Here is a 140,098-nt window from a genome sequence, read left to right as displayed (position 1 = left end):
CAGGTTACAGTAGCACCTGAGTATGTACCCGGTGTTCTTCAGGGAAATGCTTTTATGCCTGCACAGGCTGCTCCAATGCTCCCATATATTCCACAAGGGAAAGCACAAAAACCCATTTCACAGGTTCCACAGGTTCCACAGGTTCCTCTTTCACCACAACAAGTTGTTTCACAAGCTGATGCTCAGAAACCAGTCTATCCTGCACAAGTTCCACAGGTTCCGCAAACCAAAGGTCTACAGCAAGGAGCAGCGGAGTCTCTTGGTCCACAGACAGTGGGTCTACCACCTGCACCTGAGCCAACTCGCATTACGTCTCAACTGAAGGGTCCTAAAACAGCAAATTCTGGTAAAGGCATGCTGTTTTCAGAAATTCCTCATGACCAGCCTGTTTAATGTTAAAAGCACAATACATAGGTTGACTATTTAAGCAGGTCTCAGTTTTAAAGATGAGGAGAAAACACCTCTACACAAATGCTAATTTCTTCTAGCAGTATTCTTTTAGTATGTTAGCACTAAGCAGGCCAGAATTGGTCCAACCAACTGAAAATCAGAAAGTGACGTGAGGTGTTAGCTCTCTCAACCAATGGGGGAGATGCCTAGGTACCAAATCATTTTCCATGTAGCATTTACCAAATTTAACTTTTTTGTTGCCAACCAAAACTTAACCCTGCAGACCTAAAATACAAGCACAATTCTATTAAATATTAAATTGCCAGAAAACATTCAACCTTCTCTGAAGGCCTAGACGGCCCAGAGGGTTCCTGCTCTAATCAGCCCTCAGTTTACTGTAACCAGGCAAACTGTAACCAAGCTCTGTGTGTTGAGGTTGTGTTATTTGCTGTGTACTTTGTTGTCATCTTGCTGTTTTGTTGACTTTGTCATTTCTTACTTTTTTTTTTGTATTTATTTTTTTTAATCCTGATCGTACACCCTGTCATCCTTAGAACTGACAGGGTTCGGGCAACCTAATGGGCAAGGGGCTAAACCTGTGAAGCCTGGTAAATCAAACCTAATCTATTCATTTTGTGATCCATAATTTAATCTAATGTGTTGCACCTAAATTTAAGCACATTTTTAACTAAGCTTGAATTGGATGTTATGTAGACTGCGGTCCTGGTGGAGTGTCTGGACAATGGACTAAGCTGCCCAGCCCCGGTAACTCAATTTCATTCCTCATTTTCTTTTAATATGTGAGAACATCTAACAGTATAAAAGATAACTAATCTACAACCAGGGATCGTATTCTTTATACATCGCAAAAACTGAATCTATGAGTCTAAACCTGATAAACATGGGTTTTAATTTTTAAGAGCATGTAATTGTATATGTATGTATGTTCATTTAACCTTGGCTTGGTCTTTTAAAATGATGTATATGGAAGAGCGGGGCACAAGTTAGATTGTTTTTTTCCTTTTTTTCCATTTATGTAATTTGTCTGATGCTCCTATCCAGAGCGAGGTACATGTGAATGTAGTGTTACCCTGTGTTCACACTAGCAGGCAACAGAGCAACAAGTGACCAGTAATTTTCCTACAGAAGCCACGATTTACCTCCAATTGGCTAGCGGCACAGTGATAAAGCAACAAATCGAGTTGAGATTTTCTCAACTTTATGCAAATGAATTATGACCTGATGAAACAACCTTTTAAAATATTGGCTCAAAAAATTTTTTTTTATGATTGGTCAGTGGTCTCCAGAAGCTGTGAGGTCCCAAGCTTCTGTTCAGACCAATTGTAGTGATACAATGATGCATACAAGAGACACAGTTGGGACGACGTAAGCGACTTTAAACCAGCTAGTGAACACAGGTACTGCCTCCGACATGTTTGGAGGCTGTACTTTAGCCTGGCTAGCTCTCACTGTGAGCTGTTGATGAAACTACCTCCACCATGTTTGGAGGCTGTACTTCAGCTTGGCTAGCTCTCACTGTGACCTGTTAAAGAAACTACCTTCACCATGTTTGAAGGCTGTACTTCAGCTTGGCTAGCTCTCACTGTGAGCTGTTGATGAAACTCCCTCCACCATGTTTGGAGGCTGTACTTTTCCTGGCTATATTTCACTGTAAGCTGTTGATGAAACTACCTCCACCATGTTTGGAGGCTGTATTTTAGCCTTGCTAACTCACAAAAAGAGTTTATCCCGCGTGCCCCGCTCTACTCTAAGGGTTTATGGCATGTTAAGGTTTTGTCTGTGTTAAATTAGTGCATGATTGCAAGCTGATCGGAGTTGCATGGATCTGTTTCCATCTTTGTCCATTCTCAATAGGGAATACTGTCTCTGTCATTGTGTTTAAATTTCATAGCTGTTAATGTATGAATAAGAAATAAGACTTTCCAATAAGTGCTTTCCAACCTAGTCCTGGTAGACCCCCAGATGGGCCATAGCCCCAGCTGGAGTCGGTGCTGAGGGCAAGATTGGGAAATGCTGGACTCTTATTACTAATTACTGTGTGTAAATATATGTTAATATGTTTTTGACTGCTGTAATGGTAATACTAACATTAAGTCTTTTTTACATTTATTTTTTAAGTCTTAAGTCTTTTTTATTCTTATTTTTATATGTATTATTTTATATTTAGTTTTTTATATTTATTGATATTTTGTACATATTATTAATTATTTCTACATTTGAATGATAGTGCTTTTAATAATTAAATCTGCATTTTTATTTTATTAGTGCATTTTTGTTTTGTTGGAAAATGGTTGTTCCTGTAAATAACATCATGTTTGTAATTTGATGTATTTAAATGATTGAGTTTTGTTTAATGTAAATGATAATGACAAACTTGTACAGAATGTCAAGCAAAATCAAACAAACTGATAAATTATGCAATTTTTTTTTTTTTTTCTGGACAAATTGTATTAGCAGATTTCTAGTGAAAGGTACTTAAGTGTTATTGCTTGATCCTTAGCTTCAAATTTTTATTTTTTTATGTTTAACTTTATTTTAAATTAATTTGTACATTTGTACATGTACAATTTGTTACCCTTTTTTGGTTTGTAAGTTTGAAAGTGTATAGTGTACAGGCTTAACGTCTAGGCCTTTTGAACATGCTACAAATCTCCAGGACAATGTACATCATCCTAAGAGAAGACTATAGTAACAATAATGATGCATTTGATTTATTCACAGGTATTGGTCCAGGAGCCTGGTACCCAAACAACGGAGGAGGAAAGGGCCCTAAATCAGGTAAAAACCCACCTGTATGACATGCGTGTACCTGCATAAGAGGCTTTTTGAATCAAATGCACACACTTCACCTGAATACTGGATCTCAATGACCAGAGTTTAAGACCCCTAAACTAGCATATCAGTGGTCTAGTACTTAAAAAGGGACCAAAACATAACCTTAGCTGTTAATGGCTAAGGTTATGAATGAGGTCTGGAATGGCATTTATTTGTAATATAAGGACCTACTCGCGTTACTCGCGTACACTAAATACAATGCAAGTAAACAATGCAAGTGCATGTAAGCATGTGTTAGTGTCTCAGTGGACATTACCTATTTACAATAATAATATTTAGCATTTGCTACTATTCCTAGGAGGCTAATTGATAAGTCGGCTCAAAATGTCAGAATGATAGACATAGTCCATTGTTGTCCAAAAAGACAAAATATTCTTTACATGCTGCCTTAGCTACTTAGCTAATTGCTGGCCACCTTTTTGCTTCTCTTGCAAAAGGATGTAGAAATGTTCCTGTATCACTGTGTGCAAGCCAATATAAAGTCTGTAAACCACAGGCTGCGAAATTTCAAACATGCCAAAGATGTTGAGTGCAGAGCTCTATATAATCACTTCTGAGAAGCTTTGGCTGTTTAACCTACCTGTGTCCCTTTTTAGCAGGATATGGCGCTAAACCCAAACAGCCAGGTAACCTACATTACTATATGCCCACACTATATTTACTGTTTACTGCTTGATGCAGCCAAATGGGCAATCTGCACATCTGAATGCCTGTAATAAGTCTTCTCTTTTTATCTTTTAGGCTACAATAATGGCCAGGGGCTTCTCCCAGTCGCCGGCTATGGATATGGGAATGGTAAAGCATTTATGAATCTTTTCTATGAAGCTAAAAATCACATCATAGATGGTGATAGATACTTAGTTGCCTCCTTTTTTCTATCTTCGTCTGAACATTTAGGTCCAGCCAGCCTCGGCGAGGCCATTAAAGGAAACTCACCAAGAAATCCAGGTATGATGAGCACACCCACAGTGTTGATTTGGTGTGGGACACTGTGTGCACTACATGTCCAAATGTTTGTGGATGTCCCTTATAATGAAGGCATTCAGCTAATTTAAGATTCACCCATTGCTGACACAGATTGTTGATTGTGACAAGTCTTTGGCACCATGATAATGCTAGGTGTGGGCTAGATGGGTATAAAGACCCCTAGCATTGAGCTGTGGAGCAGTGGAACTGTGTTCTCTGAAATTATGGTTGGTGCTCCAGCCAATACTTTTGGGTGGAGTTGCTAATGTTCTTGTCGCTAAATGCAATCAATTTGTTTAATACCCTTGATTTCGCCTCAGCTTTTAATATCAATTCATGAGGATTTCACTTGCCAATTTGTTATTTCTTTGCAGTAAATAATGTTAATATACAACCAGTGTAACTTATGAGTCACTGTTTTCCCTCTGTAGGCAACGGATATCAACCTGCAGCTGGTAAGTGTTACATCTGGCATGGTAAAAGACAGTATAAGTACAGATCATTAGTATCCAGCATTACTGTAATGCACATGTTTGCATGTTTGTTGGTTGTGGTGCCTTACACCTGTATCCCTGTAGGAGGAACCGGACAACTACCATACAACGGAGCACCCATCGTTCCTGCTGGACTGGATGGTAATACTACAACAATGTGCTAACTGTGTCAGTGTGTTCTTTAGTACAGAAATGATACTCAAACCCTTGTTTTGCCACAGGAACCGGTCAGATCCAACCACAGACTGCAGAACTTGGACCTGAGGCAAAGTCTGCTGGTGCTTATGGTACGTTCTCACCAACATGCTTTTTTCCCGTGTAGGAACTTTAGTAGGATGTGCACTGAAAGTTCATTTTCTTTTATTTGTTTATTTGTTTTAAGTTTTAACTGTCTTTGTCTAGTTCAACATGTGGCTAATTCAGAATGTCTGTTCCACTTAGGGCCTTATGGTTCTCAGCCAATGGGTTTGGGATCTGAGGGAAAGTCTCAAATGAAATACGGTAAATGTTTGCCTTTAGAACCCTTTTCTTGTTAGTCTTTTTTAAATTATTATATGACTGCCCTCCAAAGCCTGTTTGCTACCATCCATATTTCTCTGTAACCTCATAAGGCTGTAATAATTCACAAACCTCCGAATTGTATATGACGTCTCGCTTCATCACCACAAAAAAACAAGAGCCTGAATTTCATTAATCAACATTTCTATAGGATTTAGGTCAGACTTTGACAAGGCCATTCCAAAAGAATGGCTCTAGGTTGTTCGATGGAGCCACAGAGCTTTACGAATGGCTTTTTCAGACTGTTAGGTGTCCACAACCTTTCTTCTAAAGTCTTTAAGAATTCTCTCTGACATGTCGTGCCTGACTGGACCACCTGTGTGCTGCTACAGTCATTTAGATTTAAAGGCCCAAAAAATTCAGACATAGGGCTAAGACCTTTTCACAGTACTGGAAAAGGTTGTCCTTGTGTATACAGATTGTTTGGGTCTTTGAGTTTCAATATAGAACTATTATTATCTTTATCTTTACTGAAGAACCAATTTGCTAAGAGTGTACAGCCTTGTGCTAACTGTGTCAGAGTGTTTTAGGTACCAGAATGATATTTCGATCTTTATTTTGCTACAGGAACAAGTCAGATCCAGCCGCAGACTGCAGAACTTGGACCTGAGGCTAAATCTGCTGGTAATTATGGTACGTTCTGACAACAACACATTAAATTTTAACAACAAATCTTGGTTAACTTCTCAAGGAGGTTCTACCAAAGTGTGGCTAATCACAGCTAGGCTAATTTTAAATGTCTGGTCCTGTGTCACAGGTGGGCCTTATGGTGCCCAGCCAGTGGGGGTGGGCTCTGAGGCAAAATCTCAAATGAAATACGGTAAGCAGCTGCCTTTAGGACAACTGTTTTTTTCTTTTATTTATATATATATATATATATATATATATATATATATATAGTAATTGGGGGGTGGCACAATACCACGATTTTCATGTCTGATACCAATACCGCAAACTTACGTATCTTAGTTTGTCTATTGATGAAAATGTATTTTAATTTTTAGGCAGTGCTTGCACTAGCCGCTAGCCAGTGTTTTTAACACTGTGTGTGCACTTGGCAATGTATTCAACTTATACATGCTAACATCAGATAGCTAACTAGCTAGCTCTGCTAGCTCTGCCTAACCAAATGTACATTGCTCAGTAATTAGCTAGGAGCAGCTACCCTCAGTAACATTCAGGTGTCAACTTCAGTGCTTTACGGCTTTAGTGCTATGCAGTAAGTAAAGGATCCCTGCTGAAAAATCCAGCTCAAGGCCAGTTTTTTGCTGGCAGATGGTAACAAAACGCTGGTCATTCAGCCACAAACATACCCTATGCTGGGAAAGTAGCTGGTCAACCAGCTTCTGACCAGTACATTGTATTTTGCATTTGATTTAGGAAATGCCTGGTCATGCTGGTCGGAAAGCTTGGTGATGCTACTCATGTTGGTCATGCATGTTAACACTGGTTGACCAGCATGACCAGCAAGACCACACTGGCCGAACAGCATGGTCATGCTGAATGACTAGCTTGTTTACGTTGGTCATACTGGGAAACCTGCTGAACCATCAAACTCCAACAAAAACATACCCTATGCTGGTCAATAGTCTGGTCAGTGTTTTTCTCAACAGGGATGTTACTGAATAACTGTTATGAGCTTTGAAAGTCTGCAATTAAGCTTGCTGTAAGTACCATTAAACCTAGTGTAGCCTTAACATAACAGTAAGCAATTACATAGGGGCACTAATACTACATTAGCATCATTGTTAACTTGACTATTTATACATTTGAATTGTGTTCATTTCAGTGTCATTTATATGTTCAGTAAGCATCACAAGTATGCACAAGGTCACACTTCCATCTCTTTTTGAGCAGGTATTGGTGGCCTGCCTTTTACTGGCTCTCCCATGGGATATGGCCCCGACCCCTATGGAAAATACGGTGCGAGTCTAACTTTTCCATTCCTTGTATTTGATTGGCTTATAATTATATCTGTGTAGGTAGGCATTCTTAATAATTCCCTATCTGTATCTTCTCCCCCCCCCCAGGTAATCCGTATGCAGCTCAGCCCTACGCAGAAAAATATGGTGCACCGTACAACCCTAAGCCTCTAGGATTCGGGTCTGATCCCAGATCTGCCAGCAAATATGGTTAGTTGGTCAAATACCAGTATACAGTGGCATGCTACAGTTTGGGCACCCCTATTCACAATGTCTGTGAATTGTTGAGTGAGTATATGGACGGATCTCCAAAATAAGCATACTGTTTAAAATTAGTGTCCAGGACTAGAAACCAGATTACATTTAACTAGAAAAACCAATACAACTGCAAAAACCTTCAGGAACATTTAGCAGGCTCTGGAATGGTGGTGCACTGTTCTGCTGAGCAGCGATACCTGCATAGACTTTTGCCTATATGTATGTAAAGTCTTATTCCAACAAGCGTAGGTTGTCACATTTTGTGATGGTGTATAGTTGGGTGTAGTGTCATCATACATGACAAAAACAACACAGGTTTAGTGTTGTCCTGGACTGCTAAGTGTCATCTTATTAGTCAGGCCTTTCAGTAAAGTACTGTACAGTACATTTCTGAATGCTTGTGTGAACAGCTGTAGGCAGTATCATGACTAAACAAAAGACACATTGCTGTCAGTACTAGTGCTAGCAACTAGTAAACGGTCATTATCTTGATAATAAATTGATAACATAATGCCTGATATTCTGAAGGTTTTAATTTTGTCATAGGGAGTAAAGTGCTGGTTTAAAGAACCAACCTTAATGAATGATCTAGCAATCAACGACCTGGTATTGCGTATAGTGCAGTGATAAGTATGGTTGTTGTTTATTCTCTTCGGAAACTTTGGATCTTTCTCCTCAGGGTTTGGAGGATTGAAGTACGGTGGGCAACCGCTTGGACATGGCGGCAAGGCTAAATCCTCTGGTAAATACGCTGACCATGTCTTTTTTGTTCTTTATCCCTCTACATAAATGCTAAAACACACACTCTGCACTCTCTTCCTCAGGATCTGTAATGGGAATAGGAGGACTGCCTTATGGTGGACAGCCGCTCACTCTAGGCCCTGATGCTGGAAAGTCTGGGAAGTATGGTGAGGCTCAGAAGCAAGCAGTCTTCAAAATGTTAGAGACCTACATTGCTGTTGATGTGCATGCTGATATCTCTCTCTCTCTCCCTCTGTTTCTCACTCTTTAGGCCAACCTGCTGTGCCTTATGCTCCAGAACCCATTCGCTATGGTGAGGATGGCATATTTGCTGGGAAATATGGTAAGAACTCATTTGGTTCTGTGCAAGAAGTACAAAAAAAAAAAACTGTTGAATATCAAAGAATGGGAAATAACAATGGAATATACACCAAATAAAAGTACTGACAATAGGTAACATTGATTATTTTGTTACAGTTGCATCTGTCAAATGGTGGATATATTTGGCAGAAAGTGCAGGGCGCAAAGGCTAGCCCGTCTGGTCTGATCCCACAGAAGAGCTACTGTAGTTGGACATTAAAAAGAAATGGGTAGTTTGACCTGAGTGTATTATGTCCAGACAACTGGTGCATCTCTGAAACTGCAAGGCTTCTAATCAGATGTGCTTATAATGGACACATGAATGTCTGCAAAAAACTTGGAATGATGGAAGAAGGTCTAGTTAGCCCTGTGTCAAGTAGATGGCTTAGGGTGTGTTACCAGTGGGATGCATGAAGTCCTTTTGAAAAAAGGAGGAAGGAGGAAGAACCGCCCAATGCCATAGCTGTGGCACCTGGGGCTGTGGCCGTGGTTGCCCCATTTTGAGTCTTGGTCCTTCTCTTGGCTCTTCCTCATGCTCTGAAAGAGATCTTCCTTGGTGGCAACTATTAGGTTCTTGCATTTCGGACAGTGTGGGCTGAGTTGAGTAGAAATGAACTAAACATATTCTGTATTGTAATTTGCAGGCAAACCGGCACTACCCTTTGACTCTGGAATGGCTGGCCCAGTGACGGACGGTCAATCTGTTGAACAGCCCGGTATGTGAAAAAGAACCATACCATTTTAGAGGCTGAATTATTTTAGTCTGTTTTAAATGACGTTATAACCTTTATCCTGGACTTTCCATAATCCCTTACTTGCATTTTGTCCTGCTTACACAGTGTTGCCTTACGAATCTCTGCCCAGACCTGTGATTGATGGTGTCAAGTCCGTAGACCAGTTTGGTTAGTGGTCATTCCCCTTGAAATATTGCATTTAAATGTGTGCTAGGCCAACATGGGCCTAATATGTGTTTGTGTTTCATTAAGGTGAAGGAGAGATCCCCCCTCAGCCTGATGGTGCTCTGCTACAAGGATCCACAGGTACACACACTGTGCATATTTGTTAAATTTAAATGCCTATGCGTCTAAACTCTAAGATCCACATTATTAAATATTGATTCTTTGTGTGAAAGACAAGTTACTGATATGAAGCTTCCGCTGTAATAATGAATGACCCTTATGAATAGAAGACTCTACGTATGCAAACTCTAATTGAAAACATAATTATCTAGCTGCCTCATAAATATGCAGATTATATTTGACATATTTAGAATTAGGGTTGGGCGGTATCCAATTTTTCATACAGTCATACCATCTCACAATATTACAGTGGTATGCGGTATTACCACGGCGGAGACTTCCATACATTCCCATCCAGCACCATTTTGCCTACTGGATCAAAGACAAAGTGAACGCAATTTTAAATCAATCATTTAATAAATGTTAAACTGTCAGTCTGACGGGAATCAGAAGAGATAAGCACGTTAGCAGTAGCTCAGTTACAGGGATACTTATCTGCTCACTAAAGAACACTTGCGATTCTGACTGACAGAAACCCCACTAATAAACGTTTAGACGAGAATGACTCAGATCGAACTGTTGACTGATGCTGAAAGGACAGAAAGCTAAAATTTGAACCTTTTTTCCTTCATGCTGTTTGTGGCTTGCTAAGCTAGCTCAGCTACAGATCCATCGAGTATCAGATAGCTCAGTGCAGCTGCTGTTGACTAACTCACACAATTACTGTCGATAAAAAACTTCAGGGTAAATGAGAGACCGGTTCTGCTGTGTTTGGACAATGTTAGCCGGCTATTAAGGCATAGATAAGTTAGCTAGCTAGCAGGCCAAACACCACATCACAGACCATGTTCCAGCTAACTGAGGTTCCAGCTAACTCAAATCCCACACGTTTAGAGGATTAAGCTTCATATCCGAAAGCACTGAAAGTCAAGGGAATGATCTTAGGAGTGCTTTTCACATTTAGTAGACTGGTTCATGCAGGTTTGCTTGCTTTCCCATTCATTCAGTAAACACACGACTATGGTGGGACATTTTTTCCCCACTTTAGTGAGCTTAGGTATCTGATACTTAAATACTTATATTTAGGTATCTGATGTATCAAATGTAACATTTCTAACAAACACTTAGACTGTTACCAATCTCATCTCTGTGAATACACACCTAAGTCGTAATTTATTTACTTCTTTAAATCTGTCAGAAAGCTGCGTAAATAAGGAAAGAAGACAACAGTTAGTAAAATGGCATGGATAGACCTAAATCTGGACTATATTTTCATCTGCATGATGTCTATTTTTTTGTACTTGTCCACCTGAACTGCAAAAGTCATTTTTTTGGAGGTTTTAAGTAGGGATGTCCCGATCAGGTTATTTTTGCCCCCCAATCTGATCTGAGTCTTTTAATGCCGAGTGTCAGATAAGATGTTTAGATAAGATGTTCTAGAGTTCTGGTTGTAGTAACGATGACTATATTCATTTAACCTTACATTACGTTTTATTTGTCTTACAGGAACAGGCAGCTACATGGGAATCCACCCAGAGGGTAATTAAGGAATAACACTCTCCTGTTGTGCATACTGTATTTTAGAGTGTGAGTTTTGTACCTTGGCCAGAATCGCCCCCTTTGTTGGACGTGTTTGGTCTGGCCGCTGAGCTGGCTGATTTAGCTGAGCTTTTGTATTTGTGCGGTTGCACTTCTTTGTGCTTATGCTTTGTAGCCATGCGTTTTGTTTTGCATGCCTTTTGTCCCTATAAGCTCATTTACCCTTTTCTTCCAAAGGTGTAAATATCTGACTTCACAATGACTGAATTGAACAGTCCTTTCTGAAATGATTCAGTGCATTGTGAAATCTCACTCGCTTTAATGACACTGTTGCTATTGTTTTTTTTTGTTGTTTTTTTTTAACTCACTGAAAGCATGAGCAGGGCTGGAAGAACATGTTACACAGTAGTTAAATACAGGCATTCATCAAGTACATTATTGGAAATACTATACTAATACTGGGTATGGCCTTTCTTTGCTCTCAGGACAGCCTCAATTTTTTGTGGCATGGATTCCACAAGATGTTATAACCACATTATTCCTTTGAGATTCTGCATCACGTGATTCCTGCTGATTTTTCAGGAGCTCTTTTATGCTGTGAAATTCTACCACATCCCAAAGCTCAGATCAGATCCAGTGACTGGGAGGAACTGCCACAGAGGAACACTGAACTCATTGTCATGTTCATGATACCAGTCTTTTGCTTTGTGACATGCTGCATCATCATGCTGGTAGAAGCCATTAGAAAATGGAGGGTAAACTGTGGGGATGAAGGGATGCACACGGCCAGCAACAATACTTAAATAGTCTGTGGAATTCAAGCCATGACTAATTGGTGTTATCCGTCCAAATCATGCCAAGGAAACTTCTGACCCTCCCATGCGTGAGCCTTAACAAAAATCAAGAGACCTCAGACTAGGCTACGTTTTTCCAGTCTTCAGCTGTCCAGTGTTGGTGGGCCTATGCTGAGCCACTGCAGCCTAAGCTTTCTGTTCTTGGCTGAAAAAAGTGGAACCTAATGTGGCCTTCTGTGGCTCATCCACCTCTAGGTTGGAGGTGGTGTTGTGCATTCTGAGATGCTTCTCTGCTCAACACAATTGTACAAAGTGGTCGTCTGATGTAATGTAGCCTTTCCATCAGCTGCTGGCCTGTATTTGCTTGATTTTATGCATTGCGCAGCTGCCACATGATTGGCTTGTTTTAATAGTAAGACCGAGTTCACATACAGGTGTTCCTAATAAAGTGCTTGGTGAACGTGTATGATGTAGCTTGGTGCACTGCTGCATTTATACGCCCATCATTTCCTCCAGTCAGTTCGTCTATTCCTTTTCTCTTCAGCTGTCTCTTTTCCTGCTGCCCCCACCGCTGGCCCTCCCCCCGTTTCGGCTGGCTCTGCATCCCTGCCCCTGGACACAGTTGTCCTGCCTGAAGCTGACCCCTCCGCTTTAGCACCCCTTCAGGCTGAACCGCACAGTGCCCAGCTTCCTTCTCTTATGCTGCAGCCGGCCACGCCCCAACAGATCCACATTCAGCAGCAGCTCAAAGTCCACCTTCATCCACAGGGCAAGTCTTGGACAGGTATGCAGAAATAGAAGTAGTGGGGTGGGAGTGTTCTGTTTTTTGCTTCAGCTTTTGCTGGTGTGCCATACCCATAGATGTGCACATCTATGTCCATAGCATTGCTGATGCTAGCTTCAACAGCAGCAGCATAAACACTAATTTCTGCTGTTCTGCTAACATAGCAGTGCTAACACAGCAAAGCTCATGGGAAAGCAATGACAGTTCTTTTTCATAAAATCACCATGGCAGTTCTCAGCATGCCAGTCGCTCCTTACCGCCCTCTGTAAAACACCTACCAGTATCCACATGCTAATGCTCAGTGCCTTTTAGGGTAACAAAATGGAAACTTAGTCCACAGAAAATACAAAACCAGAGCTGTGGATTCTGAGATGAAATAGAAGCTCCAGAGGGCCGTAACTGTCTAAATGTTGGCCCTATCATCCAGAGGAGATACAAGACAGCATCACAGATCTGATGCTATCCAGCACAAGCATCTCCAAGCATGTATAGCTCCAGTTGCGTTGCATTAGGCCATTAGGCATTATGTCCACACATATTCAGATAATATATATAATTGAATTAAATTAAACAAGATTTTTGAAAATATTTCCATCAACAGTACCTCCTAAAAAGAGACATCCAAACACCATAAATAAAGTGGTTCCAAGTTTCACACTGCTCCGTATGTAGAGTACTGTAGAGTCAGGAAATCACAGATTCTAAATCTAAACAGAGCATTATAGCTATATCTATAATACAACAGAATTGACATTTTTTGTAGGTGGAAATCTAACCAGAAACATGCATGCGTTGTGATGTTGGTGTTTTTACAAAGCTCCATTGTCTCCGTCCATATAACAATGCACGATTTATAGTAGACAACAACTGTTTTTTCACATGGACAGAAGACCAAAACACAGGAAAAACAGTGCAGATGGTGCTTCATGAAAACCCATCAGTACATAATAGGGTGGGAATGTTGAGTCATCAAACTCTTTAAGTATGAGAATAGGCCATGAAGAACCAATCAGACTGCTGTAACAGAAATGTCTTTAATGTGCATACACCACTTGCATTACGTGACATACAGCAATTATTGAAACGTGATTAAAAAAAAAAGGACACAAGGAAAGAACAAGTCTCTACCAATATCCAGCGACTACTGAAGTTTTATATCCCCATCCATGTCAGAATGTAGGACCCGCCCCACCTCGACTGTAGCTTAGGCTTTGGAATGTGACTTATGGCCGTATGTAGTCATTCCTCCCAGGCTACATTTTCTTAGGTATGCAATGCTATGTGTATGTTTAAGGCTGCAATAGCAGGTTAGCAAGCTTTTTTTTTTTACCTTTTGTAGCACCTTTATTTGTTGAGTGTATGTTGGCTGAATGCTATAGTGACTCTCATGCCATAAAGCAGGTTCTGCCATCAGCATTTGTGAAGTAATTGTTAATATGTCAGTTTGTACTTCCACAAAGACATTTTTATGTTTAAAGTTTGTTTAAAGATGTTTGTTTTGATTGCCAAGATTTTAATTCGGAAATATTTGCTCCTTTCAGGAGGAACGGAAGGCAAATATGGCCTAAAAGGATTTCTTGGGAATGGATATCAAGGTATAGATGATCAAAAAACACTTTTTGATTAATCCGTTTATGATCATTAGTATTATAAGTTATTATTGTCAAAAATATTTGTATTACTAGTCAGGGGCACTGCCAGGGATTTTAGACCCCATGAAAAGATATTACACTGGGCCCCACGACTTATTTATGACAATTATGCCAAAATACTCAATTAATACATTTGTTTAGAGCACCTGTCAGTCACAGGCCCTATACTCCACCCCCTACAGTGTAGATTTTATACAGTTTATTAACTTTAACAATTAAATTATTCAACATTCTCCTATTCTCTTCTCTTTTTTGTCTTAAGGATGATACAGAAGAATGATCACACTGAAGAAATGTGTATCTTGTTTTTTACTCTGTTGATGTTGTATATTTATCATGTTTGTAATTTCAACAAATACAAAAAATCTCACCCAAAATTTCCATCCTAGAAATGTTATGTATAAAATGTCATCTGTTTAAAGAGTGCATTCCCCCATTCAGGTGTGAGTACTGTATAGTATTAATAGCATAAATCAAGTTTATTATTATTATTATACTGTATCTGAGCTTTCTTTCTTTCACTCCAAATCTCTCAATGTCTCTGAATCAACCTATCTTTGTGCTCTGTGATCACCTGAAACTGTTGTATTGTCCCTCCCACCTCAGCATGTTCCTCTTTTTCTATCTGTAATCTGTCATGTAATTGAGATCAGGATAATTTATTTAGCATGGGAAAGATCTCTTGTTTGTCTGATTTTCAGACCATGTCCAGTTTTTAATAAAAACAGGGGGTATCCTGAAATCTACTCTTACTTAAGCCTGTTTTCCTTGATCAGACGTTTATAGAGATCTCCACAAGAGGGCACAGTAGATCTTAACACAGCATTCCTACCATGCTCAAGTGGGCGGGGTCAATGTTTGCACACCACAAAGTAGTAGCTGGGGCCATTGGTTGCACATAATGAAGTGAGCAAGGTCATTGGTGGCATGCCACAAAATAGGCAGGGTTATTGCTTGCACATGGTAAAGTGGGTCGGGTCATTGGATGCACACTAGAGACTGGGTGGGGCCAGTGGGCAGGAAGTTCTGGAGGGGTTACACCAGAAAATGGTCTAGGCAATGGTTGTGCACCGTAACAGTGGGCATGGCCAGGTTTTCACACCACAGAGTGGGAGGGGTTTTTGGTCGCACACCAAAGTGCAACAGGTGGACTGCTGCACAAAGCACAGCACTGTACCTGCGGCTTACACTTACACATGCAGAGACTTTAGGACAAAGATGGTTCGACCATATCTTGCAGCACTGGACGGATTATCCTGCATGTCTTGATTATGAGGTGCTCGAGTAGATGCCACGGACCTACGATGGCACCTTATAAGGAGTCGAAACTCATTGATTTCCACAGTTCCCCACCTCATCTGCAGTTCAACAAGTATGTCTTGAGGGGCTACCGTCCTGTGTCTACCTCCAGAGGATGTCTTCAGAGCCTCTTCTACCTGCACAATGAATCTGGGAATATCTACACGCATGGTAAGAGACAACGAAGAACATCATCTAGATCTATAACCATCTTTCTCTTACCTGCCATTCGATGGACGTGTTGGCCACCGCCTTTATGTGGACACGTGTGGCTGGATATGTAGAATTTTACGCAAGGGAGATAAGTCACCCCAGAGGTCAGGTTTCCACACAAATCCCATATATACACCCCTGCAACCCTCCAAATGGGTCATTTAGGTGTACTTTCTCTCAAGAACACTTGCAAACGTGCGCTCCACCGGGGTGAGTAATTGGATTAGGCCGGATTAGCTCTAATCTGCGGTGTGTGGGAATCCTTGTCCTGGAAAAAGGATGCTATGGTAATGAGGCACAAGGGCAGCGGACACAACTCTGCTTCAAAATCTAATTTGGCTTTTGATTGAGGTTCAATTCTGGCCACTTTGCCAAACTACGGTGTGAGGCTGGATGCCATCGTGGGTGTCCATCTTGGCAACCTTGGGCTGGCAGTATTCACTGTGGCCTCTCAGGGTTACCCTAAGAACATTAGCAGGATTAAGAATTTGAAGCTTCCATGCTGGAGCACATAGCAGGATGTACTTGCATAGCAGATGTACAAAATTATGGACAATGATGGTTACAAAGTGGGAAGAGTAGCCTAGATTTCTGTTAGAATTGCTGATGCTTTAATGAAATAATTGCTAGCTCAACCATACTGGGGACCTAGTTGGAGTATCCAGTGGGAAACCTAATATAAAAGGGCTCATACTTCAACTAATTGCTGGGTCAACCATACGGCTGATCTATTTGGGGTACCCAAAGCTTTCAAAATATAAAGAAAGGAACAGTTTATTTTCAGCTACCATTGAACTTGTGGCCTCTTAAGGGAATCTAACTTTTCCCCCTCTCGCGGCAATGTTGGTTGGCACAGGTGTCGTCCCTCTCTTGTCACTCCTACTTTCTAAACTATGCTTCCATCACCAGCTCCTTTCTTTTGCTAATTGGTACGTTACTTTCTTCTGTTTTGCTTGTACCCGTTAGGTATCCCATTTGTGGGCTTCCTGTTGCTTTTGCCCCTAAGCATCCCCTGGTCAGAGGTGGATGAGTGGTGGATCTGTGTGGTCCACTACCTGGCCTGCCTTTCGCCTACAGTTGGGTCCGTCTTGTACCACATCTTTATGAACCACGAGGGAGGAGTCCGCATCTATGACACCCTGCTGTCCTTTGACATGTTCGGCGTCTGCCTTGTCAACACACTAGGTGAGGCCTTTATTTGGTAAAAGGATCTTTAGGGGAAAGAAACAGTTTGATGCATTATCCCAGATAACCTACTCACATAAGGCCTGTTTGGGTAGCCCAACTGGGGTTTTTGTCCTTGGGTTCCATGTTGACCCCACATTTGGATGCACACCAAGGTCAGTGATGGGACCAGGAGGGGTTAAACATGGAACCCATATGGGATTAGGAAGGGCTGTAATGATGGAGCCCATTCAGGACGCCCAACTGGATCCCAGTGGCAAAACGTATAAGCCCACTCGGAGCCCACGGCCACCTGGAAACCACCTAGCCTGCGTTCCACTCATGGGAGCCCCACATAAGCGTGTTGACTGGGATGTTAACTTTGTTAAAATGTACCATTTACTGCCCCGTCTCATTGGGTATAGATTCTGGGATTATCTCTAGGTAGTTGTATTGATTTTAGGTTCCACCATTGGCACATTTTACAAGTCGCTCTGGTCAAAAACATCTGCCATGCACCTAAATGACTCCTCAGGCTTTGTTTGTTTGTCCAACTGCAGGTGCTCTGCCCATAGTTCACATTACGCTACTCTGCTACCCGTCTTCCAGGAGGGCAGCCATGTTGGCTTACCTCTTCCTTTCCTGCCATGGTATCCACTGCGCGGTTACGGCGAGGAGCAATGTCCGGCGCCTGCAGTCCTTCGCCTGGCAGGCCCTGTTCCGCCTCTTCCTCTTTATCCTTCGCTGGACTGGTCGAGGAACAGGGAGCCCCAATTCACTGCACCTTTACTTGATCATGGATTCATTGGCGCTGCTAGGCGGTCTTGTGAACATCTCCCGTGTGCCGGAGCGCTTCAGCCCGGGCCGCTTCGACTACTGGCTCAACAGCCATCAGATAATGCACGTGATGGTGGTCCTGTCCATCATATATCTGCACTGGGGGATGCTGGAGGACTTGGCCTGGTTGAGGCAGTACCAGTGTCCTGTCGACCTATAGTTCAAGTAAAGGCTCATTTATACTCCCTTTATAAATGAAACAGAACATGTGTATTCCAAATGTTTTAATCGTCCCTGCTCACATACTTCTTTACGTCTTTTACGTTGGCATGGATGTTAAGCCATACATCCATTACAGGGCAGTTCAGGGTGTTCTGAGAACAGTAAACATGTCGAGGAGATTGTGATAATGTACTTACTACGAAAAAGACAAAAATGGGAGCAGTGTTGTAAACACATTCTGTTAGCACCATGCTAATCAGTAAGACAAGAAATACAAGTTACAATGTAAGTTACAATGTTAGTTACAACATTGTAGCTCCAGTACAGAGTAAAGAAGTCCTGTACACCAAATATGGGGGTGGAATTTGTACGAGTTTCTTCTTCGCCGCGTCCTTACGGCAGTGGTTGTGTCTCACGATTTCCAGGGGTCCTTCTCTGTCTTTATCCATAAGCTTTCTCAAGAAGAACTTCCAGGTGAGATAATACTTGGCAAGGTCTTCAGTTTGTGAGTGTATTATGGCGAATGAATGAGTTTACAAGGAATGTAAAGCTACAGAATTGCACTTCAAATGATTCAATGCTCAAGTGCTCAAAGTGATACTGGAAAATATAGCCAGGAACATAATGGATGAAAGTGAATGCCACTTAACTGGCATTTTGGTTCTGCAAGAGCAGGGGCTCTCCAAAAAGGCCTTCAGGAAGTATACTATTAAAATGCACTGTTCTAGATTGGGATTTACAAGTATTAAATTAATTTAGAGCATTCTGATTATCTGGATTGTGGATATTCCTACTTTGGCATTAGCTGAATCTGAGCGATGCTGTATGTTATTATTTGTGGAATGATAAGGCAGTCTCAATGCAGGTGTCAAAATGCACTTCAAGATATCCTGACAACACTTGAACATCTCTGTTTTATTTAAAGTTTATCAAATAATGTAGTTCATTAAAAAGTTGTATCCGTGGGATGCGGATGACTGAGCTGTTTTCTAAATAGTAGAAATAGCTATGAGTTTTATTTACATTATATAAACAGGCTACAGAATGTAGGCTTTGAAGAGTATAAATGCCCCATATGATGAAAATACAATGTGAACTTTATTAAAATGTAAACATTATTAATATTCTGAAACTTACCATTCACCCTTTCCTCCATAAACTGTAGGCTAATCTGCAACAACAGCCTTTTTAACATTGTGTAAATGTGAACTTCCAAAAGAAACAATATGGATCTTTACCACTTCACCATGGTTTTGTTAAGAATTGCACAGACCAACATTAGCTGCTGTAATTCTGTGAATTCTACATGGGAGAGACATCTCTGACATCTCAACTGCGCAATAAACACAAGTATTTATTTCCCCCCTCTCTGCTGTTTCTGTGATCTAATACAACATTCACAATGGTCGGGTTCAGGCACAACGTGGCACATGTCTTTAAAAGCAGCATGGTTGGGTGGTGCAACTGTCTAAGTGTCGGCCCTATAATTGCGTGAAGACTAGTTTGATCCCTGGTGATGCCACAGGCATCCGTCGCCAGGATACCCAAAGAGCATAATTGGCCTCGCTCCCTCTGTGTGAATAGGATGGTCCTCCCTCTTCCTCATCACTCTTAGTGCTCAGTTAGCAGCAGTTCACTTCAAGGGTGGTGGTTCAAAAAGATGCTGGAAATCCGAGTAAGTGAATAAGTGAGTGAGAAAATTTCATACAGAAACATTCATGAAAGTCTGCAGCTGTTTTATTGGAAGTAACATAAGATTATGTACACTCAGAATGAAAAGAAGGCTACATTTTCAAATGAAATTAATTTGCTGAATGTAATTACATGTCTTCTCATTTTATTTGGCACCCCAAACCTGTCCAAATGATTGACAGCCTGCTAATAATTATGTTGAAATTTTTTAAGAACTGTTGACAAATCAAAATCTGCATGTGCTAAGATTCAACTCCAAGGTTGGGGGTTCTTCAATTTCGGTCCTGGAGGGCCTGATTGTTCACCACAGTTAGGTGATTTCCTCACTCAAGCACAACTGGAATCACCAAATTAATTACAAGGTTGAGACCACCAAACTGTACTGGACTCTAGCCCTTTGCAGATTCACTGAATTAATTTTTTATTTTTTTACTCTAATACTCCGTCACACGTCCATTGGCCTTTGCGACAATGTCAATCCTGCAAGGAGAAGTCTTACACCAGTCCCTTGTCCTGTTTTGTCTACTCTTCCACTAAGTTTTTCTTGTACATGCAGAACATAACGCTGACACTTCCACAGTTCACATTCTAGGATGACTGTAGGCTGCAGCAGTCCATAGCTGTGTGTGACTGATCCAACAGTCGTGATGGAACGCTGGGGGACTTTGACTCACCAGATCTCAATCCCAGTTCTTAATCTGGAAGAGCTGGGGGAATGCTTAAACTGGGGCAACCGAACTCTGTAAAGCTGAAAGGTGCTGGGAGCACCTTCATAACAAGCTGCGCCCAATTAGTACAAGAGTGGACTGTTAGTAAAGTCAGGGTAGGCGTGACCAAATATAAGAGAAGAAATGATGCGTGTGACTACATTTTTGATATCGATGGAGATCGGTGGGTAGCAGCCGACATCAGTTTGTTACGTGGGGAAATGTGGGATGCTTGGGTCCCTAGCTGATATTGCCATTAACCAATATTACTATCATGGGTGTTAAAGGCACGTTCTCATGTTGGGATGGCATAAGAGTGGCGTAAACGCTTTAGAAATGTTACAGGCTGTGATGTTTCCCTGCATGTTCGCAGCTTGTCAAAATCAGAATTTAAACGATCACTCTTCGTCCGAACTGCTGTCCTCCTCTGCCTCAGAGAGGTCGGCAATAGGGAATCGCAAGATGGCTGCCACACCGCTAAGTTGACTGAGTTCTGAAAAAGAGGGACAGAAGTGAGAAGATCAGACTCACTGTACACATAAAGAAATAAAGAAAAATGAGGTAATGCTGGACTGGAATTGGATTGTGCTTAACAGAGCTGATATCAAGCCATTAATTTATGGTTTTAAACATCCTCAACACTGCCTCAATAGCCAAATTCTACTTTCAGCAAAAACTTACGTTCTCCAGATACGTGCAAGCTTGAGAATATTCTACAAAAAAAGCAAAGGGGAAAAAGATTCAACAGATTGACACTAGAGTTGCATAATTCATTTCTTGAGTTAAGCTTGGTAGAATGGTCATTTTTGGCTGGGTTGTTATACATACACCTACAAAAGACTCTTAATTTCCTGTTCATGATCATGACTGACTACAGCTGCTAGCTTCTCTGTTCCCCCATAAAAAAAGGGTTTGTTAGACAGCTCTCATTGGATTGATCAACATAAAGTACAATGGGATAATCCAAGGAGCTCAGTGCAGATGTATGATCGTAGGATGATTGTAAATATCCACAAAGCACAACTTCTCTAAACCAGAGTCTCTAGTATGAGTCTCTGTGGCTTTCACTGCTTATTAAGCCGGGCGGCTAGCGTCCTCTCTCCCGTCCTACCTCTGGCCTCTGGAGCTGTGCTTTTAAAGCTAACTCTTTCTTTACAGACACATTGCAAAGACGTGTGGTCAAATGATCAACCAGAATTCGGATAGAAGCTTTTTTGATGACTAGTCAGAGTGCAACTTGCTAATTCGCTACGGCACATGTTGTCATTAGGCATGTTGTCAAATAGCTCTCAAACCATACAGCTACAGTGTGTTAATGTACCTTAACACATACATCTTTACTCATTTAGCAAGACCAATAATTAGCCTTTGTAGCCTAGATGACCAAATAATCTCCCTCTAGTTTAACTTAGACCTAGTTGAACCCCCCAGCCATGACATCCTAACCTGTGTGCCCCCAGTGTCCTCTTTTTTGAAAAGGGAAAAAAATATATATGGTCACCCATATATGTGCGTTTTTTTTTAAGATTATGATTACACACATATTCAACCAGTGTCCAAACTTGTACTGTACATGCCTGTTTTTGTTGTCATTTCTATCTGCAATCAGATTAACACACAACAAAGCTTTGCAAAACTGAAGTCATGCTTTTTTAGCCAACTACCTGACAGTCCCTCCGTTGTCCCTCACGTTGTCCACAAGCCGGACATAACGGCTCCGGGTGGCTATGTCTTGATGTCTAGATGGAGGAATGGCAAAAGCATAACATGGACTCCAACTGAATCCTGAGTGGACATATTCTCCATCCATCCATTCTTCCAGAATGGATGTCATAGTCCTTAATACTATAAATACTATACTACACTATACCATATACTATACAATGCTACACTATACAGTACTCACCTGAACAGTTTGTCACTGATCAGCAAAATGTCGATGGCTAAAGCCTCAGTAGCCTTTTCCACATGTGCCAGCCTGTGGAAAGACGGAGAGAACTTGTCATTCATACTCATACTGAGGGAAGGAATACAAATACTACCAACAGTAATAAATAATAAAAGCCCTCGCTCTGACCCGTAAAAGGCTCTATCAGGTTCATGTTGCAGCATCTTGTAAAAATCCTCTAAAGCCTTGACCTCCCCGGCAGCCTGCGGAAAGATCCAGAGATTACCAGTGATTTACTGATGAGTTACTGTATGATATACTTTTAAATCACTGTGTTATTAAAGCTGCGTATATATATATATATATATATAAAAAAAGACAAAAAAGGCGTGTCACCTTCGTGTCGGAGAGACGACTGGTGACCGTCGGATCAGACAAGATCTCTGTGGAAACAATGTTCATACTCATACTTAACATTTTAAAAAGTGCATCTGAAGCTGTTACTTTTAGCGATGACATTTACTCATATTTGTACTACCATAGATTTGTATCAAATATTAAACTATTTACATTCTGCAGCGGTCATGCACACTGATTCCTTCGTATACCAACTTTATGTTATACATGAAGACATTTTTAACGTCTGTACTCTTGAAAACTGAATATGCTATGAACCTATTTAAAGTTCCAGTCATAAAATAAATAGTGCTATACTGTGACAGAAAAATAGTAAACTAACTTACATTATCGTTCTTATAATGTCACTAAATGTTAGCCTTGTCTAAACACGACCATTTCTTCCCCGCTGGCGCTACATAAACTAAAGAAAGAAAGAGAGAGATCGATGGCACACATATTCGGTCAGCAGACTGTATTAGCCATCTTTCTTTGGTTTGTTGTGGGCGAGTTAGCCAGCATGCTAATAGTTGCCAGCTGGAGAAGCTGAACACAAATCACACACACACACTAAATGGCAGTTATTTATACAATTTAATACTAAAACTTCATGAACTGCACTGTACGGCAGCGTGTGTGTAATTATCTGGCACAGTTCTTGCTCAGTTTTGTATTTTCTTGATGGTGGGAGCAAAGTTAGCTAGCTAGCTAGCATGCTAACCACAAAATTTAGCGAGCTGTGACTCAGACGCAGCATAAACGCTTAGCACTACTGTGAAGGGTCAACTGTAACTCATCAAATTTGAATGCTTTTTAGTTTTTATTAAAGTATTAATTATAATATTAAAAAAACTACACTTTGCAGCTGTTTCACACTAATCTTCCTTCCTATATCGTCATTTTATATATTCTATCGATTTTGTGGGCGCTAGCTAGCATGCTAATCACAAAATGATCACCTCTGCAGCCAACCACAGCTGCTATACTTAGTCTTATACTAAACCTCACTGTGTGGTGCTGTTCATGGTAGCTAAATTAGCCAGCCTGCTAACTGTTAAGCTGTGGCTGGGTGCGCAGCTTTGGGCTCCCATCAGAGTCATGTTATCAGGTGTAATTACTGACTTACACTGACAAATGCCTTATAGTGCTACTCGGCCTTCAAACTGGACAGCATTGACAGTGAAATGGAACCACATATGTTCGACACACAATCGTAACATATTACCATAACAGTAGCATTTTCTTTAACATCTTTTAATTCCATTTCAAATAGGTCAGTGTGAACACAAAGCGAACCAGAACCAAACTGCAATAATGTGGCATGTGCTGCTTTAGTGCAAACCAAAGAAACTGGACTATAGAAAAATGCACCCTTGGAAGTGAGCCTAAGGGGCAACTGGTCTTTAAGGTGGCAACATGTGACAGATAACGACAAAGCACCTTAAATGAACACTGATCATGGCAAAACAGTCTTCCTGGCACTGTAACGGGATGAAAAAGGCTTCATAAAGCTATGAGTCAGTGAGTGCAAGTATAGAAGCCAGAGTTTTCTCACACCTTTAAGAGAACAACAACAAAGAGTGAAATACAGATATCCAAACCTTTTAAGGAGTACTTGTGTCCGGAGGAGGAGTGCACTAGCATGAATTTGGGTCGGTTCTCCAGCAGAACTTTGCAGTCTTGCCTCACAGCCTCTCTAAAGAGGTAAGCTATGAACTGGTCCTTAACGAAGCCTGGACTGGCCACCAGGATGCACTTCACCACTGAGATAAAGAAGATGAGAGATACTGTATCCGACACATTTCCACCAAGACCTTTAATGTACAATTCACAGAATTTGGGAAAACTGGAAAAAAAAATCTAACAAATGAACGAGGAAACAAAAGAAGAACCTCACCATCAAAGTTGAAGTGTCTGAGAATCCCCTGCATGACAGCCTCGTAGAACCTCTCCAGCGCCTGAAAGAGGAAAGCAGACAGTTTGTTGGTGCTTGTACTTACTGACTCCCTCTACACCTGGTCGCTTTAGAGGTCTGGAGTATCAGGATTTTATCTGGATAAAGGCCAGGCCACATGTAACCAGAGATGCTAGGCTTGTATGTCTTGTTGCTAACAAATGCTTGGCAACCGTCACCATCTCTTTCCAATTATTCCAATTATTTCAAATTCGAATAAGGAAATAAAAGAATTTAGTCACCTTCTCGTGTTGAGCACAGCTGCCTCTCCTCTTGCGGGGAATGGTCACCTCCACCTTGGCCCTCAGCAGGGTCATGGCAGGAGTCACCAGCACCAGGTTGGCCAGGCCCTCCTGCATCACCACTGCGGCCACATCTGCTTTCTGAGTGGGGTCACAGGCCTGCTCTGTGGGTCAGGAAACAGGTCAGGGGGAGCTGGGTCAGCTTGACATCTACTCAATATATATGGACAAAAGTTTTGGGACACCTGCTCATTCACTGTTTCTTCTGAAATCAAGGGTATCCTGCTTTTGTTGGAGTAACTGTTTCTGTACTGTCCAGGGAGGAAGGCTTTCTACTAGATTTTGGTTCTCACAGCATTGCTGTGAGAATTTGATTGCATTTACCAATGAGAGCATAAGTGAGGCCAGGATGTTGGATGATCACCACCTTACCTCATCCCCAACTTATTCCAAAAGTACTGGACTGAGCACCATCCATCATTCCAGAGAACACAAGTCCACTACTCAACGCTTAGAGGGGCCTCTAGGCCATGCTTGGCATTAGGCATAGTGCCAAAAGGTTCATGTTTATCTGCTCCACATAGTTCTATTCTATTGAAAGTACTTCTCTACAGGGACTAGACCGTGAGCATTTTACCCAGTCATTGAACTGATGCATGCAGAAATGAAGTGTGAAATGAAATGCTTATTTACCGATTCTGTCCAACACCACACTGTCCCAGACTTTTTTGGCAAGAGTGAACTTCCTGTTGAGTTCCAGTTCAATAGTGTGATAGGCTCCCATCTGAAGAAACAATGAAGAAACACATTTTATGTCAAATTAAAATTTTATATTGAAATATTTCTGTAAAGGGCCATGTGTTTAAGATGGAAGTACCCACACTAACAACTAGTGGTTTGTATTGGCAAGAACCTGGGATACAATATGGATACAGGGTTTTTTCAGTAATTGGTGATTCAGTATACTGCGATATATTGTGATACTGTAAGCAAGACGATAAATAGCGAAGATGGAGTACACTACCAATCTAGCGGTCAGGGTTTAAAATGTCAGTTCTGTGTCTCTCAGCTTGTCCAAAACAATATGTCCTTTAGGGGTGGCTCACAGTGCAAATTACACTTCCTGACCATAAGGGTCAGCCACAGTGTTCCATAGTGTTACTTTCATTTTCATATCAAATAGTTTGTGGGAAAGTCAAAGTCATTGCTCACTGACCTTAACATACTGGTTCTCCTGGATGTTGGTGCCCTTCACCCGGAGTTGACAGGCCTGCGAGTCAAAGTCAATGGTTTCCACGCAGACGGTCAGTGTGGTGCGGACCCGCGAGCTTCCTACGCTGCCTGTGGACGACTCCGTCTGCACCTTCCTGTTAGGTAAGCAAGATGGCAAAGCGATGGGAAAACTAAGCATCAAGCCTTTATCTGTAAAAGCACTGAGCTTTCTTATCATCAAAAGGCCTAAAGGGTTTTTTTTGCATGCAGTTAGCACCATGCTAAACTGGCAGATAAGGCTGTTCACTTCATTAGCATGCAGACTCAACTTAGACATTAAAGATATCTCAGCTTCTCAACAATCTGGCATAAGGACATTTGCACATTTGTATCTAATGTTACGTCTGCTTTACCTGATGGTGGAGGCTCTCAGGCTGTCGCCCACCTGCAGCAGGTTGTAGGTGTGCCACATATCCTCTGCCTCCTCGGGAATCAGCGTCACCTGACTAGAACAGAAATAACAACAATGTAAATTTAGACAAGCTACTACTGATTACTTTTCATTTATTCATTTATACTGATTCTGTCTGGATGAAACTTAACATCTAGTGCTTCTGCCCTGCCTGACGAGTGGCTCTATGTTGGGATTCAAAGAATATCAGCTGTCAATTAGTTATTGAGTAGGTTTAGTGGTGGGTTAGGTAGTAAATAAAATATATATTAAAAAATCAAATACACATTTCTAAAGAAATTTAAGTCTGTACGTTTTCTACAATTCTAACACTTTCACTGACTTTTGTGTTAACAACTAAAACGACTTAATTATGCAATTCCATTTTAGGAATTTGTGGCTCCTCCCCCACAAATGAGTGTTTTGGAAAAGTTACTACCATCAGTGTAAATGTTATGCAGAAATGTGTTATCATTATTTATGACTAAGTGTAATTAAAAAGTGATATATATATATATATATATATATTTGCCACGTTGTTGCAGAGGGGCGTGGCCGTGACGAAATTGGGCGGTGTCATGTTGACAGTGCGCGTAGCCAAGAATCCGCCAGTCGTCAGCACAGCCTTTAAGATTCAGCTGTTAAACTGAAGCGGCTTCATTCAAGCTCCAACCCAGTATGTTGTGATAGGAACTTGTCTCATAAGAAGAAACACAGGATCACTGTGATCCCCGAGGCTTGTTTGGTTGTTTTGGGTAACAGACGGAGTTAGCCAGCCGGCTAAACACTCACTCCAGCTCCTAACTGTCACTCACCCCGCATTATCTTTCTCGATGTCTTTATGGAGCAGCTTCATGGCCGCTCAGCTCTTCCTCTTCGCCTTGGATAACGTGTGGATGGGTCGGAGAGTGTGTTACTCCATTAACAAGTTGTGTTGGGGGAGTTTGGGTCGGTGAACTGCTGCCATTCTCTCCTCAATGAATCACCGACTCAGCAACGTGGGGCGCCGCAGAGAGCGTCATTCAGCGGCGACGCGGCTGCTCAGACTCAGACGCACTTAAAGGGAAAGTCCTGCGTTTCTGAGAACGACAAGTATTCACCCAGGCAGAGGGGAGGGAGGGGGGGGCTCCCTCCTTATTATATCAGTTAGCTTTAAAAAGAAATTCATTATTTAGGGCAGAGGAATTGCGGGCAAATATCATTGAATTCAGCTCATTTCAATGGAATTCCTGAAAGGGGATAATCACACTTCAAGACCACCAACCCTTTCAAAAATGCTATAAAGCAGTCACTTAGGAGCCTTAATGTAGGGTTTAATAGCTGTATTTTTTTGACCTCATTGATGGTTTTACATTTTTCTGTTTATTTCTTATGTATTTAAGACGTTGTGTGGATGTAGCGCTGCCTGGTTCTTGTGTTGTTGTCTATACATTAGCATGTAACTTTTTGTCCTAATTAAAATGATAGATTTTTGACAGACCAGTAAATGTACAACACATCGTGTTGAACACAGTATATGTGTGTGTGTGTGTGTGGCGTTTTAGAGAATTAAAACTACATTACCCACAGGCCACAGGCGATGGCGTCACTTCGGAGAAGGCGTTGCCAACGGCAACATGGACGCAACTTCCTGTTAACTGACGCGTAAAACCGTCCAGCCGTAGTACCGATTCACTTCTTCTAAAGAACACCGAAACTAATATACTCAAACTCCACATTTCAGTTTAGGCGATCGATTAATACATTTATCAATTAATAAATGTACGGGTTTAATTTCCACATGATCTCGCTCTGTTGGTTCCACAAAATCGGTTTAATAGCAGATCTTAGAAACATTATGATAAGTAAAAATAAAAACAAACGCGACTAACGTTACTGATAATAAGCACGTGCTTAACCATAATAATTATAATAATGCGTATTTTAAATAACAAGATACCAATGTAATGCAGTCTGTTATTTAAATATTTATTTCAGATGTTTTAAATAACAGACACCTATCACATATCCAACATTTAGTAAGTCGTTCAATTACTCAATCAATTAATCAATTAATGTATTAATTAAAATATCAGTCATAGGAAAATATTTAAGACAAAAAGACAAATGAACAGCTATTAACAAATGACTCCAGTCACTACCAGTAATAAGTATTATTACAAAATAGCAACAACACTAATAATAATAATAATAAGAAAAATACGCATTTTAAATAACTGATGTAACTCCTATATATAACTCATATATTGGTTGATCATATCTTATTTGTCCATAAATAATTAATTGATCTAATTAATTAGGGGGTCGTTGAAGCCCAGCCCATCGAGGTTTTATCTACAGGAACTGGCTGTGACCCGCCTGAAGCAGCAGCAGAGGCAGCGGCGGCCGCAGAGCCTCGACTCTGATTTAATCACCCAAAAGCGGGCTAAAACTAACATTACTGTTCATATAAGTTATAGGAAGCAGGTTATTACAACTGTTTGCGTTTTGTAGCAATAATAAACCCAGATATTTGTCGTTTTTAGGATAATAAAATCCGTGTGTCCGCGAAAGAGGCGGCGTGTTTGTCGTCGTTAGCGTGCAGCTAGTGCTACCCTAGCTAGCTAGCGGAGTCGGAGCTAATCTCCGGGCGGGTCTACACACACATACACATCGCAGAAAACCGGGTAAACCGAGCACAAAATGACTGAGTCTGACAAACTGAACATTGACTCCATCATCCAGCGCCTTTTAGAAGGTAAAATCATTTTTCTGAGGCGTTTCGGTCGAGTTTTGTGGAAGTTTGGTAGCTCAGCCGGTTAGCCCAGTGCCAGCTAGCCAGCTACTAACGAGCCCTTAGTTACATCATTTTCCGGCTTTTTCTTTTAAACATGTATATCAATATCTGTCCAAGTGATTTACTTAGTAGCTGCTTTTATGTGCTTAATAAGATCAGTTCTGTTTCTGATGTTAATGTTGAAAATGTTTGGAGTTTGCTAACCGGCTAGCTGGGAGGCATGCAAAAACGAGAGTAAGGGCGTTTATTTAGCACCAGTCCTTAAAGCTTAAGTTTATTTCTATTCAAGCTTTGGTATAACGTATGGGTGACTGCTTTAGTAGCTTATTTAAAATAAAAAATTAAAGATTGTAGTATAACGGTGCTTATTTGCGTTTATTAAAGTCAAGGTAAGCTTCTTGATTTAGTTGTCCCCTAAAGAGCTAGCTAACTTGAAGGGAATTAATTGGCCACATTGCAATATTAATCATGGTACTGCTTATATGTGGTGGTTTTAATGTGATAATTGGCTTATGTGATATACCAGTACCCAGTGTTTACTGTTTACTGACCCCTTCCCTGTTCTCTCTCATTCTAGTCAAGGGCTCCAGACCTGGTAAAAATGTCCAGCTTACAGAGAGTGAGATCCGAGGCCTGTGCCTAAAGTCCCGGGAAATCTTCCTCAGCCAGCCCATCCTACTTGAATTGGAAGCGCCACTAAAGATTTGTGGTAACTGTTGAATTGATGTCCAGATATCAATGTCCAAAATAGCCTTTTCATTTTCTGAACTGTCCAAAATGTGACCAGTCATTTTTTTTCCCCCCGAAAGGTGATGTACACGGTCAATACTATGACCTCCTAAGACTGTTTGAATATGGAGGCTACCCACCAGAAAGCAACTACCTGTTCTTGGGAGACTATGTGGACAGGGGGAAGCAGTCGTTGGAGACCATTTGCTTGCTGTTGGCCTACAAGATCAAATATCCAGAGAACTTCTTTCTTCTTAGAGGAAACCATGAGTGTGCCTCCATCAACAGGATATATGGCTTTTATGATGAATGTAAGTAACCCCACTCCCGCCCTAGCCCGCTCTACCCGTTGCCTTTAACCTTAGGAACCATATCGAACGCTGTCCTAAACATTTCTAGACATAAGGACTGCAGATTAAACGGCTCTATCTGCACTTAAATGCTTGAATAAAGTTGGTTATTTAAGCAGTGTGATTGAAGAACCACTTTTGGTTCCACAAAGAATAAATGAGCATGGTAACTTAACATCAGGTGTAGGTTCCTTAGACCTTTTAACTGTTCATACTCACAGCCCATGCAAATGTTCTGGAGGTAGCTGAATTGCCTAGTTGAGGAACTTTATGGAAAATAAGAAAGTAGACCATGCTTCTCATTTGTCAGTCTTGCTGGTTAATAAGTTTAAGCGGTCCTGTACGATTTCAATACTTTAGTTTCATATCTGAAAATACTGCAGCTTTGTTTTTTGTTTTTTTGACTTGACAATGTTTCTGTTTGCAGGCAAAAGGCGATACAACATCAAGCTCTGGAAGACCTTCACAGATTGTTTCAACTGCTTGCCAGTGGCAGCCATCGTAGACGAGAAGATTTTCTGTTGCCATGGGGGTAGGGATAAATGTTATGCTCTATATACGAAGCGTATTTGAGAAGTTGCATTGTGCGCGTTTGACCCAAATTCACTGCTGGTTGGCTCTAGTCGTAGGTTTTTTTGGGCAGTCGGCATTGGTGGTTGGATGAGGGGTGCACTTGCTAATTTCATGCCTTCTGGTTGTGCCTTCAATACATCTTTTTTTTTTTTATATATAACTTTTTATATGTATTGATTTTTGGTTAAACTGGATACTGGAGTCTCGTAATCTCAAATGTAGAACTGGGTTTTACCCATTTGTCTGGTTTAGCAAAAATATTGGCCTAAACCACAGCCAACAGTTTACCCTACTTGTTTTGGTAATTGCATCTCCTAGTATTGGGAATCCTCTATTTGTTGGGGCCGCTCACAAGTTGGATTGTATTTTCTATCCTAGGTTTTATTCTGGAATATTGTGGAAGTTTAGTGTAGCTAAAGATTTTCCCTCCTTTGTGAAATCTCATGATTTCATAAATCGCCTTTATATATTTCTTTGTAAACCCCTCTTCTGGCCTAACCCACTTTACTGGCTGCCTTTACCATTGGGAATTCATCGTAGGACCTTTTTTTAGCATTGCCCCCATTTTTGGCCATGTCTGTGTCATCTGGTAGGGCTACAGCTAATGTGTTGCCCTTTTCCGTAGAAGCTGATCAGTGCATTGAATTTCATGGAACTACATTTACTTGTTTTGCCTCTGTGTTTATTTGTTGTGACTCCAATAATCACTCTTGTAGTTAATATATTAGGAATTCTTTTAATAATTGTCCCTACTATGTCCCCAGGCCTTTCTCCTGATCTCCAGTCGATGGAGCAGATACGACGTGTGATGCGGCCAACAGACGTGCCTGACCAGGGCCTCTTGTGCGACCTCCTTTGGGCTGACCCTGACAAAGATGTAATGGGCTGGGGCGAGAACGACCGTGGCGTCTCCTTCACATTCGGCTCAGACGTGGTTGCCAAATTCCTCCACAAACATGACATGGACCTCATCTGCAGGGCCCACCAGGTCTGTAGGACATAAAGGAATGCAGCCTAGTAAAGTAGCGAGGAGAGTAGTGTGGTTCTGTAGATGCTAAGATGTCTGTATTGACAAATGGTGGTTCTGCATTAGTATTAAGACGTCTTCTTTAACATGGCAAATCCTTGTTTTCTGCGCAGGTGGTGGAGGACGGTTATGAGTTTTTTGCAAAGCGACAGCTTGTAACTCTGTTTTCAGCCCCAAACTACTGTGGAGAGTTTGACAATGCGGGCGCCATGATGAGCGTGGATGAGACGCTCATGTGCTCCTTCCAGGTAAGTCCGTGCACCAGCTGGTACTTTAAAATTTGAAGAGCTGCTTCACCTTTTCGCCTTAGGGGTGGGAATGTGCTTTGATGTATTGCTTGCTCTGTCACCTTTGTTTTTTTTTATTGATTTCAGTAGTCATCAGAGTGCATGTGGATTTTTTCTTTTAAACAAAGTATAAAAGTTTACCAGCAGCCACAAGAGTCAAGTTGACACAAAGGGAGGTTTTGTTGTAAAATGATTTGTTCTGCCACCACCTCAGGGTTCCCACATGTCCTGGAGAATTTAGACACTTGTTTTTCAGAGACCTTAAAGACTCCGTGACCAATTCCACAGATATAGGTTTTCAGTTTGGTCATCCTTATTTGTTTCATCACAGCCCAGAATAAAACTCCACACGCTTTCAGATTTCACTTGTGGATCTCACCCAACGGTTCTGCATTTCAGAATCTGATCTGGCAGAATTTTGCATGACAAAGTAACGCTGGATCGAAACAACCATGGCAGATGGCAGCAAGATGCCAACTGTGCCCCAAGCCGCTCTGTACTTGGTGTGTTCAAGAATACTGCACCACTGTCAGGACTGGCCTAGTGCTGTTGCATAAAGGTTCTTGCATGCTAAAGGGGATGGTGCTGGACAGTTACTACACGCCGTAGCTCATTGTTTGTGGCTCTTGCACAACTGCCCCTGGAGACTACATGCTTTGATGCCACACACGATGCTGGAATCTTTTGGGATTGCACATAACTGGGTGAAATTGCAAGAAGGTGCAATTTTCTCCAGAGATTACTTGTCTAATAGCAGAAAATTATGAATTCAAATTTGTTTCCTGTAAAAATGTAAATTACTCACTGATCGTAATTAGTCAAACTCAATGAAGCTTGACTGGCTTTTGATCAGAAAAAATTAGGTTTTTGATGTTGGCAGACAGAGAAGGCAGTGGCGTCTGTCCTGGAATGCAGCAGTGTGGATTTAGCCAGTGAACGATTAGGGGCATGTTTTTGTTTGTGGTATGTAGCAACACCTGGCTGATTTCTCCACAATTACATCACTCTAGCTGCACGCCCCTGCAGTAGGTGTAAATCAACCTTGACAATTCGTAACTTGGATGGCCACAACTGGACGGTGAGCTAATGGGAGGGGGTAGAGATCGCGTTCATGCCATCCACTGCAGGGTAGTCTGGGAAGATCATCACTTGGACCACCCTGAAATCAGGACATTGTTTATTGGCTCATAATCTTGTCGCACAGTCAAGTCATACGTTCCTAATTATTTTGCATTTTCTCTCCGGTTTTCTCGCTCAGATCCTGAAGCCTGCCGACAAAAAGCTGCTGGCGTACAGTGGGGCGGGTGGCTTCGGCTCGGGCCGGCCAGTCACGCCTCCAAGAAACGCCGCCAAGGGAGGCAAAGCCAAGAAATAACGCCTGCCACTCCGTCGTACACGCGTCCTTCCTCTCCTTTACTCTACCTCTCCTTTTGCTCCTCCTTTTTCTTTTCACCCTGGAACACCTAAGCAGTGTGTGGGACTTCTTTTTTTTTGTTTCTTTTAGTTGCCTTTCCTGAGGCAAGATTGCTGTGAATGTTTTTGAATAATTTTCTCTTTTTCCTTTTTTTCTTTTTTAATTGACCAATTATGAATTATTGTCGCTAAGGGAATGCTGAACAGATTGGCACTCTGAATGTGAGGGGGTATGTGAGACTGAGAGAATGTGAGTGTGTGTGGAGGTAGTCTCACTTTATTGTGCAACGTTTTGCTGGCTGGACGGGGTGAGATTTGTATTATCCCTTTACCACTTTCTGTACCGGATTTGATTAGCATTCTTGTCGTAGAGCTATAACAATAATAATAAATGTGTATCCCTCTTCAGGGAACTTTTATTGGACCTAAGTGAAGCATTTCTCTTCAAAGCCTCAGGGTCCAGCTGTTGATCCCCAGAATAGGGAAGAGCTGATTGCACGCACCTTTAGCTCCAAAAGCAATCTAAACGGATGGTGTGGATGTGCTGGTGTGTTTGGGTGGTTGTGATTGTGATCGTGTGTGCGTGCGTGTCCAAGACAAGAAGTCTTTTATCACTGCCACTGTTTAATGTGAAGTGTGACTGTTGGGAAATAAAACACTAGTCGATTGCAGTCCTCATCTTTCGCAATTAATTCTTTAGGACTCTGGCACATACTTTTCCTCTCTTGTCAGCAGGTGAGCAAGAAGCACTACCTGTAGGAGCGTTTTAAAGCTTGAAACCAAGGAGCTCGTGCAGTGCATCGGGCAAGATCAGGCAGGTTGCAAAGGCTCGGCCAGGTGGCTGCTGATTGCTGCATTTGTACAAGTACCAAGCATTCTTGCATCTCTCTCTTGTTTTCTTTTTCTCTTCCCTCACAGATGTGAGTGATTTGGCTTTAGTGTGTACCACTGCTCAGCAAAAGGGATGGTTTAGAATCAGATTAGGCTTTTTGTTCGACATAAGGGTAGGTTTGTACAGCTCAGTAATTAAATGAGAATCGTTCTGTCTCCTTTCTTTCTTTTGTAGTCTTTCATGAACTCAGCCAATAAAGTGAGATCTCATAATATTCCTTGTTGCGCGTGTTTGATTTGATTCTGAAGCAACGGAGGTGCGTAGTGTCAAAAAATACGGAATGTAGTGTTGGTGCTTAAAAGTAGCTTTTAAAGAACTTTCTCCAGAACTAGGAATGTCCTTTTATTTATTTTAATATTTCCTTTTGGTGTAAAGGTCCAGGTGCTGAAACAAATGTATAAGAATAAATATTACACCCAAAATTGAGGAATTGAAAAAACCCAAGAAACCAAAGTGGAAATGGTTCTGTGGTTGGCGAATGCTTGTACGTTGATGTGAGTAATTTTTTATTCAATAGGGTTGATAATATTGACTTATTGAAGTAGTGATGGTTTGTTAGTGTGGTATAAGTGAGCTTATAGATATCAGCAGTGCTTTAAAGAACTAAAATTGCAGTGAATTGTGAATGTAAATCACTGTACTCGGTATGGATGGTTTCACAGTCGGTCACTGCAGATTAATTGTCTGCATTAAAATCTGAATTCATGTATTGTGAAATTGTCTTTAAATATGGTTATCTAATTTTTACCATATTGCCCAGCTCTACTTCCTTACCTAGTTCTGAATTTTAGTAGTATCCTATAAAACTACTGTGAAGCTTTGAGACCTCAAACTTAACTTAAAATGCCTAATGATGCATGCAGTAGGGACGTCCCAAACGTTTAGTTTTTTCTGCCCTCAGATTCCAATCGTTGTGTATCTGGAGTCTGTCGAGGGCTGGGCGATGTGAGAATCACAATATTTAAAGACCATTTTACAATTCACCGTGTTTTTGAGATGCACATGATCGCAGACAGAATGCATCGGTAGGTTCTTAGACTGCAATTCAAATACTCTACCTCCCTATGCTTGGTACAGTGATTTGTTATTCAGCATGTGCTGCACTTCAGCCAATTAAACCAGGTTTGTTACACTGTAATGTTTGAACATGGACTGTATCCTCCATATGTTTGGAAAAGTGTATTGTGCATCATAATTTATCACCCAGCTCAAAGTCTTGACTGGCCTACGTGACCATTGAGCTCACAGTTCCTCTGAAACCCTCTGTGAGTGTATATAGTGGTACACTTTCCATTCCGCTTTGCCGCCGGTCACGTTTTTCCAAAAATTACCCTAAACCCAAACCAAAGAGCATTATTTCAACTTAACTTTGATCTTTTCAAACTCTCCCTGCCACCTTTAATGTACACATGGTGTACATTTCATTGTAACCTCTGCATTATTTAATATTAAATAGGTTTGATTAATAGGACCATTTCAGCCTTGCTTTGGCTGGTCTCATCATTTCATTTGAAGCTCAATTTTTTGTTTTGTTCACAGAAAAGAGCTCACAAACAAACATGTTTAGGGTAGTTTACGAGTGATTGCACCTAGAGGACACCAGAAGGCGCTCTGCTAAGACATAAAATAAATAAACCAAGGATCTGAAGTGTATCAGGTCTTAAAAGCTCATAATTGATCAACTTGGAGAGAAAAAAGGTTGCATTCCTGGTATGCAGCTTTTGATTGATGGCTGTAATTTGCCTGCGCTTGTTGAGATCTGACTAGCAGTCCAGCACAAAGTGAAAGACCAGAATCAGCTTTGCATTGGTTTTTCTTGTGAGGGTTTGGGGTCTGTTTTAGCAGCATTGGTAGCTAAACATTTTAAGGAGTTGGCAGCTAACTAATTGAACTTTAATGTGCAAAACAGGCCCTTTATTACCAAGCCTCAGAGTGAGTAAATCAGGATTCATTTGGTCATTTAAGTACTTGATGATCTGGTCAGAAAATTGGATGTGTCCATGTAGTAATGGGTCAAATAGGCCGATGGAAGATTTGCAAAGGAAGTTTTTTAAAGACAAAATATTCAGAAGATTGACTTATTTGGTAGTAGATTAAATGACGGGTGCTCTTGGACCCTTGGATGTGTTTTAATTGATCTGAATGTTAAGTGTTTCCTCCACTCACCTGCTGTAGGAAATGGGAAGGAGAAAGAAATGTAGTTTGCGTTGTAGTGAATAGATTTCACCAACAGATGGGACTCTGAGGCTTCCTTTGGATTCCACACTGAAGAAAAGCCTGGTCCTGCCACTCTCCAAGTGTCTCTGGATGAATGAGTGTTAGAGTGGTGATGCGGAGCAGTTGGCAGATGTTTTGGATGTAAGAATCTACCAAACCTGTTTTTGCAAATATGACTTTCTGAAGAACAGGAATGGCAATATTAAAAAAAAATAAAATAAAATGGATTATTCTGAGGGGACAAAATGACTTTCCCTGCATAGTACAAATGAACCATTAGATGCTTTCAGCCCAGTGGAAATTTGGAATGGCAAATGCTGCAGGGTAAATCATGTCTGTTTTCCAAAAAAGCTTGTTTACTCTTGAATAGCATTGGCGTGGTGGGGAAAGGCTGTGTGTGTGTGTGTGTGTGTGTGTATATATATATATAAAAGGTAAAGGTGCATGTATTTGTCACTGTACAGCGAAATGTGTCCTCCGCATTTAACCCATCTGGTAGTGAACACACACTCACACACACACATGTGTTAGGGGCAGTGAGTACACACACACACCCAGAGCGGTGGGCAGCCAACTCCAGCGCCCGGGGAGCAGAGAGGGTAAAGGGCCTTGCTCAAGGGCCCAACAGTGGCAGCTTGCCGAGCCCGGGAATCGAACCCACAACCCTGTTATCAATATCCCGGCGCTCTAACCGCTGAGCCACCACTGCCCATATATATATATATATATATATATATATATATATATATATATATATATATATATATATATATATATATATATATATAGATAGTTTTGTTGATATGGTTAAGCTTGTCTCATTGATTGACTGCCTTGGTTTTTAGGAGTTATGATAACAATACATTAGTAGAAATAGAATTTGACAAACTTCTATTCAGATGGGTCAGGTCACTGTGGAACGTCAATAACTGGAATAGTAGGAAGGAGAATGGTCTTTGTCCTGTGGGCATGATCAACCATGGAAAACTAGTCAAAAATATATATAATTTTTTAAATAACTGAACAAAACAAGGTGTTCAGTGGGATGGAACAGATAAACTTTCAAGAATCAATGAGAGTGACTGCAGTTAAGGATGTCCCGATCCCGGTCCTAAGTTTTATTTATTTATTTATTTATTTAAATTTTTTGCCCTCCAATCCAAGTCCATCAATTGTAATACTTTCCTGAAGTCTCAAACCCATTGGCATCTCTACACGTTTCTTACCTGGCGATGCTCTGCCAAAGCTTTACCCTTCAGTCTTTAGATCCGTCTTGTTGGAGTATTTGCCGGGGGCTATTGCCTTTGGCTTACAAAGAAGGACGTTACACTTATTTGGGTTTAGTTTCATTTTATGTTCATTGATCCACGTTTCTAGGTCTGCCAAAGTCATCTCCTATCCAAGCTATCCAAGAAATTCATATCTGAGCCAAGCCAGATGTAGAAGTGTGATTGGCCACTCCACAGAACACGTTTCCACTGCTCCAGGGTCCAGTGGTGGTGTGCTTTACACCGCTCCATTCAACATGGCGGCTATGGTTCCTAAACCCTTCCACCTTTCAACAATACCTCTTTTCACCAGTTGACTTGTTGTTGCAGCGGTGGCTCCTATTCCAGTAGCATGCTGGAATTCAGTGAGCTCCTTAGAACGACCCATTCTTTCACTAATGTGTGGAAAGGCAGACTGCGTGGCTAGGTGCTTGATTTTATACACCCGTGGCCGAATGGGACTGAATGAAACACCTGAATTCAATGATTAAGAGGTGTCCCAGTACCTTTGTCCCTATATTGTAAGCACACCTAGTAATCGTTGTCCTGCATCTGCTTCAGGAATGTTGTGATCATGTGTGGTTGAGCATAATTTGTGCAACCTGAAACTGTAAGACCCTTCCAGAAAACATTACACAGGAGCTTGCTGTGACGCATCCCTGACGAAGGACTTGCCTGAACGGGAGTTTTAGCATTTGTCCTTGCTCATCTCCTTGGCGAGTGGACAGGTGCCTGCCCAAAAGATCAAAACACAGACTAGAATAGAGTTTTAGGGTAGACTTGAAGGTAAATGCAATCGCTACTGAAGCTGAAGAATCTCAGAACATGGTTATTGTCTTGAAATTGTAGCAAATGAAAAGCTGTTTCCAAAAACTAGTTGAATGTGTTGCATTGATTGGGTTAATTAACTGCTGCATTAATTAGTAACACTTACTTGTCTAAATTTCATTTAAAGAGCACAAAGAAATAGCAATGTTCTGAAACAGCCACAGCCAGTTCATCACTGAGTGGTCAGATGAGCTTGTAGATGCAGGTACATATTTGTAAGGAATATACCAGGCCTGAGTGACAGAGCAGCTGGTTGAATATAGGCTTTGAGAAACACTACTCTGTATGCATGTAGAAAGAGTGGAAGTTGAGTAGGTACTGGGTGTTCCCAGAGGAGTGTTGATTGGGGAGGAACACTAAATCACCACCACCACCCTTTGTGGTCTTAAGGTTTTCTGGTTTTGGTTTATACACTCTGGTATAAGTTCACTTGTTGGAGGACTTTTGGAATAACCTATGGAATTTGACTTACGCTGTCATGGGGGTATCCTGGAGATCCATATTTACTGGCTGCCTCTAATGTTGTCTGCTCAGACAAGTGACGATGTACTGGGTGAGAGTTAAAGGTTGGGGAGGGATTTGTTCCCACATGGAAACCAACCCTCCTCAGATTTCTGATAAGCTTCGTGTTGTAAAATTGCATCAGTGCAACTTGGAAAAACAGAATTCTGACCTAATCGACATCCTTGGCCTTGACCTTCTGAATTGGGTATCTATTGCTAATGGGATGACCACAAAGTTCCTTTTCAGTTACTTCGGCTCTTCTGCCCCTCTACATACACCCCCCCCCCCCTTTCCCTGTCTGTAGTAAAATTTCTTCCATGAATTCCTTTACATCACCAGGTCCAGGCATGCCTATTTATTAAGGATATCCCAGCTAACATGTCCAGGTGTGGGTAGCCCAACTGGGAACCAGACAGTTTTGTCCTCGGGTTCCGTGATGGCCCCACATATGGATGCCCACCAGGATCAATGATGGGACCAGGAGGGGTTAAGCATGGGCCCTATTTGGGTTGAACACTGCACATGGGTACCCATGTGAGATTAGGGGGCTGAAAAAATGGGGCCAATTTGGGAAGCCCAACTGGCTCCCAGTAATGAACTGTAGGATAAACCCAAAAGTTCTTGTATCCTCATTCTTTTCTCTGCTATGTTTGGGTGGTAGAATGGTAATATGGTATACAGCACTATGAGTATGATACTGATATTTTATAAAAAGATTGTTTTGAATTTGCATGTACAAAAACACAGCGCTGATGTGAATCAGATCTATCTGTCTAGCGGAGATGGAGGCTGGTTATATTCCTTTTGACGTTATCCAGATATATGATGCATGAAATGACAAATGAAATAGGTGCTAAATTATTGCTTTGGTGAAACATAGCCCTTAGGGTCACTGGCAGCTTAGTCGACTTTTCTCTGTCTATGACCGAACTTAATACTGTACACAATTAACCTGGAACACCTTGATTTGAGGTTACAGTTAGAGTTAGGTTTGCAAGATGCAAGTACTGAGTGAAGATTTGGACTAGGAACAGTACTTGTAGTACCACTTGTAGCTTCACTACAGGTTAATATGAAGGATGTCTTAAATGCTTAAAAAAATGAGACAATTCTGTTTCTACCAAGGCTAATGGATTCATGTGTATTCCCACAAGAGTAATGATTGTAGCCCAACACAATCCTTCCCCAATCCAACTTTTTCCTGACCAATTACTGTCTTAACCTGAATGTAGCTGGTAATGTTGGGAAATTCTGCCACAAGCCGACAGATCAAATGTGACTGTAATTCTACAAAACTGTCAAATGAACTGTATCCTAACAAATTTCTCCAAACTCCAAATTCTGGCTAAACTCGACTGCATCCTACCAAAGGTCTGACGGTAGCCTGACAACATTCAATCTCAGTCCAATTGTAACAAATGCCTTGTTTTTAACTGAATTCAATTATATCCAAATGGAGTTCTATGACTCCAAATGGGCAATGACAAAACCTTTTAGATCTGCAACCCTGACAAAAGTCTGTCTGAACCTGACTGTGATCCATCAAAATGTTGCTCTAACCTTAATTTAAATAATTTATCCAGTCCAACATCTGAACTCAACTGTATCCTGACCTAATTCTGTCTGAACCCTGATTAGAATGATGAAGAAAGTAACAATGGGTGGTTCTGCTAGTGAGCTTGATTTTGATGCTAGAAAGGTTCTGCATGGTTACCATTGAATTTCTGAATTGAATTGAATTAAATCATTGAATTTGCATGGCCTGATTTGTCTGATTCTAAAGATATTATGCCTTTAGCCTTTACCTGACCCCAGGGTATTAATACTTTCAGCTACATGCATATGCATGACCTGTGTGTGCATTCACGAACAAAAAAGGAGGAGGGGATTCCATTCCACCCCATTTTTGGTAACTCCCTATATGTCTGTTCTCAACCCTCCTGTCATCAGCACTGCTTGTTCAAGCTGCTCTGTCCATCACATTCCTCTCCTAGAATAATTTCATATGCCCTATTAAAGGCGAAACCTGAGGAATTCGGCTGCTACATACAAATTTGACGAAACCTCCATTTTTTCCCCCCAAACATTACAACCATTGATTAGAATCACAGCCAGCCGGACAATTAGGCAATTTAACCATTAGTTTTGTGGGATGGGGTTTGTACCCTGTACACTTGTAGACTTTTTTTTAAATGCAGAAAGTGAAGCACCAGTCCTTTTTCAGTGTAAATTTGGGCTTTGTTCTAGATAATTTAAGTAAGGCACTATGTGTGTGTTCAATGTCTGTTCTTGTCTGAAAGTTCTGTTAGAACTGAGTCCTTCCAGCCTGTCCACTCTCTTCACTGCTCTCCCGAGTGCAAAAGACAGGACATTCTGAAATGCCACTTGCTGTGTGTATATAGAGAGGCATGAGTATCCCCCTTTGCACACAGACCTACTCAGCCTAAAAACATCAGGGTATAGAGTTCCTTTTATGAGGCGTATTCAGTAACAGGCTGTTACTTCAACAGCCAAACTCTAGTCACCATCAAGAAGAAAGGCTCAGAGCCCCTTAAGCACTGAAGAGACTAGGGCTGCTAAATATGCAGTAGAGATATGTGGGGGGAAATGAATTTATGTACCGAATATACACTGAACTAGCACTTTATTAGGAACACTACACTTATACTGGGAAGGGCCTCCCTTTGCTCTCAAAACTTTGCCTTAGTACTTTGTGACATAGATTCCACAAGAGCTAGCAGAGTTGCAATGTAATGTAATAATGGCCAGTAAATAAAAATGTTGATAAAACTTAATCACATGGATACACAATATTTAGCGAATGTCTCATAAAACATGTTCCAAACTTATGAATTAGATCCTTTATTTAAACACAGAATTTTATATCTTCTGATTTACACTAATAATAATGATTAACTGATTAACTTCCATTACTTGTTGGAAGTTGCTTACCAAATATGAAAAGCCCATTTTCAATTAAGATGAAAGAAGAAATGTAAAAAAAAAAAAAAAGAAAAAAAGATATCGTCCAGAAGACAGATTGAGCATTCTAGGAACCAAATGGAAATATTCCTTTGAGATTCCAGTCTACGTTGAGATGGACTGCCCAGTTAAATGCTGAATATCCCCCATTCCACCACATCCCAGATTCTGTGCACCTCAAAAGTGACCTCTTCAGCTATTTACTTGTGGTGAGCCTGTGTCCTCACTGCAGCCTCAGCTTTCTGTTCTTGGCTGACAGAAGTGAAAAATCCGACCTGGCCTTCTGCTGTTGTAGCTCATCCTCCTTTTGTGGATTATCTGAGTGTTTATCTGAGTTACTTTAGCGTTTCTGTCGGGTGATTCTTTGTTGACCCCTCTCACCAACAAGGCCCCTATTTACATCTGGTCATTTCATTTGTCTCGAGTATCAGGATTATATCTGTGAACACAGATACAAGTCCGATCACTTAAGCCACTTCAGGGAGTGGTCTGAGAGGCATTTGAGACACGTTACAGCAGTGTGAACACACCCGTCTCTCCAAGATGCATTCCACAATCAAAACCCCTCCCAGTACAACCCAAACACCAGTAATAATTGCTGTGCAACCAGCGAATTTGCATATTCTGTCCCACACAGCGATCGGATTTCAGTCTGACTAACCGGAGACGCATTTACGCATCTACTGAGTGTAAACGCATGTGGCTAAAATCTGATCAGGATACAACTCAGATACTAGTTACATGAAGTGACCAGACAAATATGGGGTTGAGGTGTTTCCGTATGCAGAACTGCTGCTCACTGGATGTCATTTCTTTATCACCCCATTTATCTATTACTGCTGTGCTGAAAGTCTCAGGAGATCAGCAATTCCAGAAACAATCAGACCAGCCCTTTTGACACCAACAGCCAATAACCCCCACTTTCTGATGATTGATATTTACCTGACCTGAAGCTGCTGGCCTGTATCCACATGGTTTTAAGCATTAAACTGCTGCCACATGATTGTCTGCTTAGGTAATTGTATAAATGAGTAGGTGTACAGGCCTTTGCATTTTAATGTTGATAATTAATATTGATAATTTAATATTAATAAGATTAAATCTCCTTAAACAGTACTTATATAGTTGGGTGAATTTTGTGTGTGTGTGTGGGGGGGGGGGGGGGGGGGGTTATTAGGTGGATATTAGGTCATTAGGGGGCCTTAAAAATGTATTAATTGAGTATTTTGGGCCCAGGATCTATGGCAGCACCCCTGCATAAAGTCACACCCAAGTGGTAAAAAGACTTATTTAAGGCTTATTTAAGTAGAGTGTGTGTATGTATGTATGTGTGTGTTTACTGTGTTTACTGAATGTAAAAAAAGTGTAAGAGTAAAATAGCTCTTCTTCAGTTTCCAGTACATTGCAGGCCTAAGGTGTTTTGGATTGTAGGCAAAGATTTATGGTGTTAAAAATGGAGAGCGTGTCTCAAGTGTCCAAAGCTTTTAAGATGTCCATTCATAACCATCTCGACAGTTAAAAGACATATGGATGAGACCAGAGAAGCATTCTATTATAGCTTACACAGCTGTTGTTGTTCCGTTGAGTAATACTTAAAAAATTGCGTTATGCTTATGTAATGGGTGGAGTTTATCTGCCTGAATTGGCTAAAATAAGGACTATAATGATAGTAGAAAGGCTCTGCTGATAAAGTGAAGTCATTGTATTTAACACCATTTCCCACATGAACACAATTTACTCACCAGGTACAGTTTTGCTTACTCTGCATTTGCGGTGGCTTGTTTGCTGCTGAGCGTGAATGCTGAGGAATGCGATGAACAACTGGGCCAACTGGGAATCGTGAGGGTGTGCACTTTCGCAAAGAAGCAATGCATATATATGGGTGTTTATTCAACTGTGGACAGTTTTGGCAGTCCGGGTTAAGAAAAACTGCGGGAAAATATCTCTCTGCTACAGAGGTTTTTAATTTTCTTTATGTATAAATGGCAAATACAGTCATTAGGACATTTGGACAAATTAGGACACCAAGTAAAGTTATGCTAACATAACTAAACAGATAAAACCGGTCAACCGAAAACATTTAGTTTGACTTGCTCTTGAGTGGTGAAGATCACCATGGCCAGATCCAAAGAGCTATCTGAGGCCTTCGGAAAGAAGGTAGATGTAGATGCAGATGAGTCTAGGAAGGGATTTAAAAAGATCTCAGAACTATAAGAAATCAGCAGTTCCACTAAATCCCTTACAAGATAAACGACTGCCAACATGGCCAGGTCAGGCCATCCTAGCAAGCTATCTAAGAACAGACCACAGGATGCATAAAGACGTCTACAGTAATGGTAAAATGTCATTATGAGACTTACAGGTAGCATCTACTATAGAAAGAGATGGTTTGATTTTCATTGGAGGTGTGCAAGAAGGAAACCCCTGATGTCAAAGAAAACCATCAGGACATCAGGGCAATGTTAACATATGGTAGAGAACATCTAGACCATGACTAAGACTCCTGGTTTTCTTCAGTTTGATGGGTTTAGTTATTTTGCCTCCATCTTTCAGTATTGTTTAAATACTAAAAACACATTTTTTAGCAACTAAGGCGACTTCTATACAAACTGGTGGGGTTGTTCTTTGGTCATAGAGTTTTGTAATAACACTTTTGGCCCACTGGCGGTCCATAGGCTGTTTAAGGGGTTAAAAAAGACTTTCATGGTTTTCATGGGGTGTCCTATTTTTGTGACATGACTTGTAGCTTGGCCTGTTACATAAGCTTTGGCAGACAATTACTCATAGGTTTTGAATTTAACAAATATAAAGGTACGTCTGCGACTTTACTAACAAAATACTGACTATGAGAATAAATACTGACCTTGAGAAGGCCATTCCAAAAGCTTAACGATAGCCGGCTTTATCTAGTCCACCACCACTTCTGATGTGTATTTGGGTTCACTGTCCTCTTAGAACACCCAACTGTGTCCAAGTTTCAGCTGTCTAGCTAACAGTTTGAGGTTATACTGTAGGATTCTGAGGTAGTCTTCCTCCTTAATTATTCAATCGACTTGTGCAACGTGCCAGTTCCACCTGCCCCAGAACATGTTGCTAGCACCACCATGCTTAACAGCTGGTGCAGTGTTCTTGGGGTCAGATGCCTTACCTTTTTTTGTTCTATCATCGGTCAGAAGGCGATTTTTCTTAACAGCGTATCCAAATACAAAAATGATGCATGTAGCCCATAATTAGCTGGTCTAGTAGTGTAAGTTTCGCTGTAAATCGCACTGCATGTCTTGGGCTATTTTTAGTAGTTTGAACACTTGTGGCACAAAGTCAGCTGTTGTCTGGGTACTCCCTGATCCTTACCCTACAACTACTACAGTGTCCATTAATTATATAACACTCCAGTCTGCAAGACAAGTATGCACAAGTCGCACATGGCTAATTGTAGATACAAGTTATCAATCCCCTTTTGAACTAATTATCGTAGATATCAGGGAAGAACTGTCTATGTCTACAAAGTTTCTAGTTTGATGTTGTTTATATCTCTCATTAATTACATGAACAGTAGATTAAATGCCTGCTTATGCAACAGTTCTGTCCTGTAACAGAGTTATGTCTCATGTTGAGCTGCCTACTACGTCTGGGTGCAAGTCAGCAGAATGGAAGGATAACGGGTGGGGTAAGTCCTCATGTTCAAATGCCAAGCTTGTAAAAGTGGATGTGTGCTGTGGGGTGTGGAGATGTGAAGCAAAGTAGAGGGGCATCAGGAAGAAGCGAAAGTCTAAAGCCTGGAGGAAAATGGAAAAATTCTAGTAGTTAGAAATTTTAGGCTTTCGTTAGTTGAGATTCGTCATTGTAACCCAGCCATTTTTGCTCCACGCCCATTCACAATCCTCGCTGTCCTCAAGCATGTCCAAATCTGCCATGACCTTTGATTGGCCTCCAGAGATCAGTTTAGCAATCGGCGATGAGTTCACCTAGCCTATACGCTCACATCGACAAGGTACAGTGGAGAAATGTAGAGGCCCAAGACTTGACCCTTGAAGGACACCCCAAGAACTCGCCTACATTTCTATCAATTTGTAGCGAGCGTCTCACAAATTCTAATAATCGCACTCAGACAGGTTTGCTTTTGAGGATGGCCATGTGTCCCAGATATATCGAGGTGTTGGGGAATGATAACGAGAGCGATAGATAGGTTACAGTTAAGCCCCTCTGAGCAGAGCAGCAAGTGCACAGTGAGAGAAGCAGAGATACTCTATCCCTCTGGGATATTGAGTTAAATGTCACTCGGGTGCTCTGAGGGAACCACTGACAGGCCGACCCCTCTCGACCCAAAACCGCTGAGGGTATGTCATCTCGACAACAACTTTCGAGAGAGTGTAATGGAGGCGAAGATGACATTCGGCATGCACAGTTGCAGACAGACATCATTCTAATCCTCCGTGTCTCACTGCAACTATAAACGGGCTTGAATATTTAAGAAGTGACTTGCAGCATCCCTTTGAACGAGTTGCAAGTGCAAGTTCCCTCGTTTTTGTGTGGTTAAAACATCATCATCATCATCATCACCATCATCTAATTAAGCCATTTTCAACGTTCATTCCAGAGTCTCTCTGGCATCAGGCTGTATATTCATAACCATTTCATTTTATTATGTAATAACGCTCTGTAATATAATACATATATAATATGTAAAATGTAATATAATACACACACATAATAATATATATATTAGATTATATATTACATATTAAATGGGTATAGGGTATATTAAACCACCCTGTCTTTGCTTTTGAAAAAAGGAGCCAGATTAACTTCATTAGAAAGATGACTTTAGGTTCCCAGGCTTTAAGTGTCTACCTTTAACTCAACTGTCTGCAATCACTGCCCTTCACATATAACACCAATTCATACTTATATTAACACAAAAATTGTAGAAAGGACCCTGTATGTTTAATAGTACCATCTGCCACCTTGTTTCTGTTTTTGCATCTGTCAACTTTTCTAATCAGGACGCAGGAAAGGTTTTCTTCTGATGACTCTTTAATGAAGGTCACATTTGTGCAGGTTTCGCTGCACAGTAGAACAGTGCTCCACCACTCCAGAGTCTGCTAAATCACATGACGGATCGGTTTTGGTCAGTTTGTACAGTACAGAGCAACTATCCAGAGCAATTAACAAAAGTGCTTAATCATTGTTATAATATCCAAAGCTAGAAATGAGCATCCAGTAACCCTAATGCAACAATTTGTGAGCTATACACAGTTCCAAGGACCTGAATGTAGAGATTACTTAACTATACAAAACCTTGTGTAAATGCAATACAGGCTTTTAATAGATATTAGTGCCTGACATGTGCTTTTAGGCCTGGTATACTGCCCCTCTTTTGTAATTTATGTGGACAAAATTATAAAGCACAGAACAGTACAGAGCCGACTTTCAAAAACAATATTCCTATGGTAGAGCCATTAGCAATACGGCCAGTTCATTTAGATAAGATTTGTTCAGTGCTGCCTGTTTTCTCAGTGCTTGGCCTGGACTTCTTGCACCAACATTTTACCCAATGATGTAAGTTGTAAACTGTGACTAACAATGATAGAAATGCAAGGAACGGGTGTGTTAACAACGGCGAGCTCCGCCACACCAGCTAACAGATGCCTGTACCAGCCAACATCACTTAAGAATAATAAGGGGAGAGAGCGCCATCTACCCAACTATGCTCTCTCAGGCTCCGGCTGCTACCAGCAGAGCGCCATGGCTTGAGATTCAAACTCAGAAGCAGAGATGATGCTAACATGCATCAGTACTAAGTAAAGGACAAAGAAACGTTGGAACAAGACGCTACCACACTCAAGCTACTAATGTTGCCTTGTTTACACGAGTACTGATGCAAGCTTTTCGGTCACAGGCAAAACCTTGCTACAAAGTTTCATGTGCTTACATTAAATAAAGACATCACTACACACTCTGGGCTGGGAGACCTTCCAGTCTTGTGTCATGCCAAAGAGAACAAATTCCCCACCTCAAGCAAAGGCCTAGGTATATGTGCAAGTGCTGTCCACTCCGGTGCTAATATATGCAGTAGCTGCTTTAGGCCCAACTCTAAGCCTGGGTGTATAACCTCTTACTCTTTCTCCCCGTCCCCCTCTCCGGAAAAAAAAATAGAAATAAAACATGATCCCCCTCTTCCTTATGTAGGCTTCCGTATCAAGTGACCGTTGAGTCTGCTCTCAATGTACTGGATCTCCTCTATCTGCTCCCTCCATCTACCTTCATCTAACTTTCTTTCTTTGTCTTCTATCGGGAGACTCTCTCTTCGGGCCTTCAGCTTTGTACATTTACAGTAGCATTGTTCAGACCCCTGGCCTTCAGAACGTAGAACCTAGTTCTTCTTGCACGATTGCGACGGTATCTAAGCGATCCATTGGGCCAAATTCTAAGTATAATGAGATCTGTTGTGGTGTTAGGACATTCTCTGTAATCCTGAGCATATTATCTTGGGATGGCCAAAGACTGTCCATTCGTCATGTGCCCTTCTATAAGTCTCCTAAAAGTGCCGCACCACACTAATGCTCGTACTAAATGAAGCTTCAGACACCTCTCTATCCCAGCCTCCTTCGCTCTCCCTCTTCCCCCTTTGCCCTCCTCAGCAGAGGCCAGTTGAGCCATCACTCATGTGCCCCCCCCCCCTTTCTGTCACCCTTCTTCTGTCTCACTCTCTCACCTTCTACTCTCTCCTTATTCCACTGACCATGCATGTTCCAAAAACAGCTCTCCTTTTCATTTCGGCGTAACCCTCTGCATGCCTTGCCCACCCCGCGACCCCCCGAAGCCCTTGCGGTTCCTGTCCAAGTCTGACTCCCTGTGCCTTGCGAACCCCCACGATCTGTCATAATCCCCACCCCGCCAAACCATACACAACATGCCGGAATTCAGGGGCGTGGCCGCCACCCGCACGGACCAATGGGACAGATGGCGGCGGTATAAAATGTTTCCCAGGCGTGAGTTCGTTCGCTCTTTCTGTCAGTCCGGCACTCCTGCAAGGAGGGGGTCAAAGTAACGGGGACAGACTTCTTAGTACAGAGACCAACAAGAGCGACACAAATACGAAACCAAAAGCACGGATAGACACTTTTGGCTTAAGCCAGTTTCACTCCTGAAGATCCTTCAGCCCTAACAGGATGGAGGACGCCCACACCAAGTCCCCCGAGGAAGTAGTGTCCTACTTTGGGGTCAGCGAAACCAGCGGTCTTTCTCCCGACCAGGTCAAGAAGAACCTGGCCAAGTTTGGCTTTAATGGTGAGAGCAAAAGCATGTTGGGGTGATTGGGATAAGGGTAGGCCCTAGGATGGAGAACAAAGAAGAGAATGCTAGAGTTTGATCTCAAGTCGGCGACAGGGCTGACAAGGAAGAACGTTAGTATCAGGCAGCATCTTCTTGCAGTTGTTCGGTGCTTTTACTTAGAGCAACTAGTGGTGCAGTGGTGCAGAAGTTACCTCGGAGTTCCACGGCAACTGCTTTAATGCGATGATAAGATCTGCCAGTGACAAACGGTCCCCAAGTCCTTGGGTGAGACTTGAAGTGACATCAACAGGTTGTGCAGTAGAAGTTGAGAAGCAGTGCTTTAAAATAGCCCCCAGGCAGAAGGAGAAGAAGACAGGTGATGGCGCAAGGGCCTTGCTCTGTGATTTGAGAAGGCCGAGTGCTTGAGTATTTCTGCCAAGTGCTGGGAGGGAGGGGTGTATGGTTCTTAGAGGACTGTTGGTCTATGCATTCAGAAATGTGACCGGCATTGCAAAGCCATGATGTCCAAAAGCAGGAGATGCATCATTCTTTGTTGGAGTCATTTAAGCTCTAATGACATTGGCTTTTTGTGCTCACTTTGGTGATGAAGACTTGTTTGTTTGTGGAAAGTCGTTCACAGTTCGTTCAGATTGTCCAACTGTGTCCGGTGCTAAGCCCCACGGCCTTTAAGCATTGTCCTTTAAGCATTGTCCTTTACTCCTCTGATATCCATTCTTTTGGGATGTTGTTGTATTTGAGGCCATATATTTGAATGCTTCCTCCAGCAGATGTTGAGTTAATGAAGGAATGCTGACTGGTCACTTTCTATTAAATAAATGTAACGATTCTTCACTACATTGCCACTAATAATAATCTTTTCTTTCTCTCTCCTATTCTCTTCTTCTCTATGTTGTGCCTCTCAGAGCTGCCAGCTGAGGAGGGTATGTAGACATTTATATAATATAAATGTTGCTAAATCTCTGTAAACTAGAAGGATTAACCATTTATGTTGTTACTCTGCTTCTTTAGTAAATGTTTTATTTTTTTTTAAAAGTGACAAAATCCTCAGTTATGCTCCTATATTGTTTATTGGGCTTGACTCTAACAGCTCATCCAACTCTCTTTCAGGAAAGTCCATTTGGGAGCTGGTGATTGAGCAGTTTGAGGATCTGTTGGTCAGAATCCTGCTGCTCGCTGCCTGCATCTCTTTTGTAAGTAGCCACATCTTCAAAAGTCTTGTGGATGTAGATATGGTACCTGCAAGATCAGTCATTGAGAACATGGAACTGATTGAGCTGGCATTACCAAGGGTTTCTCTGACTATCCAGAAGTTACACCCTCAGCAAAGCAACCAAAAACAGCAGAAGCATGGGCAAACTTGGGGCTAGATGTCCCAGCAATGCTCTGACCAACCGTTGCAACATTTCGGAATTGCCCAAGGCTGAGTCTGAGAGGCAACCACAGTGATCAGGGCCCGGAAACTGTAATGGTTGCAGGTCGCTAATAATGTTGAAACCAGTAGCTTTAGACCAGTAGCTTGGGATGTAAAAAAAAAAAAACACCCAGAAGTACATTGACGAAGCGTTTGTGAAGACACCAAGTCTTTTTTGTGCCATTTGACTGCTGCAGTCAAACAGACTCATAGCTCTCTTTAGAAGCCAACCTTTGAACTTTGTGCCATGTCACTAGTTTGTGGTGACATGGTGTAGATTACCACTTTCTCCTTGCCAACATACCATACATTGTTACCATCTATGGTGTTGCCAATTTGGCATACAGCATAAGCAGATGGGCTTGCATGTCTGCCAATATGGCATAACTGCTATAGGCTGTACTGCAAATACAAGTAAGCTACAGTTTCAGCCACGATGCAAGCCCATCCACGCGATGCAAGCCCATCCAAGATGGTGGACATGCTCCTTACATACTGAAAGCAAATAGTTTCCTCAAGAGATAATCAATGTCAGCTTGTCAATACATCAGCTCCAGAAGCCTGTTCAAATTAGAATCTCCGTCGTGCAGTTTGTTTTTAAATAGGGCCGCTTCATTTGGCTGGGTGACAAGATGAGTTCTGGGGTGGGGGGTGGGGGGGGGGGTTAGGGGTGTTAGGTCATAAGGATTGGACATGGAAGGGGTATCGATTGCTTCTGCCCTCCTCCTCACGTTGTGGGCAGCTGTCGCAATGGCCTTAGAAGGAGAATATTAAGAAGCAAGGGAGAGGGGTGGGGGGAGGGGTTTATTTTAAGAAAGACTCAAACTGCAGAGAGAAACTTAATCTCTCAGCAAAGGTCAGGGCTGAAGGAAGATGGGACAGAGTGCCCAAGAAAGTGGGACCAAAGGAGAAGGGCGGAGTATCAGTGCTAGGTAATGGGTTTGTGAGATTGTGAGATCTAGTGGTATTATGCAACAATGTTATGAAACAAACATTTTCAGTGTGTATAACAAGACGAGTGTGGCAACAAGCTCCTGACCAGAGAAATGTTAATCTTTAAGGCTCCACATTTTGCTGGGGACCTACAGAACCTGAACATGAAATAAAGCACCTCAGAGAAATAAAGAGTGGACATCAGGGGTCATCGATTCTGGTCCTAGAAGACCAAGGGCCTAGCACACTTAAACGTTTAAATTCTGCCAGTGAACAGTTCAGCTGTTGCTTAGCACCTAGACTTCTCAACTTTCCCTTAAGAAATCAAGTGGTTCCCAATCTTGATCCTGGAGTACTTGTACAACTTCGCTAATATCACCTTCACCCAAAACAACTCATTAGTTGAAAAGGGAAAAACCTAGTTCCTGACCCTTGTTGTGAACAGCTTTGTGGCGGATGGAATCCGGATCTTCTCTAACCCTAACCCTTACCTCTTCTTCCGCAGGTGCTGGCTTGGTTTGAGGAAGGCGAGGAGACCGTCACAGCCTTCGTTGAGCCCTTTGTCATTCTGCTCATTCTCATTGCCAATGCTGTTGTCGGTGTGTGGCAGGTCAGTGTTTGCAGACTTGTAGATACACTATGTCTGAGTGTTTGTGGACACCCCTTCTAATTAACACACACAGCTTCTTCAAGTCACACCCATTGGTGGCACAGATGTGCAAAAGTACACACACAGCTTGTCACAACCTGTCTAGTCCTTGTAGAGCAATATTGCCAGTAGAATAGCACTCTCTGGAGCAGGTAAACATTAACCTACTGGCATCATGCCTAATGCCAGGCATGGGCTAGAGGGGTGCAAAGCCCCCAACATTGAGCTGTGGAGCAGTGGAACTAGCTGTGTTCTCTGGAATGATGGTTGGTGCCATCCAGTACTTTTGGGATGAGTTGAGGAGTTGGGGATGAGGTGGGGTGGTGATCATCCAACATCCTGACCTCATTAACACTCTTGTTGCTGAATGGAATCAAATCCTCACAGCAATGAGGATTTCTCCAAACTCTTTCCTGGACAGTAGCCCAATACATTTGTCCATATGGTGTATTAGCAAAATATGGAGTTCTTGAGTTGCTGGGATTCAGTGCGATTTCTCCCATTTGTGTAACAGGAGCGTAACGCTGAGAGCGCCATCGAGGCTCTGAAGGAGTATGAGCCTGAGATGGGCAAGGTCTACCGATCTGACAGAAAGAGCGTGCAGAGGATCAAGGCCAGGGAGATCGTCCCCGGTGACATCGTGGAGGTGTCTGGTGAGTTGCCTTTGCACTTCCCTCTCTTTGGCTAGGTTGTCTTTATTGTGGCCAGATCTGAACTGACCCATTGTTTGCAGCAGCCATGCAGCTGCCTGCGACATGCAAGCATGCCAGTAGAGCATGTGTCACTGAACGCTCAGGCTATTTAAGGAGCGGGAGGGTGGGAGGGAGCAGGTGAACCACGGAGGGGAGAGGGATGGCTGTGAAACCTGCTGAGAGAAGGAAAACAAAATCTTGGGTATAAATACATCACTGACACCTGCTGCTTCCCTTCCTTTTCACTCTTTAAGCCCTCCTTAGTCACTCAGTCTGTCTCCAAACTCCAACTCCTAAAGTTGTTCCTGCTCTCTGCAAATGAGTCCTGACTTGTTTCCATTCAGGGAATTAGTTTAATTTGCTCTCTTATTAGCTCGGTCACTAATTTCTGGCAATGTGACAGAAGCAACAGAGTGTTACTAAATGCTAAAAGCCATGGCTAACTTTCAAACAGCCAAACTGCAAAAGCTAAAACAGCCAACATGAAAGCCAGACTGAGACTGACCAAAAGTTGTGCCAAAACACACAAACACCCCCCGATGTGACCGTTCACTTCTGAGCATTTCGTAGTTTTGAGATCATAAGCTTTAAAGAGATCGCTAAGCTAATAGTTGTCAGCTGCTCATTTCTATTATGGCAATTCAGACTGAACTGGAAAATCCATGCACTCCAGTGCTAACCTTTAGCTTGAGGTTGAACTTCCTGGAGCACAGAAAAGATCTAAGCTGTACTTGAGTTGATTCAACCTTTTTTGGAAGTTCTCAGAAATGTCATACTAATAAGCCTTTTTGCTTCTTTGACCCCAGTTGGTGACAAAGTCCCCGCTGATATCAGGATTACCGCCATCCGTTCCACCACCCTGCGTGTTGACCAGTCTATCCTTACCGGTAGGTATCTGGGCTGATTAAGACCTAGTTATTTGCATCACAAAAACACACACACACACACACACACACACACACATATATATATATATATATATATATATATATTCACCATAGTTTACTTTAGTGGATTCATATTAAAATTAGGGGTTTATTGATTATTACTGATTAATTACCTATTACCTGTTATTAACTATTATCATCTTCTTCCAGGTGAGTCTGTCAGTGTGATCAAGCACACCGAGCCTGTCCCCGACCCCAGAGCCGTCAACCAGGACAAGAAGAACATGCTTTTCTCTGTGAGTTTGCAAGCATCCCTTCATCCCTTCCTTCTATTTGCTCTATTGGCTGATGATGGGTAGAGCTGGGCTTTTCACAATAACACTATATTTTTCATGATACACGTCATTGCAGAAAAAATGCATCAGTAGTGTTTCTTAAAAACTACAGTGCTAAGTACAGTGATTTTTATTTAAAATTTGCTGCACTTCATCCAATTAAACCATACCATGAACCGTGTAGTGGACCAGTGTTCCATAAGCACTGATCCTTCATATACTTGTACTCATACTGCCCACCTCTAGACTGATCTACCTGTTGGGATATTGCCATCTATCCATGCAGGTTTATGCCTCTATAGACCAAGTCTTCCATCCCTGTTATCTTACCTTATCAGTCACTTCTTCAGTCTATTTCATCCTCACCTCTTCTTCCATCCAGGGCACCAACATCGCTGCCGGCAAAGCTATTGGCGTTTGCATTGCCACTGGCGTCTCCACCGAGATCGGCAAAATCCGTGACCAGATGGCTGCCACAGAGCAGGAGAAGACCCCCCTGCAGCAGAAGCTGGATGAGTTCGGCGAGCAGCTCTCCAAAGTCATCTCCCTTATCTGCGTTGCTGTCTGGATGATCAACATCGGCCACTTCAATGACCCCGTCCATGGTGGATCCTGGATCCGCGGTGCTGTGTACTACTTCAAGATTGCCGTTGCCCTGGCCGTCGCTGCCATCCCCGAGGGTGAGAACATACAATACTTTGTCCTGTGCAGTGGTGTTGAGAGCTGGCAGTTCTCAAGAATGGCTCTGGCTATCTTCTCAGACAGTGGGAATAATTCTGCTCCGCTGCAGCCTGAGAGGAATTAGCTAATGCCTGATTAGCATGGCCACAAAACAAGCTCTGGACATTCAGAGGTACAATGGGATATTAGGAAAGTGCTTGGAACTCTTGACAGTGATTGGGGGAGAAGGTTGTCGGGACAGTAAGATTGTGTAGGGACTATATATAGATAGGTTACAGACGTCACTTCCAAAGACAATATTTAGATGACCAGGTAGGGATGATTAGGGATGGAGCTGGACCCTGCAGGAGGACAGATCTTCAGGAGCAGGGTTGATGGACACTGGCCTACACCATACAGACACACCTGCATGGTTGAAATCAGGTCACAGTTCCTAGCAGTTCTGAGCAGTTCAATCAACCACTCTATCTTCTGTGGCATTCAGCTGCTGCCAAGTTGCAAGCTTCATGGTCTGTTCTCTCACATATGGCAGTTAACAGCCAACAGTTCGGTTTCCTTCCAGTGTATAATTCATGTGCGCTCTCCTCTTTCCAGGTCTGCCCGCCGTCATTACCACCTGTCTGGCTCTGGGTACCCGCCGTATGGCCAAGAAGAACGCCATTGTCCGCTCTCTGCCCTCTGTGGAGACCCTGGGCTGCACCTCCGTCATCTGCTCAGACAAGACTGGCACCCTCACCACCAACCAGATGTGTGTGACAAAGGTGTGTGTTAGACGGCCTAGATCTCTTCATCACCTGAACCCATGGGAAACAATTTAAAGCAATGTATTAGGTTTAGAGCAGCAAAAAGGCCCTTCGTTTTCTTATGCTTGCTTTCCCTGGCAGTCGTCCTGTTCTTTACAGACTGGGCTCCTTGCATAGTCTATTCAGTCTGTGAATTTATATATTTGGATTTTGTGAAACAAGCCGTAAAATCAAAACTCCAGATCACAGTAAAATAGTGCTGTTACATTCAGTTGTAGAACTGTGCACTCATCCTTTGCTGTCTCGACAGATGTTCATTATTGACAGAGTGGAGGGCGATCACGTCAACCTGGAATGCTTCGATATCTCCGGCTCCAAATACACCCCTGAGGGCGAGGTGTAAGTACATCCTCACACACTCTCCTTCACTCTCATTGAGTGTCATTGATGAACTACTATCCAAAGCCATATGTTATGATTACGAGTCTGGATGTAAGAGTCACCTGTTGATTTTTGCTCTCGCAGTACTAAGGGAGGTGCTAAGGTTGACTGCAGTCAGTATGATGGACTGGTTGAGCTGGCCACCATCTGTGCCCTGTGCAATGACTCTTCCCTGGACTACAACGAGGTAAGCATATATATTTTTATATAAATATATGCATATGTGTAGTGTGTGAGGAATAGTTAAGGCTCATTGTGGTTTCTTTAACATAGTCATTAATATGCTCACGCATTCTCACCTCACAGTCTAAGAAGATCTATGAGAAGGTTGGTGAGGCCACTGAGACTGCCCTGTGCTGCCTGGTAGAGAAGATGAACGTGTTCAAGACCAACGTTCGCAACCTGGGCCCAGTTGAGAGAGCCAATGCCTGCTGCAGTGTGAGTCAAAGCTGTACAATTTCCTGTTGTTATTAGCTTTAACAGGCTGTCAGATCTGTGTGATCATGCAGGTACAGTAACAGTAGTGCTGAAGGCTTTGTACCTCTTTCTCCTCGTCTGCAGGTGGTTAAGCAGCTGATGAAGAAGAACTTCACCCTGGAGTTCTCCCGTGACAGGAAGTCCATGTCCGTGTACTGCACACCCTCCAAGGGAGATAGCGGCAGCAAGATGTTTGTGAAAGTGAGCTCTCTCTCTCGCTCTCTCTATGTTTTTCTCTCAGCCTTTGTTCCCTTTGTCTTTGTTCTAATCTAATACTTAACGTGTGTAATCCCACTCTTGCCAACAGGGTGCACCTGAAGGTGTGATTGACAGGTGTGCCTATGTGCGTGTTGGCGCCACCCGCGTGCCCCTGACTGGCCCCGTCAAGGAGAAGATCATGTCCATCATTAAGGAATGGGGTACCGGCCGCGACACTCTCCGTTGCCTGGCCCTGGCCACCCGCGACACTCCCCTGAAGGTTGAGGAGATGAAACTGGATGACTCCACCAAGTTCGTTGACTACGAGGTGTGAGGACCAGAAATTGCTTGACAGACTCTCAGATATGATTCCTTGGAACTACATTAGAGACTGTGTTTGATTAGTATGATTTATCATCTCGATTTAACAGCGCATGGCACAGTACGCCTCATTGTCTGTTTCTTTTTTCTGTCTTAGACTGACCTGACCTTCGTCGGCTGTGTGGGCATGCTGGATCCCCCTCGTAAAGAGGTCACAGGCTCCATTCAGCTCTGCAGGGCTGCTGGCATCCGTGTCATCATGATCACTGGTACGCTTTCCTGTTTCTCTCAACATCTCCCTGACCCCCCTCATTATCCCATTTGTTGTTCCATCTAATGAGGTAGTTTCCAACCCTGGTCCCGGAGAACCCCTGCCCTCAGTAATATACAATACCTGCCCAGGCAACTCTTCCTGTATGCATGTAGGTGTGATAATGCAGAGCTACCCCATGACCAGGATTAGAGACCACTGGTCTGTTATACCATGTACTGTGTACCGTCTACTGAAAACCAGACTGATCAGACTTCTAACCCCTAGGTGATAACAAGGGTACCGCTGTCGCTATCTGCCGTCGTATTGGCATCTTCGGTGAGGATGAGGATGTGACTGGAAGGGCTTACACTGGCCGTGAGTTTGATGACCTGCCCCGTACTGAGCAGAGTGAAGCTGTGACCCGTGCCTGCTGCTTTGCCCGTGTTGAGCCATCCCACAAGTCCAAGATTGTTGAGTTCCTGCAGGGCTACGATGAGATTACTGCCATGGTGAGCAACTCACACACAGTTGCTGGCCCATGGCTCTTCCGCCTCCTCACCACCACAGTATCCAACACTGTTCCTTTTGGGCCAAGAGAACTGGCCGATAGTGGTGCTGGGGTAACCAATCCCTGTGCCAGTTGATGGTTCTGGAAAACTCCACTATGTAGAAATTTCTGTAGTGCCACTTCCCTGCACGTTTGGAATCTCTGAATTGCCCCACCCTGCATGTTTACCAGGCAGGGACACTACCAGTCTTGTACCAAGACAGACTTGACAATAACTAACACCCCTGTTCTCTTATCTCCTCTTCCTCCGTCCAGACTGGTGATGGTGTGAATGATGCCCCTGCTTTGAAGAAGGCGGAGATTGGCATTGCCATGGGCTCTGGCACTGCTGTTGCCAAGTCAGCCTCTGAGATGGTCCTGGCCGACGACAACTTCTCCTCCATTGTGGCTGCTGTTGAGGAAGGCAGAGCTATCTACAACAACATGAAGCAGTTCATCCGCTACCTCATCTCCTCCAACGTCGGAGAGGTCGTTTGGTGAGGATCCGCTCATAATAGTGCACGGACCAGGTTGAGTGAGTCATGCTTGTGTCAGTCCTGTGACATTCCTGTTCTCTTGCTTATCCCACAGTATCTTCCTGACTGCTGCTCTTGGTCTGCCTGAGGCTCTGATCCCCGTGCAGCTGCTGTGGGTGAACCTGGTTACTGATGGTCTTCCTGCCACCGCCCTGGGCTTCAACCCCCCTGATCTGGACATCATGGGCAAGGCTCCCCGCTCCCCCAAGGAGCCCCTTATCTCTGGATGGCTGTTCTTCAGATACCTGGCCATTGGCGGTAGGTATTACCTAAACATAGTGGTTCTCGCTTCCAGTCCTGTAGACCGACTGGTGTTATTGATGTGATGGTAAACCTGTATGCTCTTCACTTCATTCTTGATAGGATATGTTGGTGCCGCCACTGTTGGTGCTGCTGCCTACTGGTTCCTGTATGATGAAGAGGGCCCAGGTGTGACCTACTATCAGCTGGTGAGTCTTCCTCTCTGTGTTTCTGCTGTCAGGAACAAATTTTCTTGGTCACAACAGTGGCTGCCCTGTTTGTCCTTTAACTTAGTTCTTTCTTCTTTCCATTCTGTTCTGCTGTGCAGTCTCACTTCATGCAGTGCCACGATGAGAACGAGGACTTCACTGGCATCGAGTGTGAGGTGTTTGAGGCTGCTCCCCCCATGACCATGGCCCTGTCTGTGCTGGTCACCATCGAGATGTGCAATGCCCTCAACAGGTAATAGATGATCCTCACAGCAACCAAGCACTCAAACTAAAAAACACTACTTCAGTGAGCCAGAGAAATCAGAGGTTTTTAATTTGCTTGATGTTAACAGCAAATCTGTCACACTAATGATTAATGATTTGACCATTTTCAAACAATAATTTAATTATTACATTTTGTCCAATTTTATTAAGCATTACCTATAGCAGCCAAAAAAAAACCTTCCCCTGTTTCTATCCAGCTTGTCTGAGAACCAGTCTCTGGTTCGCATGCCCCCATGGAGCAATATCTGGCTGCTGTCCGCCATGACCCTCTCCATGTCCCTGCACTTCCTGATCATCTATGTGGACCCCCTGCCCGTAAGTTTGTCCCTCTCACACTTCCCAGTGCTGGCCTTTGTCTTCTCCATTGACAGCTGCTGTTCCCCTCTGTTGTTTATGCAAACCAACATTCTCTTCTGCGAAGTAAACCCACACTAAAAATCTGTTAGCTTTGATGAGCTTCAGATAAGAAGCCAAGTTTTAATAGCACCTATGTACAGTATGCAATCCAGCGTAATAGCTAATCCAATGGAGGTTAAAATCACATTAAAATCACAAGACATCATTTTGCTTACAGTATCGCAATATATGTCCATTTATTGAATTGCAACCACTGTATTAGGATACATATCGTATCGCCAGGTTATCGTATCGCCCACCTTGTAGAGATCTGGTCCTGATGGACCTTGGATTCCTTGTCCTGCTCAAGCACACCTGATTCAACTCACCTTAATTGCCAGATTTAGTAGGTCTGTTTTAGCAGGGAAATCAGCAAACTGTGCTGGACTTTGCCCTTAACTGCCCACACCTGTTGTAGAGTACCTGTAGCTCGTAACTTAAAAGCAGAAATGGGAAATATCGGACATATTCACAATCATGATTAACCCTAGTCCCTAGTTGCTTAACCACTATGCAAAACATATTATTTATGTTATTTGACGCAAATATAATCAGCTATGCTGTATGCATAGTTTGTTAGCCATGGAATATTTCCAGAGGTTCAAACCAAGGCCGACCTAATGGGAGAGCCAATCAACAGGCCATTTGAGTGCCCATGTCTGCTCTCTACTTCCAAACACAAATGTTATCAGTTAAGTTGTTCCAAATTGATTTTATTGAAACTACAACATGCAGCTGTGGAGTCACTGCAGCAATCCTCTCTCATTTCAACATCCTCCAGATGATCTTCAAGCTGACTCACTTGAACGTGGAACAGTGGATGGTGGTGCTCAAACTCTCCTTCCCCGTCATCCTCCTGGATGAGGTGCTGAAGTTCGTCGCCCGCAACTACCTGGAGGGTAAGACCAACTAATCTGTGAGAGTGATGTGATCCGACAAATTCATTCATTTATTAATTTCTTGGCGTATGGACTACATCATGATTTTTGAGTACTATCAAATGTAACTAATATATATAACACCTAACTCTTCTCATACACTGAGGTGTGTAAACGTCTGTTTAAACAACTGTTCATTATAAGGACATTTGTATACCTACTGATACTGAAAGGGCCCATATCCCATAAATTAGTTTTCCATTAACTTTTTGCAACCACCTAAAATTGAACCCTGTTGTAGTTACTGTGCTTTAAAGAATGATGTGTGTAAATGATTAAAAAAAGTAAATCAAGCAGAAATGGTCCTAAGCTATGCACTGTTCACTATTCTCTACAACTTCCTCAGCAACTTCAGGCACATCAGAGTCTTGATACTTAAGCAGTGAGACCTGTGTTTGCTCATTGCCCAGTGATTTTTGAAGTCCTGGTAAAAGTATGTCTCCATACACACTGTGCCAAAACTGCGGGCTGTGATTGGTTGTTTTGCACGTCAGTCAAACAGCCCCTTCCTAAAGCACACCTATGAGCGCCATCTATGGCCAATTGTGCTCTCTCAGACTCCAGCTGCTGATGGCAAAGCAGCATGGCTTGGAGTTTAAACATGCGTGGCAGCGCATTAGACCACTGAGCCTGGTTTACATGTAAAGAATGGTGGGCGGCACTAAATTGCTGTACTCTAAATATAAGGTGGTTTCTATGACATCACAAAGTCTGCTCATTCAAGATTGGCCGATTTTGCAGCTTGTGGACTGTATATAGCAACAAGTGAGCTGAAGCAATGTTTACATACTATATCAATCTCCTGTTTCATAAATGGAATTGAGATATGGGCCCTTTAATACTTTACATAACTACACTTCATACTGTCTGTCTGTATGAAGACAGACAGTATGAATCTCCTAACCTCCACATAAACCCTCATCCTCTTTCTATCTTCATGTTTAACTCTCATTTCATTCCATCTCCTTTCTTCACTAACTTCTTCTATTCACTTCCAGCCTAAACCAGTTCCCTCCCTCAGTTACCAAGTAACAAAAGCAAGGTACAACGTCTCAAGCGAACGTCTCTCCACAGCTTCTGTGCTCTGTGTGTGGACGTGTATGTGTGAGAAAGAGAGAGTGAGAGAGTGAGTGTGTGACTGAGTGAAATAGCTGAGATGAGTCTAGGCTGTGTACACTGCGCCCAAAAAGTCCTGTTTATGTTGTCCAGCATTCACTGCAGTTCACCTCTTTGCCTTAGGGGGGCATCTGTGGGCTTGGTGCATGCACAGATGGAACCAATGCATGACTGTGGTCAAGTTATCCTACCTCTCAAGCTCAGAACATTACAGCATGTGAGATTTCACAACAATACAAGGAGAAAAGGGTTGTAGAAAAAAAAACGTGCACAGTCAGAATTGTTCACAGTAGTGGTGAATACCTTTCTTAAAACTCCCTTACAGAGTTACACCAAAGGGCTATATGTATGCCTGCCTGATGTCTGAGACATCACTGTTTACCTATAGCTTTCAGAAGGGTTTGGCCTAAAATGTTTAAAATCCATTCGTGGTGGAGGGATACATGCAGGACATTGTACAGAAAAGTAGTCCCCCCCATTTTTTTTTTTATTATTTCTCAATATTTCGTACAGAACTCAGAAGACCCACCAGTCAATAAAACGTTACATGTGCTGTAGACATGGCGACCCTTGGTTTCATTCATCACCACTGTAAAGAAATTTCAGCACAATGAACCATTTTACATCCATTCTTTCTTTACATCTCAACCGTTCAATTATACTAAAATATTGTATTCTATAAAAACTGCAAAAGGAATGCACTGTAAAATTAGTATTAGTACAAGCATAAGATGACCTTACAAATACATGTATGAGGGGTTCCCATCTCTAGGCTATTTCTGGCCCACAATGCCGACCACAAAAGCTTCCAAGGCCCATAATTTAACAGAGATTTAACTGACCTGTTTGTTTCACGTACAAGCCAGTCTGACCCAGTAACCAATGAAGGCCACAGAATTCCATTTGACTGTGTAATCTCACAACATAATATCATTTAAAAAACACCAAAACATGGTCTTCAGTGATCAATGATGGATACATTTCTAAATAACTATTTAATATCTAACTAGATCTAAATATCATGGTTTATTTGTCACATTTAAATGGACATTAAGCCACATGTCTGTATATTTAACATAAAAAATTGGTGAATGTGAATAGCGTTGATTATATAGTTCCAGGAACAAGAGGTGGATATACTAGGCAGCAAGTGGAGATGTGTTAGAAGCAGGAGAGCCACTTGATGTGCAGCTAGACTGTGATGGCTTGATAACTGGGTCAAAACATCTCTGACAAGTAGGTATTGTAGGGTGTTCCCAGTATTCTGTGGTCAGTACCTACCACAAATGCTCCAAGGAAGGACCACAGGTGTAGCTGTGACAGGGTCATAGGCACCAAAGACCACTGATGAATGCATGCTCAACTCTAGAGCTTGTTCGTATTATGTGTAGCTGTGTGGCTGCTTTAAGCACCTGTTATCCTTTGCAATCATCTGACAGAGGAGGACACTGGCGGTGCCTTCAGTCGCTGGTTGGCATCAAAAGGTTTGCATTAATTCGCATGAGTGAAATTCTTATTGCACAAGGTTTCACTGGTTCGCTGGAGCCACTTCTGTAGTGGAACTTCAGGTACGTTCTCAGAGCCATGCCACTTGCTTGTCTTGAGCGTTTCGGGTAACGCAAACGCAAACGCCAACCTAGTCTGCTGGCTTGCATTGCTGATGAAGCGCAGCCATGGACTGCCATGAAACCCTGTGTTCTCTCTCTCTCTCCGTCCAGGTAAAGTTTGAAATCTAGACGCAGTGGAGTAAGAAAGGAGCGAGAGATGGAGACAACGATGAGAAAAGGAGGAGGAGGAAGCAAGGGATCACATTGAGTCAGAGAGGAGCTCTTATGAGTCCACCCACGGAGCGGAGAGAGGGAGGACGAAACACAGGAAAATCATGAAAAAATCTATAAAACTGACTGAAAGAATAAAAAAAAAAAAGTATACAAGAAACTCTTTATGGAAAGATTAAATTAATATATAGGTTAATGGTTCCAAATTAGTGCTTGGATGAAGTCATTTTATTCTTAAAGCTGATAATAAATGTATTAAAGTTACATTTTTTGTTAAACTTGTACACTCTCCTTCCTTGTTTTTCCTTTCATGTGTGCCGTCTTCTCTTGTCATTAAAGCAAAGTATAGAGTATTAACGTTAGCGTGAACTTTAGCATTAGTGCGTTTTTTTTCCCCAAAAAAATATTTTCATATTTGCAAATAAATTCATATTTTCTCCTCTGTTCACTTTTGGGCAGTCAGTCTCTGTTATTCACTGTGGTTTCAGTCCCTTCAAAGTGGTCAAAACAAATCAGTAGAGACCCATGGCTTTCCAGGTTAGCCAGCTTAGAAAGCGTCTTAATAAGTATTGATGTCCCGATCAGGCTATTTCGCCCCCAATCCAATCCGAGTCTCTTAATGATCAATATCAGCTGATACCGATACGATCTTTGCGCTTGTTTACGTAATCCAGCTCCACAGTTTAGCAAAATGTGCTGCTATTTAATTTGTTCAGTAAAATCCCTTCAGTTTTAGGATTAGTTTCTATAATGAGACATTCTGGACGGATTGATTTTGTTTATAAAATGATTGTTTATAGTGTTTATTGTCCTATAATCAAGTCTGACTCTCCTTCCTGACCAATCAGCTTGCTGCACCTTTAAAACAGTGTGTGTGTGTGTGTGTAGTGGTACACACTCTGGACTAATATCTGTGGACGTTGGTCTACTGGTGTGAAATAACTGGTTTACAGTGGGTAAAAGTTCTGTGTGTGTTTGGGGTTTTTATAATGTATGTGTGTGTATTAGCATTAGCGTTAGCCTCCACTCGGTTCTGAATGTGCGAGCAATGTGCGAACCCACAACCTTGTTATCGTTACCCCGGCGCTCTAACCGCTGAGCCACCACTGCCCCAGTTACTTTATAGGATGAATATAGGGTGTTCACTTACTTGGTCACCCTGTGAGCAAACTTTATTTGATTGTTTTTTGGGTTTTAATAATGCAGAATGAGACTGACAGAAGCCCCGTAACCATCTGCTGTACTTGCTCAACTTGAGCTATGCCCACCGTAATACTGTATACTGTGGTACCATTTTAAGATGGCCTTTAAGTGGAGACCACCCAACCCTTCGATCAGACCAGATTTATATCAGCATGCAGTTCAGAAATCCAGGTGACATGGTTTTCCTTACAACTGTAGGTCAGCAGCAAGTAACTGGTGCATTTTTTGAGACATTTGTAGCTTTCTAGTCATCACTTTTTGGATTTGAAGTCTATAACTGTAAGTAGGTTTCTGGTAGGACTTCCTGATGTCCAGAGCTGACCCTGAGAGGATTCATATTTTGGTCACTAAAAAATAAAACATTATTGGAAACAAGTCTCTAGAGTCTCTATAGATCTGAATCCTCACACATTTTTATTCCATGATGTGTCCATGCTTACTGGGATCTCACATTCAGTTCAAGTTCTTGAGAGAGTAAAACCTCATAGGCTGGTGCGAAAGGGCATGTCCACACCCTCCATTTGCCTGGCATAGTCCTCATCAAACATTTGGGATTGGGCTGGAGTGAAATGATTGGTCCAGTCTCCAACTTCCCCTAAAAAGACATAAAGTAAAAGTGTTGAACCATTTGATCTGGGTCCTCTAAAACGTAAAAGGTGAGGCATTTGTAAACGCTGACACTTTTCAAAATGTTTTGAATATGTTTCGAATGTTTTCGTACCCACCCAGAGAAAGCAAGGCCAGCCCAGCCCAGCCCAGCCCAGCCCAGCTAACATGTCCATGTGGGGCCCATATAAGAAGCCTATAGTTTGGTTCTTAGGTTCCACGTTGTTCCCACATATGAATAACCACCAGGGTCAGTAATGGCACTAGGAGGGTTTCATCATGGGCCCCAAGTAAGATTAGGATGAGCTCTAACAATGGGCCCTATTTGGGGAAACCCAACTGGGTCCCAGTAACAAAGTACGTGTGCATACAAACCTTTTCTCATGAAAGCAGAGATGGAGTGATCAAACATTATCTTTGGGACGAACGTGTAGTTGACCATTGGATTGTCTCTCATGACTTTGAATGACGTCAGCTGAACAATGTTGTTTATCACGTCCTCAGCCAATGACAGGTCAAGGTAGCGCATGATCCGCTCTACCTCCCGACGTGGGTTCTGGAGTTGAGGAATAGAAAAAATTTAGTTGCCAGAGCTGCTATGCAACACTGATGATTAAAAAAACCATCTAAAGGCATGTACCTCTTTCATGTCCTCATAGAAAAGGTATAGAATGTTCTTCTTCTCTCTTTCCTTCCAGTAACCTTTCACATGGTCATACCATGAGCCCCAGGCCACTGTGGGTAGATATTAGAAAAGAACACTCACCAGGTACCAGCACTACCACAGATAATGGCGTCTAAACCTTGAGGAACATCAGATCATATTAGAACATATCAGAATTAGAGATTTTTGTTTTCCAGCCTTACATTTTCCCCTCATAAAATTCTGGATGTACTCGTCCCAGGTACCTGGCTCTGGCTGAGCCTTATTCATACGATGAAAGTGGTAGTAGCTGACCAGGTTGTCCTTAGCATTTCGAGCTACATAAATCACCTGCAAAGCCAAGGAATATGTTTAAAAGGGCTAAATTGTGCGGGAAAGTTCTTACAACCAAGAGGGGCTGAACTTTCAGAGACAGCATTCTTGGTTTTACAGGGTGTTAAAGTTTATCTATATACTATGAGGCTCATGAAGCAGTTAGCAAGGTATATTAGCTCTGTTGAACTGTGTCAGCAATGGATGCAATTTAAAGTAGCTGAATGCATTCATTAGAAGGGGGTCTACAAACATCTGGACATATAGTGTATATAATTTGCTGCATAAAATTCTGCTCTCTGGTAAGGTCGTATCTACAGATGCATGTTGATGGTCATTAGGACAACCAATATTGAAGGTCACTGTAAAGAACTGCTTCATTTTTCATCCTGACCTTGCACTTATTTCTCCAGAACCCCTCAGGCACTAGCTGGATGGGCAGGTGTGTCTTGATCAACCTGGGAGGCCTCATGTTCTTGAGGAGGTCGAGCCCTGGTGAATAGATGGGAGTACATTAGTGATACACATACATACATATCATAGCCTCCCTGTTGTTGATTGGACAAAATAGCTGGGGGGTGCATCACTTGATACTGGGCTCTTGAGAACCTTCTTGTGCCCAATTTGGTCCTGCCAATTAACCCACCCATTTGTAGCTCCCCTTAGCACTAGCTCTCGACACCAGGAGCGATGAGAGGAGATTATGCTCCCTCAGACTCCGGCAGCTGATGGTCAAATAGAAATTTAAATAGAAATTTAGAGTCCCAGTTCAAACAGAACACAGCATCTGTACCTAAGTAGAAAGAGCTGCTACTTTTATACTTCTTCTCCAGCTCTTTATTGGACCTTTAATTGCAATTTGTACCTGATGGAATAGGTGGAGGGTACTGGATCTCCAAGAAGGGGAAGCGATCAATAGTAGAAGCTCTCTTACAAGCCTCCGAGTCTCCATTATGCTGCAGCAAGTCCACGATCTCCTGGACCCAGGTGGTACCTAAAGTACAGCAAAGGAAGGTAAAAACACCTGCTTAACGTTTTACAGTGAGCTAGCTGGTTTCACCCATTATCATTACAACTGGCATTATTGAGGCGTTGAGCCCCTTGACAGGGGATGTCACTGTGGTGGAGTTTGAAACTGAGGATGCAAGGCTTGCATCCTTCCTTTTCAAACTCAGAAGTCAACCAGTATGCATTTTCTTTTACCCAACTTCTAAATGATAATCTCTGAATTTAATGCAAGTCACTGTTTAACTCAGACATAATTATTAATAGAGGACTTTCAACTATTGCTCATGTAATATTTTACAAAGCATATCTGTACATGATACCTGCACTTTGTCCACCCCTGTAGAAACTTCATACACAGATATAGTGTTTATCCAAACAGACAATTAAGGTGTCCGTTAGGGTCATGAATAGCCAGAGATACCACTCTGCAAACGGAGACTTTGCTTCATCAATTGCTTCATCAATGTCGACTCGCTTCAGTCTACTGTACATTGTTGATTCCTGCCAGCATTTATTGTGTTTTGAACACTGATATGCTGGTCAATCAGCACAATCGACTTTATGCTGGTCTAAGCTGTTTTTATCAGTAGGGAACTGATAACAGTATTTGTCATCAGAGGGGTGTGTAAGAGGTAAGCCTGTTGACCCATTTCTAAATATCTGTCCAGTGGACAGCAATGTTTTCAGTGTAGATCTGAGCAACCCATGAATGAGCATTTGACATAACATCCCCAATCAGCAAGCTTTGTCAAATGCAGTTTGCTAAGTTGCTTTGGCAGGAAAAAAAGTGCAGTTTGAGAAGCTGGTTTTCCTACATAATAATGTTAATGTCAGTTTTGCAACATATGTCGTGTGCAATTACAATTTAGCTAGTCTAAGATGTCCACTTGGACTTTGACAGTCCCCACTGTGGTGGGGTTAACTGGCCACCAGAAACTTTTGTTATATCTGCAATTGTTATATCTGCCCAGAGTGGCTTAATCTATTTACCAGACTCCATCAAATGAACAATAGGAGCACTACTAGTGACATTAATACCGAGTATACGTAGCTACAGAATCTAATCAGTTGTGTAATGATTATGTAATTTGGTACATTTGGTGTAAAGTGTAAAAGCTGGTTTTGAGGCCTGGAGTGGTCCACAGCACAGATCTCTGGTTTACCTGAAATCAGTGCTCTTGAGTCTGCTTCAAACGGACTCTGGTGCGTTCTGCTGAGTGTGTGGAAACTGTCCACTCCCATGATTGGTTTATTTTGTCACATGACTGCTTTAGCTTATTGCTTGCATGGCTAAAAGCCAGGTGTTCCAGCATAGTAAAATACCATGACTCCAGAAAATGCTGTTCTTTAAGAGTGTTTGCATCCAAGGCAAATAATAAAAAATATATATAAATGGATGAACCTAGGTCTTACCTTTTGCAAAAATGCGCTCAGAAAAGTGACACTCAAAATTGTGCAATTGATCCACGGTTAGAATGAAATCTTTTCTGTAAATGCAAGCCAGTGATCATGAGCCCCTTGCCCAAACATGCCCAGAATGGTTTTTGTGTGTGGATTTATGTGTTTGAGACAAGTGTTAAAAATGCCCTAGCCATTCAGCCTTAGCACACCATTAGCACTACTAATGAGTATCACACTAAACAGTAAGCACTCAAGAATGTTGCTGGGAATAATCTACTGTAATCTATAAACTCAACAACACTAATGAGCAATCCAACATGGGGATTATAGGGAGATGCCTCCAGGGTGTCAAATTCCCAATAAGTAATTGTAATGATTGTAATTGTAATTTGTCTTTTTAACATGACCCATATATCTGACCTTTGTCTGAACAGTTCACACTCCTAAACTGATGCACACCCACAAACGACCAATGCTTTACATTACCCGCTCTCCTCTGTGTTGAGTTGAGTTGACGTAAAAGTTGCAATGAATTTGGCTGAATTCACACAGATATCCTTACACTGCCGGGGTGATGCCGTATTCACAGAATGACCGACACACTCCGGATCAGGGAAAGAAGTGAAACACAGGATGGTTTGTCACAGTATCATCAAAAAGTGAACCGTGATGGTGTCAAAGTTTTTAAAAAGCTTTGTTGCGTGAAACAAAGAAACCTATATACAGCTCTGCATTTTTTTTTCTTAAATTTGCAACTCTACAAACAAAGCTGAGTTGCCTAAATTTGCATAATATGAAAAGTCACCCAACAGCAATGTGAAAGACAAGTGGAGAGCCTGCCCAGGCATGAAAGCTATGATTGGCAGTCAAGGTTATTTTGCCATAATGTTTTTTAAATGCTCAAATAGTTCAAATATTCCAAAAAGTTTAAGTATTAGTACTGTGTTGTGTAAATGTAAATAATAAATATGTTAATATTAATAACTAAATAATTATAATTATTATAATAATTTCTTTTCATTATTTGAGCAGTTGTCATTTCTACACATTAATGCTTGAAATAGCAAATATTTGTATTTGGAATTTGGGGGAAATGTTGTCCATGGCAAATGTCAATTTACTTAAACACATTTCCTATAAATTGTAAAACCTAAGAAACTGATCATGTAGGGTGGTGTCTTCATTTTTTCCAGAGCTGTATTGCGATACTGAAAGAAGGGAGTAACTTGTGATATTTTATTTTTTTTTTTTTATCAAATTTTAGGAAAATTGTCATTACACACCACTGGGATCCCGCTATTGTTCTGAGGCAAATAACCCTTTACTGTTAAAACTATTTTAAATACCTCAGAAATAAGGGAACTGCACTGTGATTTAAGGCATGCTCTAGATGTTCTAATCCCGCCATAAGGTTACTCCAGGTAGTCCGTAAAGACCATGTGGAATAGTACATCACATGGAATAGTAATATCAGTGACCTCCCTTTTAGTGCTGTTTAGACACATTTACAAAGGATTTCCTGCCGGTGCAAAGAACCCTACTAACCCTACATCTAAATGGTTCTTTAAGTTGTCATGGTTTCCTAAAGAATCCTTAAATAACATTCTTTCATTTATTTATTTTTTGCTATTTTTAAGTCTTACCTGCTTTGGGGTACGTAGCGATGAGCATGTCGGACGGGTCCGGTTCGAAGGCCGAGATGGAGCTCCAGTTCTGAACGATGTAGTTTCTAAGGGGCACACCTTGCATCTCGATCAGTGGAAAGCGACTGATGACCCCTGTCCATTTATTTATGACCTCTTCGTATTTCTGAAATTTCTTCTCCATCTTCGTCCACTCAGACTTGGCCTCTGATTTCGAGATGCAGAACTGAGTGCAGAGCGAGCCTGGATACGTCCACAGTGTCCCAGAGGCTGCTGCTTATCACAGAAACTCGCACAGGGTCTAAAGGGCGAGAGAAGACAGCTGAACCATAAACAAACCTGAGACGGGGCGGAGTGGGACAGTTTACAGGCAAAGAGACTAATACCGGCCTTTAAAGATGTGCTTGTATTAAAGTGCTTTCAGACTTCGCCTTGCCTAGTGGTCGACCACTCCAGTTCTTGATTGAAGAATGGCTCACAGTATTGGTGAATGGAACCAGACTGAAGAATGAAGAGTTTTTAATGTCTCAAAGCTCCCTCACCTGAAAGTTATTACATGGAGTGGTTATTAATAAGTAAAAAAATTCCATAGAATGCATGTATTAGATATTTTAGTATGTGACTTACTTTCTTACTTACCACCATGTTATTTTACCTCAGGATGAAACACGCTGATTTCTCTTGTGTGGTGGGGGGGAAATGATGAGTTCTGCTTTAAGTGGCTGGTCTACGTCCACAGGTGGCAGAAGTACAGAAGTCCCATTTAAGTACAAGTACAAATACTTTACCAGGCAAAGAATACTCAAGTACACATTCCTAAATGCACTAAAAGTAAAAAAGTATATACTTTATAACTGCAGCATCATCTGCAAAATCACACATATTTCAATCTCTGCTAGAAGACTGACTGACTGAATAACTGATTGACTAACTGACTGACTCACTGACTGACTGACTGACTGACTAACTGACTGACTAACTGACTGACTGACTGACTAACTGACTGACTGACTCACTGACTGACTAACTGACTGACAGACTCACTGACTAATGAGTAACTGACTGACTGACTGACTGACTGACTCACTGACTGACTAACTGACTGACTGACTCACTGACTGACTGACTGACTGACTAATGAGTAACTCACTGACTGACTGGCTGACTCACTGACTGACTGACTGATGAGTAACTGACTCACTCACTGACTGACTAATAAGTAACTCACTGACTGACTGACTGACTGACTGACCAACTGACTGACTGACTGACTGACTGACTCACTGACTGACTAACTGACTGACTGACTCACTGACTAATGAGTAACTGACTGACTGACTGACTGACTCACTGACTGACTAACTGACTGACTGACTCACTGACTGACTGACTGACTGATGAGTAACTGACTCACTCACTGACTGACTAATAAGTAACTCACTGACTGACTGACTGACCAACTGACTGACTGACTGACTGACTGACTCACTGACTGACTAACTGACTGACTCACTGACTAATGAGTAACTGACTGACTGACTGACTGACTCACTGACTGACTAACTGACTGACTGACTGACTGACTGATGAGTAACTGACTCACTCACTGACTGACTAATAAGTAACTCACTGACTGACTGACTGACCAACTGACTGACTGACTGACTCACTGACTGACTAACTGACTGACAGACTCACTGACTAATGAGTAACTGACTGACTGACTGACTGACTCACTGACTGACTAACTGACTGACTGACTCACTGACTGACTGACTGACTCACTGACTGACTGACTGACTGACTAATGAGTAACTCACTGACTGACTGGCTGACTCACTGACTGACTGACTGATGAGTAACTGACTCACTCACTGACTGACTAATAAGTAACTCACTGACTGACTGACTGACTGACTGACCAACTGACTGACTGACTGACTCACTGACTGACTAATGAGTAACTCACTGACTGACTGACTCACTGACTGACTGATGAGTAACTGACTCACTGACTGACTGACTGACTAACTGACTGATGAGTAACTGACTGACTCACTGACTGACTGACTGACTCAATGACTGACTGACTGACTGATGAGTAACTGACTGACTGACTGACTGAGGGACCTCGCTGAAACTCAAGTACGGCCTCTTGTTTGCCTAGAAGACATTTTCTGGTACTGACGGACGGTCTGAGGACTACATTTAGCCACAAAGCTAAAATCACAAATCTCTGTGCTGCTGAGAGGAGCTGTAATCTTAGGTAAGCTGAAGTTGGGTCTCCATGGGACTCACTGACTAATGAGTAACTGACTGACTGACTGACTGACTCACTGACTGACTAACTGACTGACTGACTCACTGACTGACTGACTGACTCACTGACTGACTGACTAATGAGTAACTCACTGACTGACTGGCTGACTCACTGACTGACTGATGAGTAACTGACTCACTCACTGACTGACTAATAAGTAACTCACTGACTGACTGACTGACTGACTGACCAACTGACTGACTGACTGACTCACTGACTGACTAATGAGTAACTCACTGACTGACTGACTCACTGACTGACTGATGAGTAACTGACTCACTGACTGACTGACTGACTAACTGACTGATGAGTAACTGACTGACTGACTGACTGACTCACTGACTGACTGACTGACTCAATGACTGACTGACTGACTGATGAGTAACTGACTGACTGACTGACTGAGGGACCTCGCTGAAACTCAAGTACGGCCTCTTGTTTGCCTAGAAGACATTTTCTGGTACTGACGGACGGTCTGAGGACTACATTTAGCCACAAAGCTAAAATCACAAATCTCTGTGCTGCTGAGAGGAGCTGTAATCTTAGGTAAGCTGAAGTTGGGTCTCCATGCTTGAAATAGTATTGTAAAGGGAAGTGGTGCAAAGACACACTGTGGCGTTAATGTGTGCGTCAAAGTCCGTAGCAATAGTCACAAGCCATGTCCATTAGGCCCTGGGCCCTTCACATCTAAACACTAGTAAACATGTGCTCTACAGCTTAAGGCTCTGAGGGTGAGGCCTGAGTCCTTTACCAGGCAGGGTCACATGAAATGATCCATGAAACATAATGGAGGTCATTTTATACCACAGAACCTTTTTCACAATAAAGAGCAGATATTTAGGCCACTGAAGATTCTCCTTACCGCTGTTAGAGATATTTCTACCCTTTTAAGAGGTTAAAAAGAAGACTGCAGCTTTTAGAGTATGATGATCACCTGTCTAACTGTAAGGAAGCTAACTGCAATTAATTACAGTGGAAAACCTTAAGTAGGTTAAGTAATTAGATTACAGGTACTTTTTAAATACAGTTTAACACAGTGATTTACTAGCAGGATAACATTACATCCTTAAAAGGATTTCTACTCTTACCATGTTTGTTTCTAATGGAGAGAGCCAGCTTGTAAGATGCTGCTGAGGCTCGACGTGACTCGACGGAGCTAGTTGAGTGTTTTGGCGCCCCCTTGTGGAGACTCTTAACCTTGCAGATGCCCTTCCTTCATAACACTCACTAAAACTCGATGTCAGTTTCAAAAGGACAGTATAGTATCAATGTCCACTGTCGTAAATATCCCCTAAGCTTTAAAAGACCTCACTCCAATTTGAAGAAACTTCTGAAAGGAAGTGAAAATGGCCATTGAATCCATTTAAACGAGCTAGCACTGCTGTACGATCAGCTGACTGCTGGAAGCTGTGTTGTCTAAATCCTTCTTTCTGGGGTTGATCGAGTGTGCAGGTATGTTTCTGTGTGATATTTTAGTACTGATAATAGTATTAATCACAATAACGTAAGCTACATCTTCTAGACCCTTCTCAAATCCTCAATTTTGACCTTTTTTACTCAAAAAAAAAAAAAAAAAAGACCAGCTGCCCTTTACCCTGCCCAGCTAGACTAAACCAGCATACACCAGCAAACCAGACCACCAGCATAAACCAGTCTAGAGCACTTTAAATGAATATGGAATTCATGCTGGTCTAATATTAGGTGTAAACACACAGAATTCATAAATTTTTTTCTTTTGTTTTTATTGGAATAATTGGCTTTAAATTAGATCACACTGTCTGATATAGTAATCCTCTGGGCTGGGTTATAGGTACATCAGTAATCCTCCCAACCATAACCATTATTAACCATATTCTGTAAACTGTGCTCTGTAGGGATGTCCTTCATATGAACTCTTCGTTCTTTCATATGTAAGAGATGAGGCAGAGGGTTCAGTGTTATGAGACGTCTGACCTCGAAATGTAGCACTGAGAGAAACACACATGCTACAGTAAGTCTTTTATCGTCTGGCCTTGCGTTACCAGATGTGTACTGTCAGATGTAGTCGGGGTGCTGAATTCATAGAGAATTCCTCAGAAATTGGGGCAGTTGGAAGTCCCCCAAGCATATGACGCAGTGCTCTACAAGGACAGTTGAAAAAACAGTGTATTTTATGTATCCGAAATTAAAGTCAAGTGGAAATTCAGAAATTGCCGGGGTGAGCAAGGGTCTGATAACGACCCCTGCTCGGCCCGAGAGAGATTAAGGATAGATGACAGTTGCCTGTTAAATCAGTTGCATCCTGGCACAGCAGAAAAGCAGGCCTAGTTCCCAGAGCAATCCATATTCCAGAGGAACTTTGAAACCTCAGGTAAACTCCAGGGATGGTCCAGGGCTGGCTAAAGTGATGTTTCTGAGTTCTTGATGGAGTAGATGCTTATATGCTGGTGTGAAAAGGAATGTCCACATCTGCCATTTGTCTGGCGTAGTCCTCATCGAACATTTGGGATTGAGCTGGAGTAAAATGGTTGATCCAGTCTCCCACCTCCCCTAAAAAGACATGAAGTAAACTGAAGTCATTTCATCTGATCTAAGTAGAGCACTCGCTCATAAAATGCTAATCTAGGTGAACTGGTCCTCCCTTTAGTTCTCAGGTCGCCTGCTGCAGAGTAGGCCACACGAGCATGAACAATGAAGCCAGTGGAGCATGTGCACCACCACTTTTAGTAGAGAGGGAGCAAACAAGCTCTTTTCTCCTGCATGTTTTATTCACACAGAAATCACACGGCCAGTTTAAATAACTGCATGAACAGTTATGTTTTTTGTGTCATTTTATTAGCCTTGCCTCGCTTTTGAATGCCTATTCCAGACAGATTTTTTATTACATATTCTGTTATTTTCTAAAGATTTTGACTTATTTTCTTAAAATAATGAAATATTAGTTTGAAACAATAAAATTTATTTCTGAATTGTTTTAATGATTGTTTTCTTTTGATTGATTTTTACTTATTTGGGTAAAATAGGAATTATGTTTTTTGTTCTCTCAGTTATGACTAATGTTGTTGAGATGTTGACATATTCTGTTAAAATAACAGTTGTTTTTGAGTTATGTTCTTAAAATAATCAAATTTACTCAATGAGAACCTTTTAGATTTGGACTAATACTATTCTGTTAAAATAATTAATTTAAGAAAATAATTTCTTTTCACAATTGTGATTTTTGTGTGTAGAGACTTGTTTTGTTAAAATGAAGATTAAAAAAACATTTTTTACTTTTTAAAGATTTTATTACAATAATCACTTATTTTTGTTATTACACAATTCTAAATATTTGGAGGCGTACACTAATTTCCAGGATATAACAGTTTCTTGTAGTGATACTTTCTCAAAACGTATGTATTTTTTGTCTCGTTTTGATCAAAACAATGAAAATTTGCTAACAATAATGACATACTTTGTCAACATAATTGTTCTTGGTATTTCTTCTCTTTTAAAAATAAAAAAAGTACTTTTTTAAATCAAGGTTTTAACCTCTACATCCTAATTCCCATATTTACCCTTTAAGAGCCTCTGCAACACATTGTAGAAGTTCTCCAGTTGCCATTGTGCTTCACAGTCAACAGTAATAATCATAAGTGTTGATAATTTGGCAAAGCAGTAATCTTTCCTTTAAACCAATTCCTTTAGAGAGGATCACTCCTGTACTCACAAATCTTTTCTCATGAACGCAGAGATGGTGTGGTCAAAGACTATCTTTGGGATAAACGTGTAGTTGGCCATTGGATTTTCCTTCATGACCTTGAAGGACGTCAGCTGCACAATCTTGTCGATCACGTCTTCGGTCACTGACAGGTCAAGGTAGCGCATGATCCGTTCTACCTCTTGACGAAGGTTCTGGAGTTGGAGGGTGGGGGGGGTGCATGAATTATGAGACGAAGGTCTAATGGAACCCGCTTTCCAGAGCTGCTATGCAAAATTAATGTCTATGAAACCCTCTAAAAGCATGCTGCACCTACACTGTACCTCTTTCATGTCCTCATAGAAAAGGTTCTCTCTTTCCCTCCAGTAACCTTTCACATGGTCATACCATGAGCCCCAGGCCACTGTGGGTAGATATGAGAGAAAAACACTAGGTACCAGCACTACCACGGCTGCTAAAGCTTTAGGAACATCAGATCTATCAGCTTATATAAAGCTTTTTTAGATTCTTACATTTTCCCCTCATGAACTTTTGGATGTATTCGTCCCAGGGCCCTGGTTCTGGCTGAGTCTTATTAATGCGGTCGAAGTGGTAGTAGCTGACCAGGTTGTCCTTAGCATTTCGAGCCACGTAAATTACCTAAACCAAATAGTGTGTTTAGGGAAGCACAGATAATGATGGAAGTCACTAACAAAGCCTGACTAGGATTGCAAGTATGAGGGTTGACTTTGCTGCATAGAATTAGAAAACACACAAAGACAGGGATTAAGCTGTTTAACTGATTAACAAGGTTTACAGTAAAGATTTCCCAAGCTAGCAAGAAACACTACATATCCCAAAGTTTGTAGACACCTTTGCATCCAGCGTTCTATTCTTCTAAAATCAAAAGGAATTAATATGGAGTTTACACCCCTGCAGCAATAGCCTCTATTTTCCTGGGGAAGCTTACTTATTACTGTGAGGATCTGATTGAATTCGGACACATAATATCATCAGTGAGGTCAGGCACTGATTGTAGATGTTTGATTCGTTCTGGCCATTCCAACTTATCCCAAAGGTATTGGACAGAGCTTCAGAGAACTCCAGAGAAAACAGTTCCATTGCGCCACAGCCCAGTGCTGGGGGAGCTTTGTACCCCTCTTACTGATGCCTGGCACTGGGCCATTGGGACCTTATTTTAAGAGCCAAGAGTCATTTATTCTTAATACCACCTTAAAACCTTAGTCTACCGTTCTAGCCAGGTTATAACAACATATGGGTCCCTCCAAGACAAACCTTATATAAAAAAAATAAAGCTAGAAATGTTGATTATGTCATATCAGCATGCTCACAGTAACCCAGCAGAAACGTGTGAAGATGTGAAGACCTGAGAGACTTTGAAACAGGCCAAATCGTTACCGCACTTACCACCCAATCTGACCCATGCTACCTAACTAAACATCGTTGGACAGCTACATCCTTTTGTGGCAAATGTATTATCAGATAGCAGTGGCTTCTTTAGTAATTATATTTCAGGGACATGATGAGGAATTAATTAACTGCTGGTTCTGTCCTTGGCAAGCTGATAGCCCTCCTATCTGAAATTCACCCTTTTGGTGTTTTTCAGGATCAGTGTTTTAAACAAGGTTTTGGTACACAGACTGTTCTCCTTCTCTATATTTGCTCTTTAAGACTCTCAAAAGGTTGTCATGAAATAACAGCAACTTTGCATAAAAAAAATTCATAAATAAAATAAATAAATAAATAAAATAAACGAATGTTTGTAGACTGACTTTATCCTTAGGGTTAACTTAGCTTGCTAGAAAGCTAGAAATTGTAGGTAGTTTAGCTAACCTTAGCAACACCAGGACCAAAGGAGTCACTCTCCTTTTATTCAGAATGACTCTTGCAACATCTGGAGAGCTAGCTCTTTAAAGTGCTACATAATTTAGCTTAAATTGTTGCTTGCATGAAATTGACAGACAAAAGAATTCACAGATATCAGCTTGTTTTACTTAAATGAACATTAGGTTTCATTTCTGTTTAATGATTGTTAGTAAATTATGTAAATAAACTGGTAAATGACAAAAGTCCTTAATATACAAATGTTAATACATTATCTAAAAAAAGATATTAAGATTAAACGTGATGTGCTGGAACACTGGAAGTCAGGTCTGTGGCGTCTCTACCTCACATCTTACAGGACTTAATAAATGTTCTGCTGTACATCTTGGTGCTAGATACCACAGGGCACCTTCAGAGGTATTGTGGAGTCCATGCATGCATAGAATTGCCAGTATCCTGTATAAAGGTTGACCCATTTCTTGACAAAGGAGCATAATTAGGTTCTTTAAGAAACATACCTTATCTTATCTTGTAAGAGTCACCTGTTGATTTTTGCTCTCGCAGTACTAAAGGAGGTGCTAAGGTTGACTGCAGTCAGTATGATGGACTGGTTGTGTGTGAGGAGTAGTTAAGGCTCATTGTGGTTTCTTACATAGTCACACATTAATATGCTCATGCATTCTCTGGACAATAACTAACATCCCTGTTCTCTTATCTCCTCTTCCTCCGTCCAGACCGGTGATGGTGTGAATGATGCCCCCGCTTTGAAGAAGGCGGAGATTGGCATTGCCATGGGCTCTGGCACTGCTGTTGCCAAGTCAGCCTCTGAGATGGTCCTGGCCGACGACAACTTCTCCTCCATTGTGGCTGCTGTTGAGGAAGGCAGAGCTATCTACAACAACATGAAGCAGTTCATCCGCTACCTCATCTCCTCCAACGTCGGAGAGGTCGTTTGGTGAGGATCCGCTCATAATAGTGCACGGACCAGGTTGAGTGAGTCATGCTTGTGTCAGTCCTGTGACATTCCTGTTCTCTTGCTTATCCCACAGTATCTTCCTGACTGCTGCTCTTGGTCTGCCTGAGGCTCTGATCCCCGTGCAGCTGCTGTGGGTGAACCTGGTTACTAATGGTCTTCCCGCCACCGCCCTGGGCTTCAACCCCCCTGATCTGGACATCATGGGCAAGGCTCTCTCTGGCTGGCTGTTCTTCAGATACCTGGCCATTGGCGGTAGGTATTACCTAAACATAGTGGTTCTTGCTTCCAGTCCTGTAGACCGACTGGTGTTATTGATGTGATGGTAAACCTGTATGCTCTTCACTTCGTTCTTGATAGGATATGTTGGTGCCGCAACTGTTGGTGCTGCTGCCTACTGGTTCCTGTATGATGAAGAGGACCCAGGTGTGACCTACTATCAGCTGGTGAGTCTTCCTCTCTGTGTTTCTGCTGTCAGGAACATATTTTCTTGGTCACAACATTGGCTGCCTTGTTTGTCCTTTAACTTAGTTCTTTCTGCTTTCCATTCTGTTCTGCTGTGCAGTCTCACTTCATGCAGTGCCACGATGAGAACGAGGACTTCACTGGCATCGAGTGTGAGGTGTTTGAGGCTGTTCCCCCCATGACCATGGCCCTGTCTGTGCTGGTCACCATCGAGATGTGCAATGCCCTCACAGCAACCAAGCACTCAAACTAAAAAACACTACTTCAGTGGTCCAGAGCAACCAAAGTTTTTTAATTTGCTTGATTATAACAACAAATTAGTCACTCTAATGATTAATAATTTGACCATTAATTATTGCATTTTGTCCAATTTTATTAAGCACTACTTATAGCAGCAAAAAAAACCTTCCCCATGTCTCCTTCCAGCTTGTCTGAGAACCAGTCTCTGGTTCACGTGCCACAATGGAGCAATGGCTGGCTGCTGTCCCCCATGACCCTCTCCATGTCCCTGCACTTCCTGATCATCTATGTGGACCCCCTGCCCGTAAGTTTGTCACTCTCACACTTTCCAGTGCTGGCCTTTGTCTTCTCCATTGACAGCTGCTGTTCCCCTCTTGTTTATGCAAACCAATATTCTTTTCTGCGAAGTAAACCCACACTAAAAATCTGTTAGCTTTGATGAGCTTCAGATAAGAAGCCATAAAGTTTTAATAGCACCTATGTACAGTATGCAACCCAGCATAATAGCTAATCCAATGGAGGTTAAAATCACAATACATCGTCTTGTTTACAGTATCGCAATATGTCCATTTATTGAATTGCAACCACTGTATTAGGATACATATCGTATTGCCAGGTTATCGTATCGCCCACCTTGTAGAGATCTTCTAGAGCAGGGGTGGGTAATTGGTCATTTCACTTGGATTCAAAGCTCTGTGCTTGTCCTGCTTAAGCACACCTGATTCAACTCACCTTAATTGCCAGGTTTAGTAGGTCTGTTAGAGCAGGGAAATCAGCAAACTGTGCTGGACTTTGCCCCTAACTGCCCACACCTGTTGTAGAGTATGTTGCTAGTTCTCTGCTAACTTTAAAGCAGAAATGGGACATATCGGACATATGCACGTATAATCAGCTATGCTGTATGCGTAGTTTGTTAGCCATGGAATATTTCCAGAGCTTCAAACCAAGGCCGACCTAAGTGGAGAGCCAATCAACAGGCCATTTGAGTGCCCATGTCTGCTCTCTACTTCCAAACACAAATGTTATCAGTTCTATCGTTGATTTTATTGAAACTACAACATGCAGCTGTGGAGTCACTGCAGCAATCCTCTCTCATTTCAACATCCTCCAGATGATCTTCAAGCTGACTCACTTGAACGTGGAACAGTGGATGGTGGTGCTCAAACTCTCCTTCTCCGTCATCCTCCTGGATGAGGTACTGAAGTTCGTCGCCCGCAACTACCTGGAGGGTAAGACCAACTAATCTGTGAGAGTGATGTGATCCGACAAATTAATTCATTTATTAATTTCTCAGCGTATAGACTACATCATGATTTTTGAGTACTATCAAATGTTACTATATATATATGTGTGTGTGTGTAACTATAATATATATATATATATATAAAACACCTAACTCTTCTTATACACTGAGGTGTGTAAATGTGTGTTTAAACAACTGTTCATTATAAGGACATTTTTATATCTAACTGATACTGAAAGGGTGAACATGCGTGGCAGCGCATTAAACTACTGAGCCTGGTATACATGTAAAGAATGGTGGATGACACTAAATTGCTGTACTCTAAATATAAGGTGGTTTCTGTGACATTACAAGGTCAGCTCATTCAAAATTGGCCGTTTTTGCAGCTTGTGGACTGTATATAGCAACAAGTGAGCTGAAGCAGTGTTTACATACAATATCAATCTCCTGTTTCATAAATGGAATTGAGATATGGGCCCTTTAATACTTTACATAACTACACTTCATACTGTCTGTCTGTCTGTGTAATCTCCTAACCTCCACATAAACCCTCATCCTCATTCTGTCTTCATGTTTAACTCTCATTTCATTCCATCTCCTTTCTTCACTAACTTCTTCTATTCACTTCCAGCCTAAACCAGTTCCTTCCCTTAATTACCAAGTAACAAAAGCAAGGTACAACATCTCAAGCGAACGTCTCTCCGCAGCTTCTGTGCTCTGTGTGTGGACGTGTATGTGTGAGAAAGAGAGAGTGAGAGAGTGAGTGTGTGACTGAGTGAAATAGCTGAGATGAGTCTAGGCTGTGTACACTGCGCCCAAAAAGTCCTGTTTATGTTGTCCAGCATTCACTGCAGTTCACCACTTTGCCTTAGGGGGGCATCTGTGGGCTTGGTGCATGCACAGATGGAGCAAACGCATGACTGTGGTCAAGTTATCCTACCTCTCAAGCTCAGAACATTACAGCATGTGAGATTTCACAACAATACAAGAAGAAAAGGGTTGTAGAAAAGAGATTAATGCCTCTCTTAAAACTCCCTTACAGAAATGCCTGATGTCTGAGACATCACTGTTTACTTATATCTTTCCGAAGGGTTTGGCCTAAAATGTATGTTTAAAATCCATTCATGGTGGAGGGATACATGCAGGACATTGTACAGAAAAGTAGTCTCCCCATTTATTTATTTTTATTTCTCAATATTCCGTACAGAACTCAGAAGACGTATCGTGGTGGGTTTATTGAAACCCACCAGTCAATAAAACAGTTTTACATGTGCTGTAGACATGGCGACCCTTGGTTTCATTCATCACCACTGTAAAGAAATCTCGTCACGATGAACCATTTTACAACCATATCTGAACCATTCAATTATACTAAAATATTATATTCTATAAAAACTGCAAATGCACTGTAAAATTAGTATTAGTACAAACATAAAAGCAGTTCTCCTGCCGGTAAAACAGAGCGTTCCAGTGATAGTTTCAGATATTATGGTCTGTCTTCATGTTCCACTGTAAAATAGCTCCACACTGCACTGAATCTAAACTCCTTTATTTAGCTACCTTCTGAGAACATCCACACTGCTAAGCTTCTCTCAGTTGATCTGTTGATTTGCAGTAGTTGTCAGACTGACGGTTTAACATTTATAGGATGACTGATTTAAAATCATGTGTAGTGTTCACTTACTTGGTCACCCTGTGAGCAAACTGAACTTTATTTGATCGTTTTTTTGGTTTTAATAATGCAGAATAAGACTGAGAGAAGCTCCGTAACCATCTGCTCTACTTGCTAAACTTAAGCTACTTCCTGCCCACGGTAATACTGTATACTGTGGTACCATTTTAAGATGGCCTGAAAAAAAAAGAAGGATAACACTCAACCCTTTGATCAGGTTTTTTTATTAGCATGGATTTCAGAAATCCAGATGACCTGGTTTTTCTTGTAACGGTAGGTCAGCAGCAAGCAACTGGTGCATTTTTTGTAGACTTCTGTATGAAGATGATGATTAGTTTAATTTTAATTAGATTTTTTTTGTCATCACGTTTTTGATTTGAAGTCGGATAATGAACGCATAAATTAATTGTGGCCTAAATTTCAATTTGATGAATAGCACATTTTTTAACATTCAAAAAAAGTTACAATCTGCAAAACAGATGACAAACAAGTGCAAGATTCACCACTAGCTGAGATAAGAAGCACCTATAACTATAAGTAGGTTTCTGGTAGGACTTCCTGATGTCCAGAGCTGACCCTGAGTGGATTCATATTTTGGTCACAAAAAAATAAAGCTGTATTGGAAACAAGTCTCCAACAAAGATCCAAGATAAATCTCTTAAAATGAAGCAAAGTGATATTTCCACTGCTGTTTTAGAAGAAAGAGCTGATCAGTGTGGACAGTTAGGAGGACAATAGAGTAGATCTGAATCATCACACATTTTATTCCATGATGTGTCTATGCTTACTGGGATCTCACATTCAGTTCAAGTTCTTGAGAGAGTAAAACCTCATAGGCTGGTGCGAAAGGGAATGTCCACACCTGCCATTTGCCTGGAATAGTCCTCGTCGAACATTTGGGATTGGGCTGGAGTGAAATGATTGGTCCAGTCTCCAACTTCCCCTAAAAAGACAGTAAAAGCGTTGAACCATTTGATCGGGGTCCTCTAAAACGTAAAAGGTGAGGCATTTGTAAATGTTGACACTTTTCAAAATGTTTTGAATATGTTTTGAATGTTTTCATACCCACCCAGAGAAAGCAAGGCCAGGCCGGGCCAGTCTAGCTAACATGTCCATGTGAGGCCCATATAGGAAGCCTAAAGTTTGTCCTTAAGTTTTGAACCCACCTGGAACCCACCACCAGAGCGATTTCCAGTTGATAGTGCCAACGACTTAGGTTGCCCTACCTTGTACGTTGGATGTCCCTATAACTCTCAGTTCACCTGCTAGTCACCAAATTCCGAGGGAGAAGATGTTCTGAACCCCAAGCTGCATGTTTGAGAGCTCAGGGCTGAAAAAAATACACTGGAAGAGCCAGGTGAAAGGAAATTGCTACAGTGCATACAAACCTTTTCTCATGAAAGCAGAGATGGAGTGATCAAACATTATCTTTGGCACGAACGTGTAGTTGGCCATTGGATTGTCTCTCATGACTTTGAATGACGTCAGCTCAACAATGTTGTTTATCACGTCCTCAGCCAATGACAGGTCAAGATAGTGCATGATCCGCTCTACCTCCCGACGTGGGTTCTGGAGTTGAGGAATAGAAAAACTTGAGTTGCCAGAGCTGCTATGCAACATTGGTGATAAAAAAAACCCTCTAAAGGCATGCTGCACCCACACTGTACCTCTTTCATGTCCTCATAGAAAAGGTATAGAATGTTCCTCTTCTCTCTTTCCTTCCAGTAACCTTTCACATGGTCATACCATGAGCCCCAGGCCACTGTGGGTAGATATTAGAAAAGAACACTCACCAGGTACCAACACTACCACAGATAATGGCGTGTAAACCTTGAGGAACATCAGATCATATTAGAACATATCAGAATTAGACATTTTTGTTTTCCAGCCTTACATTTTCCCCTCATAAAATTCTGGATGTACTCGTCCCAGGTACCTGGCTCTGGCTGAGCCTTATTCATACGATGAAAGTGGTAGTAGCTGACCAGGTTGTCCTTAGCATTTCGAGCCACGTAAATCACCTGCAAAGCCAAGGGATATGTTTAAAAGGGCTAAATTGTGCGGGAAAGTTCTTACAACCAAGAGGGGCTGAACTTTCAGAGACAGCATTCTTGGTTTTACAGGGTGTTTAAGTTTATCTATATACTATGAGGCTCATGAAGCAGTTAGCAAGGTATATTAGCTCTGTTGAACTGTGCACTGAAAAAGTTAGTGATGTCAGGATGTTGAATGATCACCACCTCACCTCATCCCCAACTTCCCAATTCATCCCAAAGAACACAGTTCCACTGCTCCACAGCTCAATGCTGGGGAGCTTTATACCTGTCTAGCTCACGCCTGGCTATAGGTATGGTGCCAACTGGTTCATGTTTTTGTACTTCAGAGAGTCCTATTCTATTGGCAGTACTTCTTCACAGGTGTGTGTATGTGTGCACATCCATGTCAGCAATGGATGCAATTTAAAGTAGCTGAATGCATTCATTAGAAGGGGTGTCCACAAACATCTGGACATATAGTCTATATAATTTGCTGCATAAAATTCTGCTCTCTGGTAAGGTCGTATCTACAGCTGAATGTTGATGGTCATTAGGACAGGACACAACCAATATTGAAGGTCACTGTAAAGAACTGCTTCATTTTTCATCCTGACCTTGCACTTATGTCTCCAGAACCCCTCAGGCACTAGCTGGATGGGCAGGTGTGTCTTGATAAACCTGGGAGGCCTCATGTTCCTGAGGAGGTCGAGCCCTGGTGAATAGACGGGAGTACATTAGTGATGTGCTGGAGCGATAAGTGGAGATTATGCTCCCTCAGACTCCGGCAGCTGATGGTCAAAGGATTCAAACTCTCAACCCCCAGGCCCTTCAATTTACTGTTAGGTTACCTCCTCAGCTGAGCAGAGCAGAACACACAAATTACCTGTGGCTTCCATGAAATTTACCTAGACAGCACATACTAGTATATGTCAGTGGCTCACTATGGTCAACACCTCAGTCAAACTGAGGCAGTATTTTGAAGGCAAGAAGGTACCGAGCCATCGAGCCATGGGAACTGAATGTTTGTGTAAAATTAGTATTTGGCACCATTGCTCTTAAACAGTACGACTTGGGTCAAACATTTTGGATATCCTTCCACAAGCTTCTCGCAATAGTTGGTAGGCATTTTGGCTCATTCCTCCTGACAGAACTGGTGTAACTGAGCCATGTTTGTAGGTCCCTTGCTCGCACATGCCTTTTCAGCTTTGCCTATACATTTTCAATAGGATTGAGGTCAGGGCTTTGTGATGGCCACTCCAAAACACTGACTTTGATCTTCTTAAGCCACTTTGTAACCAGTTTGGAAGTCTGCTTCGGGTCATTGTTCATTTGGAAGACCCATTTGCGCCCAAGCTTTAACTTCCTGGCTGATGTCTTGAGATGTTGACTTGTTCTTTCCTCATGATGCCATCTATTTTGTGAAGTGCACCAGTCCCCTCTGCAGAAAAACAACCCCCCAACATGATGCTGCCACCCCCGTGTTTCACAGTTGGGATGGTGTTCTCAGGCTTGCAAGCTTCCTCCTTTTTCCTCCAAACGTAACGATGGTCATTATGGCCAAACAGTTCCATTTTAGTTTCGTCAGACCACAGGACATGTCTCTCTTTTAAATCTAGGTCTTTGTCCCTGTGTGCATTGGCAAACATTAATCTGGCTTTTGTTTCTTTTGGAGTAATGGCTTCTTCCTGGCAGAGTGGCCTTTCAGCCCATGTGGATACAGTACTCGTTTCACTGTGGATAATGACACACTCTTACCAGCTTCAGCCAGCATCTTCACAAGGTCTTTAGCTTTTGTATTTGGGTTGATTTGGGCACATTTCGGACCAAAGCACGTTCATCTCTGGGACACAGAACCTGTCTCCTTCCTGAGCGGTATAATGGCTGGACATTCCCATCTTGTTTGTACTTGCGTATAATTGTTTGTACGGATGAAGGGGGCACCTTCAGGCATCTGGAAATTGCACCCAAGGATGAGCTAGATTTGTGCAAGTCCACAATTCTCTTCCTGATATCTTGGCCGATTTCTTAGTAACTCCATACTAAGCAGCTCCCCTCACAAATCACTCCATTGCTGGAAAGCATAGCTAGCATTTCTATGCTTTTTGTTTTTATTAGCTATGACTGTATATAATATATAAGTATACAATTCTGATATAATTCTGTTAATATTGTTAGCTAGCTAAGTAGCTAAAAAAGCACAACATACTAGAAACCATAGAAATTATAGGCTTTTTTTTCTCTACAGCAATAAATAAGTGTCAAATAATACTAATATAATTAATATTATATACAGTATAACATACTATAACTGCAACATACACCATGCTTTTTAAAATATTTAGTAGTTAAAGATATTTTAAAGAGTTTGACACAACTGGTTTGACAATCCATTACTGGTGTTTTATGGTGAATCTAATCAAAAAGGTGTCCCACTTTTTATGTTTCAGGTTAAAACTGTTAGCAATACCAGTTGATAACAATGCATTAGAGGGTACTATGCACATCCAAACACCATGAAAACATACCCACGCCTGATAAACTGTATAATAATACTGCTTTGATTACTGCTGCTGTGTGGGCAGCTATCTTGGATTTTTAAACTCAGGTGTTGGTAAGGCTCTCCCAGCTTTTTAAATAGAAATTAAGAGTCCCAGTTCAAACAGAACACAGCATCTGTACCTAAGTAGAAAGAGCTGCTACTTTTATACTTCTTCTCCAGCTGTTTATTGCACCTTTATTTGCAATTTGTACCTGATGGAATAGGTGGAGGGTACTGGATCTCCAAGAAGGGGAAGCGATCAATAGTAGAAGCTCTCTTACAAGCTTCCGAGTCTCCATTATGCTGCAGCAAGTCCACGATCTCCTGGACCCAGGTGGTACCTAAAGTACAGCAAAGGAAGGTAAAAACACCTGCTTAACGTTTTACAGTGAGCTAGCTGGTTTCACCCATTATCATTACAACCAGCATTATTGAGCTGTTCTGCAATAATGCATCCAGTTTGTACAGGCTTGCATCCTCAAATCCTTCAAACTTGTAAGTCAACCAGTATGCATTTTCTTTTACCCAACTTCTAAATGATAATCTCTGAATTTAATTCAGTCACAGTTTAACTCAGGCATAATTATTAATAGAGGACTTTCAACTATTGCTCATGTAATATTTTACAAAGCGTATCTGTACTAAGTACATGATACCTGCACTTTGTCCACCCCTGTAGAAACTTCATACACAGATGTAGTGTTTATCCAAACAGACAATTAAGGTGTCCGTTAGGGTCATGAATAGCCAGAGATACCACTCGAACAGAGACAGATTGCTTCATCAATGATGACTCGCTTCAGTCTACTGTACATTGTTGATTCCTGCCAGCATTTATTGTGTTTTGAACACTGGTATGCTGGTCAATCAGCACAATCGACTTTATGCTGGTCTAAGCTGTTTTTATCAGTAGGGAACTGATAACAGTATTTGTCATCAGAGGGGTGTGTAAGAGGTAAGCCTGTTGACCCATTTCTAAATATCTGTCCAGTGGACAGCGATGTTTTCAGTGTAGATCTGAGCAACCCATGAATGAGCATTTGACATAACATCCCCAATCAGCAAGCTTTGTCAAATGCAGTTTGCTAAGTTGCTTTGGCAGGCAAAAAGTGCAGTTTGAGAAGCTGGTTTTCCTACATAATAATGTTAATGTTTAGTACAGATTTGCAACATATTATGTGTGCAATTACAATTTAGCTAGTCCGAGATGTCCACTTGGAGTTTATGGTGGCCAGATAACCAAACCACAGTCATGTGGTGGACTTTAACTTATAAAGTTATAAGTTAAAGTCCACCACATGACTGTGGTTTGGTTATCTGGCCACCAGAAACTGTTATATATTCCCAGAGTGGCTTAATGTACCAGACTCCATCAAATGAACAGTAGGAGCACTACTAAGATAAGATAAGATAAGATAAGATAAGATAGTCCTTTATTAGTCCCGCAGTGGGGAAATTCCCAGTGTAACAGCAGAAAGGGATAGCAAGACACTCAGTTACAAAAATTTAGATAAATAATTTACACTATATTCACAATATAAATAAGAATTTAAAAAAGCAATAAACAATATTATTTACAGCAAAAGACTCTTAATTGCACTTGGGGGGATATTGCACATAGTATTCCCTGAACATGAACATGTGTGTGTAGTTAAGTGTGTGTGTATGTGGTCCGCTGGGAGCAGTGCTGGTTGTGCAGTCTGACGGCAGCAGGAAGGAAGGACCTGCGATATCGCTCCTTCACACACTTGGGGTGAAGCAGCCTGTCGCTAAAGGAGCTGCCCAGTGCTGCCAGAGTCTCATGCATGGGGTGGGAGCTGTTCTCCAGCATGGATGCCAGCTTGGCTGTCATCCTCCTGTCTCCCACCACCTGCACTGGGTCTAAGAAGCACCCCAGGACAGAGCCGGCCCTCTTTATGAGTTTGTCCAGTCTCTTCTTATCTGCCGTCGAGATGCTGCTGCCCCAGCAGACCACTCCATAAAAGATGGCAGATGCCACCACTGTGTCAAAGAACGTCCTCAGGAGTGCTCCCTGCACTCCAAAGGACCTCAATCTCCTCAGCAGGTAGAGTCTGCTCTGGCCTTTCTTGTAGAGTGCAGCAGTGTTGACTGACCAGTCCAGTCCAGTACTAGTGACATTAATACCGACTATACGTAGCTACAGAATCTAATCAATGCTGTTGTGGCTCAAAGTTAGTTAGTAGTCTAGCATAATTTTGTAAGTTAACTAGCATCTTTACTAGACCCAGGAACGATTGCTCCATGACTGTGGTACAATTGGTGTAAAGTGTAAAAGCTGGTTTTGAGGCCTGGAGTGGTCCACAGCACAGATCTCTGGTTTACCTGAAATCAGTGCTCTTGAGTCTGCTTCAAACGGACTCTGGTGCGTTCTGCTGAGTGTGTGGAAGCTGTCCACTCCCATGATTGGTTTATTTTGTCACATGACTGCTGTAGCTTATCGCTTGCATGGCTAAAAGCCAGGTGTTCCAGCATGGTAAAATACCATGACTCCAGAAAATGCTGTTCTTTAAGAGTTTGCATCCAAGGCAAATAATAAAAAATATATAAATGGATGAACCTAGGTCTTACCTTTTGCAAAAATGCGCTCAGAAAAGTGACACTCAAAATTGTGCAATTGATCCAAGGTTGGAATGAAATCTTTTCTGTAAATGCAAACCAGCGATCATGACTCATGACTGTGCTGCGAAACACAGTTCTAACAGCATCATAAAGTTTGCCGATGATACAACTGTGCTGGGTCTCATGAGCATACAGAGAGGAGGTGCAGCAGCTGACAGACTGGTGTACAGTCAACAACCTTCACTTGAATGTAGACAAGACCAAGGAAATGGTTGTTGACTTCAGGAAAACAAGACACGACCACTCTCCACTCAGCATCAACGGCTCCTCTGTGGAGATCGTTAAGAACACCAAGTCCATTGGTGTCCACTTAGCGGAGAACCCCACCTGGTCCCTGAACACCACCTCACCCTCTTCTACAGAGGTACCATAGAGAGCATCCTAAGCAGCTGCATTACTGCCTGGTTTGGGACCTGCACAGCCTCTGACCGCAAGACCCTCCAACGTATTGTGAGGACAGCTGAGCGGATCATTGGAGTCTCTCTCCCCTCTGTCATGGACATTTACACTGCCCGCTGCATCCGCAAAGCAAACAGCATTGTGGATGACTCCACCCACCCTTCACACAGACTGTTCTCCCTCCTGCCATCAGGAAGAAGGTACCGCAGCATCCGGTCCAACACGACCAGACTCTGCAACAGCTTCTTCCCCCAAGCCATCAGACTTCTCAACTCAACTCAACTTCTGAACTGATGTCTTTTCTGTTCCATGCACACACTCTCTCCCTCTCATTCACCAACCATTTACCCCAGACAATATGGGAAGCATTTTGCACTAATAACTTTACTACCTCACTGGACTCAATATTTATTGCACACTGCATAATTTGCACACTACCCATAAATTATTTATTATTCTTTGTCTGTACTGTGTTGTATTGTCTGTCTGCACTGTCTGTACTGTGTTGCACTTATGTTCTGTATGCACTGTGTCTATGTTGCACCATGGTCCTAAAGGAACGTAGTTTTGCTTCACTGTGTACTCTGTATGTAGTTGAAATGACAATAAAAACCCACTTGACTTGACTTGACTTGATGAGCCCCTTGCCCAAACAAGCCCAGAATGGGTCTTGTGTTTGGATTCATGTATTTGAAGTGTTAAAAACGCCCTAGCCATTCGGCCTTAGAACACCATTAGCACTACTAATGAGTACCACACTAAACAGTAAGCACTCAAGAATGTTGCTGGGAAAAATCTACTGTAATCTATAAACTCAACAAAACTGTTGAGCGCATGTACAAACATAACTCCTTAACTTCTTAGCTTAAACTAATGAGCAATCCAACATGGGGTGTAATAGGGAGATGCCTCCGGGGTGTCAAATTCCCAATAAGTAATTGTAATGATTGTAATTGTAATTTGTCTTTTTAACATGACCCATATATCCGACCTTTGTCTGAACAGTTCACACTCCTAAAATGATGCACATCCACAAACGAGTAATGCTTTACATTACCCGCTCTCCTCTGCACACTTTTGTGTTGAGTTGGATTGATGTCACATAAATTTGGCTCAATTCACACAAATCTCCTTACACTGCCGGGGTGATGCCGCATTCACTGAATGACCCACACACTCCTGATCAGGGAAAGAAGTGAAACGCAGGACGGTTTGTCACAGTATCATCAAAAAGTGAACCCAAGTGGGATGGTGTCAACGTTTTTAAAAAGCTTTATTTTGCTTGTCCGCATAAAAACACCTGAAAATGGAGTCCCCAGAAACCTCTGTCACGGAGAGTGCCTTTAAAAATGTGTTTTCATTAAATATGGACAAGGTCCATGTGTGCACAGGACCTTGTATTGAACGGTTGAGATGGCGCTAGTGGAGTGGCGTCATTGGTTAGAAGGTGCTGCCTACCCCTTTTTAGTGATCACCAACCATGAGAGCCTAGAATACCTGAGGAATGCCAAGTGTCTGAACCCCTGGCAAGCGAGGTGGTCCCTATTCGCCAGGTTCAGGTTTACAACCTCGTTTCGTCCGGGCTCCCACAATACCAAGGCGGAAGCTCTCTCTCGCATCCACCAGTTGGCAGATGAGGGAGAGACCGTCCCTACACCGATCCTACCGTCGAGTGTAACCGTCGCGGCACTTCAGTGGGACTTGGACACTGAGATAGACAAAGCCCTCAAGCGCACCTCCCGGGGGCGCTCCGGGAGAAGCTCATTGTTTGGGCCCACGCTTTTCCGGCTTCAGGTCATCCAGGTGAGGCACGCACGTATTACCTGCTATCCAAGTACTAGTGGGAGGGGATGAGGGCAGATATACATCGGGTAGTGGCATCGTGCAGCAAGTGTGCTCAATGTAAGACCCCCAAGACGCTCTCTTCGGGGAAGCTCATGCCGCTACCTGTCCCTGAGCGTCCGTGGTCTCACCTGGCCATAAATTTCATCACTGACCTGCCTAAGTCTGAGGGGCACACGGTGGTGATGACGGTAGTGGATCATTTCTCACAGGGGGTTAAATTTATCCCATTCTCTGCATTGCCCTCAGCAGATGGCTCAGCAGATGGCACAAGCATTGGTAGACCACTAACCAAGGAGCTGGGGAAGTTTTTGAGGCTTTACTGCCATGACTACCCCAGCGACTGGTCCCGGTATCTGGTCTGGGCTGAAATGGCCCAGAACTCGCTGAGGTGTGCGACCACTGGCCTGACCCCTTACCAGTGTTTTCTAGGCTACCAGCCTCCGCTGGCCCCCTGGACTGCCGCGGAGACCCAAGTCCCAGCAGTGGATGCCTGGATGCGTTGCAGCGAAGCAGTCTGGACCCGAGACCACCAGCACATCCAGACCTTCCTGTGGCGCTACAAAGCTCAAGCGGGCCGAAAGAGGGGGGAGACCCCATCCTACCAACCAGGTGATCGGGTCTGGTTGGCCACCAAGGACCTCCGGACGGGCCTCCCCTCCCACAAGCTCAAAGCTAAGTACTCTGGTCTCTATGTCATAGTCAAACGCGTCAACGATGTGTCGTATTGACTTCAGTTACCCCCACAGTCAAGAATTCACCCTGTGTTTCATGTCTCTCAGCTCAAGCCTGTGGTGCCCGGACCCCTGGACAAGGCCACCCCGGCGGACTCGCCGCCGGAATCAGTGGAGATCGAGGGGACCCCCACCTACACGGTTCGACGAGTGCTGGACGGTGTGGGTGCCGTCTGCAGTACCTGCTTGACTGGGAGGGTTTGTGAGTTTCACTCACGGAGCGTACTCAGGGTCAAGAGCTCAGGTAGCGAGCTACACGTACGCAAGGTACTCATGGTAGCGAACCCCATCACCGGATCGGTTCAGTCTTTTGGGTTTGGCAGCTGATCACTCACGCACTCGAGTCACATAAGTTCAGAGTGCCTGACGAGCGCAGTCATTTAATTTATCTGGAGTTTTCCCCAGGAGGCTTTGGTTCACGTCTTTGTTCTAGCTCGGCCCCTGCAAGCTAACCTAGCCCTTGTGTCTCGCCAGCCTCAGGTGTGCTCTTTTGTTTTGCCCACGTTTGGTTGTCACTGTTGTGATCTGTTCACCCCTTTTCCCCAGTAACGTTTGCTGCTTTGTCTTTTGATTTCGCTGTTTATTGCTTTCAATAAACTTCTCGCTTTGGTCCATCCCCTGCCAGTGTACTCCCTCATTGTCAGACCGTTTGGATCATGACAGGAGTAAATTGTGATTCCTTTTTTTTTTATAGGAAAATTATTACACACAATAACCCTTCAAATAACCCTTTACTGTTAAAAACATTTTAAATACAACCTCAGAAATTAGGGAACTGCACTGCGATTTAAGGCATGCTCCAGATGCTCTAATGTTTAGACACATTCACAAAGGATTTCCTGCCAGTGCAAAGAACCCTACTAACCAGACAAAAAATCTTGGAGCATCTAAATGGTTCTTTAAGTTGTCATGGTTTCCTAAAGAATCCTTAAAGAACATTCTTTAATTTATTTATTTTTTGCTATTTTTAAGTCTTACCTGCTTTGGGGTACGTAGCGATGAGCATGTCGGACGGGTCCGGCTCGAAGGCCGAGATGGAGCTCCAGTTCTGAACGATGTAGTTCCTGAGGGGCACACCTTGCATCTCGATCAGTGGAAAGCGACTGATGACCCCTGTCCATTTATTTGTGAATTCTTCGTATTTCTGAAATTTCTTCTCCATCTTCGTCCACTCAGACTTGGCCTCTGATTTCGAGATGCAGAACTGAGCGCAGAGCGAGCCTGGATACGTCCACAGTGTCCCAGAGGCTGCTGCTTATCACAGAAACTCGCACAGGGTCTAAAGGGCGAGAGAAGACAGCTGAACCATAAACAAACCTGAGACGGGGCGGAGTGGGACAGTTTACAGGCAAAGAGACTAATACCGGCCTTTAAAGATGTGCTTGTATTAAAGTGCTTTCAGACTTCGCCTTGCCTAGTGGTCGACCACTCCAGTTCTTGATTGAAGAATGGCTCACAGTATTGGTGAATGGAACCAGACTGAAGAATGAAGAGTTTTTAATGTCTCAAAGCTCCCTCACCTGAAAGTTATTACATGAAGTGGATATTAATATGCTTAGCAAGTCAAGAGTATAACCTGTTCAGCGATAGTTTTGGTAAGGTTTTGACCACAACAGAGTAAAAATTCCATAGAATGCATGTATTAGATATTTTAGCTGGTCGTTTGGTGTATAAATAATAAGCATGTGACTATTCTGCCTTAAGTGGCTGATCTACGTCCACAGGTGGCAGAAGTACAGAAGTCCCATTTAAGTACAAGTACAAATACTTTACCAGGCAAAGAATACTCAAGTACACATTCCTAAATGCACTGAAAGTAAAAAAAAAAGTATATACTTTATAACTGCAGCATCATCTGCAAAATCACACATATTTCAATCTCTGCTAGAAGAGGCAGTTTCGCTTACTGACTGACTGAGGGACCTCGCTGAAACTCAAGTACGGCCTCTTGTTTGCCTAGAAGACATTTTCTGGTACTGACGGACGGTCTGAGGACTACATTTAGCCACAAAGCTAAAATCACAAATCTCTGTGCTGCTGAGAGGAGCTGTAATCTTAGGTAAGCTGAAGTTGGGTCTCCATGCTTGAAATAGTATTGTAAAGGGAAGTGGTGCAAAGACACACTGTGGCGTTAATGTGTGCGTCAAAGTCCGTAGCAATAGTCACAAGCCATGTCCATTAGGCCCTGGGCCCTTCACATCTAAACACTAGTAAACATGTGCTCTACAGCTTAAGGCTCTGAGGGTGAGGCCTGAGTCCTTTACCAGGCAGGGTCACATGAAATGATCCATGAAACATAATGGAGGTCATTTTATACCACAGAACCTTTTTCACAATAAAGAGTCAAGTCAAGTCAAGTCAAATTTATTTGTATAGCGCTTTTTACAACTGTTGTCGTCACAAAGCAGCTTTACATAATTATTACTTAATAAAGAACAGAGACAGAGAAGAAAGAAGAAATAACATGAAGCGTCAAAGACCCCCGTGAGCAAGCCAACGGCGACAGTGGCAAGGAAAAACTCCCTCATGGCTGGAGGAAGAAACCTTGGGAGGAACCAAGACTCACAAGGGGGACCCATCCTCCTCTGGCCAGACTGTTTTAAACATTAATGATAAAAATTACCAAACCAGGTACAACAGAAAGTTAATAGTTGTGATATTAATAGTGTCAGACAGGCACGAGTCCATCTAGGTTTCAGCACGGCCACCAAACAGGCAGCAGCGGCTGGCGGGTGAGCCATGGGTGGTGGCGGGTTGGGGGGGACCCGCTGGCTGGACTGGTAGGTGGCAGCTGGTTAGATGCAGGTAGAGGGGACCTCAGCGGGCAATCTTCCTGCAGATCGGGCTGGGTGGCCATTTACTCGGGGAAGGTAAAGAGAGAGAAGTTAGTTCTAAGAGGAATTTTATGGAGTGCAGAGAATGTTGATCATCAGCATCTGGGTATGTCTGATGACTCCGGCAGGTCTGATTATCACAGCATAATTAAAAGGAGAGAGCCAGAAGGTAACACGGACACGGGCGTACCCTGAGAACACCAGCATCTATCTGCTCCACCGTCAACAAACCTGAGTGATCGCGTGTAAGCAGCGAGACGACAGCTCCAGCATCTCAGAGTACTACAATTCCCTGGGTCCGCGAACCCCTGGACCTGCAGCCCTTATCTAAGAAACATTAATTACCAAAAGCTAAACTAAACATATAAGTTTTCAGTTTAGATTTAAAGATTGAGACTGTGTCTGAGTCCCGAACATTATCTGGAAGGTTATTCCAGAGCTGGGGGGCTTTATAGGAAAAGGCTCTTCCCCCTGCTGAGGTTTTCAGAATTTTGGGAACGCGTAAGAGGCCAGCACCCTGAGATCTAAGTAGTCTTGATGGTTCGTAATATACTATAAGATCCTGCAGGTACTCAGGAGCGAGGCCATGTAGGGCTTTATATGTTAATAAAAGAATTTTGTATTCAATACGGAATTTAACTGGGAGCCAATGAAGTGCTGATAGAACTGGACTGATATGGTCAAATTTTCTAGTTTTAGTAAGGACCCTGGCTGCAGCATTTTGCACCAGCTGAAGTTTATTGAGGTTCCTGCTGGAACAACCTGACAGTAACGCATTACAGTAATCTAGCCTTGAGGTAATAAAAGCATGTACTAGCTTTTCTGCGTCTTGTAGTGATAAGGAGTTTCTTAGTTTGGAAATGTGTTCCTAAGCTGCATAAAGGCTGTTCTACTAATATTAGCTATATGTTGCTCAAATGATAAATCTGAGTCAAATGTGACGCCAAGATTTTTAGCTGCTAAACCAGGAATGATGGGAGAATCTGCCAAGTCTAACATTAAGTCTGATAGTTTATTTCTAGAGTCTTTTGGACCTAAAAGGAGAACTTCGGTTTTGTCACTGTTGAGGAGAAGGAAGTTATGTGACATCCAGAGTTTTATATCCTTTACACAGTCCTCCATTTTCTGTAGTCTAAATTTATCGTCAGGTTTGGCTGATATATAGAGCTGTGTGTCATCTGCATAGAAGTGGAAATTAACGCCATGTCTGCTTATAACTGAGCCCAGTGGTAACATGTATAATGTAAATAATAGTGGTCCTAAAATTGAGCCTTGCGGAACTCCATATCTTACTTCTGTGTAGTTTGAAGATAAATCTTTTATCTTTACAAATTGGAAGCGTCCCGTTAGATATGACTGGAACCATGATAGGGCTGTCCCTGTGATTCCAACCATTTTCTCTAATCTTTCTAGTAATATAGAATGATCTATTGTATCAAAGGCTGCACTAAGGTCTAGTAGGACTAATAAAGATACGTAGCCTTGATCAGAGGCAAGAAGGAGATCATTCGTAATCTTCACTAGGGCTGTCTCTGTGCTGTGATTGAGTCTAAATCCAGACTGGAATTTCTCATACATGTCATTTTTACTCAGGTATAAGCAGAGTTGTTGGGCCACAGCTTTTTCTAATATCTTAGATACGAATGTTAAGTTTGAGATGGGTCTATAATTAGATAATACGCTAGGATCAAGATTTGGTTTTTTGATTAAAGGTTTTATAACTGCTATTTTAAGGGTTTGGGGTACATGCCCAAGGCTAAGGGATGAATTTACAATTGTTAAAAGAGGTCCGATTATAATTGGGAGAATTTCTTTTAGCAATTTAGAGGGAATCGGGTCGAGTGTACATGTTGTACAATTAGCTGAGGATATAATTTTTTCTAGTTCTGGCTGTGGAAGTGGGTAGAAGGCTTCCAGCCTTTGTTCTACAACTAAGTTTTGTTCTAAAGCAACTACATCGGGTGACGGCCATGTTTGATTTAATAAGCAGGGTTGGATTTGTTGTCTAATATTTTCTATTTTATTATTAAAATAGTCCATAAAAACATGACTAGTTAAAGATGTTGGGATCTGGGGTTGAGTATCTGCCTGGCTTTTAGTAAGTTTAGAGATCTCATTAAAAAGAACTCTGGGATTGTTTTTGTTTTTCTCGATCAGCGAGGCCAGATACGCTGAGCGAGCTTTAATGAGTGCCTTTCTATACTGACTAAGGCTGTCCTTCCACGCAGAGTGGAACACCTCTAGTTTGGTCGTCCGCCATTTACGCTCTAGTTTCCGCACTGTTTGTTTTAAGGTACGAGTTTGATCACTGTACCACGGTGCAAGCCTTTTTTGCCTCATCATTTTATTTTTGAACGGTGCTACTTTGTCTAAGGTTGATCGGAGGGTATTCTCTAGATCGTTTGTTAATTTGACGAGCTCCGTTTGGTCTGACGGAGTGTAAGCTAAGGTCGATAGGGGTGGGAGATTTTTAGTAAACTGTACAGTTGTCATTGGTGTTATTGTGCGTTTTAGGCAGTGTTGGGGAGAAGAATTTACATTTTGCCTTAGATGTAGCTCAAAGGAGATTAGATAATGATCCGATATTACTGAGCTTTGGGGTAGAATATTTAGCTGATCAATGCCAACACCCAGGGTCAGGACTAAATCTAGGGTATGATTACAGTAATGTGTGGGTCCAGTTATGTTTTGTATAATGCCAACAGAATCTAAAATTGATACAAACGCCTTTGTTAATGGATCGTCTGCTTTTTCAAAGTGAATATTAAAATCTCCTACTATTATAACTTTGTTGCTGCACACTGCCAAGTCTGCAGCAAAATCACTAAATTCTTTTAAAAATTCAGAGTAGGGCCCTGGAGGCCTATAAATATTAATCAGTGAGAAAACATTTTTATTTGTGGCTGGATTTGATATATTAATGTAGATAAGCTCAAAAGAAGTGAAGGTGTTACAGTGTTTTTGAATAATCTCTAGTGTATTCTGATAGATTATACATACTCCACCTCCTCTGCCTGATAATCTAGGGCTATGTACATATTTATAACCTGTGGGGGTGGCTTCATTTAGTGCTATATATTGATCAGGTCTAATCCAGGTTTCGGTGAGGCAGAAAACATCTAGTTTCTGATCACATATAATTTCATTCACGATCACTGCTTTTGAGGATAGTGATCTAATGTTAAGTAGACCAAGCTTTAGGTCTGAGGTGCTGCTGTTATCGTTGAAATGAGAGATTTTAACACTGATTAAAGTATTAAAACGAGCTGATCTAGATGTTCTACGTTTGGGTTTAATTCGGGGCACAGACACAGTCTCAATACAGTGAAACCTGGGTGACTCCTCAAAGCAGCTCGCAGACGGTCGGTTTAGCCTGTCTGTCTGCGGCCTGGTCTCGGCTCTGGATTGTCAGCAGCCTTTTACACTCCTCTGCCGACTAACTAGCAGACTATGGGCTATGCTGCACGAAAGTAAGGCAGCACCCTCCCGCGTGGGGTGGACACCATCCCTACCTAAAAAACCAGGCTTGCCCTCAAACTTTGACCAATTATCTATGAAGCCCACATGATTTTCGGAACACCACTTGGACATCCAGCGGTTCAGCGCTGTGAGTCGGCTGTAGGACTCAGCGCCGCGCCTCATTGGGATGGGACCAGAGCAAATTACGGCATCGGACATAGTCTGGGCCAGTTTAACCACCTCTTTAATATTAACCTTTGTAACTTCTGACTGCCGCAGACGGATATCATTGGCCCCTACATGAATCACTATCCTCGAATATCTCCTGTTTGCTAGCCGCTTAAGGTTGCCGCTAATGTCCGGCGCTCTGGCTCCCGGTAAACAGCTAACGGTCACTGCTGGAGCCCCTAAAGGACTAGCTATCTTCACGTGTCGAACAATAGAGTCTCCTATTACCAGAGTACTGTGAACAGGCTCCTCAGCGGGTGTTTCGCTGAGCGGGGCAAACCTGTTTGACACGCGAATCGGGGGGGGAGCGTGGTGTTCCGGTGGGCTAGCTTCGGCCTTTGCGCTAGCATTAGCCTTAGCTTTCCGGCTATGCCGCCGAGACGTCACCCATTCGCCCCGCTGTGAGGGCTCTAACGCCGGAGTGGGGGGGGGGGTGCTAGCTCTCCCTGAGGCAACGGGGGGCAACTCTTGCTCTCTATCCTTCAGTAACCCCATGATGCACACCTCTAACTGGTCCACCTTTTCCACCAGAGAGCTAACTAACTCACATTTAGTGCAAACACTATCATTATCACTAGCGGTGGGAAAAGGGTCTAGACTAAACATGCCACACTTCTCACACTCAAAAAGTCCAGCAACAGCCATAATAAAATACAAACTTACCGCTTTCAGCTGATTTAGGCACTGAAATAAAGTTGTTGTTGTGGGGTACTCCGCTTTTTTAATAAACCTGTGGACTGTAAACACAATCTAAAAGCAGTTACGAGGAAAAGCGCTAGAAAGTGATAGAAAGCAGAAAGAACAAGCTAAACACGGAGACAGTGATTCCTCCAAGGACCGGGTCTGGAGTAAGGATTTCCCACAAGCGTTAGCGGTAGCTCCAAGCGTTAGCGGTAGATATTTAGGCCACTGAAGATTCTCCTAACCGCTGTTAGAGATATTTCTACCCTTTTAAGAGGTTAAAAAGAAGACTGCAGCTTCTAGAGTATGATGATCACCTGTCTAACTGTAAGGAAGCTAACTGCAATTAATTACAGTGGAAAACCTTAAGTAGGTTAAGTAATTAGATTACAGGTACTTTTTAAATACAGTTTAACACAGTGATTTACTAGCAGGATAACATTACATCCTTAAAAGGATTTCTACTCTTACCATGTTTGTTTCTAACGGAGAGAGCCAGCTTGTAAGATGCTGCTGAGGCTCGACGTGACTCGACGGAGCTAGTTGAGTGTTTTGGCGCCCCCTTGTGGAGACTCTTAACCTTGCAGATGCCCTTCCTTCATAACACTCACTAAAACTCGATGTCAGTTTCAGAAGGACAGTATAGTATCAATGTCCACTGTCGTAAATATCCCCTAAGCTTTAAAAGACCTCACTCCAATTTGAAGAAACTTCTGAAAGGAAGTGAAAATGGCCATTGAATGCTGTACGATCAGCTGACTGCTGGAAGCTGTGTTGTCTAAATCCTTCTTTCTGGGGTTGATCGAGTGTGCAGGTATGTTTCTGTGTGATATTTTAGTACTGATAATAGTATTAATCACAATAACCTGTAAGCTACATCTTCTAGACCCTTCTCAAATCCTCAATTTTGACCTTTTTTACTCAAAAAAAAGAAAAAAAGACCAGCTGCCCTTTACCCTGCCCAGCTAGACTAAACCAGCATACACCAGCAAACCAGACCACCAGCATAAACCAGTCTAGAGCACTTTAAATGAATATGGAATTCATGCTGGTCTAATATTAGGTGTAAACACACAGAATTCATACATTTTTTTCTTTTGTTTTTATTGCAATAATTGGCTTTAAAAAAGTAATTTAAAAAAGTCATCGAAGAGTGACTGTAACCAATCAGATCATGCTGTTTGATATAGTAATCCTCTGGGTTGAGGTTATAGGTAGTCAAGTCAAGTCAAGTCAAGTCAGATTTATTTGTATAGCGCTTTTTACAACTGTTGTCGTCACAAAGCAGCTTTACATAATTAGTACTTAATAAAGGACAGAGACAGAGAAGAAAGAAGAAATAACATGAAGGATCAAAGACCCCCCGTGAGCAAGCCAACGGCGACAGTGGCAAGGAAAAACTCCCTCAGAGCTGGAGGAAGAAACCTTGGGAGGAACCAAGAATCACAAGGGGGACCCATCCTCCTCTGGCCAGACTATTTAAACATTAATGATAAAAATTACCAAAGCAGATGCAACAGAAAGTTGATAGTGGTGATATTAATAGTGTCAGACAGACACGAGTCCATCTAGGTTTCAACACGGCCACCAAACAGGCAGCAGCGGCAGGCGGGTAGAGGGGACCTCAGCAGGCAATCTTCCAGCAGGTCGGGCTGGGTGGCCATTTACTCGGAGAAGGTAAAAAGAGAAAGAGAAAGTTAGTTCTGAGAGGAATTTTATGGAGGGCAGAGAATGTTGAGCATCAGCATCAGAGTATGTCTGACGACTCCGGCAGGTCTGATTATTACAGCCTAATTAAAAGGAGAGAGCCAGAAGGTAACACAGACACAGGAGCACCCTGAGAACACCAGCATCTATCTGCTCCACCGTCAACAAACCTGAGTGATCGCGTGTAAGCAGCGAGACGACAGCTCCAGCATCTCAGTGTACTACAATTCCCTGTGTCCGCAAACCCCTGGACCTTCAACCTTTATCTAAGAAACATTAATTACCAAAAGCTAAACTAAACATATAAGTTTTCAGTTTAGATTTAAAGATTGAGACTGTGTCTGAGTCCCGAACATTATCTGGAAGGTTATTCCAGAGTTGGGGGGCTTTATAAGAAAAGGCTCTTCCCCCTGCTGAGGTTTTCTGAATTTTGGGAACGAGTAAGAGGCCAGCACCCTGAGATCTAAGTAGTCTTGATGGTTCGTAGTATACAATAAGATCCTGCAGGTACTCAGGAGCGAGGCCATGTAGGGCTTTATATGTTAATAAAAGAATTTTGTATTCAATACGGAATTTAACTGGGAGCCAATAAAGTGCTGATAGAACTGGACTGATATGGTCAAATTTTCTAGTTTTAGTAAGGACCCTGTCTGCAGCATTTTGCACCAGCTGACGTTTACTGAGGTTCCTGCTGGAACAACCTGACAGTAGTGCATTACAGTAATCTAGCCTTGAGGTAATAAAAGCGTGTACTAGCTTTTCTGCATCCTGTAGAGATAAGGAGTTTCTTAGTTTGGAGATGTTCCTAAGCTGCATAAAGGCTGTCCTACTAATATTGGCTAGATGTTGCTCAAATGATAAATCTGAGTCAAATGTGATGCCAAGATTTTTAGCTGCTAAACCAGGAATGATGGAAGCATCGGCCAAGTCTAACATTAAGTCTGATAGTTTATTTCTAGAGTCTTTTGGACCTAAAAGGAGAACTTCGGTTTTGTCACTGTTAAGAAGAAGGAAGTTATGTGACATCCAGAGTTTTATATCCTTTACCCAGTCTGTATTTTCTGTAGTCTAAATTTATCGTCAGGTTTGGCTGATATATAGAGCTGTGTGTCATCTACTTAATTAACGCCATGTCTGCTTAGTACATCAGTAATCCTCCCAACCATAACCATTATTAACCATATTCTGTAAACTGTGCTCTGTAGGGATGTCCTTCATATGAACTCTTCGTTCTTTCATATGTAAGAGATGAGGCAGAGGGTTCAGTGTTATGAGACGTCTGACCTCGAAATGTAGCACTGAGAGAAACACACATGCTACAGTAAGTCTTTTATCGTCTGGCCTTGCGTTACCAGATGTGTACTGTCAGACGTAGTCGGGGTGCTGAATTCATAGAGAATTCCTCAGAAATTGGGGCAGTTGGAAGTCCCCCAAGCATAGGACCCAGTGCTCTACAAGGACAGTTGAAAAAACAATGTATTTTATGTATCCGAAATTAAAGTCAAGAGAAATTCAGAAATTGCCGGGGTGAGCAAGGGTCTGATAACGACCCCTGCTCGGCCCGAGAGAGTTTAAGGATAGATGACAGTTGGCTGTTAAATCAGTTGCATCCTGGCACAGCAGAAAAGCAGGCCTAGTTCCCATAGCAATCCATATTCCAGAGTAACTCTGAAAAAAGAGGAGAATTGCCACTTGAGAATGTCTTCTGTACTTAAGTATCTGAACTTTACTTGAGTATTCCTCTTTTGTGAGCTGCTGTTGCTCCTCAATGCTTCAATTTAACAGCGCTTACCAACTGGCTTGTCACTTAGGTCTTCGGTACCACTCGCTCTACTGCTAATGGTGTTTACAGACGGCATGAAAGGCCATGTTTTTACACCTGTTTTGTCCCAAACTGTTACAGCATCTCAGAGGGCTACCCTCCAGTCCAACCAGTTGATTTTAAGCATGACCAGTTAGTCATAAAAACAAGTCACTGCACTGTAATGAACTGTAAATGTTTATTAAAGAACCGTTTTTTGCAAAGTGATTGAAAACAAGTTGCAGTAACAGTAGTTTGGTAGAAAGACCGCCTCTGAAACTCCGTCCACCAGGACAGTGTACTCCCAGCTACCACCACTGCTCTCTTCCAGACTCAGCAGGGGACCCAGGCTTCTTGTGTTAAAAAAAAAAAAAAAAGGCGACCACAGGGTGACTCAGTTTTCAGCACAATTCTGCATTCACTCCTTAAGCCCCAATTAAATAATACAGTGAGGACATGCAAGGTCTGCACTCTAAGTTCATGATAAAAACTGAATGGTAAATCTGCTACTTTCTTTGGTGTTTTTCTAGAAGAGCTGACAGTGCTTTGGTTTGGATGTTTTGTATCACTGAGATTTATAAATGACATTCATTATACGTATATCATTATTTCTGATTATTAAGATATACACTCACCGTCCACTTTATTAGAAACCTTTACCCTGTATTTTGCCTGTCCCCTAACAGGAGATCCACCTCCACTATATAGCTATTGTTTCACGTCTTAGCTGTTGATGCTCGTAGACTTCCATTTCACACTTATAGCACTTACAGTCAGCTGGGGCAGCTCTAACCAACTGTCCTGTTAAAAGTCAGCAGACCCTACTACCCATGTGTTTCTTTTAGAATCAGCAGGTCTGCATGCTTGATTTCATACACCTGTTAGCAAAGAAAAGTGTCCGCATACATTTGGCTTTGTAGTGTAACTTACAAATCAGCATAGAGGTGAGCAATTACAGTACTGTAACCCAAACATTACCATGCCCTGGTTGTCAGCTACCCCACCTTCTACCCTTGGGATCATTAATTCTGGCCTTTTGAGGACTAGACTCAACCAAACTGTATTGGACACGGTCCATCCAGAACCAGATTTCATGAACCCTTCTGTACCTCAGAACCCCTACTGACCAGATGTTATTTGGGTGGTGGAGCGCTCTTGTGCACAGACACTGACATGACTTCTGGTACGAGTGTATCAAGCACATCAGTGTCCCTGCTAGGTTGAAAGTGGGTCCACCATGCAATGATTTTAAGACAAGAGCGGCTCTGTGGAGCAAGATGGAGCTACAGGTTAAGGGTTTCTGACAAAGTGGACAGTGGAAGCTATATGTTCATAAGGTCAACAAGAATCAAATACAAATCAGATATCACTAATGCTGGTCTTGTGGCTCCCTGGTGTGTTCACGCTCACTAGAACCTCAGGTAAACTCCAGGGATGGTCCAGGGCTGGCTAAAGTGATGTTTCTGAGTTCTTGATGGAGTAGATGCTTATATGCTGGTGCGAAAAGGAATGTCCACATCTGCCATTTGTCTGGCGTAGTCCTCATCGAACATTTGGGATTGAGTTGGAGTAAAATGGTTGATCCAGTCTCCCACCTCCCCTAAAAAGACATGAAGTAAACTGAAGTCATTTCATCTGATCTAAGTAGAGCACTCGCTCATAAAATGCTAATCTAGGTGAACTGGTCCTCCCTTTAGTTCTCAGGTCGCCTGCTGCAGAGTAGGCCACACGAGCATGAACAATGAAGCCAGTGAAGCATGTGCACCACCACTTTTAGTAGAGAGGGAGCAAACAAGCTCTTTTCTCCTGCATGTTTTATTCACACAGAAATCACACGGCCAGTTTAAATAACTGCATGAACAGTTATGTTTTTTGTGTCATTTTATTAGCCTTGCCTCGCTTTTGAAAGCCCATTCCAGACAAATATTTTTTATTATTACATATTCTGTAAAAATTAATTAAACTCCTGAGTTATTTTCTAAAGATTTTGACTTATTTTCTTAAAATAATGAAATATTTGTTTGAAACAACATTGTTTTAATGATTGTTTTCTTTTGATTGATCTTTACTTATTTGGGTAAAATAGGAATTATGTTTTTTATTCTCTCAGTTATGACTAATGTTGTTGAGATGTTGACCTATTCTGTTAAAATAACAGTACAATTATTAAAACAAAACAATACAAATAATGAACTTTTTTTAATTGTGATTTTTTTTTTGTTTTTGAGATATGTTCTTAAAATAATAAAATGTTCTAAATGACAACCTTTTTAGATTTTGACTAATATTTACTGAATTATTACTTACTTTCTTGATTTAGACTTATTCAGTTAAAATAACTATTGTGATTTTGTGATTTATTGTAATTTTGACTAATTTTGAAATTTTGACTTTGGAACGGGAACTGTTTACAATAAGTAATAATGTTCTTGAAATAAAGACTATTCTGTTAAAATAATTAATTCAAGAAAAATAATTTCTCTTTTCACAATTGTTGACGACAAAAATCGACAATTTTTTTTCTCTAGAGATTTTGACTTGTTTTGTTAAAATGGGGATTTGTAAAAAACAATTATTACTTTTTTAAAGATTTTATTACAATAATCATTTATTTTGGGGGGATTTTGACTTGTTATTGGACAATTCAAAATATCTTTCCTTTAAACCAATTCCTTTAGAGAGGATCACTCCTGTACTCACAAACCTTTTCTCATGAACGCAGAGATGGTGTGGTCAAAGACTATCTTTGGGATAAACGTGTAGTTGGCCATTGGATTTTCCTTCATGACCTTGAAGGACGTCAGCTGCACAATCTTGTCGATCACGTCTTCGGTCACTGACAGGTCAAGGTAGCGCATGATCCGTTCTACCTCTCGACGAGGGTTCTGGAGTTGGAGGGTGGGGGGAGAACATGAATTATGAGACGAAGGTCTAATGGAACCCGCTTTCCAGAGCTGCCATGCAAAATTGATGTCTATGAAACCCTCTAAAAGCATGCTGCACCCACACTGTACCTCTTTCATGTCCTCATAGAAAAGGTAAAGGATGTTCCTCTTCTCTCTTGCCCTCCAGTAACCTTTCACATGGTCATACCATGAGCCCCAGGCCACTGTGGGTAGATATGAGAGAAAAACACTAGGTACCAGCACTACCACGGCTGCTAAAGCTTTAGGAACATCAGATCTATCAGCTTATATAAAGCTTTTTTATATTCTTACATTTTCCCCTCATGAACTTTTGGATGTATTCGTCCCAGGGCCCTGGTTCTGGCTGAGTCTTATTCATGCGGTCGAAGTGGTAGTAGCTGACCAGGTTGTCCTTAGCATTTCGAGCCACGTAAATCACCTAAACCAAATAGTGTGTTTAGGGAAGCACAGATAATGATGGAAGTCACTAACAAAGCCTGACTAGGATTGCAAGTATGAGGGTTGACTTTGCTGCATAGAATTAGCAAACACACAAAGACAGGGATTAAGCTGTTTAACTGATTAACAAGGTTTACAGTAAAGATTTCCCAAGCTAGCAAGAAACACTACATATCCCAAAGTTTGTAGACACCTTTGCATCCAGCGTTCTATTCTTCTAAAATCAAAAGGAATTAATATGGAGTTTACACCCCTGCAGCAATAGCCTCTATTTTCCTGGGGAAGCTTTACACTATATGATGGGACATTACTGTGAGGTTCTGATTGAATTCAGACACATAATATCATCAGTAAGGTCAGGCACTGCTGGTAGATGTTTGATTAGTTTTGGCCATTCCAACTCACCCCAAAGGTATTGGACGGAGGTTCAGAGAACTCCAGAGAACACAGTTCCAATGCACCACAGCCCGATGCTGGGGGAGCTTTGCACCCCTGTAACTGACTCTTGGCAAGTCTAAAGCTAATAATATTGATTATGTCATATCAGCATGATCACGGAAACCGAACAGCAGGTTCCTACGGTGTTGGATGAGGTTTTTGCCAAGCGTGTGATGATTTAGCCCTGTTAGCAGGTTAGCAGGGTATAAACGTCCATTGCTTGTTAGCACCATTAGTCTCTTTAGCAGATAAAGAGGACAAATGCCAATGGGTGCTTCCTTTCAATGTTCTATGTTAGCTCCAAATCATACATGCCAAAATCCCAGCCTGCATTCTGACCTTGCATTTATTTTCCCAGAAGCCTTGGGGAACCAACTGAATTGGCAGGTGTGTCTTGATGACCCTGGGAGGTTTCATGCTCTTGAGAAGTTCAAGGCCTGGGGAATGTGAGAAGAAAAGCCATTACTTTCTTCACTTATGCATATTTACAGATTTAGAGTAATCGCAACCCAGAAAACCTGTCCATGTGGGGCCTGTATGGGTAGCCCAACTGGGAACCAGGTAGTTTGGTCCCCAGGATCCAATGATGGGACCAGAAGGGATCAAGCATGGGCCCCATACGGGTTGTACCCTGCACATGGGGTCTAGATGGGCCCAATTGGGTCCCAGTAACAAAGTATTTATAAACCCACTCAGACCCCACGGCCACCTGGAACCAATCTAACCCACATTCCAGCAATGTGGGCCTTACATCAGCATGTTGACTGGAAAATGGATAGTCATCTGTATTAGATGGCAATCCTAGTTGGTTAATAGATTAATATCAAGCTTTGGATTAATACAGCTGCCTAGACAGAGATGACTGGAAAGGCTTTTAGAGATATGGCTATTAGAGGATTGCTGAAACATATAAATATTTATAACAAATACATGTATGAAGTGTCTGTACCTGATGGAATAGGTGGAGGAGCCTGGATCTCCAAGAAGGGGATACGTTCAACGGTAGGAGCTCTCTTACAGGCATCTGCATCCCCATTATGCATCAGTAAATCCACAATCTCCTGGGTCCAGGTGGTGCCTAAGGTATAGCAAATGATCATCAAATAACTGTTCAACTGGTTGGCATGGTTTACAGGGTAATTAATAGAGAGTTTGTGCCCCTTTGCTGCAGCAATGTACTCTATTTTGCTGGGGAAGTTATACACTATATGATATAACATTACTGTGAGGATCTGATTGAATTCGGACACATAATATCATCAGTGAGGTCAGGCACTGATTGTAGATGTTTGATTCGTTCTGGCCATTCCAACTTATCCCAAAGGTAATAGACAGAGCTTCAGAGAACTCCAGAGAAAACTGTTCCATTGGGCCACAGCCCAGTGCTGGGGGAGTTGTGTACCCATCTTACTGATGCCTGGCACTGGGCCATTGGGACCTTATTTTAAGAGCCAAGAGTCATTTATTCTTAATACCACCTTAAAGCCTTAGTCTACCTTTCTAGCCAAGTTATAACAACATATGGGTCCCTCTAAGACAAACCTTATATAAACTCAGAAATAAAGCTAGGAATATTGATTATGTCATATCAGCATGATCACAGTAACCCAGCAGCCAGTTCCTGCAGTGTTGGATGAGGGAGAAACGGGCAGGTGTGAAGATCTGAGAGACTTTGAAACAGGCTGGCAGAGTTGACAGACATAAGAATTCACAGATATCAGCCTGTTTTACTTAAATGAACATTAGGTTTCATTTCTGTTTAATGATTGTTAGTAAATTAAACTCTAGTTCCCCAGATCTCAAAATGTGATGTGCTGGAACACTGGAAGTCAGATCTCTACCTCACATCTTACAGGACTTAATGAATGTTCTGCTGTACATCTTGGTGCTAGATACCACAGGGCACCTTCAGAGGGCTTGTGGAGTCCATACATGCAGAAAACTGCCAGTATGCCAGTATCCTGTATAAAGGTTGACCCATTTCTTGACAAAGGAACGTAATTATGTTCTTTAAGAAAGATACCTTATCTTATCAACAAAAAAACAAACACAAGGAGTGTGCTGATTCATGGATATTTGTTGAGCCACTGTTGTTTTCTAACAGACCCATATTTCTCAGAAGCGAGAGTTTTATTCTCATGGATTTTGTTAAGCATATTTCTATAATCATTTGAAAAAGACATCCTCAAGTTATCACTAAACCAAACACAACAGCAAGGGTCCTAACATACAACCCTGTGGAACACCTTTGGTAAAATACTTAAATATTAAGATACATCAGTGGAAATAGCAACAGGCTTTTTTTAATATAGTCCAACAAGATATAAGTTGTTATAACATAATGTCACTAGTGATGATATTGCACAGGCCTCTAATAGCTCTAGTGCATGTAATGATCTTACGTTAACAGCAAAACTATTCAAGCTACCTTTACTAAAAAATAATTAGTAAATTAATGGTACTTAATTGCTAGGAATATGTTATGCTAACCCTGGCTAAATGTCATGAGGTTATTACCTTATATGAAGGTTAAATATTTAACATGTTTATGATGGGCATCTTCTATGAGGTTTACAAGAGTATCATTAGGAAGAATGCCTGTGAATGGATGCAAAAAGGACTGCCATAGTTATTAACTCCTTAGTAAAGTATCAACTGAAGCTAAACGTCTGTTAAAAGATCAGTTCAGTAGATCAGTTTTACACTGAAAACATCAACAGTGGTTTTGGCCATATTTTCCTGGCATGATGACCCCAGGGCTCATGTGATGCTGCTCTAGAGGGTCCAATTCTATTTGTCAGGCTTTAATACAGAGAATACACAAGTACACACCAGTCAGCAATGAGTGCACCTAAAAGTAGCACAGTTTACCAATTGTAGAGGGGTATCTGGATACTTTTGAGCATACTGTACTCTGGGTTACTTAGCAATCTGTCACTTTGCACTGGGAAGCAAAGGTAAACTCATTGCAGACAAGCTCACTCCCCTCCTGATTGTATGTATTATAATCTGACCATCTTTCAACAGCACTTTAAAAGGGCTCGAGATCGGTGCAGTGGTTTGTGGTCGTATGCACTTACCTGCTTTGGGGTAGGTGGAGACAAGCAGATCTGTCGGATCTGGTTTGAAGGCTGAGATGAGGCTCCATTTCTCTGCAATCATGTTCATAAGGGGCACACCCTGCACCTCGATCAGAGGAAAACGACACATTTCGTTTGCTGCCAGGTTTATGGCCTCTTCATAACTCAAGGGTTCCTCCTCCATTCTCTTCTTTTGCTGGTCTTTTGATTCTCTGTCTTCTTGCTGAATCCTTTATTCAGTGATATTCTCCAACTTGCAGTCTAACGTTCTTGTGCTGTGTCTCCTTCTATCTTAAATTTTTCTTATGTTTCTTGCACTGCATGTGTCATCTACTAAATGTCGCTTCCAGCACCCTCTAACCTTCTAACCTTGGACCTTTGGTGCCAACTCCAGTCACTAGAAAGGAAATCTTAATCCTGCACATAAGAGTGCCTGCTCCACAACTGTTCCCCTTTCTGTTGTCTCCGCGCTCTACCTACTATCCTGCACTCGATTTCCCACCCTCTCTCCTTTCCTCCCTCCCTCTGTCTCTCTCTCTCTCTCTCTCTCTCTCTCTCTCTCTCTCTCTCTCCCTCTCTCTCTCTCTCTCTCTCTCTCTCTTACTGTTAGCTCAGGAAGTCCCAGCTCCGCAGGTTCCCAAAGTCCAGGGCATTTATGTAACCCTCAGCCAGCCACAATTGAATTCCACAGTTTGGCCGACAATATTATGTTGCCACTCAATCTGGAGCTTAGGCAGGGGGAAAGTGGGGGAGTGTCTGACACGTGCTTAACTTTATAGAAAAGTGGAGAAGCAGGATTTGCTTTTGATGCACTAAGAGTTCTTGAAGATTAGTCAAAAAATGTCTGCATTGGGGCCGACTAGGTAAAACAAAGCATCTAATTTCAGCACTTAAAAGATGTGCTAACAGCGTTTTTCCTAGGATTTCCCAGGAGTGGAGAAGCAGGATTTGCTTTTGACGCACTAAGAGTTCTTGAAGATTAGTCAAAAAATGTCTGCATTGGGGCCAACTAGGTAAAACAAAGCATCTAATTTCAGCACTTAAAAGATGTGCTAACAGCGTTTTTCCTAGGATTTCCCAGGAGTGTTGCCATTAGGGCAGATAATACAAACTTTCCACATGCTGCAACATGTTGCATCTGAGAAAAGAGGTATCAGGTGCATGTTTCAGAATGAACGTCATGGCCCTGAAAAAGGATAGATGTGCAACAGTCAAACAGCGAAAGACTTCATGTTCCTGAAGCAAAGTGTCTTTAGTAACTTTTTAATATCTGCTACAAAAAATAACCATTTGGTTTCAGCAACAGATGTGATAAGCTGGTAAAAGCTCAGTATAAAGCCTAATACAAAGGGTGAGAATGGGGCTTTTAGTGGCTCAGCTGTCAAATACGCAACTAGTATCACCCAGGTTTCGTGTTTGAGCCATGCCGCTTTGCCATCAGCAGCCAGAGTCTGGGATGGCTCAATTAGCCGTACTCTCTATGTATGGGTAGATGCCGCTCTCTCTTTACCACACTTAAAGTGATATTGGCCAGGCGTCTGTTGGCTTGTGAGTTTGGGACCCGGTGCTTTCCTCAGAGCATGTCAGTTGCCCGGTGATGCTGCATTGGCGGTAGCTTAAAAAGAGGTGGTGCACATGTGTTTAGTCTTTACAATCCTTGTGTTGGGAGCATTGCTAGTGCTAGGGGCAGCTACAAACGAGTGGGTTAATTGGCAGTACCAAATTGGGTGAAAAAGGAAAAAAATGGACTCTCTCTCAGGTTTCAAAGATTTCAGTGAATTCAGTGGTAGGTGATCATGATATCTGCAGTTCTTTGTCTCAAGCCAAAATTGCTTTACTGCTTTACAGCTAAGCCTAAAGACATTTATAACTGTCTTTTTCCTGTCTTCCTGTCTTCCGTTGTGGAAGTTTTAAATCTTCACTGAAACTTTTACATATCTTTCTAGACATGTCCACTTGCAGACCCTCCCTGGTGGGTCTCCCTGTCAGTTAAACTTTAAGCTGCAGTTTTGAAATCATCTCTCGTGTGAACCAATCACTGCAGCTACAACCCCTACTCCCACCCCAACGACGTGGTGAGCGTCAACTGGCCTTCGTCCCAGTTAGGCCCCACAGGAAGACAGCAAGCTTGACTGCTAGACATGTCCCCCCGCCTCTCTGGCGTGTAAGCCGAATATATTGTGATAACAAAAGGGGTAGCAATCTCATTTCTATGGTGGTGGTTGCTGACCGAAATAGCAAATGAAGGGAAGGAAGTGACCCAGTCCTTGGACCTCCCAAGTTATCTTCAAACTTTCATATCCTAATTTAAAAATTCATAAAGACAGCATTTTTTGAGACGGGTGACGTCAAAAGCCCAGGGCATTTTTCATTACTGTCACACTCTACAAACCATTTTTGGGGGATTAAAGAGGGAGTAGAAGCAGATGGAGCTGGGAAATCTGTCAGCGCAACTATTTTGATATAGACTGTGAACGTTCTGTGGTGATGCTGTTGCCTTCCTTATAAATTCCTATAAATTTTTTACGACTAAAATGAAATTCTCTGTGGGTTACTGGTCTTCCAGGTGGCTTAGCCTGGAGGTCAAGCAAAAGCTAACACAGCACACTTTTAGGGCCTGACTCTCTGGCTGGCTTCAGACTGACTGGAAGCAATGGACAGAATCTGACTGGAAGCAATGGAGCCATCGACTTCCAGTCTGGTCTGTTTACTTTCACCCCAACCCCCCTTAAGGAACTCAGACAGGACGTCTGGTAATAGCAAATGCTAATGTACAACTGTCCAAAATTAAAGACAGGTCAACAGGACAGCTCCAAGTTTTAATATATCTTTTATGTATCTTTTTTATCATGGTATGTTGAGAAGCACTCTACTGTATTTCCTGCATTTTCCAGTTCTGCATCTCAGTTAGGTTAATAATATAATTTTTTGAGCCATCTCAACAAAGAGTGAGTGTTTCCTACTCTCAGACCCCTGGCCATGAAGAGCTGCAGTGATTCTGGGATTCAAACTTATGATCTCCTGATGAGCAGGCAGTCAGACTGTTGCACCACCTTGTAAATGCTATGTAGAAGCTATGTAAATGGGCGTGTTTCTGCATCAAAGAAATAACGATAAGGTAATTCCTTTATAAGAGACGATAGCCTGCTTTTTCAGGCAATGGGAGCTCATGAGTTTGAATCGTAGTAATGAGTTAGTGTTCCAGGAGGAGGAGTCCTCCATTTTCTTTTATTTATTTATTCATTTCTTTTACAGCTCACCAGTGTTTTTACAAAAATAAAATATTCTGTCATATTATCTGTGTGACTAATATAATAGATAGTCTATGTGAATCGACTACACTTGAATGTATAAAAGAACGTAGTTTGGCCAATATATTTAACTACAGGTCTGCATTTTGGCTTCATATTCATTCAGTGAAAATCCAACAGGCTGTAAAAAAAAACATAAAACTAAACTGTCACTTGCAGACTGAACTGTGTGTAGTATAATTTGTTATGTAAAAGGATATTACCCACCTCTTTTTAAACTGCACTAGATATATACGAAAATGACAGCCTATGATTCCACAGTACAATAAGAAAAACAAGGACATGCAGTGTCATTGATGAGAAGAACCAAAAGCTTTTTGAGCACTGATGGTGGAGAGTTTCCAGCCTGCTAAAGGCAAGTGAATGAGTTACAAGCCAGGTCTGCTAGGTGCTTTGTATCTAAAAACCTATGGTCACTCCTATCCTCAGAAAACAGCTATGGTAGACAGTGATGAAACAAAAAATGATCTATTTTCAATTATACTGACATTCCAAGATGTTCTGTCATTCAAGAGACGTTTCTTCTTCTTCATTTTTTTTGTACAGCAGAAACACTTGGTCTCCAGAGCTGGCCGCAATGAGACCAGCCCACTGTCCAGACGGACACACTGAAGAACTAAAGACGGCGGAGGGCAAGTCACATAGCCTCGACTCTGTCTACAAGAGAAAGGAAAACAAACAATCCAGCTTATGCTAAAGGTCATGAGATACAATTACATTGCATTAGGCCTTAATTTTCTCTCAGTATCTCAACTCACCTTTAGACTGTGACGGTCAACAACCCTCAGCATGTTTTCCTGGCCCCCGGCAGCAATTATGTGGTCTTTCCCAAACCAGTGGCAGGTGTAGATCTGTGTGTTTGTTATGAGAGTTTGTTATGGGAGAATTAATCAGTTCTTCTAGAAAACCTGGTCCGAATGAAAGTATCCAGAAAGGTCTGAACGGAAAGCGTGTAGGCACTTACTCTACTGTATCCTTGTGGGTCCGGGGGAATGTCAGACAGTTTCTTACCGGAATCATAGTCCCAGACCTGAAGGAAGAATCAAAGTGAATACACAATTACTGTACATGCACCATAAAAACAATGTATACTAAAATACAGGCAGCTTTGTACAGTTACAGCTAGAGTCACAATGTATAAGACATTTCAGTATGCTTTTCTAGAGGGGTAAGGATGTCTACTCTGACATACAAAGCCAGCCCCCACCTCTTTTCGAAACTGCCACCACACCAGCTAAAAGACGCCTGTGCCGACTAACACTTAAGAGTCATGGGGGAGAGAGAGGCATCTACCCATCCGAAGAGAGCACTGAATTGTGCTCTTTCGGATTCTGGTTGCTGATGGCAAAGCACCATGGCTTAGGATCTGAACTTGCGACCCCCCGGGCCATAGTGATAGTGGCCATAGCGCTTTAGACCGTTGAGTCACTCAGAGCCCCGCCCAAAATAATAAAATACTGTGCACCATTTTTACATTCATTAAAGATGGATGTTGTAAATTCTTCTGCCTCAGAAAAAGAACAGTTCAAAGAAATCACTGAAAGCCCAATATTACCATGATATTCATGCCCATGATGCAACTGTACGTATGTGGTCCTTACCTCCAGGGTGTTGTATTTCCTCCAGGAACCAGAGAGAATCTGATTGGAGGCCGGGTCGATCTGAAGGGTATCGCCACACACGTGAGGGCCAGAGAACATTCTAATAGTTACAGAACAGTAATAGTAAGAGTTCAATATCAAAACCCCAGATGTTGTCAATCAATCAAGACCTGTTTGGTGTCCAAATGAAACTTCTTTACTTGTGCACTGGAGCTACAGAGCTATCTTTGCTAACAAACAATAGTCAACTGTCAGACAAATTGTTTCTGTAAACACATGCCCATACACTTCTCCCAGCCGGCACTACTGCATACAGATCTTGATTTATGTGGCATAGACTTGTTAACATGATTTGCAGCACACTCCCAGATAGCATGCCCAAGTAAAATCAAACAGAGCTTTATCAGAACTGATATGTGTGGTGACATTACCAGTTAGCAGCCAAAACAAAACCTAAAGCTGGCTTCTAATGCAAACTCTCCTTTCCACTGTAAATAGTGCCACCAAGTTTGGTTGTAGTGCAGTGATAAAGATATTTTATCCCATTATCTCCATTTGGGAAGATCCAATTTTCCTCCTATCTCACTATTCCTCTTGAATTCTGTCTTTCTTTGGTTTTAAACCAACTCAAAACGGCGCATTCAGAACTGAGAAGGAGGCTAATGCTAATGCACACACACTAAGTGATCTGACTGCAGAGTCCGAGCTAAAGGAACTTGGAGCTGAATGGTTGGGTAGCTCAGTCAGAGTAAATCAGATTTTGTCTGGTTTTAGAAACTGTATCGGACGATAGTCAGCATTAAGTTACTTGTATGAGGGGAATAACCCTTATTTATAGTATCATGGTTTGTGGGGGCTTGAAGGCGGAGGTGGGCGAAGACGCAGGTATTTATTAACAAAGGAAAACAAACCAACTAAAGACTGAGACTAACAAAAGAAACAAAAACAGAACAAACAGGATAAGCAAACCTAACAAGCACTAAAATGACCAAATCAAACAATACAGGAACCAAACAAACAGGCCAAGTCAACAAACTGTGAAACCAACATGAACATATATCCACAAGAACATGCACAAGACCAGACAAGGTAAGGCTGAAACAAAAAGGTACTTTTACACAGGGACAGACGAGGAACACCTGGGACTAACAAGGGGGCATGGCTAGTAAGGAGGCACTGGTGGGAACACTGACGCACAGGCGGGGCAAGGACTGACAAACAAACAGAGCCATGTGCTTAAAAGCTTAATATAGTATAAGAAGTGACATGATATGAGTACAGCATATCACTGGATCTACAACTATACTGTAGTTGTGTCTAATGTACCTGATGGAGTTTTGCATTCTAGTGTCCCAGAACTGAAAAAAGACAAAGAATCGTGTTACCTACATTACTACACATTAAACAGATATATATGTTAGTGATAAAAAAAACGTCTTTCACCTGAATAGTGTTGTCCCACCCTCCCGAAATAAACTCAGTCTCTCTCTCAGGATGAAAATTAAGAGCAAAGACTCGAAACCGGTGTCCGTCCATAACCGCTTTCGAAGCGCTGCAACAGATCAGATCAACAGGTTTAGCAAATTCCTGCTGAATTCATGCATAAATGCACTCACTGGACAGATGTCAATGAAATGTGAACTGAATGTTGTGGAATTTGCTATGACAACTGAGCTGTTCATGCTCCACCCACAAAATCTGTCCTTTCATAGCAACTGATGCTAACCTGGACAAACTTAAGACTAAAGAACAATGGTAAAAGTCCCATTTAACCTAATGAAAATTTGTGGGTGGCACAATCATCTACTGCTGCATTTATCTCATGGTGGTTTAAAAGGACCTTCGATAGCACGGTTTATATTTTTGCTTACTTGTCAGATCCACAAATACGCTGTAAATATGTGAAAGTAAATGTGTGCCCTTTTTAATGATGGTTTTATAGGTTACCTGGCCCTGCAGATTTGAAGTCTCTGGTGAGTGCTGAGGTCGTACAAGTGGATGTCCGAATCTGAACCGCCAGTCACTGCTCGCTCTCCAGATGGAGAGATGGACAGGCAAAGAGTTTGCCTGGGCGCTTGTTTCTCACCCCCTTCATCATTATTTGATTCTTTCAGCCACCACATACACTGTGATCCCCACACATACCAACACCTCACACTTCCACTGGCATCTGAGAGGGAGAGAGGGAGGGGGAGAGAGAGAAAGAGAGAGAGACAGAGAGAGGTATTATATGCTGTGTTCCAGATCCTATTTTTAAGTTATATACCATGTATTAATTTGTATGTTTCTCCCATTCTCCACTGTGCTCCCCATTGAGAAACAGCATCTCCACAACATGGTGCTGCCACCCCCATACTTCACCTAGTCTCCACTGAGGAACAGCATGCCCACAACATGATGATGCCATCCCCATACTTCATTTAGTCCCCATTGAGGAACAGCACCTCCACAACATGATGCTGCCACCAACATACTTTACCTAGTCCCCATTGAGGAACAGCACCTCCACAACATGATGCTGCCACCAACATACTTTACCTAGTCCCCATTGAGGAACAGCATCTCCACAACATGATGCTGCCACCCCAAAACTTCACAGTTGAAATGGTGAAGTATGGGCAGTGTTTTCCTTTTCCACTATTTTTATTTGTATACTACTGAGTATACACAGCTTAAGGATATACCATATACTGCTGTATATGATCAAAATTAGCATATACAGTTTGGACACAGCAACTGTAACAATAAAGCATATAACACATAAAGGAAAATATTAACAATATATTAACAATAGGCTACATCTGATTACAACTTCTAATCCTGCTACCACCATAGCATTTCACTGCCTCAGTGTTTTCAGCTTTCCCTGCACATTGTAAATCTGTTTTAATGAGCTGTAATGTGATTATGAGAAAGCCCAAAGGAGCTGAGGTGGAAAATATCTTCCTTTTCTTCCTTTTAGCCTCTGATCTAACGCAGCACTTAACTCCCTCGTAGCTGCTGTCCACTCCCTCATGTTTATGAATGTTTATGTTTCGACCTCTGGCAGGAAACTAAACAGCCCCAGTACAAGCAGAAAGCTTTTGCTAGCCGGTCAGCTTGTTCACGCTGCTTAGCCAACTACACTGACTTATAAACCAGTTACTTAACATAAAAAGCAGCTTACTGCCTAGTGTTATTTTTATGAGAATGACAGGACATTAAAGGACTGTAAACAGCAGGGTTGCAAATATAACAAAACAAGGCCAGCAGTTTTCACTTTCTCCCAGAAACAAAATACAATTTTAACTGATCTTTGCATCTTATGACTTCTATGCACGATTTGAGGCACAAAACAACACGTCGGTGAGGAAGATCACGCCCAAGCCAACATCTTCAACGTCTCCCTGTGCAGCTCCACTGTCCCAACGTGCCTCAAGCCCACCACCATCGTCCCCGTGCCAAAGAAGTCCACGGTGTCCTGCCTCAATGACTACCGTCCCATTGCTCTCATGCCCATCATCATGAAGTGCTTTGAGAGGCTAGTCATGAGAAACATCAAGACCCAACTGCCTTCTTCATTGGACCCCCTGCAGTTTGCATATCGTCCCAACCGCTCCATGGACGATGCCATCACCACCACCCTTCATCTCTCCCTTACCCACCTGGAGAAGAAGGACACCTATGTCAAAATGCTGTTCACAGACTTCAGTTCAGCATTCAACACCATCGTCCCACAGAATCACATCAGGAAGTTAAGCTTGCTGGGCCTCAACACCCCCCTCTGCAACTGGATCCTAGACTTCCTGACGGGGAGGCCCTAGTTAGCCCAGTTTGGGGACAGCATTTCCAGAACCATCACATTGAACACTGGGGCACCCCAGGGCAGTGTACTGAGTCCTCTGCTGTTCACCCTGCTGACTCATGACTATGCTGCGGAACACAGTTCTAACAGCATCATAAAGTTTGCCAATGATACAACTGTGCTGGGTCTCATCAGCATACAGAGAGGAGGTGCAGCAGCTGACAGACTGGTGTACAGTCAACAACCTTTACTTGAATGTAGACAAGACCAAGGAAATGGTTGTTGACTTCAGGAAAACAAGACACAACCACTCTCCACTCAGCATCAACGGCTCCTCTGTGGAGATCGTTAAGAGCACCAAGTTCCTTGGTGTCCACCTAGCGGAGAACCCCACCTGGTCCCTGAACACCAGCTCTACAGTCAAGAAAGCCCAGCAGTGTCTCTACTTCCTTTCGGAAGCTGAGAAAGGCCTGTCTCCCTCCACCCATCATCACCCTCTTCTACAGAGGGACCATATAGAGCATCCTGAGCAGCTGCATCACTGCCTGGTTTGGGACCTGCACAGCCTCTGACCGCAAGACCCTCCAACGTATTGTGAGGACAGCTGAGCGGATCATCGGAGTCTCTCTCCCCTCTGTCATGGACATTTACACTGCCCGCTGCATCCGCAAAGCAACCAGCATTGTGGATGACTCCACCCACCCTTCACACAGACACACTGTTCTCCCTCCTGCCATCAGGAAAAAGGTACCGCAGCATCCGGTCCAACACGGCCAGACTCTGCAATAGCTTCTTCCCCCAAGCCATTAGACTTCTCAACTCAGTTCAGAGACTGAACTAATGTTTTTTTCTGTTCCATGCACACACACACACACTCTCTCTCTCTCAGACTCTCAGGAAGCATTTTGCACTAACAACTTTACTACCTTACTGGATTCAATATTTATTACACACTGCAGAATTTGCACACTACCCATAAATTATTTATTATTCTTTGTCTATATTGTGTTGTATTGTCTGTCTGCACTTGTACTGTGTTGCACTTGTGTTCTGTATGCACTGGGTCTATGTTGCACCGTGGTCCTGGAGGAACGTTGTTTCGTTTCACTGTGTACTCTGTATGTAGTTGAAATGACAAAAAAACTTGACTTGACTTGACTCTTTTCCTTTCAGCTGTAAAGCTCTAAAGGAAAGACTTGGTAAAATAAAATCTCATTTACACAAATTACCACAAACCTGGTCAAAGTTTAGTGTTGAAAGTTAGCTTCTGGAGTTTTGTGTGAAAGTTACGAGGACAACGCAGCTAACAGGTACCTGATGCCCCACTAGCTATCATTACATTAGCATCAAAAGGCATCACACATGTCTCAAACTGAGTGGAGGTGTTTTGTAATCTCTTATGTGGTTTCCAGACACTATATGACTTACTGTTATCTATAAACATGGACTGAAGTACTTTAGCCTCGCTAAAACAGAATTGGCAAAGAGTATTGCACAATGGTGACAGTTACAACCCATCTCTGATTCAGTGTGAGTGGAAACAATGTCGCTAAATACTAAAATGAATGCCTGCAGTGTGGAATAGACTGTCACTATCAAACACTGTAAAGAGTGATTTTAACACTGAGATTCAATAACTGCCCATTCAAGTGTTCCGGGCTGACAGAACTGACACACTGTGTGAACGTGTGTGGGAGTACTCACAGGTGGCCAGTAGCAGGCAGTGCGAGTGCCAGCTGTGGGTGAAGCGCAGGCCGGTTACAGGCAGAGCTGAGAGAACACTGCTGCTGTCCCTCAGGGTCTGGGTCAGCTCACCACTGGCCGTGCTGTACACCTTGGTCAATCATGAAGGACCATGAAGAAATAAGAAAAGTAAGAAACACACATTTCTAGAAGAACCTGCTTGTATGACTACCAGAAAGGCACTGCAAAAGAATTTGAAGTGGTGGTGGACTGGTGGTGCACTATGCCCTCATTAAAGAGTCATCAGAAGAGAACCCTCACCACAAAAATCAGCGCCAACAAGCACTAACAAGCTGTTAAGCTTTCCATAGAGGGTGTTACTACTAAGTGTGCATGAAGGATGACAGTTATCCTGGTACATATTAGTGTAGAGTACAAAATCTGCTACAAACCTTGATAGAACCATCACAGAGCCCAACAGCAAGCAGCGACCCGTCATTACTGAACTGGCACGTCATGACCACACAGCTACACTCTCTAGAACAAATAAATGGAACACTGTGTAAATTTACAATCGGTCCACAGACGGTCCTGATTTGTGCTCCAACTCAACAGGCATAGAATGAAACTGGACTGCATGAGGAACAGCTTAAAAACCACTGCCTTTAAGGCCTAATTGAGGCCTACACTCACAAGACTGAGTGTATGTAAAGGTCTCCTTCTGTCATGGGCTGAGCCAGAGCAGCACAGTCCTCTCTCTCAGCCGGAAACGGTGTCGGACCCTGGATGGAGAGGTGAATAAGTTGAATAAGCACCTGCTTTGATAAATCAGTGCTTAAAGATGTTAAATTAGGTGAGCTAGTGATGGAATTGAATACTCGCTGGCTGGGGCTTCCAGGAGAAACGTGGAACCAAGCTTTGTCCTTCAAACTAGCTCACGAGATTCCAACTACTTTCTTCTAAATGAGAACGTCCTGTTCCTTTTTACTGCATTTTTGTTTATCTGCATCTGTTCTGATGTGTTAGGGAGTTTTAGAAAATGTGCGTAGATGCCTAAAAGCTCTGCACAGCACTGAAACGTAATACATAAACGTGTCGATTTGTCTGACCCCACAGACATTTAAGTAAAAAAAGGCAGCTTAGTTTTGCCAACTCAGTTTCCATATATAGGCTGTATGGAAATGGACTTTCACACAGTTTACATAATCTGTAAAAGCCTTTTATTTAAAAAAGTGAATACATTTATTGATTTATATTTTATTATTATTACTTTTTTTATATAGCTAGCAAGAACTCTATAACCAATAGAGGGGTTTTTAAAACCATTTTCACAAAACTTTAGGAAGCTAGTTTGGATTTTAGAAGCTGCTTTGCTTCAACTAGAGTCATTATTTTATTTATTCACGCATTTATTTGTATTTGTATAAAATAATCTTACCTCTAAAGTCATATCCAGGCGAACTTTCTGTGTTTATACTTTTATATTTTTCTACTCAAACTAAACCGCTCTCCTTCAGCCCAACAGTCGCCGTTGCTTAGTAACTAGGCCAACGCGAAGCTTCCGGTTCACGTCTCTCTCTCTCTCTCTCTCTCTCTCTCTCTCTCACTCTCTCTCTCTCTCTCTCTCTCTCTCTCTCTCTCTCTCTATATATATATATATATATATATGCTTGTGTGTGTGTGTGTATATATATATATATATATATATGTCTTGCCTCTATATTTTATAAATTAAATGAATTTAAAAATACAAAGCTGAAAGGAAAAACCTTAATGGCAAATGCTAATAGATTATTATTTTTTTTAAACGAGTCAAAACCATGATGCCAAATGTTAATAGATGGTAAATAAAACAAACTTGAAATGAAAATTAAAACAAATTTGAAATCTCAAAACCGTCATTCTAAATGCTAATAGATAGATTACGGTTAACTTCATGACATTTTATTTACTGTTATTGTACTGTAGCCTGTATTTTATAAATAAATATAAACAATACTAAAAATAAATGGTCAGATCTAGAATGTTTAATGCTATCATACAGATAGCAATTTATACATTACGAGATACCGTGTGGCCTTCTATCTTTGCTTAATAACAAAAGAGTAAAATAAAATGATGTAATGAATAATAAGGTGACTAATTAAGCAGTAAAGGTCAAAACCTCAATTCCAAGTCCTAACAGATGTATTACGGTTAAAACGTCACGAGCTGTCGTCAGAGGCCGCTGATTGGCCCAATGGAACGCTGACCATGTCCTTGACGACGACGGCGGCGGCCGCTGCTGCGTGTTGCTGTGATGGTTGTTGTTCTGGTTTTGTCGCTGAGTTTACTGTTTGATTCTCGTACGAATATCAAATGGTTGTGGCTGGTTAACCCCAACAGTTAGTCTCCTACGCTGGACATCTGGCCAGCTTTACCTGAGTCAGACTGGTCTGTTAACTGCCCTTGTCTTCAGGTTAGCTGATCTTGTTTTTAGCGCTTAGCTAGTGCTAGCTAGCTACACAGCGTCCCTCTCCGCTCTCTTTAGAAGGGCTTTGGATCCCACAAACTCCGGGTGCTGCTGTGTAGGAAACCTCTAATGCATTTTCTTACCAGTTTACCCACATTTCATTGTTAAAAGATGTGTTTCTAGAGATTAGTTCGAATATTAAAATATTATTAAATATTTAGTTTAAATGGGATGTAGTGCTAGTTATATATTTTAACGCACTCTTATTATACTTTGCCCACACTATGACATTTTGATAGTTATCTACACTTGTTAGCTAGCTAGCACTCGCTGCATTATTTAAGTAAACACATTAAAATATCTGCGTCCGAATAAATATGATTAAAAAAAAAAAGAGTTAAAAGAGGTAGACTCATGACCAGACGGTAAAAACCATGATAAAACTGAAATATTTTAGCTAGCTAGATGGCATCTGAAGGCAAAAGTGATGTTCTTCTTGGACCTGTTTAGCTCCCCTTCTAATGTGACATTATGCTGACACTGCATGTATTTTCTGCAGAATGCTGCTTTACCACCCCATTCTGCAGCTGATGGTGGCTCTCGGTGTGATTTTACCTCTGGCTACAGACTCGCAGAATACTGGGATCTACACAGTACAGCCACCAACGGACTGGGATGAGCATACAGATGATCCAACAGCTGCTGCAGCAGCAACAACCCAGTCTACGATGGACTCGATAACAGTCGGTGCTCCAGATCCCCTGGACACCGTCACCCCGAGTGTTATTCCAAGAGGGTTTGATGACCGTGCTGTGTCCACTGTCTTCCCCACAACCACAAATTCTGACACAGCCTCCAATGGTAGCTAGTCCACTAACTGTCAGAATCCTGTAATACATGCCTTATGTTCTGCCCCAGCCCTATACTTAAATATGGCTAAAGTACCCCCTCATCCACATCAATGCAACCAGCAGTACAATCTTAGTCATAATTCGCAGTTCAAATTAATTTAACAAATTCTATTTTAAATGTAGTACATTTAGTAAATTATATATGGTAATTTAATAAGTTTTGGCTTTCTAATATTAGATGGCTAACTGCTGTTTAGGTATACATTTGCTGTATGTGTATGTTAACGAATATCTGTATTTTTGGTCAGGGGGTACTCAAATATGTCTCTTAAAGGGACACTTGCCAAATTTCCTCCCTACATTGAAGGTCCATTAAGGACAAATAAGTGATATAAAGCCCATGCGTATAAAGCATATAAAGCCCTAATTTATAACAACTGTCTAGCTAAAATATACACTGGAGGCCACAAACCTTAGCTAACTAGCTAATATTAGAATGCTAACTGGACAGCGCTGCCTACTTCGCCTAACGATCATTACAGAAAAGTAGTCAGTTACAGCTTCAACTGAAGATCTCACTATAAAACTGCAAAGCTCAAAGTAACCAGTGTTAGTTAAATGGCTGCTAGTTTGTCGTAGTTGCTCACATATGGTGCAAACACACTTCCTGCTTGTGAATTACTACTTAAACATCTGGTAGAATAATTAGTCCCTCACAATATTCCTCTCGCTGCAGGGTGTGTGTGTGACATTACGCCAGATTTTTGCGACATCGGCTGCTGCTGTGACCTGCTGGATTGTGGAGTTGCCAACCTGAGCTCTGTTTTCAGTGGCTGTGAGCAGGAGACAAGGTAATTTAGACATGGGCCAGCATGGAACTCCTAGACCGATAATTATTGGGATTGTGTGCTGGCCAGTGTCCAGCATGTTTTGGTAGTTTCCCTACTCAAATACCACATTAGTGGGGATTCAGCTCAGCTAAGTAGCAGACGCACCAAACTCAGCTGGACACCAGCCCATCTGTAGTGGAGTTGATGACCCCTGCTTTATATGCTCATGGAAGTAAGCTGAGGTAGTAATGAAGTGTCTTGGTTTCAGGTTCGGAGTGTGTGTTGAGAGCTGGTTGATGTTCCGAGCCAACGTGGACCCCCAGTTGGTGACGGTCACGGACTCTCTGTTCTGTGTTCAAACAGGTGATGTTCCATTCATCACCCCCTCTCACTCTTTTTCCGTTCCTCACACTGATGAATGTGTATCCTCTAGCTAACGTCAAGGTCACCAACATTTCTCCATGAAATCTGCCTTCAGGCAGGGTTTAGTTTCGGCCCATCTTATCGAGCTGGTCAGGGTCTCCTGAAGATATTTTGTATTTATTTGTTCATAATCGTTTTCTTAAACAAAACCGACCGAAAAACAGACCGGAGGAAGTGGTTTGCACAATCAGATTTGTATCTGGTTTAAGTGCGTCTTGGGTGTGTTTACATTTTGATGTAGCTTGGCCTAATCCTGACACTCCAGATTCATGAAGTGACCAGAAGTAAACAGGGGCTTTGTTGCTGTTGTTGTTGTTGTTTTTTTTTTTTTTAACTTCTACTTGAATGGGAACCGCTGTAGGCTGAACATATATGGATGTTTAAATGAGTTGGGTTTCGTGACATCCCAGATTAAAACCAGTCCGTTTTTGTATCTTAAGTTAAACACACTGGACGCATGGATGCACATGAATTGGAAATCATGGTGGTTGTGTTAATGTTTATATTTTGTTTCAAGTGTATCTATTTCTTCTTTTCTAAACATAGAGACTGAGGTCGCCACGCAGACTCTTGCTAACCTCTCTGAGGGATCGCTATCTGTTTTCTCTCCTCATTTCTCGCTGAAGGAACCCACTGCCTACCGCCGCCTTAACACAAGCTTTTACAAGGTGTGTTGCTTATTGTACTTGAAGAAAAGTGCTGTCACCTTCATCATGTTCCTCCAAACTTTCCTGAACAATATGTGCAGTGTTGAACTTGCACATTCACGCCTGGACCAAGCAGAACGTTGACTAGAGCATTTCACACCGTCCACCAGCTTGCCTTCTTCACAATCTTTTTATTACAGGCTGATGATGTTGTTCTGACATTTTACAACGACACGTCCATAGTGAGCGTGCTCAGACACCCGTCGCCAGGGGCTGCATCTTCTTCCTGCATGGGCCGCAATCCTGCAAGTATGGTTAAAATTTCATTATGTTCAGCAGCATGCCTAAACGAAAGGGGTAAATGTAATCGGTAGGGTTCGGAAGGCTCTTTTGAATGTAGTTACTCCAGTACTGATTACTTAATCTGTAACCTAACCCAAAGGCGATGGGGTATGGGGTTGGGACAGCGGTGGGGGTTTGAGACAGCAGTGACGTGTGGTGTTGGTACAAGTTTGGGACTGCAGTGACGTGGTGAGGGTCTGGGTTTGAAAAGACAAAGATGCATGGTCAGGGTAAGGTTGAGGCCAAGATTGGGTGCTGAGAGAGTATAGGGTTGGGATGCTAATGGAGCTGTGAGGCTAAGGGGTTTGGATGTCACTGGGGCATAAAGTAGGGTTGACGATGGGGCAAGGCAAGTTAACGAGATTGAAACAGCGTTAGAATACTGTAAAATCCTGTTAAACTAGCTTTAGAAAATTCAGTTTTTGTGTGTAAGAAGCAGGGACTGCACTCAATCCAGAATAGCCAATACTCTGCTGTGGCCTTGACTCAGTACGCTCTTAGTTTCTATTTAATTTTGTATCTCTTACAACAGAGGCGTTTTTATAATTGTTGCTCTAAAGTAATACACCTTTACTGTGTGTGACGCAGCTTCTGCAATCACAAGGCCATGGGCTTTTTGTCATCTTGCTTGCTCTGAATCTTCCTTCTCCAATCTCTGACCCCATTTCACACTAGCAAGGTAGGGGTGGCTGTGTGAGGACCAAGAACGGTTGCCTGAGTTGGTTGTTTGAGCTTCAAAAGACAGCAATAAGGAAGGTTAAGGGGGTGGGTTTGGGGTGGCAATATAGCATGGTGAAACTATGGGCTTGGGTCGGCAATAGTGCATGATGAAGATATGGGCTTGGAGCACTAATGGGGCACAGTGAGGGTATTGGCTTGGGACAGTGATGAAGCGCAGTGAGGGTATGGCGATTTTGACCACATCTGGTTTGGAATGAACTCGCTCCGTTATTTCAGCTCCGCTTCCCATATAGGAGCGCTCTAGTTTTATAATTCCAGACTGTAGTCCGCCTGTTTCTTTGTGTACCTTTTTAGCCTCCTTTTACCCCACAGGACCACCTCAGAACAGGTATTATTTGGGCGGTGGGTCATTGCCAGCACTGCAGTGACACTAACTAGGTGGTGGCATGTTAATAGTGTGTGTTGCGCTGGTATGAGTGGATCAGATACAGCAGTGCTACTGGAGTTGTTAAACACCTCAGTGTCCAACCAGAAACATCCAGCCAATAGTATCCTGTGGGCAGCGTCCTGTGAGTACTGATGAAAGACTAGAGGATGACCAACACAAACTGTGCAGCAACAGATCAATCACATAGCTTATGTCTCTGGTTGTACATCTGCAAGGTGGACCAACTAGATAGGGGTGCTTAATAGTGGACAGGGTGAAAGGAGGCTAACAAACATGCAGAGAAACAGAAACTACAGTCTGTAATTATAGAAAGTGCTCCTATATGGTAAGCAGAGCTGATCTAATGGGCCGAGTTGATTTTAAACAGGGATGGTCATAATAGTCTGAAATGACTGTATTTTGCAGCTTAACAGTGAATCACAGGGTATAATATAGAAGCATAGTCAAGGGTAAGTAACTGTTTCTTGCTTTTAGGATTCCTCCGCTCTGGCTCTCTGCCCTGCTCACAAGCTGTAACCACTCAGTCTTGTAGAAGAGACAGCAGTCTGAGTGTTCGTTCGTATTACACTGGGTTCAGCCTCCTCAGGGTAAGTCCCCCTATGTTGTGGCAGACCTGACTAATTAATCTAGGTGGTGTTGTGTCACTTGAATCACATGGAGCACTCTTAACTATTAATGTCTGGAAATGTTCACAGGTTCCACGCCTATTAAAAGTGGATATGCCAAATTTATTGGTAATGTATGACAACTACAGCTGACTCATGCTAACTATATATTTTGGATGCTACTAGTTCCCACCATTTAGACTAAAAGTATGTTCTTTTATTTTAGATTCCAGTTATCCTGTTGTCCAACCAGCCTGAACCAACCCAGCAGAATGGCTTCTGTTTGAACGTAGTGTCAAAGGTGAGTGTGAGGATGCTGTTATACACACACCAATGAGCCAAAACACTGGTGAATGTGAAGTCATGGGATGTATTGTTAGACAGTATGTGATCAGTTGGTTCTCGCAGCTGATGTGTTGGCTGTGGGAAAAACGAGCAGCTTGAAGGCCTGAGCCATTTGAACAAGGCTTGCGCAGTGCTCCTGGTCAGCAGTGGTGAGTACTTACTGACTATGGTCTGAGGAGGGAGAAACCACGAACAGGCAACAGGATGTAAGGGAGGGAGACGAAGGCCGTCTTGTCTGGTTGAACAGATAAAAAGGCTACTGAGGGGGCTCAGAGTGGCTCTGCCTTCTAATGCGCCTTCATTATGGCCTAGGGATTGCAAACGCTGTTTTGGTGCCATGCTAAAGAACAACAGTATATTACATGATATTGCTTCCTTATGTTGTTAATATCTCTGCTGGGTAAACATGCCTTTCTGTTCTTCTCAGGTGGAGTATGTGATTACATACACTGGTGCAGGGGAGATCACGGCGGCAACGCTAAGAGTAGACTTGACAAATGCAAGTTTTGGCACCCAGCTGCTGCAGCAGCACATGGTGCAATTTCAGGTACGCTAATATATTGATATGCTTTACTTCCACATTGCAACTACAGTTAATAACAACTCCAGCAATTGGGTTGCAGCTGGCTACACCTTCACCACCCCCTTCCGGTACGCCACTGGTGGGCTTGACTGTTGGTACGCCAGTGATTGGCTGGTTTGGCGAAGAGGCTCAGCCGGTATCCTTTCAGCATAACCAAGTTTTCCAGAATGCTTACATACTTAAGTACAGGACTGTGCAAAAGTCACAGACCAGTTTCTTGTCAGAACCCCAGAAAACTCACTCACCATTAATCTGTGCTCTTTAACTCTGTGTAAGCTGACGGTCCAGGGGCTGTCTGTGGGAGGAGACTGTTCTGCAGATCTCTTCAACCGAGCCCCTGTTCTTTTCACACACAACGCCATCACCGGCTGCACCTTCAGGTATGATGTTCAACCACTGTTTGCTTTGGCTGGACAATGTGGCCACAAACATTTGGCCACTGTCTAGGTTAAATCAGGGTTTTAATAAATACAGTGCTGTCCCAAATCTTCAGGTCTACATTCCGTGACTGCGCCTCGCTACGAGCTCAGCTTTACAGCATTTTGCGTGGCGCCACAGCCCCGGATATGGTGGCCATGACCGCAGGGTCCCAGCCGGACTGGAGCAGGGTCATTTTGCAGGAGTGTTCCCAGCCCCCTCCAGTAGGTCCTTTTTTTTCTTTACCTTAACACAGCACAGCAGCAGCTTATCTTATCCAATTTATTAACTGTTTTATTTTTATGGGCCAATCAGAAATAAGCAAAAAAAAAAAAAAAAAAAACAACAAAAAAAAAACAAGGCCACCAGCTTTCATCTGAAATTGACAAAGAACACCTTGAGAACTTACTCTTACACTGCAGGCAGCAACATCAGGGGTCCAAGTACTGCATGCCATTATTTATGTCATACCATGGAGTTGCTGACTGCCAACACTTTCCACAGTAATCCTTCAGTTTTGTTCTGTGTACAGGGGGAGCAGTGTGAGACAGGCTGTCTCCTGCCTGTCTCCCTGTCGGTGCAGGTGCTCTGGGCACAAAGGGGACTGCTGGCCCTGCCACAGAACCACATCCTGGGGGCCAAATATGCCTTCAGCTGTCAGATACTGAAGGTAAGCTTGGTCCTTCTGCATAAAGGGCTCTCCCCGAACTATGTTGAGGTATTTAGTAATGGTTAGTAGTGGTTTCTGACACTGTATAACTCACTGTTATCTATAAGAAAGAACTACATAGATGCTTTTTCCTTTCTTGCCAGTGTCCTGTCGTTTCTCCTCTGCCTGTGACCACAGAGGTGATTTTTTCGGATGCCACCATTTACCCAGAAGCCCCCAGGGGTGAGCCCCAACCTGAGTGGAAATTCCCTTTTGCATTTTTCACCACAGGGGCAGGAGAGCTGGATGGAGAGTAGGGGGTGCTACTCTGGGAGCATGCCCTTCTCTTCTCTGGGAGCACTGTTGCCCAAACTTCTACCTCACTGAACATGTACAGTTTTTTAATAATTTATTTTGCAAAATACATAATTGATACACAATACATCATCGTCCAGTCTCTCCTTTATTCTAACAGTCTTCAGAAGCTGCTCCAGCGGGGAAAAAAAAGAAGCTAATTCTGAAGCACAACATCCTCTTGATGTTGATTAAACCCTTCGGCTTGTTGGTCGGTCTGAGGTCGATGCGTCCAGTCTGGAGTCTTTGCATATTGGTCTGTGTCTCTTTGCTCTCTGATCTTGCACCCCGATCTCGTTACATAATATAGCAGGTGGACAGCAGCGGCCGGAGTGACGCCCTGTAGCCGCATAGCCGCTCCCAGCTAAGGAACGAAACAGTTGTTAGAACTGTGTCACTTCAGGATGTCACCATTTGTTAAATAGAACCGCAGTTCTATACAGACCTTTGAAACTGATGCTAAGAGGCTCTTTGTGGGCTGAGTGGATCATATTTTGTCCTCGCTACATTAAGCTAGCTGATTCGCTAGGCTGATTCGGTAATATTCAGAGATAGGCTCACAGTATATGTGTATTGTATATGTGACTTAAATGTCTCTTATGATGTCTGCAGTTTAACTAGAGCTAAAACATCAGAATTCATCACTGTTAGCTTGATAATAACGTAACTCACACATCCCCATTACCAGGCTAAAGGAAATGACCTTTATTGGCGCTAGCAGGGTTAACGCCAACAAAAGCTATTTTTGAAGGTTTGTGTGTTAAATATTGTGCTTGGCTGCTCAGGCTTGTGATTTAATTGGTTATTTAGCTCAAACAAGCATAAAAATCCAATGTACAGTTGCTCTGCTGATGCTGTAAAGCAGCACAGTTGAGATCTCCACCACCATACACGACTACACCCTTGTTGCCTCATTCCTCCTGAGACAGCCAATGAGAGCAGTGGCTGTAAATGTACAAAATGTACACGCACACTAAAACACAATCAATTAAAGTGCTATTGGTACCGCAAGGCCCCTTCGAGCCAAAACATAAGGAAATGCCTTTTTGAGCCCCCCACATGGCTCAACCATCTAAGAGTTAACCTAGGAGACCATGAGTTTGATCCTTGGTAAAGACAGTATAATTGGCTTGACTCTCCCCGACTGGGAGATGAAGGCAATGATGGCAATTCCTCAGCCAGGCATGCTACACCAATCTTTGTCCAGTCCCAAAACTAACTGTAGATTCAAATGTAAGACGCTCTGTATAGGCGTATCAGACAAATGCCGTAAACGTAAGAATCCTGAACAGCAAATAGTGAGCTTGCAAAGAACACACACTTTTAACACTGTAAAATATGCGTCTCCTCACCGTGCTCGGCCGCACTCTGTCCAGTATCTCTCGCACCTCATTGGAAAGGGACACCGGAAGAGAGAAGTAGTCGATGTCTGGAGGCAGAAAAAGACTCTCCTCCTCTCGTATCCTGTCCATTTCTCTCTGCTGCTTCTCACAGTGAGGTCGGTACACAGCTACAGAAAAACAACAAACACATCAAGAGATATTGGAGCGGAGATCCTGTTTTGGTGCGTATTATGTGAGCGCTGCGGATGTAGCAACACGGATCTAAAGATCAGTTAACTAAAGGCTAAAACAGTGTTGCTGATACACCCTAGGTCTCTTCTGAGGGTCTGCAACTTATGTGTAATAGAAACCACTCTCAGCGATTGAAACCAGGTATTTGGGTGCAGCCTGTCAGCGCAAAGTGGGTGGGGAGGGGAAGGGGCTTGTGTTATACTCAAATATCTGAAAATATCTCAAATATCATTTTTTGTTGTTTAAAGTCTATTATAAATTTTGGACAAGTGGGAAGTGAGCAAAGTAGGGCTGCAACAAAAGCCTATTCTGATAGCCAAATAATCTATTGATTATTGAAGAAATGAATAATCGATTATTCACATTATAAATCGCTCAATTACCAAATAACTCATGTAGCTAAATTAAGCTTGAGGTTGTTTCATGCAACTCGCTTTTAAGACACTAAAGATTACTTAACTTAATCAAAACTTGATTGGCTAATTTTGTTGAATAGCAGGACTTTATCCATAACCAGAAAACTGATGTTGGTGAGGATAATGATGAAACTGAGTCAAGATCGTCTATTGGCAGCCTCTCAACAATTACCTTCAATTTTGATCCTTTCCGAAAATTCCAGATACGGTGAAAAGATGTCTGGGAAGATGGAGGCAATCATGCTGAAGGAGATGTCTTTATACTGCAACATCTCTTCTCCACTTTCAAAAAACAAAACAACCTCAGAACCATTAGAACAACCTGCTTTAGTTAATATGACCTGACGAATTGATTCATCAAATCATTTTTCACAAAACATTTAAGCAACAATTCAGTTTATCATAATATTTCTTGTTGCAATTAGATTTTATACAAGTTGATCCTTTTTCTACAGTAGAGAAATAATTAAGTTAAAAACTTTTTTAATTTAGAATTTTCTATTGGACTTTAATTTTGAAAAATAGCCAGACATTTTCATTTAGATTAAAAACAATCACTGAATATCAAATACCATTTGTATTCAAACACTCCGAAATTAACCTCTTTCACTTATAACCACCAGACAAAAGCACTGTATAGCCCTAGTTTTAAATGAATCCTTGGTAATAATTATAATAATAAGAAGAAGAAGAATAATAGTTCTCTTCCGTGGTGCTGTGAAACAATCAGGCCTTCTGCCAGCAGTGTTACTGACCTTATGACATCTCTCTTTGTCTTACTGATGCAGGCAGCCCTCAATTTCTCTTTCCATCGAGGAGATGGCAGTGTGATGGACTTCAGAGCAGAAAGAGCCTCACTGAGACCCTGCCTTACTCGAACAGCCTCCTGGTAACGGTGCTGGGACACACAACCAATCTCCTCAAACCCTGAGAAAGAACCCACGGTGACCGGTCAGTTTAACCCAGGTTAAATGTGGCAATTCAAGTCTGAACAGAAACATCACCCAGACCGACATGAACGTTTGGTTATTGTGCAGTACTTGTATATGACTGCTGGTTTGGTTCTAAGTAGAGTATGCACCAACGTCACGTTCCCTGCTGAAACACGCTGAGTGGCAAACTTTCGGCAACACTTCTACTCCACAATGTCGTAAACGATTTTGTACACTGTGTTTAGTGTGTATTCAATGCTCGGCGTATGAGCAGAGTATGTTGCATAAATTGTCTGTCCTCAGAGACGCTGCAGCAAATCTTCAATGAATGCAGAAAATTATGGGTATTCCATGTCTGTTTAGTGTTCATCGTTTGTACAGTATATATTATGGTGCATTGCAGGATTGCTACAGTGCTCTGAAGATTCTGCAGTACGTTTTCACACACCACTACAAAATGCTGAAACCCAAAAGTAGTGCACTATGTAGTGAATAGGGCACAGTTTTGGACACAGCTGTAGAAAAGGGTGTAGTGCGCAATTACTAATGCATCAATAATGGCGCCTCTCAGTACACATAGAGCTGCGGGCTGCGACGGGTACGGATAAACACTTGTGTGAACCGGGGATTAACTATCAAAGTTTAGCCATAATTATACAGTAGTACTGCTGCTGTAGTCTTTCACACTGTTTTTCAAGCCATAGACAGACATTTATAGCAGACAGACATTTATAAAAAATGCTCCTGGCTCGCGGGATAGGTTCCGGGCTGTCATGCTCGCTGAATCTGGCCTCGTCCACGGCTGCAGAACCTCCATTTTGGATCCAAGGAGAACCCATTAAAGTGAACAAGTCTGTATGTCAATACCATTTTCTTTTTATTTATATGGGATATTTAAAAAAACATTATTCCAGTACCAATGTATTCTTAAATATCAAAGGTTCCATGCTCTTTTAAAGGGTATAATTGCATTACTATTATCTATATTTTAGTGTTATTATATTATCATAGTATCAGAGGCTTATAATGGTTTTAAAATGACAAGAATATTATTTCTTGTTGTAATTGTTCTAATTGCACTTGTGAAGTTGTACACTGTAATACATGATGATAATTACAATAAGATTCTACGCACTGCATGCTTAAACCCTAATAAGAAGAACTTTGATGAGGCTTACTACAGCATAGTACAGGGAGGGGGGAACACTACCTACCTAGCTTCCATTAGCACCTCAGTAATGCATGCATCCAGGTTTACTGTAAAAAAAAAAACTTAAATTAGCTTTATTAATGGTCAGTTTACCTTTTGGCGTAAGACGAAGGTCCGCATTGTCCGGTCGGAGTGACGCCCTGAATTCGGCCCTGCTGGTGAACATACGGTACGGCTCAGCAACCCCCTGCCCCACCAGGTCGTCGATCAGTACCCCGATGTAGCTCTCAGTACGGGAGAGAGATAGAGGGGGCAGAGAGAGGGCAGTCCTGCCGGCGTTCACACCTGCCCACAGGCCCTGAAAGGAGGTGCGCGTAGAAAAGGCTTGTCAGAATCATCTTTGATCGGCTCCTGCAGTGCTCCTCATGTACTGTTCACGATACATATGTTTGTTCTGGCATACTGCTACATGTTGAACTACGCTACAGGCAGCATAGAGTATGACTTAAGTTATCACTGTAAGGAAGCAGCTGAGGGCAAACAGTTGGAATAATTGGGAAACAGTCAACAGATAATCATTAGTTGCATACCTGTGCTGCTGCCTCCTCGTAGCCTGTGGTCCCATTGATTTGCCCGGCAAGGAAGAGCCCCTGAACGCTTTTCAGCTGCAGCCACGGGAACAGCTGCGTTGGGCAGACAAAGTCGTACTGCACCCCATAACCTGCCAAAAACGGAGGGAAATAGGACCAGAGTAAGTAAGTTACAATCCAGGTCTGTGAGGTGCTTCACATGAAGAAACAGGTTGGGAAAGCCAGGAATTTTACTTTGACTAAATTCTCTTACAATTTGTGAATTCTGCTGATTCCAGCTAAAGCCTCATCATGGGAAACTCTCACTTACCTGGTGTGCGGATATCCACATGCCGCAGGGCAGGGATCTCTCGGATGAGGAGGAGCTGCATCTCCGGGGGCATGGTCATGGACAAACCCTGAGGGTACAGAAGGTCAGAGTCCAAACCCTCCGGCTCCAGCCACACCTGGTGCTGCCGGCCTGGAAAGCGCAGCACCCTTGACTCAATGGAGGGACAGTACCTGGGTGGGGTGGGAGGGGTTGGAGTTGAAGGGGAAGTCGACATCACCTTAATGAAGACGGTGTCATTTTGAGTGGACTGAGAGAAGTGTGTGGCAGTGTATTTATAGAAACCATTTGGGTGACTTTTAGTGTTTGTTACCCTCCTAGCTTTAGCGCTACAACAAATTTAGCAAAACCAAACATGCCTTGGCTGATCAACTACAGAGGAAAGAATCTCAAAACAATACATAGCTTGCACATTTTGAGTGTGTTGAGAGTACCTAGGTCCTTTGGTGTCCTGCTGTATGTGTGAGTTCATGTGTAGACATTCTCTGACCACTCGGTCTACCCCAGGTGTGGTGTACACCAGATGACAGGTGACTTGCTCCTCAGGCTGTTAAACAAAACCAGAAACCAGTAAATGTCTATAGGAGAGTACTAAAAACTGGGTCCTGCTCATTAAGCGTGAGCCAACTGACAGTGGGAATACTGGTGGAATTCTAATTTAAGCACACAATGCCACCACATGGCCAAAGTAAACACTGCAGGATCCAAACCTCTTCACCTTGCAGTGTACGTGCGTATTGATGAAGCTAAATGGCGTTGGCTGAGGGTCAGGCAAATGAAGCTCTGCAAGGGAGAAGTCAACCGTCTCTTTGACAATCCGAGGGGGTGTCCCGGTCTTTAGGCGGCCAAGTTTTAACCCAAGCACCTCTCTCAGACTGTGGGACAGACCGGCACAGGAAGGCGGGTCACCCATCCTTCCTCCGGGAGAAGTGGTCTGGCCCATGAAGAGAGAGCCAGAGAGGAAGGTGCCGGTGGTGAGGATGACACAACTGGAGAGAATTTCATTGCCACCATCAGCTGAGAGAAAGACAAAAAAGTAAGGTGTAAACGGCTGTATCTGGTGCTGACCATGCATCCCAAACAGGAATTCTTTCTCACCCATGCGAACTCCAGTCACTCTGTGCTTTCCCGGCTGATTTGGATCAGCTGCAGATATAAGCAGATCCTCCACTGATCCCTCAATCACGGTCAGTCTCGGCATGTTTAACAACTCTGACTTAGAGGGGAAAAGGAACATTACAACATGGCCTAGGATAGAGCCCTGAAGCACCCCAATAGACCTCCCCCAATCAAGGTGTTTTTGCAGTCAAATTTCAAATGGGGCGAATGCAAGGGGAAAGATACCTGGATGAATTCTTTGTAGCGGCCACGGTCGAGCTGTGTCCTGGGGCCCCATACGGCTGGGCCCTTACTACGGTTTAGGATAGTGAAGTAAACTCCAGCATAGTCCCCAGCCCGTCCCATCAGGCCATCTAGAGCGTCCACCTCCTTTACTAGGTGCCCTTTCCCAACTCCTCCCATTGACGGGTTGCATGACAAAGCCCCTGTAAGAAGAACACAAAGAGTTGAAGATAAACACAATTTAGGCTGAAGCACAAACATACAGTGAAATTAGCGGAAATGAGCATAGTTGTATACTTTGACGTGACCTATCCTTGACTTACCAATTGTTTGGATTTTCTGTGTGATGAGCAGTGTCGAAGCGCCGATCCTGGTAGCGGCAGCTGCTGCCTCTGTGCCAGCATGTCCACCACCCACGACAATAACGTCATATTTGTGGTGTGCAGTGCTACTAGCAAGCCTTGCTGAGCAAGTGGACGGAAAATGGCGCTGGGCGAGTAGTCTCCGTACCAGTAACATGAAACCGCTATAATATGAGTGTCATAGTACAGAAAAGTCGAGATGGTGGGCTAGAAAAAAAGACAGAAAGAAAGAAATGTATTCATAGCCTGATTAATGGCTAACTGTTATATTGAAATGTGTAAACTCAACAAGTAGGGAGGTCTATGTTGATGTCCAACATTTGTGTTGTGTCCTTAGTGAAAAGGACATCCCACGTAACCAAAATAGAGCTGTAATACGGCCCGATTCCAAAACCCCAACACTGTTATGTAACAGTCTTGACTCATTTTATTCACACCCCTAAAATTTACATAAGCACATTTACAAAGCTGGAGAAGCATGACGGCGACTTTTGGGGGAATAATTATGTAATAATTACGTATTGCATTAACTGCAATGTGCTGTGCTATGCTACATGGCTTAAAGAGTGGTAAAGGGGCTCGTAAAACCCCACTATGCACTTTTATCCCAACCAAATCAACCATCTTTATACATCAAAGCACAACTTTAGCTATATTTTTAAATATATATATATATATATATATATATATATATATATATATATATATATATAAATGTACATTTGAAGATCTGCCACTGACTATTATTATAGACAGTACATAAAAAAGACCATATTTGTGTCATGGAGACTCTTAGTTCCCATCAGCACCACTGAAAGATATCTCTACAATAATAACAACAATTTCACACCAAACCCACTCTGAACTATTGCTACTTCTTTTTGTTGTTATTACAGAAAAGAAAAAAAACATACTGTCGAACAGTTAGTGTCGTAAGTACAACTATAGCGTTATTACATTGTTGTAAGGCGTTTTGGAAGGTCATTTGCCCGGCTAGAGCTGAACCCACACCGGCCACATGCTTCAGACGCAGCCGGGTAACAAATCCTGTTCCGGGATCAGTTCCCCCTTTACCCGCTACACTAAAAACAACCACGTGACCTCATAATAGCTGACCTCAGACCAGTTTCCTCAATCCCACTTTAACTGCATCCACTTAAACCGGTACTTTGACATTTACCAGCAAATTCAGAAGTGTTCTTCCGCTCCGCCTGTCCAACAGAGCTGTTTTGGTGTATTTAAGTAAATGTACGCTAATTACAGTATGAAAACTGTATATGTCGTAGTTATTTCAGCGTCAATCTTCTCTCCGAGGCAAACAGTGCGCCGCCATTACTTTTGCTAAGCACGTAACCGTAATGCCTGCCGTACATGCGCGCACAAAAGCATTTTACAACGAAAGGCTTCAGAAATGTATCGATATTAATATGGTGGACTTAAAAAACATCTGATATCAATGGCTAATTACTAAACAATAAAACAATCGTGTCGGTCCGCGTTTATATTAAAAAAATATTCTTTTCCGATGCATAGGGATGGAAATCTGATTCAACTGGACGAATCGATTCTTTTGACCAACTGGTTTCAAAGAATTGAAATTCTGAATGAACTATTTTCGGTTCAGTCATTGAATTTGACGTCACTTAAAAGAATCGGAATTTTAAATGGAATTAAAATGTTTTGACAAAGAAAGATCATCAGATGATCAGTTCCAATTAAATGTACTGACTCGTCTAGAGATGGCCTAAATATATTTTATAAACGTTTTATTTTTTATAAAAGAGTCATAGACAGAGAGGTGTATGCAGGGTGTTATGGGGCAAAATAGTCTCCAATTATAATTTTTTTTTGGTTCTGATTGACAACAATTTTACCATCATCAACACATAAATATAATACTTTAAAAAGAGAAACATACCAAGTCAGAATTGTTCACTGTGGTTGTGAATGGAACCAGACGTCTGGGGAGTGTAATGACTTTCCCTACAGAAAGTTATTACAACAAATGGTTGCGAACACACTGAGATACTATTTTAAAACGTTTAAAGAAGGTTTTGGCTTAATTTTTTTTTCTTAAAATCAGTTCATGGCAGAGGACTACATGCAGGGCACATAGAGCCCACTTTTCCAAATGTTCACTTTTTCCATCATCAACATTACATTTAAAACCCAGCAGAGGTTTTAGTCCGTAAAAAGTCCAAATATTCAGTCAATAACTTGTCAACTCTGTAAATAACTGTTTTTATCTGTTTAATGAACAAAGCACAAACACATAGTAGGAGAATGTGAATAAAATATAATAACTTTAAAATAGGGTTTCAACTAAAATGAGATCCTTTATCGCATACCAGGGCACTGCTTTAATGGGGGCCCACTTGACCACCTTGTTTACCCCTTAGACTTTCTTAGTCCACATCTCCATACTTATTACCTATAGTATTTCTGATGGTGTTACTGTACGCATTTATTAGTGCTGCTACCCAACCGGGACCTCTGTACCTCATTTTGTTCTCTTTAATATACCTTAACTCGTCTGAAATGACAATAAACAAATTCTGCTTGTGTTGGTTGTAAGTGAAAATCAGTGTCTAAATCCTCTATGGGA

The 140,098-nt window shown here is 42.2% G+C and overlaps 12 protein-coding genes and 1 long non-coding RNA gene across 17 annotated transcripts; 6 read left to right on the top strand and 7 right to left on the bottom strand.

The window, feature by feature from the left end:
* Positions 1-9,536: 9,536 nt before the first annotated feature.
* On the top strand, positions 9,537-14,252 carry LOC140543599 (uncharacterized). The gene is made up of 3 exons (XR_011978190.1): positions 9,537-9,585; positions 11,071-11,103; positions 14,223-14,252. It is a non-coding gene; the product is annotated as an uncharacterized lncRNA (long non-coding RNA).
* Positions 14,253-15,637: 1,385 nt separating this feature from the next.
* Positions 15,638-18,006, top strand: paqr4b (progestin and adipoQ receptor family member IVb). The gene is made up of 3 exons (XM_072667757.1): positions 15,638-15,803; positions 16,812-17,030; positions 17,570-18,006. The coding sequence occupies exons 1-3, from the start codon at positions 15,638-15,640 to the stop codon at positions 18,004-18,006; spliced, it is 822 nt and encodes a 273-aa protein (XP_072523858.1).
* Positions 18,007-19,727: 1,721 nt separating this feature from the next.
* pelo (pelota mRNA surveillance and ribosome rescue factor) lies at positions 19,728-27,549 on the bottom strand. Its single transcript, XM_072667967.1, has 13 exons — positions 27,366-27,549; positions 26,513-26,605; positions 26,104-26,254; positions 25,581-25,671; positions 24,888-25,051; positions 24,589-24,649; positions 24,293-24,454; positions 22,692-22,738; positions 22,485-22,558; positions 22,314-22,385; positions 22,072-22,146; positions 21,089-21,120; positions 19,728-20,900 (listed from the first exon to the last, which is right to left on the bottom strand). Exons 1-13 carry the CDS (start codon positions 27,404-27,406, stop codon positions 20,806-20,808), a joined length of 1,158 nt encoding a protein of 385 aa, XP_072524068.1. The 5' UTR covers positions 27,407-27,549; the 3' UTR covers positions 19,728-20,805.
* A 1,357-nt stretch (positions 27,550-28,906) lies between these two features.
* On the top strand, positions 28,907-34,811 carry ppp1cab (protein phosphatase 1, catalytic subunit, alpha isozyme b). The gene is made up of 7 exons (XM_072667968.1): positions 28,907-29,287; positions 29,904-30,035; positions 30,136-30,366; positions 30,833-30,937; positions 31,743-31,966; positions 32,119-32,253; positions 33,551-34,811. Exons 1-7 carry the CDS (start codon positions 29,233-29,235, stop codon positions 33,665-33,667), a joined length of 999 nt encoding a protein of 332 aa, XP_072524069.1. The 5' UTR covers positions 28,907-29,232; the 3' UTR covers positions 33,668-34,811.
* A 14,548-nt stretch (positions 34,812-49,359) lies between these two features.
* On the top strand, positions 49,360-93,739 carry LOC140543538 (sarcoplasmic/endoplasmic reticulum calcium ATPase 1). Of its 3 annotated transcripts, XM_072666616.1 has the most exons (22): positions 49,360-49,686; positions 50,595-50,612; positions 50,800-50,882; positions 52,542-52,646; positions 53,200-53,338; positions 54,184-54,264; positions 54,475-54,560; positions 54,982-55,279; positions 55,875-56,041; positions 56,334-56,422; positions 56,549-56,651; positions 56,771-56,902; positions 57,026-57,142; positions 57,249-57,467; positions 57,618-57,729; positions 57,999-58,222; positions 58,537-58,757; positions 58,852-59,054; positions 59,160-59,245; positions 59,365-59,498; positions 59,728-59,845; positions 60,708-60,839. In XM_072666616.1, the coding sequence occupies exons 1-22, from the start codon at positions 49,569-49,571 to the stop codon at positions 60,837-60,839; spliced, it is 2,985 nt and encodes a 994-aa protein (XP_072522717.1). In that variant the 5' UTR covers positions 49,360-49,568. The 3 variants fall into 3 exon arrangements, with proteins under 3 accessions (XP_072522717.1, XP_072522716.1, XP_072522715.1); XM_072666615.1 differs by lacking the exons at positions 49,360-49,686; positions 50,595-50,612; positions 50,800-50,882; positions 59,728-59,845; positions 60,708-60,839 and adding exons at positions 80,283-80,400; positions 81,208-81,325; positions 92,890-93,739 and having other exon boundaries at positions 52,555-52,646; XM_072666614.1 differs by lacking the exons at positions 49,360-49,686; positions 50,595-50,612; positions 50,800-50,882; positions 52,542-52,646 and adding an exon at positions 63,699-64,074 and having other exon boundaries at positions 53,203-53,338; positions 60,708-60,825.
* LOC140543540 (sulfotransferase 1C1-like) lies at positions 65,444-70,779 on the bottom strand. The gene is made up of 7 exons (XM_072666618.1): positions 70,596-70,779; positions 67,409-67,537; positions 66,938-67,035; positions 66,435-66,561; positions 66,208-66,302; positions 65,943-66,123; positions 65,444-65,556 (listed from the first exon to the last, which is right to left on the bottom strand). Exons 1-7 carry the CDS (start codon positions 70,777-70,779, stop codon positions 65,444-65,446), a joined length of 927 nt encoding a protein of 308 aa, XP_072522719.1.
* Positions 75,332-77,759, bottom strand: LOC140544370 (sulfotransferase 1C4-like). The gene is made up of 5 exons (XM_072667889.1): positions 77,739-77,759; positions 77,107-77,233; positions 76,918-76,997; positions 76,604-76,788; positions 75,332-75,464 (listed from the first exon to the last, which is right to left on the bottom strand). Exons 1-5 carry the CDS (start codon positions 77,757-77,759, stop codon positions 75,332-75,334), a joined length of 546 nt encoding a protein of 181 aa, XP_072523990.1.
* Positions 78,722-80,265, top strand: LOC140544368 (sarcoplasmic/endoplasmic reticulum calcium ATPase 1-like). The gene is made up of 5 exons (XM_072667888.1): positions 78,722-78,745; positions 79,153-79,373; positions 79,468-79,646; positions 79,752-79,837; positions 79,957-80,265. Exons 1-5 carry the CDS (start codon positions 78,722-78,724, stop codon positions 80,107-80,109), a joined length of 663 nt encoding a protein of 220 aa, XP_072523989.1. The 3' UTR covers positions 80,110-80,265.
* LOC140543539 (sulfotransferase 1C1-like) lies at positions 83,038-100,954 on the bottom strand. Of its 2 annotated transcripts, XM_072666617.1 has the most exons (8): positions 100,875-100,943; positions 94,180-94,480; positions 87,799-87,927; positions 85,662-85,759; positions 84,906-85,032; positions 84,679-84,773; positions 84,400-84,580; positions 83,038-83,954 (listed from the first exon to the last, which is right to left on the bottom strand). In XM_072666617.1, the coding sequence occupies exons 2-8, from the start codon at positions 94,361-94,363 to the stop codon at positions 83,842-83,844; spliced, it is 927 nt and encodes a 308-aa protein (XP_072522718.1). In that variant the 5' UTR covers positions 94,364-94,480; positions 100,875-100,943; the 3' UTR covers positions 83,038-83,841. The 2 variants fall into 2 exon arrangements, 1 of the variants encoding a protein (XP_072522718.1); XR_011978186.1 differs by lacking the exons at positions 83,038-83,954; positions 84,400-84,580; positions 84,679-84,773; ... (2 more) ...; positions 87,799-87,927; positions 94,180-94,480 and adding an exon at positions 95,550-100,459 and having other exon boundaries at positions 100,875-100,954.
* A 3,172-nt stretch (positions 100,955-104,126) lies between these two features.
* On the bottom strand, positions 104,127-111,269 carry LOC140543593 (sulfotransferase 1 family member D1-like). Its single transcript, XM_072666694.1, has 7 exons — positions 110,795-111,269; positions 108,664-108,792; positions 108,054-108,151; positions 107,130-107,256; positions 106,926-107,020; positions 106,616-106,796; positions 104,127-105,511 (listed from the first exon to the last, which is right to left on the bottom strand). The coding sequence occupies exons 1-7, from the start codon at positions 110,976-110,978 to the stop codon at positions 105,399-105,401; spliced, it is 927 nt and encodes a 308-aa protein (XP_072522795.1). The 5' UTR covers positions 110,979-111,269; the 3' UTR covers positions 104,127-105,398.
* Positions 111,270-113,818: 2,549 nt separating this feature from the next.
* LOC140544260 (WD repeat-containing protein 82-like) lies at positions 113,819-122,703 on the bottom strand. Its single transcript, XM_072667707.1, has 11 exons — positions 122,612-122,703; positions 121,867-121,955; positions 121,626-121,710; positions 121,195-121,324; positions 117,654-117,876; positions 117,150-117,258; positions 117,033-117,064; positions 115,707-115,806; positions 115,070-115,135; positions 114,864-114,956; positions 113,819-114,762 (listed from the first exon to the last, which is right to left on the bottom strand). The coding sequence occupies exons 1-11, from the start codon at positions 122,621-122,623 to the stop codon at positions 114,610-114,612; spliced, it is 1,092 nt and encodes a 363-aa protein (XP_072523808.1). The 5' UTR covers positions 122,624-122,703; the 3' UTR covers positions 113,819-114,609.
* A 739-nt stretch (positions 122,704-123,442) lies between these two features.
* Positions 123,443-130,888, top strand: LOC140543987 (tectonic-3-like). 2 transcript variants are annotated; one of them, XM_072667323.1, is made up of 15 exons: positions 123,443-123,631; positions 124,253-124,486; positions 125,213-125,327; positions 125,575-125,669; positions 126,276-126,397; positions 126,577-126,685; positions 128,322-128,434; positions 128,543-128,581; positions 128,679-128,753; positions 129,225-129,344; positions 129,421-129,516; positions 129,657-129,760; positions 129,874-130,021; positions 130,330-130,467; positions 130,611-130,888. In XM_072667323.1, the coding sequence occupies exons 2-15, from the start codon at positions 124,354-124,356 to the stop codon at positions 130,761-130,763; spliced, it is 1,560 nt and encodes a 519-aa protein (XP_072523424.1). In that variant the 5' UTR covers positions 123,443-123,631; positions 124,253-124,353; the 3' UTR covers positions 130,764-130,888. The 2 variants fall into 2 exon arrangements, with proteins under 2 accessions (XP_072523424.1, XP_072523423.1); XM_072667322.1 differs by having other exon boundaries at positions 124,185-124,486.
* mto1 (mitochondrial tRNA translation optimization 1) lies at positions 130,693-139,011 on the bottom strand. Its single transcript, XM_072667321.1, has 13 exons — positions 138,674-139,011; positions 137,455-137,700; positions 137,135-137,334; positions 136,889-137,006; positions 136,509-136,807; positions 136,225-136,337; positions 135,773-135,963; positions 135,463-135,593; positions 135,026-135,230; positions 133,546-133,717; positions 132,963-133,072; positions 132,153-132,310; positions 130,693-131,164 (listed from the first exon to the last, which is right to left on the bottom strand). Exons 2-13 carry the CDS (start codon positions 137,648-137,650, stop codon positions 130,958-130,960), a joined length of 2,100 nt encoding a protein of 699 aa, XP_072523422.1. The 5' UTR covers positions 137,651-137,700; positions 138,674-139,011; the 3' UTR covers positions 130,693-130,957.
* Between the last annotated feature and the right edge of the window lie 1,087 nt (positions 139,012-140,098).

This window comes from Salminus brasiliensis, chromosome 22 (genome assembly GCF_030463535.1).
Source record: "Salminus brasiliensis chromosome 22, fSalBra1.hap2, whole genome shotgun sequence".
In the NCBI taxonomy this organism is placed as follows: domain Eukaryota; kingdom Metazoa; phylum Chordata; class Actinopteri; order Characiformes; family Bryconidae; genus Salminus; species Salminus brasiliensis.
The sequence above is the reverse complement of the archived record's forward strand: the minus strand, read 5'-3'. Positions and strand labels throughout refer to the sequence as shown.

Excerpts from the sequence above, each read along its gene's own strand:
- paqr4b (XM_072667757.1), top strand. The coding sequence starts at position 15,638 with ATGGCACCTTATAAGGAGTCGAAACTCATTGATTTCCACAGTTCCCCA. Across the intron at positions 15,804-16,811 it reads TGGGAATATCTACACGCATG|GTATCCCATTTGTGGGCTTC; the intron begins GTAAGAGACAAC and ends TGTACCCGTTAG. Across the intron at positions 17,031-17,569 it reads CTGCCTTGTCAACACACTAG|GTGCTCTGCCCATAGTTCAC; the intron begins GTGAGGCCTTTA and ends GTCCAACTGCAG.
- pelo (XM_072667967.1), bottom strand. The coding sequence starts at position 27,406 with ATGAAGCTGCTCCATAAAGACATCGAGAAAGATAATGCGGG. Across the intron at positions 24,455-24,588 it reads CAGACACTTCAACTTTGATG|TGGTGAAGTGCATCCTGGTG; the intron begins GTGAGGTTCTTC and ends TCTTTATCTCAG. Across the intron at positions 22,559-22,691 it reads GTCGTCTCTCCGACACGAAG|GCTGCCGGGGAGGTCAAGGC; the intron begins GTGACACGCCTT and ends ATCTTTCCGCAG.
- ppp1cab (XM_072667968.1), top strand. The coding sequence starts at position 29,233 with ATGACTGAGTCTGACAAACTGAACATTGACTCCATCATCCAGCGCCTT. Across the intron at positions 30,367-30,832 it reads ATATGGCTTTTATGATGAAT|GCAAAAGGCGATACAACATC; the intron begins GTAAGTAACCCC and ends TTCTGTTTGCAG. Across the intron at positions 30,938-31,742 it reads GATTTTCTGTTGCCATGGGG|GCCTTTCTCCTGATCTCCAG; the intron begins GTAGGGATAAAT and ends CTATGTCCCCAG.
- LOC140543538 (XM_072666616.1), top strand. The coding sequence starts at position 49,569 with ATGGAGGACGCCCACACCAAGTCCCCCGAGGAAGTAGTGTCCTACTTT. Across the intron at positions 57,468-57,617 it reads CCAAGTTCGTTGACTACGAG|ACTGACCTGACCTTCGTCGG; the intron begins GTGTGAGGACCA and ends TTTCTGTCTTAG. Across the intron at positions 59,055-59,159 it reads CAGATACCTGGCCATTGGCG|GATATGTTGGTGCCGCCACT; the intron begins GTAGGTATTACC and ends CATTCTTGATAG.
- LOC140543540 (XM_072666618.1), bottom strand. The coding sequence starts at position 70,779 with ATGGAGAAGAAATTTCAGAAATACGAAGAGGTCATAAATAAATGGACA. Across the intron at positions 66,303-66,434 it reads GAATTTTATGAGGGGAAAAT|TGGCCTGGGGCTCATGGTAT; the intron begins GTAAGGCTGGAA and ends ATCTACCCACAG. Across the intron at positions 66,124-66,207 it reads TCTATGAGGACATGAAAGAG|AACCCACGTCGGGAGGTAGA; the intron begins GTACATGCCTTT and ends CCTCAACTCCAG.
- LOC140544370 (XM_072667889.1), bottom strand. The coding sequence starts at position 77,759 with ATGGCCCAGTGCCAGGCATCA. Across the intron at positions 76,998-77,106 it reads AAAGTTCATGAGGGGAAAAT|TGGCCTGGGGCTCATGGTAT; the intron begins GTAAGAATCTAA and ends ATCTACCCACAG. Across the intron at positions 76,789-76,917 it reads TCTATGAGGACATGAAAGAG|AACCTTCGTCAAGAGGTAGA; the intron begins GTACAGTGTAGG and ends CTCCAACTCCAG.
- LOC140544368 (XM_072667888.1), top strand. The coding sequence starts at position 78,722 with ATGTGCTGGAACACTGGAAGTCAG. Across the intron at positions 79,374-79,467 it reads AACGTCGGAGAGGTCGTTTG|TATCTTCCTGACTGCTGCTC; the intron begins GTGAGGATCCGC and ends CTTATCCCACAG. Across the intron at positions 79,838-79,956 it reads GTGTGACCTACTATCAGCTG|TCTCACTTCATGCAGTGCCA; the intron begins GTGAGTCTTCCT and ends TCTGCTGTGCAG.
- LOC140543539 (XM_072666617.1), bottom strand. The coding sequence starts at position 94,363 with ATGGAGAAGAAATTTCAGAAATACGAAGAATTCACAAATAAATGGACA. Across the intron at positions 85,033-85,661 it reads TCTGGAGACATAAGTGCAAG|GTGATTTACGTGGCTCGAAA; the intron begins GTCAGGATGAAA and ends TTGGCTTTGCAG. Across the intron at positions 84,774-84,905 it reads GAATTTTATGAGGGGAAAAT|TGGCCTGGGGCTCATGGTAT; the intron begins GTAAGGCTGGAA and ends ATCTACCCACAG.
- LOC140543593 (XM_072666694.1), bottom strand. The coding sequence starts at position 110,978 with ATGGAGGAGGAACCCTTGAGTTATGAAGAGGCCATAAACCTGGCAGCA. Across the intron at positions 108,793-110,794 it reads CTCCACCTACCCCAAAGCAG|GCACCACCTGGACCCAGGAG; the intron begins GTAAGTGCATAC and ends GCTATACCTTAG. Across the intron at positions 107,021-107,129 it reads AAAGTTCATGAGGGGAAAAT|TGGCCTGGGGCTCATGGTAT; the intron begins GTAAGAATATAA and ends ATCTACCCACAG.
- LOC140544260 (XM_072667707.1), bottom strand. Across the intron at positions 117,065-117,149 it reads GGTGGGACAACACTATTCAG|TTCTGGGACACTAGAATGCA; the intron begins GTGAAAGACGTT and ends GTCTTTTTTCAG. Across the intron at positions 114,957-115,069 it reads ACCCACAAGGATACAGTAGA|ATCTACACCTGCCACTGGTT; the intron begins GTAAGTGCCTAC and ends ACAAACACACAG.
- LOC140543987 (XM_072667322.1), top strand. The coding sequence starts at position 124,186 with ATGCTGCTTTACCACCCCATTCTGCAGCTGATGGTGGCTCTCGGTGTG. Across the intron at positions 125,670-126,275 it reads TCTGTTCTGTGTTCAAACAG|AGACTGAGGTCGCCACGCAG; the intron begins GTGATGTTCCAT and ends TTCTAAACATAG. Across the intron at positions 128,582-128,678 it reads TGGATATGCCAAATTTATTG|ATTCCAGTTATCCTGTTGTC; the intron begins GTAATGTATGAC and ends CTTTTATTTTAG.
- mto1 (XM_072667321.1), bottom strand. The coding sequence starts at position 137,650 with ATGTTACTGGTACGGAGACTACTCGCCCAGCGCCATTTTCCGTCCACT. Across the intron at positions 136,338-136,508 it reads ATACGCACGTACACTGCAAG|CCTGAGGAGCAAGTCACCTG; the intron begins GTGAAGAGGTTT and ends TTTGTTTAACAG. Across the intron at positions 131,165-132,152 it reads ACAGAGTGCGGCCGAGCACG|CTGGGAGCGGCTATGCGGCT; the intron begins GTGAGGAGACGC and ends TTCGTTCCTTAG.